At 40.0% G+C, this 121,727-nt stretch overlaps 1 protein-coding gene across 2 annotated transcripts; it reads left to right on the top strand.

The window, feature by feature from the left end:
- The first annotated feature begins 15,899 nt into the window (after positions 1-15,899).
- Positions 15,900-100,013, top strand: LOC127652731 (trinucleotide repeat-containing gene 6C protein-like). Of its 2 annotated transcripts, XM_052139060.1 has the most exons (22): positions 15,900-16,226; positions 24,209-24,302; positions 24,982-25,003; positions 54,554-54,862; positions 77,216-79,606; positions 80,121-80,315; positions 83,604-83,767; positions 84,432-84,509; positions 86,818-86,875; positions 86,963-87,111; positions 87,212-87,343; positions 88,131-88,274; positions 88,441-88,560; positions 92,509-92,592; positions 92,683-92,929; positions 93,424-93,588; positions 93,701-93,889; positions 94,474-94,623; positions 97,277-97,492; positions 99,008-99,081; positions 99,178-99,317; positions 99,611-100,013. In XM_052139060.1, the coding sequence occupies exons 2-22, from the start codon at positions 24,249-24,251 to the stop codon at positions 99,981-99,983; spliced, it is 5,454 nt and encodes a 1,817-aa protein (XP_051995020.1). In that variant the 5' UTR covers positions 15,900-16,226; positions 24,209-24,248; the 3' UTR covers positions 99,984-100,013. The 2 variants fall into 2 exon arrangements, with proteins under 2 accessions (XP_051995020.1, XP_051995021.1); XM_052139061.1 differs by lacking the exons at positions 15,900-16,226; positions 24,209-24,302; positions 24,982-25,003; positions 54,554-54,862 and adding an exon at positions 75,964-76,063.
- The last annotated feature ends 21,714 nt before the right edge of the window (positions 100,014-121,727 follow it).

A 121,727-nucleotide genomic window follows, 5' to 3' on the forward strand; every position in this document is an offset into this window, starting at 1 on the left:
TATTCATTTTCAACCTGTCTTTCTGGATTTCGGTAGGTTGTAAATGTGAAGGTGGCTTGTGAATGTTTTGGGGAGCACAGGATCAGAGTAGCAATGGCCATTGTTTTCTGCCTGTTCCATTTTCTTCCCATCATGGTCAGTCATGCTATTGTGGTCCTTTTGTCAGCTCATTAATATATGCTTCTGCTCTCCTGCTAGCCTTCCCCAATCTCCTTCCTTCCCTCCACCCCCCACCCCCCATTCCAGAAGTCAAGGCTGGACAATTTTACCTTTGGTTTTTCAAATGTGAAAACAGATTCATATCACCACTCCCCCATCCTCCAGTTCCATTTTCCCCAGCCATTGGCAGTAAAGAGAGATACTGAGTGTGTCCAATTCTTTGCCCGGCAGAGAAGTTTAATGCATTTGGTGTCACTCTGCAGTGTGGCATGTGCGATTGCTTGGCCTGCTGTCTGTGACACAGGGGAATGCTTTTGAATGGCAGACATCTGTAATAGGACTGCAGAGAACACACAGGGTCTGAGAACAATACCGAATACCATATGGAAACTGCTAATGAAGTCGCCTGAAAAGCTTGTTTTCATTCAAATTGCTGTCAGACTGCATTAGTCAGATATCGTTTCCACAGCACTCATATATTACCAAATTTGTGGTTCTTTTTGCATGCTTACATTTCAATGCCTCTGTGTTGTTGTTTTTTTTTTTTCATGAATCTAACCTACACAGTATTTGACGACCAATATGGATTTTTTTTAATGGCCAATACCAATGCTGATAGAGCAGGGTGGCCAGTGGCTGATATATAAATAATTTAATAAAGGAAAAAAAAAAAATTGCTTTAATAAAACCCCACATATTTCAAATGATATTTGGTATACTCAAAATGGTAACACTTTATAATAACAGTACATGTATGAATACTTGAATTAATAGTTATTTCTGCATAAATTAATGAGTTAAGGAATGGACTAATCAGGAACTAATGAATAGCTAGCATTAACTACAACATAATTCATATGAATTCATGCATTAATAACGGTCAACTTAATTACATGCAAGTACATGTTTTATATTTAATGCATTAATTAACATTAGGGAATAAACTAAATCAAACAGGCTTTATAAGAAATAACGTGAAGCACTTCACCCTTGAATTAAATGTGCATAATTTAGTATGGTCATAATTTAAAAAAATGTTTTAACATTTGATGTCTTCAGTTTCACCACAAACATCAGTGGATGACTACGGATTATTCTGCATTATTTGCCCAGATCATCCTTATCAAATAATGAACATATTAAACTGATAGTTCTCCCATCATTTACTCACCCTCATGCCATTCCAGAGGTGTAAGACTTTGTTTCGTCAGCAGAGCACAAACAAAGCTTTTTATAAGAATCTCAGCTCTGTAGGTCCATACAATGCAAGTGAATGGGGACCAAATTTCTGAAGTTCCAAAAAGCACATAAAACAGCACAAAAGTAATCTGTATGACTCCAGTGGTTTAATCCATGTCTTCTAAAGTGATGTAATAAGTTTTGGATGAGAATAAACCAAAATGTAACTCATTTTTCACTGTACGTCTTGCCATTGCAGTCTCAAGGCACAATCATGATTTGAAGCTCGATTACACTTTCTAGTGCTTGACGCATGAGCAGAGTGCTAGATGGTGAAAGAAAGTGTAATCGAGTTTGAAAACTTAATGGCCAAGGAAATTTACTGCAAAAAAGGAGTTACATTTTGGTCTGATCTCACCGAAAAGAAATAGGACAGCTTCAGAAGACATTGATTATACCACTAGAGTTGTCTGAATTACTAAACTGCTGCATTTATGTACTTTTTTGAGCTTCAAAGTTTTGGTCACAATTCACCATTTTATGGACCTACAGAACTGAGATATTCTTCTAAAAATCTATGTGTTCTGCAGAAGAAATGAGAGTCATTCACATCTTGAATGCATGAGGGTAAGTAAATGATGAGAGAATTTAAAATTTTTGGTGAACATTTCCTTTCATGATTGCCATCAATAATTATTCTTAATAATACTAATGGATCTCAACCCCTTCTGTGTGATTCTCCATTCCTTTCCCTTCATACTCACCCTATCAATGTAGGTCCTACGACTCTGTTCACTCGTCATCCACACGTAGACCATGTCCACATCTCAGCTTTTACCTCATGACAAAAAAATCAAATGATGCTAAACAATATACGATTTAACTGGGATGAATACTAGTGTAGTACATGTCTAGTTGATAGGAACTTTACAATGATGTGCCACACCTAGTAAAGTCATGGCATGATGCTGCATTAACAAATCAGTTAATAGACATGAACCAGTGAATTCAAGACCAAGACTTTTTTTAAAGATCTACTTATATGAAAATACAAATCCAACAGCATATATGACATTAAAAACACAAAATGTAAAGGGTAAAACACTTTTATTGTGGAAAAAATAACAATACTGAAATACAAGTGTCAATCATCCACCAAGATTTAAATGATTGAAATCTCTTTTAAAATACATACAGACTCAATAGAAAAACCAAACATACATTTAAAGACATACAAGATATTTCTAAATGATTTATAAGGCGTGTTTTATCTCTCTCTATTGCTCCTGATTTCCAATCGGAAATGCTAAAAATGCTAATGTTGGGGTAGTCACGTGACGCTACGTTAGGATCGGATGTGTGGACGGTGAGCTCTGCGCACTTTGCTAGTTTTAACACTTTTAATGACATAAACTGGTGAGATTTGATACACTCTGTTCCATAACTGTTCTAGGAGGAAAATTTGTCAAAGAATTCAAAATCCTCAGGCTCTCGAGACATTAAAAGACACTTACGTGCTCAAGCTGACACCCCCGAGCAGACCCCGAGCCAGGGAGTCGATTTGGTTGCAGAGATATGGGAAATGTAGCGAGAGACGTTGAACATGTCGGCATAGCTGATGAAGGTCATTGATGACTTGGAGGAGTGATACGTCGATCGAGCACTGCCATTGAGACTAAATTCTCTGAGGCGGTTACAAGGGTGGGGGATGTCAAGAAACTTTTATTATTATGCATTCGGTCTCAGACATTTGGCTCATTGGTCGCTTCCACCTGAGAGAGCCCCTCCCTGGTTTTGTGTTGAACATGAAGTTCTTGCCCCTATTTTGCCATTGCAAAACCTTTCTATCAAACTAACCAGAGAAGTTAAATTAAACCCTGTTATCTCGCATTTGCACTGGAAAAAAGTGTCCAGAGTTTTTAATTCGGATATTTATCTAAATGTTGCCTCGAGATTATGGATGAACCCCAAATTATTTATTAATAAGTCCCCTTTCTGCTGGTCAGAGTGGATTGTGAGGGAATCCCCTTATCACAAGTTGGATAGACGTAATTGTGACAATGAATTATAAAGGTTAGTTCTTAGAAAAGGTCCTGCGTCATTTGCAGATGCCACTTTGATTTGATGTTTTCTCATCAAATGCAATATAATTCATACATTTTAAATGTGGCTTAAAATTCCAAGTACTTTTGGGGGCCATTGTATCATTCGATCACTTGACAGGATGATTTTACTGCATGCAGCTGCAGTTGTGTGTGTGTATATGTGTGGTTTAACCCATCTCTCATTCTGTCTTTGTCCTTCAATCCCCCACAATACAGTTAAGCCAGAACACATTGCATTAAAGCAATTTTGATTACATTGGAGATTGGTGCTGGAGGGAGCCCGGTGGCCGGCAGAAAAGAGTGAGCTATGCTGCTGTTACCTGAGTGGGCTGTGGCTTGCTGCATGGTGCAGAAGCTCAATTCCACTACTCTGTTCCTATGACCTTGGGGGTCATTAAGCGGACAGATGCATTCATCAATGTGGCACTGGGAATGGGGGAAGGGGAAAAGGGAATCTGTAGGCATGAAACTGTGGCATGCTCATTAACAACGTCTACACACAGCACTCTGCTTCACTCTCAGCTGTGATAATGTGTGTTTGTACAGGGCTAGTTGTGGGGCTAGCCTAGTATATCCTTTGTTAACAGCAATTGTGTTTTTATGTCATATAGTTTTATGGATTCATTCATCTATATTCACCACTAATTTTTAAAATAGATCTGCGGAAGCAGCAAATCAATTGGACTGACCAAATTTAGATATGTAGCGATTTCTACCACAGCATTTTAAACAAACACCTTTTTTACCCATAATAATAAGGCAAACTTAATTTTCAAAGATACACAAGTTGTATATAAAATCAACAAAATCTGTTTGAATGGGCATATTTTTGCTGTCTAATTTTTTTTTATTGTATCATCTTCACCCCCCCCACCCCCCCACCCCCCTTTTGGGTATGGGCTGACTTGGACATGGCATCCTGTGCTGAATATGAATCACACTCTGGCCCTGCATGCACTTACATTGCAACGATACTTGCCTTTGCATTTCCAAGAACTCAACTTTTGGTGTACGTAATAACAACTGAACATAGAATGGGGGATTATGTGATCAAAATAAGCAACTGTTCCCATTGCTGGGTTAAAGCTCCATCAACATTTAATGTATCAGAGTGTAACATGTGTTCAAAGATACTCTCTTCCACTGTCTATCTTTGTTTCAAGTGCTGTCGTGGTTAATCTTTACTGTCTTTGTACACTGTTTCTTTGCTTAAAGCCTGAAAGCTTGAGCTGATTGTAGTCAACATGCTCTTATGGCAGGCTCCAATCTCTTGAGACTTGAGACTCTACATGTATGTGAAGTATCCCTTGACACATCCTGGTATTCTGTCCACATGGATGTATCATAAAGCATGACAGCTGTTAAAACTGCTCATTTCAATGCACGGCTGAGGTCTTTTCTCTATCATGAGCTATTGGCCTGGTCTCTTCATCATTTTATTGACACGTAGCCGGGGGGTTTGCTTTTGCCACTCAGAGTCTGGGGGCAGATTTAATTGGGTTATGATGAACAGATTTGTTTTGAGTGCTGACGTAACATCTGCTATTAAAGAAACGATGCATTATATGACTGTATTAAGTGAAATATGATTTTTTTTAGAGTGTTTGAGGTATTGTTATTTGGTATCTTCCAAGAGGGAGTCAAGACACAAATTAAAAAATGTACATAAGATAAAGATCCAACATAAAATTAGGGGTAAATTTAGGGGTGTGCCATGAAGCAATTATCTGTATTTGCATCTGTATCTGTTCATATGACAAAATGATCTGTCTCTGTATTTGAATAGAAACAGGTGTGGGCGGGGCTTATACTGGAAGTGCTTCAAAACTAAATGAAATGCCTATTTTTAAGCGTTACTCTTACATTTATAGTTTCTATTAATAAAATATGCCTTGTATATGCCTTTTCATAATAAAATCCTAATAATAAAATTATTATTATTATTATTGTTGTTATTATACAGTTATTTAATTAATATTATTTATTCTTTATTTTCTTACCAGATGAAGCTGAATTTGTAGGCTAAGTTAACTCTGTAAAATGTTGTGGTTTCTCCTGGTATTTCAGATATTAATATCTGCATGAAACAGAATTTTCGTTTGTCTGTACATGTATAACAACATTATTCTAGAGGCAGGAGGTATCAATCGAATGTGAAATGTCAAGCACACATTTTTCAGTGAATAATAAATACAAATTCAAACATTAAATAAATTCAAATAAAATCAATATAGCCTTCAAACAGAAGAAATTGCATAAATCCTATTTAGAGAAATCCCATTAGACTATCTGGAATTTTTATGATTGGACACCATTAATTAGTTTAATAATAATAATAATAATAATAATAATAATGTTAAATTTATATATCACCTTACCAGAGTTCAAGAACACGTAATATTTTCAAATTTAATACAGTTTAAAGAAGAAGAAGAAATGTTTCAGTTTCTTCGTTTTAAATAAGGAGTAATATTTCTAATAGATGAACACTTTATGGAGTATTTAAACCCTCATTTGAACTTTTTTCGGAATAAAGTCTTAACCAGATAATTTTCTTAATTGCTGATGTGGATATAAATGTGGTTAACTTTAAAAGATGTATAGACAGGCTTCGACGTTAAATAACTTCAGGTCAGGAATTTAACTTTGCGCTCAGTTTTAGGCCATAAATAAATACATGAGAATCACGCTTGAATTGTGTGATACTTTAACATAGATAATTCAAGAAGTGGAAAGTGGAAATGATGTCGTATCTTAGTTACTGTTACACTTGACAAGCTCCAGATGCTGCCACACACAATTAACCAAGACCGAAAATGGAGTCAAGACCGTGCCCATCTGATCTGAAATCACAACCTGTGCATTTTCAGGTTTACACTTTAGAATTATTAGCTGCACAGATTCATAAATTCATATTAATTTTGGATATGTTTATTTAAACTGTCGCTTTATCCTTAGGATAATTAGTCATACAAATATTTTTTATATTATTCAGATGAATCCGTTTCATTATTCGTACCTTTCCAAATAAGGTATTCGGGTTCGGGCACATCTCTAGTGCAAATGCCCTAATATTCTTTAACTATAAATATTTAAACTTTAAAATATTTTTTATATTTAGTAATATCTAACTAAATTGTCCAGTCAACTTAACATATTAAGTTGTGATATTAACATGTACTTAAGTTGATTTAACAAGTGTATTTGTCATTTCAACTCGCTTAACAAAGTTGTCTGAAAAAACACAGATTTGCCAGCCCTCAGCATGCATTACAGCATTAATAAATAATGAGGTTAGTGTTGTTGGCTTATTTATTTTTTTGCTATTTGTAATTCTATTGTTGTTTTTGCCATCACTGTTGATTAATAGTTGTGTGGTGGTGTAAAAAACAAATCTTTTATTGAATAATGTTTGTTGAGTATCACCATTACTGAAGTTTGTGTGTCAAGTATTGAGATCTACAATATGCAAATTAAAGATTGTTCATGTAGCTTGTGCCTCAAGATAGGACCATACAGCAGTGCAAAACTTGCAGGGTTACTTGACAATTAAAGTAAGGTTTATTGGACACTAACTCTACAGCGGCTGGCCTTTCAGTTCAGTAAACTAATGTGAAGTTGTTATAACTACATGATATTTAAGTTCAGCTAACTAAATTGAAGTTTACACAACTACATTCAATCAGTTTGGATTACTTTTTGTTCTGAGAGGAAAAACTCATACAATTAAGTCAGTAAAAAAAACAAAGCATGTAAATTTCAAAAGGTTAGACACACTTCACTGACTTTTTAAACCTGTTGATCTAAAGGCTCAACATTAAAAGCTTGAAATTAGTTCTGTAGCCAAATATAAATATAAATACCCAGTGTGCTGAGCTGTAATGTAGGCAAAAGGTGGCTACTTTGAATAATCTAAAATACAAGTTTTTATGTTTTTAACATTTAGTGGTCACTATATATTTCCAATATTTTTGTGTTATAGTTTTGATGACTGTACTATACTTTTATTATAAATTGATTCTAAAATATGGAGAACAATACAAATAAAGAACGAGTAGATGCATCCAACATTTTGATGGTAGTGCTATAAATATTTGTACAGCCCAATATTAATGTAAAATTGAGCTATAAAAGTAGGTCTGCTCAGATGTATTAGAGGAAGATCTGATTGTCTGTGTGGGCTTCTTATCAAAACTATTATTGTGACTCATTCACAGGTTTCCAGTGAAAGTAAAGCGCACAGGCTGCTTGTAGTTAATTGCTCATTTGAATCTATAAAGGCAGCCAATTATGGTTACGTGTGCTGTAAATCTGATTAACCTCTCTGCACTGCTCCACAAATACCATGGAGACCACAAGAGTTTAATGCTTATTCATTAAGCGTGTGTGTATGGCAACATAAAGGCAACTAGAGCTAATATATTGAAAATAAACATAATTATACAAGCTGCATTGCTGGATTCTTTGTTTCATTGCACAAGCAATGTTAGATGAACATATATGGGCAGACCGGGGAAGAATCTAGATACTAGATGCACTGAACCTGGGTGAGCCTCTATGTTGCCCGCTCTGCAACTCTGTGATGCTGCTCTTGTGCTGAAGAGGTGACGCTGTGAATAATGGGTCTGGACTATCGCGACTAGCAAGATTAATTGCCATCAGCCGTGATTAGCCCTCCCTGCCAAGCCGAGATTTTATGCCTCTATACATACTTCATCATTAAACATACTCAGTAATCACATTTTTTCCAATGTCACCGCATTACATATCTCAGCTGTAATCCATATGCAGATGACATTAGGGCGGATTGTTATTTAATTGGCCCCTTGAAGGTCTGTCAGCACGTCTTTATCAGCGAGCCGTTGTCTTTTAACTACCTAAAGCGACTCAGCCATCCCTTCATTTTCATCTGGCCAACAGAAGTGGTCTGGCTGTCATTGGTGAATGAATGCTAATGAGGGTGAGAGAAATGCGTCTTTAGTGAGATTGGGTTTTGGCTCATTGCTCAGCAAAATGTTTGGCCAGCTCTCTGATCATATTTGTCTTCTTCATTCCATGCTGGGATAAGGCTGTAAGCAGGACAGTGGGGGATCAGTGCTGAAATGTGAAATGCCCCCAGTTTTGCTGTAATAGAAGTTATTGACCATACTTGCATGCCCAAATAGTCTTTTTATATGCCTTTTAGTTTCAAGAGTAATTGCCTTTGGAAGGTTATGCATGATAATACTGATGATGTGACCTAAAACGTTTGCGGGGTTTGCGGGATTGTCTGTGGTAGAATTTCTTTTGACACAGAAGGAAAACTAAAATTGTCAATAATTTACAAAGGTCCAGATTTAAAGCCCTGGATTCTATTTTACATTTGCCCTTTTACCATATATTTTATTATATTTTTAACAGTGGTTAGCTAGACCATGGTAACCACAGGTAAAACCAAGGATGGATTGTCACTACCCTGGTTAGATGTAAAATTATTTTTTAATACAAATTGAAAACTATAAATACATATTTATGAAATTCCCTCACACCACAAATATAGCCTATTATAAATCTAATAGCAGTAATATGATTATATTTCTCATGAATATATTTCTGCCTAAAATACTATACTAAATACATGGTAATTCTTTAAAGGGCGCTGATGTGTGTAAAGTCTTATTTAGGCTATATCTGTGCTCCTGTTCATCCAGTCAGTGGTGTTCAGTATATCAGGCTGTTTAATATGAATTTACATACGTTTCTCACCAAGAATTTTCATAAAGGTTTGCACCAGAGAATTCTGTGCTGAAGTCAAATAGTTCCCCTTCTGTCGCTCTCTCCACATTGTGTCGGAGAAGCGACACTAGGGGTCTCTCTTGAGCGCCGATATCCACCTCTGATCTATGAAAAAAGGCCCCCGGACATACGGGTATTTAAGCGGCGCAAATACGGGAGTTCATTCAGAAAATTTCTTCGGAGCCGATGGTCTGTCTGCAGTTTGCTGCGAGTTTACACACCACTATAAACGTTCCTGTTTCCTCTGACGATCTGCATGCTGTTGGATCTTGACGGCGCACAACAGCGGCTTTCTCCTTCACATTGCACGGCGTGCATTGTTGCCCCAGAGCGCTTCGACAGCACAGACACACACACACACATTGTGTATTTAAAAGAGCAAATTCCTATTAAAAGAGTAATTTCTCTAAAAGAGCAAAACACAGCGTTGAGCGTCCTTTTCAGGACGCCGTCTTTTCAAGATGCCCTTCCGCCCCTGTGTTGTTCCTGGATGCGGTAGAGTGCTCTCCGCTTCAGACGGCCACAGGCGCTGTCTCGTGTGTTTGGGCCGCGATCACACCGAGGCAGCGTTTGTGGATGGTTCATGTTCTCACTGCGAGAACATGACCATGACCACGTTGCGGTCGCGGCTTGCTTTCAACAGAAAGCAAGACACCCCAGCTGCACCCCGCATTGCTCCTTCTTCCCACGGGATTGAGGACGATGCAGTTGGCGCTGGGGCGATTTGGGGGTGGCAGCGGGTGCAGTTTCGCCGGGTAGCCCCCCACGAACCTCCCGTTCCCCGACACACTCACTGGTCCCCGTCCACGCTCACGGCGATAGCGGCTCGCCTCACGGCCTGGCTGTCTATCCTCCCGAGCCCGAAGCAGATGAGCTCGCCGCTGCATCGGAGAGTGTGATGTCTGATGCGAGGACTCCCCTGGACTGCCGCCTTCGGGCCAGACACTCAGATGTCTGACATGCTTTCCCGGGCCGCCGTGAGCGTGGGGTTGGATTGGAACCCTCCATCCTCCCCACAGCCTTCACGGTTGGATGACTGGTTCCTGGGGGCAGCGCGCCGTTCGCGGCCTTGCATCCCCCTGGTCCCGTTTTTCCCGGAGGTGCATGAAGAGCTGACATCTACGTGGAGAGCCCCGCTCTCCGCCCGTCTAGGTGCCACCCGCTCCACTCTCACCACCCTCGACGGCGGAGAGCGCCACGGATACGGGGCGATTCCCCAGGTCGATAGGGCAGTTGCGTACCATCTATGCCCCGGTAGCCCTACCTCCTGGCGTAGCCGCCCCGTACTCCCATCCAAGCCCTGTAGGACAACATCCTCGCTCAACGCGAAGGCCTACAGTGCGGCTGGACACGCTGCCTCCACCCTGCATGCGATGGCCCTCCTGCAAGTCCACCAGGCCAAAGCACTCAGAAACATGCACGGGGGTGGACCTGTTCCTGATGTGCTGCAGGAACTGTGCTCAGCGACCGACCTCGCCCTGAGAGCGACGAAGGCCACAGCGCAGGCACTCAGACAGGTGATGGCCACCCTAGTGGTCCAGGAACGCCATCTTTGGCTCAATCTGGTCGAGATGCGTGAGGCCGACAAGAACCGCCTCCTGGACGCACCTGTCTCTCAGATTGGCCTTTTCGGCGACACCCAACAGTTCTCCGCGGTGAAGAAGCAGACGGAGGCCATCTCTCAAGCATCATGCCCCGCCGCAGACCTGCCGCTACGGGCGCTGCCCCGTCTGCCCGCCGAGGGCGTCCCCCTGCGAAGAAACCAGCTTCTGCTCCGCCTCAACCCGGGCCCAGCTCTCAGCCCCAGTGTCAAGCACCCAGCAGGCAGCGCACGCCCCCTGTCTCACGAACCCCCTCTAGGACCCGGAAGGCTCCCAAGCGTTCCTGAGACAGCCGACCCAGAGCCGAAGACGTTAGCTCCGGAGGTGGTAAGACCGCTCCGTCCCCTGGTGGAGGGCCGGGAGGAGAATCCTTTGTTTTTTAAAAAGCATTTGCCACACCCCCTGACGGGGGCTGTGGTACCCACATTCTCAATAAGAGCTATTTCCTTTGCCTCTGGGTCACCAGAAAGGCGGCGGCCTACGATCAATCCTGGACCTGCGAGTTTTCAATCGGGCCTTGTTAAAACTCCCATTCAAAATGCTCATGCAGAGAAATATTCTCAATGACAGCACGTCTCACGAGCGAGCGTGCTCAGTTGGTGCTGGACTGCCTTGCTTCCTTCAAGCCAGGCACAGTGGTCCCTCTAAAACTTTTCCAGAGGCTCCTGGGGCATATGGCGTCCTCGCTGGCGGTCGGCCGCTGGGGTTGATGCATATGAGACCACTCCAGCACTGGCTCCAGACTCGAGTCCCGAGACAAGCATGGCACCACGGCAAGCATCGGGTAAGGATCACCCCGCCTGCCTCAAAACACTCCGACCCTGGACAGACCTCTGCTTTTCACGGGCAGGAGTGCCCCTGCAGCAGGTGTCCCGGCGTGTTCTGGTCACAACCGACGCCTCCGGTCCAGGTGGGGTGCCGTGTGCAGCAGAGCGCGCAGCAGCGGGCCGTTGGAAAGGGGCCCGCTGCGTTGGCACATCAATTGCCTGGAGTTGCTGACCGTCCTTCTTGCTCTCAGGAAGTTCCTCCCGTTAGTTCGGGACAAACATGTCCTCGTGAGATTGGACAGCACCATGGTGGTGGCGTACATAAATCGCCAAGGCGTGCGCTCCGCCACATGTCACAACTTCGCCGCCGTCTCCTCCTATGGAGCCAGCAGCGACTCAAGTAGCTGCGTGCCACTCAAATCCCGGCAAGCTCAGCGTCGTAGTGGACGCGCTATCACGACAACGCCTGCCCGGCGGGAGTGGAGGCTTCACCCCCAGTCGGTCCAGCTGATTTGGGAGCGGTTTGGCAAGGCCCAGGTAGACCTGTTTGCCTCCCAGGAAACCTCCCACTGCCCGATCTGGTACGCCCTAACAGAGGCTCCCCTCGGGACAGGCAGCTGGCACACAGCTGGCCCTCGGGGCTGCACAAGTATGCATTTCCCCAGTGAGCCTTCTTGCACCGGTGCTGTGCAAGGTCAGGGAGGACGAGGAGCAAGTCACGTTAGTGGCCCCCTACTGGCCCACTTCGGACTTGGTTCTCGGAACTCAGGCTTCTCGCGACAGCTCCTCCCTGGCGAATTCCCTGAGAAAGGACCTCCTCTCTCAGGGGCCGGGACACGCTCTGGCACCCGCGCCCAGACCTCTGGAACCTCCACGTCTGGTCCCTGGGCCGGGATGCAGAAGAGCTAGCCGGCTTACCGGCGACCGTTGTAAATACAATCAACCAAGCCAGAGCCCCTCTACCAGGCACCTTTACGCCCTAAAGTGGCATTTGTTACGCAGATTGGTGTTCTTCCCGAACTGAAGACCCGCAGAGATGCGTGATCGAGTCAGTGCTCCTGTTCCTACAGGAGAGGCTGGACAGGAGGCTGTCCCGTCCACCCTCAAGGTGTATGTTGCCGCCATTGCCGCCCACCCCGATCCTGTAGGCGGCAAGTCTTTGGGTAAGCACGACTTGATCCTCAGGTTCCTGAGAGCGCCGGAGGTTGAATCCCTCCCGGCCAGGCCTAGTTCCCTCCTGGGATCTCTCGGTAGTCTTGGCAGGACTCCAGAGACCTCCTTTCGAGCCGCTTGAATCAATTGGACTCAGGGCCCTCTCTCTTAAGACGGCCCTGCTGATCGCTCTCGCCTCTGGTCGGGGACCTGCAAGCGTTCTCTGTCAGCGACACTTGCCTGGAGTACGGTCCGGCAGATACGTCTGTGATCCTAAGACCGCGACCGGGCTATGTGCCCAAGGTTCCTACCACACCCTTCCGAGATCAGGTAGTGAACCTGCAAGCGCTGCCCCGGGAGGAGGCAGACCAAGCCCTTTCGTTGCTATGTCCAGTGCGCGCCCTGCGCATTTACCTGGACCGCACACAGAGCACCAGATGCTCTGAGCAGCTCTTTGTCTGCTTTGGGGGACGGCAGAAAGGGAATGCCATCTCCAAACAGAGGCTCGCCCACTGGGTTGTCGATGCCATCACACTGGCTTATCACACCCAGGCCATGCCCCTACCCTTGCGGGTCCCAGCTCACTCAACAAGGGGTGTTGCGTCCTCGTGGGCACTGGCCAAGGGCACCTCCCTAGCAGACATCTGTAGAGCCACGGGTTGGGCAACACCCAACACCTTCGCGAGGTTTTACAACCTCCGCATTGAGTCGGTTGCGTCTCGTGTTTTGTCAGGTCCGAGCCCGTAGAACTCGGTAACACGTAGACCGACCGGCTGGGTGGATTGCTTGCGCCCAGCGCCCTTTTCCTGACGTCAAGGTAAAGTAGTGCGCCTTCTTCCCAGGGCGCCCCACTCCGAGTCGGGACCCTGGTCGATTCCTCCCCGGCCCTCCGGGTCCGCGGTTCAGCGGAGGAACTTCGCCGACCCAAGCCACTCGCGGGTACCCTGATGGCTACCCTGTACTGGTATAGGTGCTCCACAGGTAAGGCCTCCTGCTCGGACTCCCCTGTGTGTAATTCCACGGTTCTGTCCCCTTACGAGCAGACCCCGTGTCTCCCTTAGGCAGTTACAGCTGCCCCGGTCGCCGTGCTGTAGCAACTCCCCCCTTTCGAGGCTGGATCTACCACCGCACCATACTTTCCACACGAGCCCTAAGACGGCCGTGTGACGTGTCTACCGCATTTCCTCCTTAAGAAAAAGGGCAGGTGTGGTCTCCGCAGGGTCTGGGTAAGACCCCCTTCCCTATATGCGTGTAAGGGCCCTGGCCGTGATTGCTCTATGCGAGAAACATAGAGAGAAAAGAGGCCCAGCCAGGCTGGCCCGTTCCCATGTTGGCAAACATCGCCTTGTTCTCCTCTCAGGGTAACTAGAAGGATTCTGATGTTCTTATGGGGCATTGGGGAAGGGTACGTGCAGCCAGGTACAGACGATGCGTGGCACTGGATGAAATCCCTGCCCGCCTCTGTATCGGCGGTTCACGTACACGGTTCGGCGCATGGCAAGATTGGAATGGGTCCCCTATTGTCGCTTCTCCGACACAACGTGTCGTCCCCTCCCTTGGGGAACGGAGGTTACATACGTAACCAAACGTTTCCGCGACACGCACCGTGCTTAACAGTGCTGTTCTTCTTCTTTCTTTTTAATGGCGGATCGTAAACCAACGTGTATAGGTGCATACTGCCACCTACTGTACCGCAGTGTGTAACATCAGGTTTTTACATACACATAAAAAAACAAACAAATGATATTTTATGATCTAATCCTGTATTTAGAAAATGAAAATGAGGGAACGCATTGCTGCGTTCCCTCATTTTCTCACTCATCCCTAAAATCTCTTCCAAAATCCAGCCTCATTCTAGTTAATATATCTTATCACGTAAGATGTTCCTCTCTGAATTATATTTACAACACCACATAATGACATGCCTAAAATTTTCTGAAATATTACAAAGATCACATGTTTGAGAGCTCGAGACCGGATCCACAAGAAAAAGCTAAATTCTGTGCTCGCATTGTGCTTCTCATTGGTCCTCGTGACGGTGTATTTATTAATCAACGTTTTGTGAACGCACCTGTCTGCACTCACGCTGCTTTGTCCTTTGAGCCATGCTGATCATTGGTCCAGGTAGCAGATAGCGCTGATTTGTTCCCCACCCCAACAGCTTGGACTCCATTCGAACACTGAAGATGGGTCTTAGTCCAAAAGTTATTCTTGGAGTGTAATAAATATAAAACATAAGGAATTAAAAAAAACAAAAAAACAAAAAACAATGAGAGAACAAAGCAGTACGTCTATGCCATTCCCGATCTGTCAGTAATAGATGAAAACATTGAAAATGGAATGCCTGTGTATATGGACTGTAATTTTCAGCTGATAAGTCTCATGCAATTAAAACATTTTGGGGGGTGAACTTTCCCTTTAAGAGATCGTTTTCAGATTGTTTCCAGTTGTTTGTTAAAATTGTGCCCCCTGCTGGTGCAAGAATGTCTACAATACAACAACGTGAGGCGAGGTAAAATGGATGCACTCACTTTTCTACAGGCATGCAGAACTCTCTAAAAACAACGATGTATTTAATGTGCATGTTTTAAAGTATTGCTGACAAAGCATTATTTGGCCTAATTAGACGAGATCACACACGAGGGGGCTGGCTGCACAATGTTGTTCGTCAGTATGTATGCGTGTTGTTGGGGGAGGGAGGTAGTACCTCAGTCCTCGTTGTCATAGCAACTATAAAAGGTTGAGCTATATTTTAACATAGGGGTTGGATTATTTGTCAGTGGAAGCCACGTGACATGTCGCTTGGGTACGGGGGCACTTCCTGTTTTACTCGACTGAGACTTGAGCCGCTGTTGTCAGTTTTAACAAAATGGCTGTTGGAGCGCCTCAGACGAAAGCCCAGTGAATGCTTCACGTCAGTGCATTATCATTTTACATGGATGCATTGGAATTTTCCTACTCGCTAAGCATCGGGACATTTGCTCGTTTGGACTCGTCTGCATGCATTTTAGCGAATTAAAAGCATGACAACATATTTCCCTTTACGCACTTTAAACATCCAAACATCGACTTTCTCGATGTGAAAACGTCATTCAAAAAAGCTCAAACTGCCCGTGTATGTGTGTTTGTGCGCGCGCGCGCTGTGTAGTTGCTCAAAAATCGCTGAAATGTCACAGCTGATCAACCTCAAGCTTTCTAGATGATGCGCAAAATCGTCGTTCAAAGTCCTTTTCTTTGTTTGCACTGACATTTTAAAAGAGATTTCGTCCTGGATAAATTCCACTGTCTTGCATATTGAGAGGTGAATTCATCAACTGGAAAGTCAAGCTCGCCATTGCGGCTCACTGCATGAGTGAGTGTCTTGACTGCGACTGAAGAAGAATATCTGATCAGTGTCAGTACGGGTATCGACAACATCCTCCTCCACCATGCAGCTCGCGCATCAGATTTGAACAGCAGACCGCAATTGCTCCGTGTGCAAAATAAAGGTAAGATGCGCAATTATTTAAAACGCTTAAAAATATCTCGGTGGGCGGGGTTGTGTTAATTTTTGTTTACAGTGTTAATGCGTCATTTTAGGATTCTCTTTTGTGCTATTTTGTTTCTGACAGCATTGACATTGAACGGGGTCACCGAATGAGACGAGATCACTCAAACTTATCGTGGTCCGTTTCTATGGTTGGCAAAGAATGCACATTTAATTACATGCGTCGCTCTTTTCTATTTTACCAGGGCTTTTCTGTTTTGCTGGCTAGAAATAGCTTGCGTGTGCAAGTGTTTATTCCCCAAACAGCTACTTTGCCTCGTTTTTTTATACAGATGCTAGATAACTTTCTATCCTTCACAGATTATGTTCGTATTTAAGATTGATACGAGCAGGTTGGATGTGGATAATGCATGGCAATGTGACCAACATATTATGCCTATTTTATTGCGCTTATTCCATGCTGGAGTTTGACAATTGCCACTCGAATTGTGTTGTGTAAATGCATGTGTCCAGTATTTGCAAGGAGTCATGTGCATCTTATAGTGCCTATGATGCTCAAAAATGTGCATCGACTTACTCGCTTGGTTTTGAGACATCCCTGGAATTTCCCTGGGCGCTTGACATTGATCCGATTGATATGGGGAGTCATGAATCAGTTCTGTCATAATATTGAGCCTTCGCCTTATCCAGGTCAATGAATGTCAGTGAAAGCACCACTATGGTGTCTTTTTGCGCGATTTCGATTTTCGAAATGTCACACATTGTTCATGCACCTTATGCTCGAGGCTCTTGCTGCAGGCACAATCGTTCACATGTCGGAAAGGTTCAGATTCCCCAAACCAAACACAACGGAAGGATTACAGTTTATAATAACGATTGGTCTTTATCAACGGAAAATGAGACTTTAAAGAGTTTATTTGGTTTTGTTTACTATAATTAAAGCTTACTAAGTTAATAGTTTCCGACAATTACCATACTACAATTATTGTTACTACTTTAAAACGATAAAAGTCAATACGATTAAGGGGCCGTTCACACCGAGCGTGTTCTTGTGCTAACAAAAATACCTAGACGCCACGAACGCAGATGTCTCGAGAAACGCTTTTTAAACAAAAAATAGATAGACGCGACGTCCTGTTTAAGCTTTTAGAATCCTCTGCCAGTATGTTTAATTGCTTTTATTGATGAAAGTGGTGACAACGTTCTCACAGTTTTATTGTATTAACAATAACTGTAGGAACTATGGTATTTTGATGGTTAGCCTACTATGGTATATTTTTGTTCTGAACTGAATAAAGCTGCTCGGCTATGCAGGATAATGCCAACACGCTTTCTGTCTGAGGACGGCACCAATGTCAAACTGTTCATGTGGTGCGTGCGGTTGCTAATTTGGCAGTGGTAGCTTTTGCTCCCTTTGCAGGGTCAGGGGCCCCCTGTCAGAGCAAGACCTTTGAAAGGGGCTGTGTTCTCCAGGAGTAAAATGGGTCAGACCAAAAGAGGCCACGTAATGTTCAGATTACCATAAAGCTTAGGTCACATTGTTCTTATGAAGCCTTACCAGCATTACTCTGGCTAGGGATTTGCACCATTTGGCTTCATATTTGGCAATTTTTAGCTGAGGTTATTGGCATGAAGTCAGTTTAGTTGACTTTGGTTTGCTATCCCTTCTGAAACTTCACCATAGTTCCTGCATAGTAATCAGGGTTGGGGAGTAACTGAATACATGTAACAGGATTATGTATTTAAAATACAAAATATAAGTAACTGTATTGCACTTGAGTTACAATTTAAATAGTTGTTAATTAGAATACAGTTACATTCAAAAAGTATTTTGATTACTGAATAGATTAATTTGCATTTTATTGTCACTTGTTTAATTTAATATTTAGTGCTTTCAGATGGAAAACATTTATTCATATAAAATCCAAATGTGCGATCCAAAGTGCATTTGAACAGCAGTGAAACACTTTCTTATGTGTCACATTCATACAAGCAGACACAGTAAGTTTAGAGTAGAAGAAATAGGAATAAATCTTGTGTAAATTGTCAGCTTTATGTTAGACATTTCTAGACATTTTACATGCATGTTACCAGACATGATCATATTTTTTTATCAAGAAAATTCTCACTGGATCATAATTCGTTTTTTGCTAGTAAGACCTTTGATATTAGGGCAAAATTCATATTCTTGATAATAATTATTGTATTGTTTTCCTGTAAAAATAAAAAATCAATTTGATTGATCTTGTTTTAGAAATAACACTGCATAAGATGTTTATTTTTCATCAAAACAAGTGTAAAAATCTACCAGTGCTGAAGAAGTAATCCAAAGTATTTAGAATATGTTACTGACCTTGAGTAATATAACGGAATACATTACAAATGACATTTTACAGCATGTATTCTGTAATCTGTAGTGGAATACATTTCAAAAGTAACCCTCCAAACCTGCCGCTTAACTGCCACAACCATCGGCTTAACTGTGGCATTTTGTGTAAGACAATAATAACCAAAGATAAAACCATGGTTGGCTCCTCATTTACATTGTTGGATCAACTGATCTGGTTTCAATAAAGCAAACTATGTTACATGTTAAACATTTTTAAGTATTAACAACACTTTTAGAAAGTATAGCCTAGCTGGTTTTTGCCATTAAAATAACCATAGAAGCTGGCATGGCGTTAAGAAACGAACAAACAGACAGACAAAATATTGATTAGCTACCTTATCATATTAATCAATTTTCCTGATAAATTTAGCATGAATTTACTACTTTTAAATACCATAGTAACTACAGTGTTATAAGGAATTAATATTATATTGCTATAAAATAAATAGCGTAAAATGCAACAGTGGCTTATAGGTGTTTATATCTCAGTTTGTCTACATATCCCTTTTGTCAGACCTGTTGTCATTGTCTACTTTATTTTATTTGACTAATTTCCACCTTACATTTATAAATGTTTGTTTACAGAACAAATTGCAAGTTTGTTGCTATATTCTGCACTTGGTATTGAAAATGCACAGCGATATGACACATAAGCATTGCACTCTTTGCACATTGGACACTTTTCAGTTAGTTTAACACATCTGCATTCAGCGAATTCAAGATGCACAAGCCCCATCTGATCTCAGCACAGTCACATGCGTCAAACTAGTAACTCTTTAGGAATCACATAGTGCTGGCAATCTTAACCTTAAATTTGTTTAATTGAGGTTCTGTTTTCTAGGTGATTATGTCTTATTCAGTCTCACATTCCCTTTATGTAAGCAATCAAGGAAAGTGATTTTTATTTATTGATCAAAGGTCCCCCATTATGCATTAAGCAAATTTTAAGCAATTATTTTGGTTTTCAAACCATCTCTTGATTGTTTTGCTTTTGAGTGTCTTGTGTTCAGACCTTGGTATTCTGGCAGCACTAAAGTAATAATGACATTGATCCCTTGAATTTATGTGGTCCATCCATAGCACAATAATTTTATTTGCTTGGATATGATCCAATAACATCAATCATTTCCAAAGCTAGATTTATGTTGATCTCTGAAGGATTCAACTGGATTTGTGTCCCACTGACCATCATAATACTTTTTCATCATGGTATATTTATTATCATTGTAGCCCTTTCACCACAGTACCTTAATGTAGCTTGTGCCCAGCATTGATATTATAAAGTCTCTGGAGACTCTGTTTGAGCATGGAGAGCTGTTATGATCCCTTCTTAAAAGTTTGTATGTTTTAATTTGTACCACCCAGCCTCTCCGTTCAGGCATGTGCTTTGAAATTTGAAGAGGTTGAGATTTTGAGCCTTCAGGTTGTGACTTTAGCATAAGCGTAACATTGATCGCTGATTGGTTGAAAACTGGGGCCAAATGGATGGTCAAATGGGCCTTTCAAGGGCAAGATTCCCTCGCTGCAATGAGACATTGTAGCAGTTCTCTGAATTTATTAACCTTTTAAGAAAGGCACATTTATAATTTAGATTTCCATATTTCACCTGCTTGGTTTCATGCAACACGACAGCTCTGTCATGAGATGAAAAGCTATGGGCTGTTTGTTTTAATTCTGCAAAAGTTCAAGCTGGCACTTTCCCCCCTTGATGCATCACTAATAACCTTAAAACTGATCACTCTTAATTTAGCTCCCCCTCCCCCCCTTACACAAGTTTCCTCTTATGCTAAGTCCATTAGTCTGCTGAACTGTTGGATGTTTTGCATTTTATTGAGACAAATGTGCAGTCGCTGAAAGACCTACGTGATTTGAGTATAATGACAGGGGTCTTTATGGAAGGCATTTGTGTGATCTATTAGGGCAATAAATTGTCAGCAGAGCTTTGTGAATGTGCTTTCATTAGTGACTTTGCAGCAAGATGAAAGTCATTGGAAACACTATGACTGCGAGTCAATCCACAAAGATATTTTTTAGAGGCTGTTTGCCCGCCAGGAGCTGAAAATATTTAAAAATCACCTTTTGCTGTTTTTCATTGTCACTCAGGCTGGTGGGAAGTTTTGTACATCTTAATTAAAAATACAATTTCACATCACACTTTCACTGTTTTCTTGCCGTGTATTTTAGGGCTGGGTGATAGGAGGATGTAATTGAATATCGATGATATCTGACAAATACCCCGATTTTGATTGCAGCAGCCATAGACAGGTGATGATCAACAGTATCGGGATGTGCAAACCATGGAGCTGAAAATGTGCCATATTAAATAGTAGCCCAATAGTTGTCATGCATGTACGTTTTTTAAAACTTATCAAATTAGTAAACTATTAAACCATTAAATACAATAAGGTTGCTGATATGCTTCTTGAATAGCACGAAACATTTTCCATAGTGGTTATAACCTACTCTCTAGACCAGTGGTCGGCAACCCAAAGCATGCGTGCAAGCTTTGTCAGGCAGAGAGTTCATCTCTGGCACACGATCAACAGAGAGAGAGAGAGCGAGAGGAGTATGTATTTGATTCATATAAAGTCCCTTGCACCTGAATGTGGCATGCCAATCTACAGCTTGTTGTACTCCTTCGTCATAATTACGCAGCATGTTTATTTAGTTATGAGCTAAATGGAATGCTAAACACAATTAAAGTGTGACGAGAACAACAATGACCCCTACTCTAGACTCAGACATGAACTATAGATAGGCTGCGCTATGGCTTACATCTAGATATAAACAGCACATATATGAGTAATGTCATAATTAAGGAAATACAGACAATAAAAATACATTGTTATGAAATATCATTAAGGGACAATAATGAGAGTGATGGAACATCATCGCTCTCATACTTTTATTCAAAAGTAATTTAAAACACGTTTTGTGACAAACTTGTAGGCTTTTCATCATCAACACCATAAACATAAGTTTTATGGAAATAAACTAAAATTTTCTTTTGAAATTAAATTATGGCATGTGTATAGGCCTTATTAAAGAATCTTATGATTTGCTTAGGGATAGCAGTTGAAAAAATAAAAATGAAAATGATTTAAATCATAAATGAAAATAAAAACATGGTCACCTTGAACAATTGAGTTCTATTAAAGTGATAGTTGAAAGTAGTTGATAATAACTTTATTTAAATAAGTCCTTAAAGGTTATTTCACCCTGTCTTTTATCTGTGTTGTTTTTTGAGTGTGGCTGACTTAAGTGTTGGTGTTTACAGGCATGTCAGGTCTGGTCTTCTCAAATGGGTTGGAAGATATGGGTTCCTAATGCTCGCTTGTGTTGGACGGAGGGGCTACAGATTTCTTCCTCTGTGTGTTTCTGTTGCTAGCCATGCTAGGTTCCCGTGGGCTCTTGTTTGTCTCGCAGCGCTGACATTCTTTTGGCTCAGTGCCCAGAGAGCATCTAGCCCCCCACCACCACACCTACACCATCACTTCAGCTTACTCCGTTCTCCTCCCCCTCTCTTCTCTACCTAAGTACCACTGTTTCCTACATCCTATATCTCTGTCTGTGACTTGGAACACATTGCATATAAATAAAGTTTAAACCAGTAAAGAAACCAGTCATGTTGTGGGATCTGTATCTCAGACATTCTTTACTTGTTTTGTCATAAGTTTTTTGGGAGAAAATAAAATAAATAAAGAATTATATTTTATAGAAATTATTGTAAAATTATCAACTCCTTGTTTGCCATACAATGTTGGTACTTGTTGACCAGTCAGGTAATAAAACCACCTTAAAATGTCTGTACAACTGAATATTCAAAGTTTTCTGAAGCGATACGATACTGTTGTGGGATAAACAGACCAAAATTTACATCATGATTCACTCTGAAAACAAATCATTCATGAAAGTCAGTATGCGGCTCTCAAATCAAAAATGGCGTAGGTTTGACATCATGACTTTTGGTACGTTGGAACCAATAGACTTCCAACCTGTGCCATAGGCCATAGTTTGATAAATGATTTTCTTTGAGTTCCAGTTGTTTGTGATTTTAAATTTCAGTCATTTCATCGCACAAAAAACGTTGAATATAATGCATGAGTTGTATGAATTAAATTACCTTTTTGGAGCTATAGCCTACTGCCATTGTGTGGAAAACAAGCAGTCAGAAATTATATGGGAAAATAACAGCATATAGGTTGGCATTTTTGGGTGAACTAATATTTTTAGCTACTTAACATGCTTATAGCAATCTTGTGTTGATGGGTAACATTTCCAGATGCTTGTGGTTCATGATGCATTTGTTTATCTCTACTCTAACTGTCACCCACTCATGCAGAGTTTATTAAAAACGGGTGGCATTCATTTAAAAAAGTGAGAGTCTTTGTTTTTATTTCTAAAAGAATTGTCCTTCTAAATTTCAAACACATATTTTTTTCCTATAGTTTTTATTCATGGGCATTCTTCAATGTTAATGTAAGCCCGAAGAATCATACCACCTTTTTTATGTATAAATAAATAAATAAATTACAGCAAGCTATAATCATGCAAAAACGCTCGAAGAAGTTGCTTCTCAATTAATTTAAGTATTGCGTCTCCCATTAAAACCACCAAAAAATAATAATGTTAGTTGTTGTCCCCAATAATCAACTAGTCAGTTGTTGAACAACTAGTCGACTAGCCCATAGCACATATTTTATTGTTATAGGGTTTTGTCTTTCTTGCTTTATATTGGCTAAAGTAAGAAACTATTTGACACTTTCCAAGTAAAATAACAACCAATGGCAACATTATAAAGCCTCAACTTAGTGGAGTGTATAACTTAAAAACATAAATAAAAGAAAAAAGCTGGTCATATTGTGTCTAAAATGTAAGTTAATCAATATTAACGTCACACTTGCAATCGTATTGTGCTGATATTTAGAAAAATAGCAATCTGCTTGTGTGATATTGCTAAATTGTTGTGCTGCAGTGATATGCAATGATAAACACCAATTTAAAGTGAGGTGACTGGTCAAACATCTCTGCTGGAATCATGTGCATACTTTTCCACCAATCAGCTTCAATCAGTCAGCTAAAATTTAAATAAGCTTTTACTGAAAATGTTTTGTAAAAATATTGCCAAGTTTAGAAATAATTAGGGCTATGTTTGAATTACTCTGGGTTTTCCTGTCTATTGCTTGCTTGAGTTATAATTTTATGAGTTTTATGAATTTTCATAATTGTCTACAGATAAATGGCAGATTGAGTTTTTGTTTTGAGTTTTAGAATTTGACCCAAACCTTTAAAATTCTAAAACTATCATAAAGATCTGGCCAAGTCAACCCTATGCTTGGGTGCAGTTGGTTTAGGTGTTTTCGAACTACTTTCTATTGATAAATCAGTAATCATGGTGCTATGAAAGTCATCAAGAATCTCAATGCTGAAATGAGCTTCTCATGTTTCTTGTATTATTTGCTGTAACTTTAAGTATATGGCATGAGCACATATAGTGCTATATGTTAAAGATGAAACTATTTAGCAGGTGTTGCTCTGTCAGTTCCCTTGAAAGAATAGGGCCAAGCATACTAACAGTTAATATTATTTTACAGTCTTGGAACAAAACAAGAAACAGAAGAGGAGAACCATTTGATGGAAGAAAAGAAAAGGCAAAACGAAAAGATAAAGGAAGCTGCTCAGAAAAAGGTGACAGTTTCTTTCCTTTTACCCACAAGCTTTTGTTTAGAAACTTTTGCTTCTGTCCATTTTATAAAAGCCGCTTAAAAGACACCTAACTGCATATGTTATAAGCTTCTAAGAATTACAGCCACTGAACCACAAGTGTCAAATTACAGGCCTAGAGCTCACAGCAGCCTATTGAAAATCTGGGTTTATGTACATTTTGTGCAGTGTATTTCATATAGATTGTCATATGGTTCACAATTCTTTGCATTAAAGACAGCAATGCCTACTTCTCTTGCCTGCTTTATTTTACTCAGGCAACATTCATCAAGGGGACACAGGTCATACATATCCTGTTAGTCACTGGATTGGTTTAGCACAATATATCTGACTAATTTTGAACTAAGATCTCTATTTAACATCATTCTGATGCAAATACACTGTGCGCTTTAATTAATTTACCACATTCCAACATCCTCTGTGAGCTGAGAATGTTAACATTATTTAAAGGGGCAACATACAGTAGGTGAATACAGAATGGTTAATATACAATTGATTGTTATGAAAACCACTGGTCATATGTTTTAACAAATTTCTTTTGTTCTGGCGTGCAGATAAAAATGCATTGTGAAAAAAAAGAAATTTATACAGAGACCTGTGAAGTTTCCATCTCTAAGTTTAACTTTTGTTCTTCCTTTTTCAGGCTGCTGAACAGAAAACCAAAGGTTAGTTATGCTACATTAAAATATGTTTAGTAAAAATGTTAATGCTTAACCTTTCTGTGCTGTTATAATTGAAAATATAGAGACAATTTGACCCTACATGATAAAAGAGTTACAATCTGCTGTTTGTGGCTGATTGAGGCATGGTGAAAATCCAAGTCAATTTACATTTTAAAAAGCATTTTACATTGCTATGTTCGCATCACATCTATGGAGGATGTTGTGAAGTTTCAGAATGAAAATGTACTACTACAGGCCATATCCTGTTGGCCACTGGATTGGTTTAGCACAAGATATCTGTGTAAATAACAAACAAGGGATCCAAGGAAGACTTTTTCATTCTCTGTTGCTTCAGTTTATTTCCAGATATTCCAGATTTGTTGCTGTATATGTTTTCTTATCTTTCTATCGTGGCCTGCAGTGGAATTGCGCTGCAAAAGTGGGGCTTCCCTCTTACATCAAACTCCGAGATTCCCACAATTTACTTGAGCGCATATATGCGGACATAAGTGACAATAGTTTATATTTTAAATTGGTGTGTATACATGGGTATATTTTATAATGGATGTGCTTTTCCTACTGTACTCCTAGTAATGTTGAATTCTATCTGCTGTGTTGATTTGTTGATGTGTTGTGTGGCTCCATCCTATGATGTAAGGTATCCGGTCTGTTACACGCACATGCACACTTTTCAAAAATCTGTAAAACAGTGCAAATGCATTTACATGGCCACCTAAACCGCGTTCTCTGGGTGAAACCTGGGTTTGTTAAACTACTTTCTCTTAATCGGCGTAAGGAAGAGGCGCATTCTCTTTTTACATGACATTTTAAAATGGTGCGTTCTGCAAAACCTCTGGAATAAGCTGTTTTAAGCAGTAGTAATTGCATGTATCAGTAAGTGTGTGTATCAATGGCAGGGTGGGTGTCATAATACCATCCGATATAGTGCCAATTTAACATGTGAATAGAGCCTATGGTTATCAGAGCCAATGCTTGTGCACTGATTTTTGTGCCCGAATTGACAAAACGTATCCTCGCAAAGATAGTTTGAGACAAATCAACCATTTCTGTTTGCTGTTGAGGAATTCAGAAATTTGTGCTTTTAAAATATTGGAAAGATGAATGTTGAGTGGCATAACATTTGTGACATCACAATGTGGAGGAAATAGAGAATGTGTTATTTTGGCAGCTAGTGCTCTTTTTGCATTGAGGAGGAAGTTTTGATTTCTGAAACTTTTAGTATGTTTTTATAGTACAATGACCTCTTATATCTCAAAAGATCAAGGAAAATTGTATTCCTTGTGACTCCTTTAAAGGAATTATTCACAAAGATGAGGTACTGTGGAAACAGACACCTTTAATTGTAAACAGACACCTTTATTATATTAAAAATATATATTAATTAAAGGTACCTGCCCTGTGTTAGTCTGGTTGTTAATCGATCCGGTTTAAATTGGTATTTCATATCTCTGAATGGTTAGGCAACAAGCCAAAGAGACCGTGGGAACATGGGTGGTAGGTATGTGCTGAGATGTTTGGATCTAGACTTCTTGCCCACATATGACGGGTCACGCGCTCTTCATTGATACAGGGTGAGGTAAATTTTAGATGTCAGAAAGGGCTTATTAAAGGCTGCAGCAGAGCTGTCCTGGGGCAGATGGGAGAGGTGCCTTTGTCATGTGAGGGATAGACCGTCATAAATCTCATTAGAGATCTGCTAATGCTGTAACTTTCAAATAACAGACTTCACGCAGGAAGAAATGTTGGCTTATTTTGCATGGATGCATGCCACTACTCTTTAGTGTCTCATTTTAGTCTAAATACTCTCCAGGATTGAGTCGCCAACTCTCTTTGTCCTTCTCTTGCACTCTCATCCTATGAATCACTGCATCATTGAATGATTCAGTCCAGACAATCTCTGGTTCCTTTAATCTGGGTACACAGGGGGCATTTGTGGAATTTTTCTAATTAGATCTAATCTGGTTTTGCTATGTTTCTTACCGTACCTAAGGACAAACATTATCTGCAGCTGATAAGGATAAATATTCCGTCCAGGTCTAGGCTTAAAGACCAAAATTTAAATTATGTAATTATTTACTCACCTGTATTTTGTTTAGCATTAAATGCTAATTTTACTCAGTCCTGTTGTTTGAATTCAATTTGATTGCAGTAGACAATACTTCATGGATGATAAAGTACTCAAAATGGCATACAACTGGTCCATGTGTCATTCCAAGTGTTCTGAAGGCATTCATTCTCTTTGTATGATGAACAGGCCATAATTTGTTATGCAAGAACTAGTAATGTTTGATGTTATCGAGATAATGTATTCAGTGCTGTTTTAATTTTTGTGTGAACTATTCCTTTAATCCAACCTTGTGTGATTTGTTTTCTGGGGTTTATGTTAGGGATGTGCAAAACTACATTTTCAAAATCAATTAGTCTGTAGATTGTCTAAACAACTAGTTGACTCTGTTTGAAGGATGTTGAGTTTTAGGTTCATGTTCACCAGACTCTGATGAGATGTGTTTCTTAGCGATTTATGGAAAGGGTACATACAAAATAACTTTTACCTACAGATGCTATCTCCTATTATCTGTTAGACTGTCAGCACACCAATGGGCTCGGAGCCAAAAAGTAGGTTGAAATGGTTGAGCAGCGGCACACTGTTTGCGAGCATTGAGACACTGGCTGTGCCACTGGCGGGTGTTTAGAGCAGCATTTAAATAAAATATATTCATATGACATTAAATGGTTTGTAAAAGAACACAGAGAGCATTACATGGAAATTTGTCATAAGTTAAAGTCCAAGTCAGTTAGATATTGCACTGCCTCAGGAGTTGCTTCATTTAGCACCTGAAGACCACCAATAAAGCATCTTATTGGGTGCTCATTTACTATGAGATCAGTTGTCTGGCAAGGTGCACCACAGTCACATGTTGGGGAATCTGCAGCTACCTAATTATACATGAGAGAGGCACACCTTCCTTGGGTGGTGTGAAACCGGTTCAACATGACCCACTCATGCCGCCTCAGTTCACAGCCAGGCACACCACCCAAGGAAGGTGTGCCTCACTTATGTATAAGTGGGGAGCTGCAAATTCCCCATTATGCGACTGTGGTGCACCTTGCCAGACAACTGATCACATAGTAAAATAGGCTTTACAGTTTGCTGGCTGATTGTGAGTGTGCTGAACCAAATATTTCTCACAGTTGTTTCTGCTGCTGTCTTTTTTTCCAACTTCTGCCACAATACTTCCTGTCTTTCTCACTGTCATTTTATACTTGTAGTCCAGTCGCCCACAACATAGTGTCAGTTCCAATATGATTGGCCAGTGGCTGTATCAGTGCACGGTTTTTATTTGTTTTTTGGAAAATAAAGTTTGTTTGCAAAGTACCAGGCTGCTACAATAAGCACTTCTGAGTTAAGAACTAGTTGCTGGATTTGCCAAATTTTGCATCATGGCACTGAATTGATGAGAGATAATGAAGAGATTTGTTCGAGGCCCTTGGCAGCAAGAAAACGTAGTATTCTCAATCGCTGCTGCATATATTTCTTTTCTTTTTTTCTATGTGTGGATGGATGGAAATTCTTCAACTTATTGTAAAATGTTTTTGAATGAGTAAACACTTTACTGTATTAGTACAGTAAATTATTTAAGTATATCATCAATTTCAGATTTACCTAATCTGGCACATAAGAAAAGTGAACTATTGTTGGTTGGTCCCCCTTTTTTTTTCTATTTCAAGAGTTTGATATGGCAGTCAAGGGCAACTCTGGCGTGGTCCATTACCCTTCAGGCCTACATCAGGCTAAACAGCTTACAAAGGTGATATATATATTCTTATTTTATTTTTTTTTGCAGAGTTGGTTTGTCACTTAACATCTGCTCTGCTCTAAAGACCCACTCATTACAGCACCTTTCTATGCTATATTTGCAGAGTTAGGGCATTGTTAATTTGTGCTAATTACTCAGTCTGGCTGTTCATTCTTGATTTCCTTCATTTGCAAAGTGAAGTTAGATCCCCTGAGATTTTGGCATCAACTTTAAGAGCAATGCACAGGCTGCTCTTTGAGCCCAGTGCCATGATTCTTTACGCAGACAGCCCATCTGAGAGGGCAGCCACTACCGACTGGGTGCATGCAGACATGCAGGGCAGGCAGCAGAAGGCAAATTCAGGATGACTCATGGCCTAGTGGGTCTTGGTATTAACTTGCTTTTTAGAAATTCATTGTGTTTTTACTAAAACATGTATTATAGCTTTTTTCCAAAACCAAGTTCGCTGCAAAATGAGGCAGCATTTTAAGGCATCATTGCCTTGTTCTAAAATATTATTATGCTACCTACCAAGAAACCTTATTTTGATCTAAGTCTTAGGCAGCACAACATGTATCCTTTGCAGAGATACTGTACAGAAAGATGGATATATATACTATGTCATAAAACAAATATTATTTGACCAAATATTTGTGTCATGTGTCTTAATTCTCATTAAATTATTGCAATGTTAGCTTAGCAACATGCGGAAGTGTGTGTGTGTGTGTGTGTGTGTGTATATGAGCTTTTGGAAAAAATTGTTTCAGCGATTGTTTCATTCTCAAAAGAATCGGTTCAGTTTAAATTACGGCAGAGCAGTGGTGCGCCAAAGACAGATGTGGCCAAAGACGCAAGTTAAGTGCATACACTAAAGTCAAGTGAACAAACATTACTTTTTGCAGATCAGCTGTATCAAACACATGACCATTTGTGTCCGAATGAAACTACGATCACGAAATTCTTTCACAAACCCACACACATAGCAACAGGAGAGTTTATTTGTGATAAGAAGCCAACAAACAACATGAAAGACGAGCTTGCACCCATAATTGCACCGATTTGCCCACAACGGGGGGAAAACACAGAAGAAAATAATGAAGAGGCAGCAGTTCAGGAGATGTTGGTGATGTTTTCATTTAATTTTTTTTTTTCTCCCCCCTGCTCCCCACAATGTCTTTCTCTACTCTCGTGCGCTCTCCATTTCAGTGCCTTTTGTCATTGCCGATCACTCGTTTGTCAGGATGGTGCGCACAAGATTTTTCAATAAAAAAATGTTAAACACTCGCAGAGCATCAGATAATGTAGAACATTGCATACAGGATGCTTGATACATTTCTGAAGCTACAACTGCGCTATTTAAACCACTTTACTATCACCTGTGCAGGTGAGGAGAGAAGAAGCTGACAGCCGCACTCTCATAGAAGCAGATATATCTCTCATTCTGGACCAGCAACTTACATTTTGCTTAAAAATGAATAGCATGGCATAGATTAATTTTAAATAATAATTAAATACTATTAAATACTATAATAATATAATCAGCTGTAGTAATAGTATTCAGTGTGGTTTGATGGAGAAGCAATATATATATATATTTTTTTGCTTTTTAAGAGATTTTTTTAAGGTTCTAAAGAAAGAAACAAAAAAACTGAGATACTCTCTTAAACTATAGAACCATTTATTTAATCTTGTGAATGTTCCATGTTTTGTTCACAGCTCATACTGAATGTAAAAGGCCAGTTTATGTAATGTGACTCGTTCTGATATTTAAAACAACTGTTAAATAAAAAGCTGAAAGGGAAAAAATAGAGAAAAAAAATACATTTTGAAGAAACTGAAAAAAGAAAGATGCTGAATGCGTGATGCATCAAGAAGCGTTACCCTTTGAATCGTAATCAAATCATGAGACCAGTGAAGATTCACAGCTCCTTCACAGACCCCTTAATTTTTTTAACATTTTTTTATGTTGCAGCCTTATGCTAAAATGCTTTAAATTCTTTTATTTTTTTCACATCTACACTCCATCCATACCCCATAATGACTCAGCAAAAATCTGATTTTTGATAACTTTGCAAATGTATTAAAAATAAAAAATGTATTATCATATTGACATAAGTATTCAGACCCTTGACTCAGTACTTATTGTCAGTACAAGCATTGCACACCTGGATTTGGAGGTCATTCATCTTTGCAGATCCTCTCAAGCTCTGTCAGGTTTGATGGGGATCATCGGTGGACAGCCATTTTCAGGTCTCTCCAGAGATGTTTGATTGGGTTCAAGTCCGGGCTCTGGCTGGGCCACTAATGGACATTCACAGAGTTGTACCTAAGCCTCTCTTGCATTGTCTTGGCTGTGTGCTTAGCCCCAAAATATCAGTGACCTTCTACACCCTTACTACCCCACCAGAGCGCTCCGGTCTTCTGATCAACTTCTATTGAGGGTTCCTTGTTGCCGCTATAGGTCAAAGGGTGACAGTGCCTTATCTGTGATTGGTCCTAATCTATGGAATATTTTCCCTTTCCATGTGAGGTCAGCTTTATCATTAGCCATTTTTAAATCTTCTTTAAAAACATATTTTTATTCTGTAGCTTTTGAATAGATCATTGAATAGTTTGAAATTGATAAATAATTGATGATGTATTTAAATGTTTTTATTTATTTTATTATGTTTTATATTTAACTTTAAATCAATCTGTTTTATATAATTTTTTTGTCATTTTGTTTGTTTGATCTGTAAATCATTTTGGGTTAACTTCTGTTGTTTTTAAATGTGCTCTATAAATAAAGTTTGACTTGACTTAGGGTCATTGTCCTTTTGGAAGATGAACCTTTGGACCAGTCTTAGGTCCTGAGTGCTCTGGACCAGGTTTTCATTAAGGATATCTCTGTATTTTGCTGCATTCAGCTTTCCTTCAACCCTGACCATTCGCCCCCAGTCCCTGCTGCTGAAAAACACCCCCACAGCATGATGCTACCACGCATATGAGCGGTGATGAATGGTGCCTGGTTTCCTCCAGATATGACACTTACAATTGAGGCCAAACAGTTTAATCTTTGTTTTATCAGACCATAGATGCATGCTTTTTTGCTTTCTTGCACTGAGGTGAGGTTTCATTCTGGCCACTCTGCCATAAAGCCCAGATTGGTGGTGTTGCAGTGATGGTTGCCCTAATGCAAGTTTCTTTCCATCTCCACACATGATCTCTGGAACTCAACCAGAGTAACAATCGGGTTCTTTGTTACCTCTATTACCAAGGCCCTTCTTCCCTGATTGCTCAGTTTGGTTGGGAAGCCAGCTCTAGGAAGAGTCCTGGTTATTCCAAACTTCCATTTAAGTATTATGGAGGCCACTGTGCTCTTGGGAATCTTAAATACAGACAAAAAATGTTGTAGCCTTCCCCAGATCTGTGCCTCGACACAATCCTGCCTCTGATCTCTGCAGGAAGTTTCCAAACTGATTGTTTGGAGGAGTGCATGCTTATTCATTATGTGTGATGCATATCCCGGGCATAATAAACATATGAGCTGATTTACTGTATGGAGAATGGAAACTTCACCCGCAAGTGGTGAGCCAGGTGTCGGAGAGATACAGATAAGCTGTATCTCTTCGCATCGCCCAAACACGCTCTTGGTGTCAAACCTAAACTGTGCGAAAGAAACCCTGATTATTTATTTATATATACTGTATATTAACACACACACACATATATATATATATATATATATTGCAATTAAAATACATACAGTATATACACTCACCTAAAGGATTATTAGGAACACCTGTTCAATTTCTCATTAATGCAATTATCTAATCAACCAATCACATGGCAGTTGCTTCAATGCATTTAGGGGTGTGGTCCTGGTCAAGACAATCTCCTGAACTCCAACCTGAATGTCAGAATGGGAAAGAAAGGTGATTTAAGCAATTTTGAGCGTGGCATGGTTGTTGGTGCCAGACGGGCCGGTCTGAGTATTTCACAATCTGCTCAGTTACTGGGATTTTCACGCACAACCATTTCTAGGGTTTACAAAGAATGGTGTGAAAAGGAAAAACATCCAGTATGCGGCAGTCCTGTGGGCGAAAATGCCTTGTTGATGCTAGAGGTCAGAGGAGAATGGGCCGACTGATTCAAGCTGATAGAAGAGCAACTTTGCCTGAAATAACCACTCGTTACAACCGAGCTATGCAGCAAAGCATTTGTGAGGCCACAACACGCACAACCTTGAGGCGGATGGGCTACAACAGCAGAAGACCCCACCGGGTACCACTCATCTCCACTACAAATAGGAAAAAGGGGCTACAATTTGCAAGAGCTCATCAAAATTGGACAGTTGAAGACTGGAAAAATGTTGCCTGGTCTGATGAGTCTCGATTTCTGTTGAGACATTCAGATGGTAGAGTCAGAATTTGGCGTAAACAGAATGAGAACATGGATCCATCATGCCTTGTTACCACTGTGCAGGCTGGTGGTGTAATGATGTGGGGGATGTTTTCTTGGCACACTTTAGGCCCCTTAGTACCAATTGGCGCCGCAGATGGCTGCCTCGGTGTGGACCTCTTCAATTCTTTTGTTGTTTTTGTTAGTTCATCCTGTGTTTAGCAATCTTTTACCAATCAGTTTTACCAGGGACGAACTGCTGAACATTCGGCAGCACATACCAGATAATCTTTTCCCGGTTTTTCAATATTCAGACGTTTTGCTGGACATTTTAGTTGGAGGCGCTGCTGTGTTGTTTAGATGCGCTACCAGACGCAGGCGAGGGAGACGAGCTGGCATGCTGGTTAAACTCCGTCAGCGCGGCGTTAGAACAGCACTGCCGAGCATTCATCTCGCAAATCTCCACTCTCTTCCCAACAAAATGGACGAACTACATCTCCTCACACATACTAATAAGGACTTTTCAAACTCTGCTGCACTGTGCTTCACTGAAACCTGGCTGATTGAAGCCATTCTGGACAGCGCATTACATCTGCCGGGCTTCCAGCTTTTCAGAGCGGATCGCATCGCGGAGTTAACGGGGAAAACGAGAGGCGGTGAAACATGCTTTTACATCAACGAAAGTTGGTGTACAGCTGTAACAACACTAAAGAGGATGTGCTGTCCTAATCTGGAAGCGCTCTTTATTAACTGTAAGCCGTTCTACTCGCCGCTGGAGTTTTCTTCGTTTATTCTGGTGAGTGTTTACATTCCTCCTAACGCGTCTGGGAACTTAGCGCTGCAACAGCTGGCTGATCAAATCACAGACACAGAACAACAACACCCGGAGTCAGTTATTATTATTCTTGGGGACTTTAACAAAACAAATCTCACACGCGAACTGCCCAAATACAGACAGCACATTACATGCCCCACCAGAGACAGGAATATATTGGATCACTGCTATACAGCATTAAAGGATGCATATCGCTCTGTCCCACGTGCAGTTTTGGGACTCCCTGATCACTGTCTGGTTCATCTTCTCCCGACCTACAGGCAGAAATTAAAATCAACAAAGCCAGTTGTAAGCACTATAAGGAGATGGACTATTGAAGCAGAGCTGGAACTACAAGCCTGCTTTGACTGCACTGATTGGAGTGTTTTTGAAGCTGCAGCTACAGACCTGGACGAGCTCACAGATACTGTTACATCATACATCAGTTTCTGTGAGGATATGTGCATCCCTACTAGGACATTTTTGTCATTCAACAATGATAAACCATGGTTCACAGGAAAACTCAGACAGCTTCGTCATGCCAAAGAGGAGGCCTACAGGGGTGGGGAATAGAGTCTTGTATAATCAGGCCAGGAACACACTGAATAAGGAAATCAGGGTGGCTAAAAGAAGCTACTCTGAGAAGCTGAAAAGCAAGTTTTCAGCTAACGACCCTGCATCAGTGTGGAGTGGCCTGAAACAACTTACTAATTACAGGACTCCTACCCCCAACCCTGTGGCGGACCAACGACTGGCTGACGACCTGAATGTGTTTTACTGCAGATTTGAAAGGCCCGATTTCACACCCCACATGCACTCGGACCTTCATTTCACACAACCATTAACACCTCCTGCAACCCCCCTCCTCCCCCCTCCTGCTACACTACCTGCACTCAAGATATGTGAGGATGATGTGTGCCATGTCTTTCGGAAGCAAAGGACAAGGAAGGCTCCAGGACCAGATGGCATCTCACCAGCTTGCCTTCGTTCCTGTGCTAACCAACTGGCCCCCATCTTCACTCAGATCTTCAATAGATCACTGGAGCAGTGTGAAGTCCCATGCTGCTTCAAACGCTCAGTTATTATCCCCGTCCCTAAGAAACCTAAAATCACAGGACTTAATGACTACAGACCTGTCGCCCTGACATCTGTGGTCATGAAGTCATTTGAGAGACTGGTGTTGGCCCACCTGAAGGACATCACTGGACCCTTTCTGGACCCCCTTCAATTTGCTTATCGAGCAAACAGGTCTGTGGATGATGCAGTCAACATGGGTTTGCATCATATCCTGCAACATCTGGACAGACCGGGGACATACGTAAGGATCCTTTTTGTGGACTTCAGCTTGGCTTTCAACACAATCATACCAGATATACTCCGGACTAAGTTAAACCAACTCCCTGTTCTCACCTCTACCTGTCAGTGAATTACCAGCTTTCTGATGGACAGGCAGCAGCTTGTGAGGCAGGGAAAATTCACTTCCACCACCTGTACCATCAGCACTGGTGCCCCCCAGGGATGTGTGCTCTCCCCACTACTCTTCTCCCTGTACACCAATGACTGCACCACCAAGGACCCCTCTGTCAGGCTCCTGAAGTTTGCAGACGACACCACTGTCATCAGCCTCATCCGAGATGATGATGAGTCTGCATATAGAAAGGAGGTTGAACGGCTGGCTTTCTGGTGCAGTCAAAACAACCTGGAGCTGAACACGCTCAAAACAGTGGAGATGATTGTGGACTTTAGGATGAACACCCCAACATTGTCCCCCCTCACCATTCTAAACAGCACTGTGGCAGCAGTGGAGTCATTCAGGTTCCTGGGCACTACCATCTCACAGGACCTGAAGTGGGAGATACACATCGACTCCATTGTGAAAAAGGCCCAGCAGAGGTTGTACTTCCTTCGCCAGCTGAGGAAGTTCAACCTGCCACCAGTGCTGCTGAAACAGTTCTACTCAGCTGTCATTGAGTCTGTCCTCTGCACTTCAATAACTGTCTGGTTTGGTGCAGCTACGAAATCAGACATCAGAAGACTACAAAGGACAGTTCGGTCTGCTGAGAGGATTATTGGTTGCCCCCTGCCCCCCCTTCAAGAACTATACACTTCCAGAGTGAGGAAAAAGGCTGGTAAAATCACTCTGGACCCCACTCACCCAGCCCACTATCTTTTTGAACAGTTGCCTTCTGGCCGGCGCTTCAGAGCTCTGAGCACCAGAACCGTCAGACACAGGAACAGTTTTTTCCCTCAGGCCATCCATCTAATGAACAATTAAATTGCCCCATTGAGCAATAATTATGTGCAATACACAGTTTAATTTTAATTTTAATTTATATTATCCAACTTATCCACTTCTGCCATTACTTACATTGCTCTGTACATAATATACAGGTTTTTGTTCTTTATATAACAGATTGTATTAGATTTGCACTACGTGTGTGTATGTGGGTATGTATGAAGGTGAGTGTATGTGCGTATACCGGTATGTATAATTATTTATTTTGTGTTCTTTTTTGTTTTTAATTACCTATGTCTTGCTGCTGTTTTTGGTATTGTTGTATTGTTGTTGACTGGAAGCTCCTGTCACCTAGACAAATTCCTTGTATGTGTAAGCATACTTGGCAATAAAGCTGATTCTGGTTCTGATTAAATGCCACGGCCTACCTGAGCATTGTTTCTGACCATGTCCATCCCTTTATGGCCACCTTGTACCCATCCTATGATGGCTACTTCCAGCAGGATAATGCACCATGTCACAAAGCTCGAATCATTTCAAATTGGTTTCTTGAACATGACAATGAGTTCACTGTACTAAAATGGCCCCCACAGTCACCAGATCTCAACCCAATAGAGCATCTTTGGGATGTTGTGGAACGGGAGCTTCGTGCCCTGGATGTGCATCCCACAAATCTCCATCAACTGCAAGATGCTATCCTATCAATATGGGCCAACATTTCTAAAGAATACTTTCAGCACCTTGTTGAATCAATGCCACATAGAATTAAGGCAGTTCTGAAGGCGAAAGGGGGTCAAACACAGTATTAGTATCGTGTTCCTAATAATCCTTTAGGTGAGTGTATAATACAAGATACAGTATATAATGTTAACTGTGTACAATTTCAATAAATTGTGTATCAAGTCCATGCAGAGAGCTACAGTATTTCTATATATTGTGTGTGTTTGAACAGAGCTCAAGTCTTGTTCTTACAAATGCTTGTGCATACATATACAGCTTTTATTATGCATTCTCTGTATCTGTGTGGAGGGGTGTTACATTTCTGCATTTACAAAGGGTGGCAAAAGAGATTTCAATGCTCCATGACTCATTTTAATAACAGATTTCATTTTTTCTTATTTAGTTAATTACACCAACACTTTGTGTTAGATCTAGTCAATTGCAGCCTAATCATGGGAATTTATTCTACTGAGATGCCCTCATGGATTCTTTGAGAGCGCATGAGGCACACAGAGGAGACAGGTTTTTCCTTTTTTTGCAGGCTTTTTGTATCACCGTTCTGAGCTGATTCTGTAGGGTAGGCATTTGTTAACTTGCAAAGAACCCCCTCCCCCCAAATAAAATGAGACCTTTACAAAGGATACCATACTAATTGTATAATCACAGCAAGCCTATTTATTTTTTCATGGGTGTGTACAGTAGACTCAGTTATATTTATATTTTTTAGTAAAACAGCATCAATATTGTGTTCATTTTGCTTCCAATCTGTTAAATATGTCAAATGAGGGTTTTTTTTAACATCATTTCTGTAGTTTTCAAGTAAATGAGAAGTCAGTATTTTTAGAACAACATCATGTCATTTTCTTTCCCAATATAAGTGCAATGCTAAAAATAAATGTAAAGGAAAAGTTTTCTTTTTAACAAAAAGTGCACACTAAGCAAACTCAAGCTAAGTAATCTCCGCTAATAGGATGGATGACCTGGAAGCAGGGTTATGAGGTGCCCCTAGGGACATTATTCAGAATTACCATGCACATACATGTACTTTTCCTCTCACATACACATATGAAACCAAATTCATTCACATACTATAGTGAAATGCTCACACACATACAAGTGAAATGCTTTTACAAACACAACTGAAACGCTCTCATACATACAACTGAAAATATTACGCTCACACACACAACTGAAATGCTCACACACACACAACTGAAATGCTCTCACACACACAACTGAAATGCTCACACACACACACAACTGAAATGCTCTCACACACACAACTGAAATGCTCACACACACGCAACTGAAATTTTGCTTGCTTCAGCTTGTCATTTTTAAAACTAGGAAGACCACTAATCACAGCACCTAACTTAAGTTAGCTGTAGATAACGTGATGTATCCTCCAAACACCCATTTTCGTCATTAGGAAATAAAAATGACAAGCTGAAGCAAGCTGGTTTCTAGCTAACTTACCTTGTTCTCCTTTTGCCTGACATCCATGGGCTGAAACATTGCTGTGCTTGATAACGTGGTGGAGCACGTTCTCTCCTGACTGGACCTGCAGTTGACAATGCAACGCTGCTACGCTGGCGGGAAGGGAAGAGAGACGCTAGGTGATCGTCCATCGACGTGTCCACACTTGGAGTTGCAACGGTCGGCTGCTGCCCAATTGTTGTGGCATTTGACAGTGTTCTGATGGTCTCCGCTGAAGCCAATATGGTGTTCAGCAAGCCCACTGCATCGACTAATGTTCTTTGCTGTTGTTGGGAAGACATTGGTGTAGCGCAATTGGCGGGCAAACTAACGGTCAACAGTCGCTTATGTTGTGGAAGGCGCGGTTTTCTACTATGCTTTCTTTCAACAGCTTCTAGTTATTCGTCTTGAGGTGCACTACTGCCACCAACTGGAGTGGAGTGGGTACTTTAACCACCTTCCGTTTCAACTGAAATGTGCTTCCGTTTCAACTGAAATGCTTGCATACAACATACTGAAATGCTTGCATACAACATACTGAAATGCTTTTCAGTTGTGTGTGTGAGAGTGTAATCATTTTAGTTGTATGTATGAGAGCATTTCACTTGTGTGTGTGAGAGCGCGTTTCAGTTGCGTGTGTGAGAGCATTTCAGTTGCGTGTGTGTGAGCATTTCAGTTGTGTGTGTGTGAGAGCATTTCAGTTGTGTGTGTGAGAGCATTTCAGTTGTGTGTGAGAGCATTTCAGTTGTGTGTGTGAGAGCATTTCAGTTGTGTGTGTGAGAGCATTTCAGTTGTGTGTGTGTGTGAGCATTTCAGTTGTGTGTGTGAGAGCATTTCAGTTGTGTGTGTGTGAGCATTTCAGTTGTGTGTGTGAGCGTAATATTTTCAGTTGTATGTATGAGAGCGTTTCAGTTGTGTTTGTAAAAGCATTTCACTTGTATGTGTGTGAGCATTTCACTATAGTATGTGAATGAATTTGGTTTCATATGTGTATGTGAGAGGAAAAGTACATGTATGTGCATGGTAATTCTGAATAATGTCCCTAGGGGCACCTCATACAGGGTCTACAATTAGCACTCACCAAGCGAGTAAAATGTTAGTTACATAAGACTGTTACACATTTTTTTAATGCTTGACTGCAGATAATACATTATAGGCCTACATGAAATCCATTCATCCATTCATCCATTCAAAATTCTTCATACGTGCAGCTAAAAGGCCATTCATTGCCTTCTCAAAGCAGAGCCGTAAACACCTTATTTGTTATTTTAGTCAGATCCCTCTGGACAACAAAAGCTTGATGAGCACTAGGGTTGCAATGGTATGAGATTTTCACGGTATGATAACAGTCTCAGAAAATATCACGGTATATGGTATTACACAATTACTATTATCAGTGAAAACAGAAGGGTTATTTATTTATTTATTTTTGAGCAAACACTTTTATTATAATTGAATCTTGAAACCATTTATTTTATTGAAGTATGTGTAAAAAAAAAAAAGTCTCCCTTTTGAAAATAAAATAAATAGAAAAAATAAGAAAGCTAACATAATTATAATAAATTGAATTTTAAACATGATAAAAGATAGCATGTAACTACAACATGTTATATAACTAAAGCATGCTAGTATATATGTTAAATTAAATACTAAATGAAAAATAACATCAGCTGTGTGAGCTTTTGAAGTAATTATTAACAGTTGACATATACTGTAGGTGCACGACAGCGAGGCCAGACTGCTCGTCTGTACCTTTATCTCAGTGCTTCTCAACTGGTTTTGCTTCAGGATGCAGATTTTACATTGGAAATCAAGTGTCGACCTGCCATAGATTAAACATAACCTGTATTTAATGTATCCTGGGTTGCATTTCCTTTTATGTTGCATAGTTTTGTTCATGGTTTTCCAGTACAAGGACATGCATTAAGTGACATTATTTTTGTTGTTGATGTCAGTGTTTTACATTCAGCACTCAACTGAATAACACAGACTGCATGAATATGATAAATTATTACTGCAAGAGTTAGATTAACATACAGGCGCGATGGGACTTATATTAATAGTACATATACATATTCGTCTCTGGCTTGCTTTTGCTCCCATGTCAATGATGCCAAGATCTACTTTTATATTTAATTTATTCACTGAGAAGGTTTACCTGCAAAGTAGCACCAAACATCACAAGCAGCCTCAAGAATGGACACCGAGTAGCCGTATAACACTTTTCCTTGAGCAGAATATTGCACTACAGATCGCTAAGTTTTTTCAAAGGGGAAAGCGAAATAGCGCACTTACGTGCATGGTTGCCAGATTGCACTAAATAAGTATTACAATAGGTGGAATATTTCCAATTTGCACAAGTATATATCTCAAACTGAGGGTGTTGCGTCTCTTATCTGGCAACCATGAGCATGGTAAATGCTTGTGGTGACGCGTTAGGTCCCAATGCAAGTTAACTGAAATATCCAATGAAAAATAAAAACGCTTTTATGATGAACTTGCCTGATAAATGAGGCTGTAAATTGCCCATGTGTGCTTTAGCTGTTTGTGAGATTATCATTAAATCTGCCTCTGCAGTCCTAAAGAGTCCTATCACTTAGGCGGCCGCCGAAATATCTTCAATGGGAGAACCATGGCATTGATCTTTCCCTGCTGTCCGCGGACACACACACACACCCACTCATGTCAGACCCCCTCGCCTCGCTTCTCTCTGACATTTTCTCCGCTGCATTTGTGTGTGTGTGTGTGTGTGAGACGCAAGTTGACGAGCCTGACATTCAGACAAGGAGGAAAGGAGATGCGCATGCACGCGTATGTGAGATTCTCCGTCCGGTTGCAATATTTTCTCAATAATAGATAAGCAAATGTACATGGTATGATAACCATACATATTCAAACTGTGGTATACCGTGAAACCGTAGCCATGCCAACTTCATTATAAAAGACTCCACAGACACAGTGTGAATTTTCAGCGTAAAGAAACTTGGGCCTACTCGTTCAGGTTTGGAACAACACGAGTGTGAGTAAATTATGAGTGTTTTCATTGCATTTTGCGTGAATTGTTCCATTAACTTTTAATTAAACACAGAGAGCATGAGCTAGTATTGAACTGTTAGCATTGTAGAAAGAGGCTTCAGTGGTTTTTTGGTTCAGAGAGAGGGATGTTGTAACTGAGTATGTGTTTGAACTTCAAGAGGTGTTGGGGAGAGTGAGAGAGTGTGTGTCTGTGTGTGTGTGTGTGTGTGTGTGTGTGTGTCTGTCACTGACTGGGTCAGTATTTATAGCCTCCCTCAGGCTGTGCAGCCTACCGGCATCTTGTCTTTTTGCCTGCCTTGTTTGATTGCATATTCACGCTGACTCTCGCTGAGAAAAGCAGTTTGTTCTTATAAGCTGTCCTTGAGTGTGTTGTCAATGTCTTTCTGCATAATATCCCCACCATGGCAGTAATGCAGGAATAAAGGGCAGATAGGAAATGGAGAGAATGGCTCTTAACAGAGCCTTCTGTCTTTTATAATGTTCCCATCTGAATGTCATATGGTTTGGTGGAATGTAAAACGGGGAAAGAACGCAGGCAGATGTGCACCGGTAACACAGGTCAGGTCACAGGTCAGCCTGATCTCTGGAATCTGCTATATACCTATAGACTGCACCTGCGCATCTCCGTGCATGTTCCCTCAATCGCTCTGCTCGCTCTAATACGGCCTGGACTAATTTCATCTTTGTGTGTCAGACACTATTTGTCACTGTGTGGTTCCTCTGTGTTTAGTAGCTAGCGGTGCTTCATCCTGGATTAGAGGCTTGTGCAAATTGCTTTGGTCTGAAAAGTGGCCTCAGTCCAGAGATAGTAAAGTCCTCAGTGGAATTAGGGCTGGGACAAAAAATACGCAAAATATGCGCGACGATTCGTCGGACCCAAAACAAAGATGGCGGCGCCGGAGAGTAGTAGCAACACGAGTGGCTCCTCAAACTATCAGAAGTGCAAGGCGGCACGCACTCGTTCCTCTGAAGTATGGGAATTCTTTAATTTAAAAGGAAACAATTCCGTGATATGTCATCTTTGCAAAATGGAGATGGCCTTCCATTCTAGCACCACGGCAATGCACCAGCACCTGAAGAGGCGCCACCCGGTGCGCACGCACACACACACACACACACACACACACACACACACACACACACACACAGTATTCTTAAGGTGAAAGGAAAGTGTCAGAGTGTAAGTTGTTATTTGCATGTGAATGAAGATGCTTTTTTTTCAGTAAGCTAGGCCTATGTTCAACATAAATGTTGAATTCTGAATGTTTATTTTTATAATTTATTTTTTGTTGGAAAATAACTCTGTATTAGCTTAAACTCCCCAAGTTTACAAGTTACTGTATTCTTTCAATAGCTCTAAGAAAGGGTGGCGGGGTGACCTTTTTATTTTTTTATTGAATGCTAGACATCAGAATGCATTATTTTGCTCTTGTACACTTTTACTTGAATTGTATTTTTGAGTTTAAGAAAAAGGTGAGTGGCAGAGTGAATTACTACTATATGTTGTTATTTTTATGTGAATGAATAATTAAAAGATGCACTTTTTTCAGTAAGCTAGGACTATGTGTTTTCAACATAAATGTTCAATTCTGTTGGTTCAGGAAGGACGCCATGACAGGCTGCTGGCTCCCACTGTCGCTGTTAAGTTTTATTTATTTTTTGTTGGAAAAGCACTTCTGTATTAGCTTAAAGCCCTCAAGTTTACATTGGATACTGTATTCTTTCAATTGCTCTAAAGTATTTTGGGTGACGTTTTTATTTTTTTTATTGAATGCTAGACATCAAGTTGTTGTTATTTTAATCTGAATGAAGAATTACAAGATGCACTTTTTTCAGTAAGCTATGCCTATGTGTTTTCAAGGCATCAAGGTTTTATTGAATGCTACCTCTGGCTAAGAATGCATTACTTTGCACTTGTATAGTCTTTTATTTTGGAATTTTAAGAGCAATAAACATATATTGCAATGTTCATGTTTTTTTCATGCAGATATGTAAATCAACATGTATAAATTGCTATTAGTCAATTAATGGGGAGATAATCGAATCGAAATCGAATCGGACTGGAAAAATGAATCGTTAGATTAATCGATGCATCGAAAAAATAATCGCTAGATTAATCGTTTAAAAAATAATCGTTTATCCCAGCCCTAAGTGGAATGTATGGAATTTATGTTATTTTAACTACTTAATGACTTGTTTCAGTTTTGATAAAGTAGTTGGCTACAATACATGTGCAAGCAGCTTACTACTTAAGTTTTTTACTAACAAAAAGTAGCTGGCTAAATTGAATTATCGAATAATATAATAATCAATACAGAAAATTAGAGCAGTGTTTATCTGGAACAAAATGGGAATCTGAAATGAAATGCACTCGCATTTAAAAAAGCAAATCTGCAGTTCAGTTTCAGGTTCAGTCTGTCTAGTGTCTCATAAAAGTGGCTCTAAGAGAAGAACTGAGAAATGCTGCTCTCAGAGTTCATATTTATTTAGACAAACTGTCGTCATTATTGAACTATGAAATGGGGGGTTTACAATGTTGTCAGAAAAAGTGTTAATCTATTTCAATAGATGATTGTATTGGCACAGCCCTATTACTTATTGTTAATTACTCCTCAGTGCGTCATGACATTTGCAAAATGTAAAAAATAATTTTACTGTATTAAATGTAAAAAGTATCATTTTACTGTGTTAATACATATGTAAAGGATCAGTGTTACAATGATTCAGTCGTGTTCTCTTTTACTCTTGTGCCAGAGAGGGGGATGTTCGTATGAAGTATGGTTAATTGAGGGTGACTATGGTAAGGATTCCTCTCTGCTCTGTTCTTCTCCCATGAGGCCCATCCCCAGTCACTCAAGTTTTCATGTAGAGCAGCTCCCAGTCTTCATTTCACTCATCTCTCCTCAAGAAACCGCAGGCTTTAAATACAGCTGTATATTTAAACACTGCTAATTAAGATCTCCAGACTCCTCATTCCTGTGAGGTAAAACATGGAAAACGATGAGATTAGCATGATAGGCCAGCATTATGGTGATATACCTACAATGGGTTACACAGATTCACTATTTCATGTGTGAAGCCTTTGAAATGTATCAAATGGCAGGTATGTGTCACGTGTCACTCACAGTTTTTTATTTTCCAATCGCATTGGAGTTAATCTCTCTACTGCAGGGTTTTGAACTCACACACTACAAGCTGGGTATTTTGTTTGACATCTAGGGTTTCATACTGTAAAAACAAAAGATTAAAGCTGCATTTGCTTGCCGTGATGTTTTATTTATTACAATTGCTAAATACTCTTTTGAAAGTAGCTGACAAGGGATGAAATGCGAGGTCCCCATAGCCAGTCAAATTGTTATTTTGGATACACGTATTGTGCCCTATGATGTGGAAAACACAGACGGAATCACAGAATCCAGTCATAACAATTATGTAAACTTTACAATGCTAAATGTCACAGAGTTCGACAAACAACGTTTGAATGCTAGGGGTGGGTAAAAATATAGATTATCCAATGCATCACAATCTTCATTTGAACAATCACTATATTGACCCTTAAATCCCAAGATCGATATTTTACTCTATGCGCAGCCCTTCACTACAATTAGAGGAAATCACTCGCATTTGCAACCAAATTTCGTGCTATGCAACAAAAAATTTGTATAATTGGCAACTGGCTGGTAAATGTTTAGATTTCACTCACCAGTGAATTAATTGTGTAGTATACTGGTGGAGTATTCGGCAGCGATATCATTTCACTGCATGTTGAGAGTAAGAGTTATTCCATTTAATATATATATCCCAAGTTGAGAAACACATGACCCATTTGTACCGAGTTCTACCGGCTTCGACCTGAGAAAACACGGGACGTAACCAACTCAACCCTGAGCTTGTAAAATCTCGCAACGGTATCGGGTGTTGCCCAACCCGCTGCTCTGCATATGTCTGCTAGGGAGGTGCCGCTGGCCAGTGCCCAGGATGCAGCACTTCTTGTTGTGTGTGCTCGGACCCGCAAGGGGGGGGGGGCAGCTTGGGTGCGATAGGCCAACATAATGGCGTCCACTACCCAGTGGGAAAGCCTCTGTTTGGAGACAGCCTTCCATTTCCGCTGTTCACCAAGGCAGACAAAGAGTGCATTGCGTGCCGCGGTGCCATGCTCGTCTCGGGACTCGCGTCTGGAGCCAGTGCTGAAGTGGTCTCATATATATCAACCCCAGCGGCGCCACCGCCGCGGACGACGGCGTATACCCCAGGAGCCTCTGGAAATGTTTTAAGGGGACCGCCGTGCCCGGCCTGAACGCGGTGAGGCATTTCAGCACTGACTGCGTGCGCTCGTTGGTGAGGCACGCTAACATTGAGACTGAGTCTAACTCCATGCCGAGAAAAGTGATGCTCTGAACCGGGGTGAGCTTGCTCTTTTCCCAGTTGACCTGAAGCCCTAAACAGCTGAGGTGCCTGAGCAGACGCCCTCGAAGGGGAGGGGGTGCGATTGTTTTTGATGTACCCGTTGAGGTAATGCAGCCTCGGGAGGCAAAAATGCGTCCCGAGGATCTGGTGCTGAGAAAAGACTCGAAGCACTTACTTTGCTCCGCACACCCGGCGGGGGGGCGGGTTAGTGACTGAGGAGGTCACGTGGAGGCGTCCTCTAGACTCGTCAGAACCGGACGGCCGGGGTACAACAGTCGTGGGGCTGGAGGCGAGAGGTCTGCATCCAATGTGCCGGGACTGTTGATGTGTGGCAGCAGCCCAGTCGAGTCATCCGCTTCAGACCACTCTCCGATGCAGCGGCGAGCTCATCCAGCTCAAGAGGATAGGCAGGCTGGCCATGAGACGAGGTCATCAGTCGGATCAGGGAAGTGAGATGTGCAGTGCTCCTGGTAGCCCCACTCTGGAACAACCAAAAGTGGTTTCCAGAACTGATGCAGATGATGCAATCTGCCCCATGGCCGATTCCGTTGAGGCTAGACCTCCTCAGGCATGCCAACGGGATGATTCTTCATCCCCGCCCCGATCTGTGGGCCCTCCATGCATGGCCCCTCAACGGGGTCCCGAGAACCTCCCCAGTGGAGTTTTTGAGAACCATCACTGAGGCGCGAGCACCCTCTACGAGGCGCTTATATGCCCAAAAGTGGAAAGTGTTCAGTGACTGGTGTGATACCAAGAGCTTGAACCCCAAATCGTGCGAGATACCAAGTGTACTCGCCTTTTTTGCAAGAGCTGCTGGAGGCGGGCCGCACACCCTCCACGCTCAAAGTCTATGTGGCTGCCATAGCGGCGTCACACAATCCTGATAAAGGATGTTCATTAGGGAAAAACAACCTAATCATTCGTTTCCTAAGAGGCGCTAGGAGGATGAACCCTCCTCGCCCCCTCGGTGCCGATCTGGGACCTGGCCACGGTCCTGGACGCACTCAAGAGTGCCCGTTCGAACCTCTCCGAACCGTGCACCTTAAACAGCTCTCGCTCAAAACTGCGCTCTTGCTGGCGCCGCCTCAGTCAAGAGACTGGGCGACCTGCACGCGCTGTCATCAACGCTGCTTGCCTGGAATTTGGACCTAACGACTGCAGAGTTGTCCTTAGGCCAAAGCACGGGTATATTCCTAAAGTGCTCTCCACACCCTTCAGAGCACAGGTGATATCTTTGGCAGCTTATCGTCCCCAGCAGACGAAGGCGACGCTAATTTACTCTGCCCGGTCAGGGCTCAGAGTATATTTGGAACATTCTGCCCTGTTCAGACAGGCGGAACAATTATTTGTATGCTTTGGCGGCCACACTAAAGGTCTCGCGAGTCTCAAAGCAAAGAATATCAGCTGGATAGTGGATGCTATAGTGCTAGCTTATGAAGCCAAGGGCCTTCAATGCCCCTTAGGCGTCAGAGCTCACTCTCACGAGGAGCATGGCCTCCTCGTGGGCTTGGTCGAGTGGGATACCCATTGAAGATATTTGTGCGTGCGGCGGGCTGGGCCTCAGCTCGACATTTATCAGGTTTTATAACCTACAGGTCCCCTCATTGCATTCCAACATTCCATCAGCCTGACTGTAGAATGGACTGGAGTATGTATATGCTGAGCATTATCTCCTCCCTTATAAGGTCCGTCTCTGACCGACTTAGAGGATTTTTTATGCATATCAGTACATAGAAAGATGCATTCCAACATTCTATCAGCCTGACTGTAGAATGGACTGGAGAATGTATATGCTGAGCATTATCTCCTCCCTTATAAGGTCCGTCTCTGACCGACTTGGAGGATTTTTTATGCATATCAGTACATAGAAAGATGCATTCCAACATTCTATCAGCCTGACTGTAGAATGGACTGGAGAATGTATATGCTGAGCATTATCTCCTCCCTTATAAGGTCCGTCTCTGACCGACTTAGAGGATTTTTTATGCATATCAGTACATAGAAAAAAATAAATAAATGCATTCCAACATTCTATCAGCCTGACTGTAGAATGGACTGGAGTATGTATATGCTGAGCATTATCTCCTCCCTTACAAGGTCCGTCTCTGACTGACTTAAAGGATTTTTTTATGCATATCAGTACATAGAAAACTCAGTACATAAGATATGTGCTTGTGTTTGCACTATGAGCGCCCCACCATGGACCACCTTGGAAGGGCGCTCTATACTATCCCATTATGTAGCTCGCCGTTGGCCGGCTCGTGGAATAATCACTTTGCTTTAAGACTCAGGCATCTGCCTCTGGCTTTATAGAGCGAAGTCCGCACGCACGGCGTTTTACATGGTGTTCCCATAGCGTAAGCTACTTACGCAAAAGGAGAGACCTCTCGATAGGGAACGACTCGGTTACTAACGTAACCTCGGTTCCCTGAGAGGAGGGAACGAGTATTGCGTAAGCTGCTGTGCTTGTGCTTGGTCAGTTCAGCTTCAGTCGATTGAACCTAAAGGAACTTCGTATGATGGGGTGCCCATTATATAGCCTGGCTATGCTAATTTCGGCAGGCTCTGAGCCGCTGACGCGAGGCTGCGCCCATTGGTCGCTGCGTTCAGAGTCGCCCGTCATTGGTTCGAGCAGTTGCCGCAGCACAGCCAATGACCGAGCTGCCTCGCTCATTGCTGTCTGCTGTGCAGCTGCAATGCGTTTTACATAAAGACTTCAATATTTCTCGAGAAACGGAGTTTTCCCATAGCGTAAGCTACTTACGCAATACTTGTTCCCTCCTCTCAGGGAACCAAGGTTACGTTAGTAACCGAGTCGATTTCTCTCATGAAAAATAAAAATAATTTGAGAAACTGTTACTAAAAGCATATTCTCCTGTTTTAAACAAGTCCAAAAACACAGTGATATGATGTGTAAGACTCTGAGGTACTGTAATCATAATCGAGCACGTTTGACATCTGAACCAGTGAATGCAGGCCGAGCAGCAGCTCTCGGGTCCTAGTTCCTGTCCTATCCAACCTCTGTCAGTGAGACTTATGTGGGGGGTTTTTTCTCTCTCTTTCAACAATTCAATTATGACCCAGTGCGACTTATAGTCAGGTATGAATTATTTCTGTAAAATACAGTAAATAAATACAAAATAAAACAATTATTTGTAAAATTATTGATTGGAAAAGACAGTTTGCTGTTTTTTTCATTATCCAATTATCACTCTTGGCATCTGTGACTTCATTATACAGTGTACCTATGTTACTTGCATTTTTTGCATAGACAAATTTCAAGCATTACGAGTTCACGTTACCAAGAATGAGAAAACATGGGCAAGATCTTGAAAAGGAAAACAATCGAAGATGGTTATGTGGGATAGTTGTTTGCCATGAGATTTGTTTGCTCAGAAAACGTTGTCTGAGCTGCAAAAAGATGCTCTGATGTTTATTTTTCAATCTGCTATGCTACTGACTGCACTGACAAACTAAAGGCTAACATAGCAAACAGGTGTGATAAACATGAGTGACATGGTTGTCAGGGACAAGGTTAACCGTATATTACAATATTGAAAAGGGAAAATGATGGGGTCATTGTTTATTAATGTAATAGTTACTGTAATAATACTACTAATATATATATATATATATACATATATTAGCAATATCTTACATCTGTGATGTTCTGTTGTGCTGCACTGTATTTGACAAATTACAGTGTTTTGGATTGTGCCTTCAGGATCTCTATAAAAGCACTTCGTTTGATAAATAAAATAATGCAGTGTGTAAAAAAATTAATTGTTCTTTTTTCATTTGATTAAATATTTATGAATTAATCTGCTTAGACACCATTGTGATGATAAAGTTATTTAGGGAATTGGAAAAAATTATGGAAAAAACTGGAGAAAAGAGGATTTCTTTGGGCCGTAATGGTTGGAAAATCCTCACATAGCAGTTAGGGATGGGTGTTAATGGTCGATAAATCATACAACAACAGACTTGTTGATTGGTGCGGTCAACTGGTTTATATGCTTTTTTCCTTTTATATTTATGTTTTTATTTATTTATTTATTTATTTATTTATATTTTTCAAACTAACTTAAAGTCATCCCCTTTAAAGCACCGTCACAACAGCCTTACAGATTTAGACAAATATCTTACTAAGTTGGGTCGCATCTTGCAATGTTTTTTACCTTTTTTTTTTTTTTTCGGGTAAGTGACCACTATGAGTGGTCCATTTTAAGAACAATTTAAGTTTTCTAAAAACACATCTGAAGGCTGCTTCCATTCTAGCTGTTCTTGAAACTGTTTGTGTTAATGCCGTCAGTTATGTAAATAAAATGATTCCAATAGGGTGAGGTGAACCCGAAACAAGCCTAATTTTACAGGGCTTCCTTATTACCAATTAGTCGATTAGTCGTTCAGGGAACCCACTGATTAGTCTATTTTTGAAAATGAGTTCTGCACATGCCTAAAAGCAGTTTTCATTGTTTCCTATGCCAACCTCTTACATTTAAAAGTGAATAAAACATCTGCATGCTCAGTCCTTTATTTTAGACCAGTCAGTTTATGACCATATGAGTCATGTGGCAGTGGAGATGGAGCTTGTGTTAGGTCTGTTTCAGTTGTGAGGATGTGACAGATGCTCTGTGATGAGCTCTGGGAGATGTGGGAGAAGTGGAGTGAAAAAACAAGCACAAGGTGTGGATCTCCATAGCAACAACTGTAGTCTGAGACTTGGGTATGCACAAGGCATCATAAGGTGTCTGTGTAAGTGTCGCCCCAAGGAGAAATGCTCCATGCTGTCTAGCTCCAGAGGGCATGCACACTGTACCCTCCTCAATAGATGGCTGCTAATATGCTGTTGAGTTTGAGTGACATTGAATTATATTGATCTCAAAAACCTGTGTGGTCTGATTCACATCTCCACATCACAATGCTTTTGTCTCCCCTCGTAGCTAATTTGCAGTCTTAAAACGGCCTTGGAAAGTGCAATTGATCGAAATAAACCCACTCAGCATTTTTTCTAGACTCCTTTTGAAGTTGCGGCTCATCCTAGAAAGCCTGTCATTACGAGTTAGCAGCATGTGTAGAGAGTGTGTGTCTGTAGTAGGTGGTGCTGTCAGTATGCTGTAATTACGTTTAAGGTGTTTCCTCTGTAGTTAGACTGTGCTCAGGTCCTGTAATTTTAGCCTACTAGAACATGTTAAACAATTCTCTCATCATTAGCCCTTTTATCTGTCCTGTGAAGTTGATGAATCAAACCTTTAAAGCAGGATTTAATTTATCATCAGTCAGTAAAGTAAGACATCTTTGTGAAAGCGAAAGAGTGAGATCTCTGCCACAGCACTGGAAAGATGGAAAGTGTTCCCCCTGGGCCAATGTATAAAATGCTTTTTCTGATGAAATACCTCTTAATTTGCTGGGAGTTCAGTGTGCATCTGAGCTGTTTTGCAAACATGCATGTTAAATGTCTAATACTATCTCCACAAAAGAAACTGATGTTTACTTTTTCTCTGTGTTTGTAATTTTTTTCCAAATCGCTATAGAAGAATTTTACAAGTTTAATTGAAGTGAAGCTCTACTTACAACATTTGATACATAATTGGTCGATTACCACTGAAAATGGTTTTAATTCATGCTTACAGTAAAAATGCTAACAGTAACTCACTTACAATGGTTATCAACGATGCCATGCATTTTAAGGGTTTAAAAACAGAAATGTGTAACTCATATTTGTGTTTGGATTTTTCTCTAAAAAGGATTGTTCATGTATTCTTGGGGTATCTTGCGAAAAGATAGGGAAATTGTCCCTGTTAAATGAATATTCCGGGTTCAATACAAGTTTAGCTCAATCAACAGCATTTGTGGCATAATGTTGATTTATCACAAAAAAAAGAAGAAAAAAAAGAATTTGACGAGCACTTGCAGTTTCCACTCATCCCTCCATTTCTTTAAAAAAAGCAAAAATCGAGATTACAGTGAGGCACTTACAATGACAGTGAATGGGGCCAATTTTTTTAAGTTTTAAAGGAAGAAATGTGAAGCCAATAATAAAATATCTTTCATTAACTCTTCCGTTAAAACCTGTGTATTGTTTGAGCTGTAAAGTTGTTTATATCGTCATTTACCAGGATTACAGTGTTTAGAATTTTACGTCGTTATAGCAACAAAGTTATAAAATCTCTGATTAAAAAATTCTGCTAAATATTTTATCTCACTTAAATTATGTTAACACGCAAATTGTTTACATCTTGTGGCTACACTTTTGAAACATTGAGTATTTTGTATTTTATGGATTGGCCCCATTCACTTACATTTTTAAGTGTCTAACTGTTTTTTTTTTTTTTTAAGAAAAGGAAGGACAAGTTGAAATTAATTTTTGTGGTTTTCAACATTATACCACAAATGTTGTCAACGGAATATTCCTTTAAGCCCATGTACCATATAAACCCGCTTGATCATTTCTTTTAAATATAAAAATATATATTTTATTGGATAATATTAGAAATAACTTTGCTCAGACAATTGCAGAAGGCTATTCTGTCACGCTATTCTCAAACCAACACTTACTGTACAGTATATTGTTTTGTGTTTATTCTTCAGAAACAGAGTATTTTAATATTTATTGAGTTGCCCTTGCCCCAGCCTTGTACATCTATTCTAAGTGCCTTACTGTAGCCAAGAATATTTGCTTTTGTAAATACAACTAAAGGAGTAGTTGAAATAATGTTCTGTGGTAATTGAACTTGTGCCACATGAAGCTTAACTTTGAACCATAACATTCCTTTTACAGGAGATCACTAGTGTCTGGCCAGATCTCAATATCAGGGTCCCAGTGAGTGCCCTTAATGCTTTTACACATGAGAGTGTGCATCAGAACAACTAAGCATTAAAATAAACCTGGCAAAGTGGTTAGCAATTAAAGTGTTTCAGTTCACATGAATCTCATAATGGTATAATTGGTTGAGGATTTGCATTGTGTATCTGTGTCCAGTGTTCAGAGAGCTGGATTTAGAGACACACACACACACTCGTTCTCTCCTCTCTCCCTCCCCTCTACCATATGAAAACTCGTCGCATTTCCCTCCCCTTACACTCTCGAACCACCCCTCACCAATGCTGCATTGTGATTGGATGAGCACTGGCAGTTTCCACTGAAGCTTCTAGAATACCCTTCATCTAAAGGCCCTGATTGCAGCCATTTTTCACAGCTACTGGGTAAAAGTGTAAATGACAGAGAACGTACAGCGAACAGGAGAAATTAGCCATAGGTTTAGGTGTTCATATGCTTCCTGTAACACTTCCATATCCAGAACAATGGGTCGGAGTGGAGAGGAGGACTGGGAATCTGTCACAATTGGTCACCCCAGCTTGTGACAGGCAGGCAGAGCTGGACTTTATCAGTGATTGGCGTCACTGACTCCAGCTTAGCACTGCGACTGTGCTGCTGGAGAGTGTCTGTGCGGCAAATATGCCATGAAGGAGAGCAAGAGGCCATGACTGGGGGAGGGACGTGCGTGTGAGAGAGAGAAAAAGAGACAGGGAGAAATTGAAAGGACGTGTTCATGCTAGCTCAGGATTCACGTTTTCATGTAACACTGAGGCCTTTGCAGTACATAATCTAAAGTGTATGTTAGCCTCATTATTTGCCAGTAGGAAAGTACCAAAGGATCCTGGGTAACATAGTTCACATAATTACTGCAAACCCTGATCATTACTGCAAAATGTTTTCTTTAGGAATAGAATAAAAGTAGTTACACTATAAACTTGTTTTATAAAAGTTGAACTATTTTTCATTTGACACACCATCTTGAAAACACAACAAACAGCTAGTCAAGACGCAATTGCCAAAGAAGTCTTCTTCAAATGTACCTTATTAAAGTTAATTTGACATCCCCATTGCTCTTGTCCTGAAGATTGATTTCTTTATTTTTGGCACGTGTGTTATGGGTTTTTCCTGTGCAAATTACATTTCTCCGTTGTGGTAAACAATAAACTGAACTGAACTGGAATCAGCCTAGTTAACCATCATGACAGATGATGTACTCACGAAGTACACACATATTTTGTTTGTTTTTATAAACTGAGGGACAAGTGAAAGTAATTTTCTGTGGTAATCTGAAGCATGCCACAGATGTTGTCAGTAGAGCTAAACTTTTTCTGGAAAATGTTGTGTGCATTTGTGTTTCAGATTGTCTGTGCTCAAATTCACCTATTCATGAAACAGGCTTCCTCAGTTATATAAGAACAATTTGCAGCTCCCGTTTACAAAGTGATATTCATCTTGTATCTGTTATGTGAAGTTTTGTTCTGTTCAGCCTGACCCAGCTGTGTCTACCTCTGAATAATCAATACTTTTCCTTCAATATCACTGGATTCTGTTATGAAAAGACCCATCTTTGTAACCATTTATAGTTGTCTCTTCATATTAAGCTGGTAAAAACAGCATTTTTGCATCCCTTTCCAAGAGCCCCATGTGTCTAGACCAGCTATAGTAGGTATTGACAGGCCCATTAGTCCCCATATATTCCCCGATCCCTTTCATAGGCATCCCTCTTAAGACACACTTCCTGTTTGCTTTCATTATGGCATGTGCTAAAATTAACTTTATCCTTCCCTCTCTCCACCTCTCTCTTTCTCTTTCTATCTCTTGCTGTCTTTCATCTCTGTGTCCACAGTGCCAGACTTTGCCAAGCCCAGCCCCATCCCTCCTCCCCCCACCAACCCCAGCACCGCCAACAACCCTGTGCAACCAGGCAGCAGCACTGGTGGCAATGGCAAGCGCGCACCTTCCAGCAACCAACAACAACAGCAGCAGCCAGCAGCCCCACGCTACCCGCCCAGAGAGGTGCCCCCTCGCTTCCGTCAGCACGAACACAAGCAGCTACTAAAGCGGGGCCAGCCTCTGCCTGCAGGGAGCCTGGTGCTTGCACAGCCAGCCTCCACCAGCCCCACGCTTCAGCCCTTCTCCTGCCAGACCCACCTAGGTCAGCTTCTCCATGATCTACATGTTGAGTCAGACTCATGCCCTCTGTGTCGCACATTGTTTGGTGACTATGGTTATGTGGTCTGTTTTCATGTTTTATGATGTAATATGGCAGGAAGCTGTGATAGCTGGTATTGACAGTGGGTGTTAGGATGGTTTGTATGCGCTGTGTGTCTTAGTGAGATATTGGTAGGTCCACACGGAATCTTTACGCACAGAAATCTGCAGAATAGGAATGGCTGTAATTCACATGTTCACCTTATGTATTTATTTATTTAATATTTATGGCTCATTTGATGCTGCCAATAGGAGTGTAGTGCTTTTTTTTAAAACTTAGTAATCACGTTTAAAATCCATTCCACAGATTTTTGCCCAAATCAGTGAAGAAAATGTGAAAAATGTTTTATACAGAACTGAGCAAGATTCACTTTCAAGTGAACTCCAAGTTTTAGACTTTCTTTGGAAGGAGTCATTTACACAGGACACACATTTGTGCAATTTTTTATTGTTGGTCTATGTAAGCATACAATAGATGTTTAAAAAAATGTCAAATATGAATGGGAATATACTTCAGATATATTTTATTCAAGGGTTTATTTATTTTTCTAGGGTTGCCAATAATTTTGGCAAATGTGTTTTAAAGACAAACTCCCCTTTCAATTATTTTACTTTAATTAAAGGTTCGATTTGTGTGAATATTTTAAATGAAAGATCAAAAGGATAAACAATAAAGAAATGTTTTTTACAGCCTTCTTTGCTCATATTTACTAAGGGTGCCAACATTAGTGAAGGGCACTGTGTATCATTGTGTTATAGCTAGTTGTGGATGCTTGTATTTGTGCTGCCTCAGTTTTACAGGCAAAGACGACTAGGTGGAAAGAAACAGTCTTTGCTGAACTGTGCTTTGCTGCTTCCTGTGTTTGGAGGCGTGTGGGTGTGCAAGAGTGTTATAGTTTTGTATGTGGACTTGGCAGTTTTCTGCTGTGTGTCTGTGGCTTCTCGACTGCATTGGCGGAGTGAAAGAAAGTGTTTGAGAGGAAAAGAGAGAGATGGCAGACCATCAGCTTTGTGGGCAGGGGTAATTCACAGCTTACAGTAAATGTGTGTGATTCAGAAGGGGACTCCTTTGATTAGCATGGTATGCATATGGGCCAGTCTACTAGGTTTTCATCAAAAGGATGCCTATGGACTATTCTTCCCTCCTTTCAAAATATTGATCCACTGTTATTTATGATCAGGAGAATTGTGAGATTATCAAATCGTACACTGGAGGCCGAGTAGTTCTAGTTAGTAGCAAGACCAAAGCTCCGTTCTGAACTCTAGTGAACAGCATTCCTTGACAGCATTTTTAAAAGGCAGAGATATTTTACAAACAATAAGCAACAAATTTGTAAATTTCCTGAAGAAAATGTGAGCGCTTACCTGTGCTTAACTCGCCACCACAATGCTAGAGTGTTGTGGATGTTTGCCAGGGCGTTGCTATTTGGTTGCAAAGGTGTTCCTTGGTGGTTGCTTACTGGCCAAAGACAAAAGACCGCAACCCAATTCTCTATAATATTCTAGTTAGGGCTAAGGGGTATGTGTAGGGGTACCATAACCCTACATTTGAGCAATTGTAAAGCTTGCCTTAGTAAGCACCAGTAAGGTGATTTCGTCATGGAGCAGATGTTCCTAGATGTCCTAATTTCCTTATCGGTCCTGAAACAATATTTTTATCAACCAATCAGATTTTAGGGTTAGATTTAGGGTTTGTGTTAGTGTTAGGGCTACCCTTACTATCTAATTTAAAGGGTAGGTTAGGATTAAGACGTGGTCACATTTACCTTTGCACTGTGAAATTCTGTGGGTGAAGAAGGTATGGGCGGTGTATGTGAAGCCAGCAAAAATACGAATTGCCAAGCAAACCCTTTTTAATGCTGCCCTTTATACTCCGTGAGAGTGATGTTAAAAAAATGAAACTTGCCGCTAAAATGATATCCTTGTCTATTGTGAATATTCAGTGTAGCAATATATGAAGGGGGAAATTCTTTACCACTGGATTCACGAACACGCAGATTACCATTGAAATAATTGTATTTCACGCCATTTAATTTTATTCATAGGGGGATGTTTCCTACAACACCAGCATCAGAAGATTCACTGGAATCAGTATCGATTATTTAATTTCATTGCTATGAACAATTATAATATACCTTTATGAAATGTGTCTATAGAATAGCGTAGAAGTTTTCTTTGCTATAGTCTCAGTAAAAATTTGACTGAACTGTTACTTCTAAAAGCCTATTGATGCTTTAGATGCGAACATACCTGCCATTTGTCAGTCTATTTGATGACAGGTATAAAAGGGTGCTTTGATTTATAATTTTGTCTTATCAATGAAAAAAAATACATTTGGATAGATTATCAGAATTTGTAGTTATTTATTGGAATACATGTATTTACTGAGCTTCTAAAAGTAAAGGAAGAAAAAGAAAGCACTAAAAACTGGTGCACATATTCTCTTACCAATACTTGCAGATGAAAGAGAAGAATTCAGAGTTATTTTAGCAGAATGTATTAACTGAGGTTCTGATGTGCATGCTTCTCATGTCTGTGTCCCTGCATGTTGATATCAGACACACTGAAGAATTTAGTAAAGTTCTTGTGCTTGTACATGTATTCGCTTTTTAAAAGTTAATGATAAGATGGTTATTTTCTTTTAAACTGCTTTTAAACTCTTGTTTTGCAGTGATAACAGGTATAAAAAGGCATTTTGGTTTAAGTTTTGTTATTATTGTCTGTCTTCAATGAAAAAAATATGCTGTGTTTATTTGTATTTGATCATGTGTTTAAAGTGGACAAATCAAAAAATTGTCAGCTATTCCACGGCCTTATACCACATAACTAGAAGATAAGGGATCAGCTTAACGAACTTCTCCATACCAGACGACTGAGCGTTTTTTTTCTTCTGTGTGTGTGTGTGTGTGTGTGTGTGTGTGTGTGTGTGTGTGTGTGTGTGTGTGTGTGTGTGTGTGTGTGTGTGTGTGTTTAAGCCATTTCTCTGTACTGCATGTATAATAGTAAATACAAAAATACATTTTCTAAGCACTATTCATTCTTTTATCTTGCTTTATATATATGTCTGATATGCTTAGAAGTACCCATTCATCCCAGGTTCATGATTCATGTGATGGGCTATTATCGAGTTATTGTCATTCATACTTTCATTTAAATTTATTTATTAAGAAGACACTTTTACCAACTTACAGATGAGGAAATAAAGAACAAAAAGTAACAGTAATATTTTATAATTGATTTATTAATATAAGTAATATTTATTATAATAATAATTTATGTTTTCAATAGATTACATATTAATCATAACAATTAAAAAAAATTAGCATGAATTTAGTCCTTTTAAGCAAAGAAAACAAAGCGTTTGTTTGAACAATTCATTTGGACTAGGGGGCCTGGATAGCTCAGCAAGTAAAGACGCTGACTTTCACACCTGTCATGAGGAAACAGTCAGGAGTTTGAATCCAGGGTATGCCGAGTGACTCTAGTTAGGCTTCCTAAGCAACCAATTAGCCCGGTTGCTAGGGTGGGTAGAGTCACGTTGGGTTAACCTCCTTGTGGTCGCTATAATGTGGTTCTCGCTCTCGGTGGGGAGAGTTGTGCGTGGATGCAGCAGAGAATAGCGTGAAGCCTCCACGTGCGCTAGGTCTCCGGGGTAATGTGCTCTACAAGCCACGTGATAAGATGCACGGATTGACCATCTCAGACACCGTGGCAACTGAGATTTGTCCTCCGCCACCCAGATTGAGGCGAGCCACTACGCCACCACGAGGACTTGGAGCGCATTGGGAATTGGGCATTCCAAATTGGAGAGAAAAAATATTATTTGGACTGTCCATTGTCTAATATACAATACATGCTAGGAATGTACATGGATAGTCGACATTTTGTTAACTGTTTGAAGTGCCAATTTCGGTTATTGTACATGTGCAATCAGGGTTGTGGAGTAATGGAATACATTTCATAATGTATATTATGAATTCATACAAGCAGACAGAGAAGTAAGTTTGGAGCAGAAGAAATAGAAATAAATCTTGTGTAAATTGTCAGCTTTACGTTAAGCAAAAATGCTGTTTCTAGCCATTTTACATGCATGTTACCAGGCGCGATAATTTTTTTTATCAAGAAAATTCACTTTGATTTTGACAGACCTTTGATATTAGGGCTAAAATAGTGTTCTTGGTAATACTTTTTGTATTGTTTTCCTGTAAAAATATCTAAAAATCCTTAAAACAAAATGTGACTGTTACGCCATTAAACATGATTCCAGGTTGTTTTTTGCAAAGCAAAGTTCTTGATATATGGTGAGACAGTGTTTTTCCCCTTTTGCTCTGGTGTACATATTTATGCATAATGATTGGACAAATTCAGTGATATTTGCTATAAAACCATTTAAAAATCAAAGTACCCCAAAGAGGCTTTGCTACCTCATGGATTGCTACCTCATGGATTGCAGAGCGCTTACAGGCAGTGACAGTTTGATTATTTTTGTTTGACTTTAATGTTTGACATTTTACTGCATGTATTCTGTAATCTGTTGTGGAATACATTTAAAAAGTAACCCTCCCAACCCTGAGTGCAATAGATGTCTTCAACCCGACCCGATCTCGACGAGTTCTAACAAACAGTAATTTTTCCCAGATAGGTGTGGGTCAAGTATGTGGGAAGTTATGGGCTGTTCAAATATGCTTTTGTGTGTTTGTGCTTTTTTGCTATATAATTGTATCATGCGCTGGACAGACGTTTTTGACTGTTGCGCTGAATTTCACTGTTTTTCTTTCAGTGTTTAGCATAGAATCACCACATTTTTAGAAACGTGTCACGAAACATCTGCTTTGTGTTTCAATCATTGTGCTGCATTCTGAAGAAGTTCAGATTGCAAAGAGGACTTAATGTGACTGTTACACCATTAAACATGATTCCAGGTTGTTTTTTGCAAAGCAAAGTTCTTGATATATGGTGAGACAGTGTTTTTCCCCTTTTGCTCTGGTGTACATATTTATGCATAATGATTGGACAAATTCAGTGATATTTGATATAAAACCATTTAAAAATCAAAGTACCCCAAAGTGGCTTTGCTACCTCATGGATTGCAGAGCGCTTACAGGCAGTGACAGTTTGATTATTTTTGTTTGACTTTAATGTGAGATTTTATCATTTGAAGACTTATGTATTGTGCTATTTAGGCTCATGGCTAACTGTGCACATTATTTACTGTTATTTTGAGTAGTGTTTGAGGAAATTCCAATGCAGTAAACATTCTTTATTCCCGCGTCCTGACTCCAGATGAAAAAAGATTAACCGTCTGTGAAACCTTACCTTTGGTTAACCAAAGACAGAAGACAACTAGTTGTAGATTTCATAAACCGTGATCTTTACCTTTATTACTTGCACAAAAACACAGATTCCTTATTTCTTAATCTGCAAAGCAATGCGCAAAAATACAAATCTGCATTAAATAATATTAAAAAAAATTCACTTCAATGTACAGGCTGTTCTTAAAGTAACAGATGTTTTGCTGCTACTTTCCTCTGATGGAATTCTCATTAACATTTGTACAAATTACAATAATTTTCATATGATTTACTGATCAAGGAGCTTATCTGACTGTTGCGCGTGTACTAAACACCCTGCTGTTTCAATGAAGGTTCAGCCCAGTTCTTAGGAATCAAGGCTAATGCAAAGTAAATGCCTTAATGGTGCTAAACGTATTTAAATCATTTCACGTGTGTTAACACGTTAACTCTATAATTTAATTTTTCATCAATCACAAACCCAAAGTCATACATGATAAACCGACGGGCGCAGAGGTTAAGCTCGCATAATCAGGTTGACTAAACTATAAGAAAACATGACTGCCAGTGGGGGGCAGTGGTTGAGGCTCAGGGTTACTGACCAGAAGGTTGGGGGTTCAAGCCCCAGCACCACCAAGAAGCCACTGTTGGGCCCTTGAGCAAGGCACTTAACTCCAGGTTGCTCTGGGGGGATTGTCCCTGTAATAAGTGCACTGTAAGTCACTTTGGATAAAAGCGTCTGCCAAATGCATAAATGTAAATGTAAATGACTGCCCCTTACTGATCATTAGGGTTGCTCCGATAACAACATTTAGGCTTTAGACCAGACCTGGTACGTCTGTATCAATACTAACTCAATACTTTGGCAAAAAATAAAACTTTATTTACTTGACTAAAAGAACTGCATAAAGTCTTTTGCCAAATGATGCCTTTTACCTTTAATTTTTCTGCATTTAATGTTAAATGTTTTAATTAAATGTTATGATCAAATTGTGTTTAATCAAATAGTGTACAGTTTTAATCAAATGAAAATATAATAATTTTCTACCAAAAATATATTTGGTTTTAATTTTGGTTAAAAAATAAATAAAAATATGCACAACAGAGCTTGCTGATATACAGTACACTTGCTTTTGTGATATTGCTTACAGATAATAATACTAATAATATAACCTTTTAATATTATATTGCAACTAGTTTGAATATTACTTGTTTATACAGTAGTAATATTTAGTATATTAGTCATAATGTCTTCAATTTTATGAATCCAGTGGAATAGAGCTCATTTCAGCAGGACATTTATTTTGAAAGACCTTTTTAAGTTCTTCCTGTTTTTGAAGAGTTCAATATATCAAGATTTTCGTGACCCCCGAGTTGAAATCCCTGAGCTGCAACGGTGAAAAAGGTAATTTGAGACTTCACAGCCATACACTAAACGCACTGCTCTGCAGATGGATACTATTGGACACACTTCATGAAAATCAAGCATTAGTTGTGTGTGTGTTGCATTTGTGGGTGCGTGGGTGTCTATTTGTGTGAAAGAGATGACAGTGCAAACTCTCTCATTCATTCTGTGGCGCTCATGTGACTGTATATTGTTTCATTAAATGACTTTGTGCAGTTTATTGATCACATTTGGCCATATCAAGAGTTTTTTATTATTTTCAAATGGTCTATGATTTAATCAAATTACATTACATTTGGCATACTTTAATATGGTACTGAAATTGACAACAAGATATTGTATCATTTTTAACGTTTTTGGTATTGTGATATTTCGTTTGTACAGGTATACTACGCAACCCTACTCATCATGTATCTCTTGTTTCGCCTGACCGCGTGAGACCACTTGAAATTACAGGATCCGTTTCTCTTTTTCAGACATTTTTCAAGGCCACATCTGTATTTTTCTATATGTATTTTTTTTTTCCTTATGCTCCTGTCTCCATTTCGCTCTTTTTCTCTTGGTTGAGTGTCTTTTGGGTATGTTTTGGGCCGGCACGTGCACTGAGCTGTGGTTCCGTTGGATGTTACTTAACACACAATGGGAGCCAAGCGAGTAATAAGAGCTCCTAGCGTTCTCTCTGTGTGTGTGCGTGTGTGTGTTTTACAGGAAGCCACTGGAATGCAGCTGAATGGCCCACAGCTCTGCTTTAAGCCAGTAACAGCAGTAGCACAGAGGCTGTATTCATTTAGCTTTTCTCTTTTGCTCTCCCCATCTTTCCTACAGTCATCACGTGGATAGTTTAATGTAAAACGGCCCCAAGGGAGAGAAATGCTTTCCCTGCCATCCTCTGAAGTTGTAGAAGACTATGATTTTTGGCTGTGTGTGGTTGTTTTGTGCATTATGTGTAGTAATAGACAGATATATCAGCCAGGCCGATTAATCTGCTGATATTTAGCCATTTTGCGACTATCAGCTGATAACAGTGTTCACTTGGCCGATTAACAGAAGTATTAACTTTCTCTTATGTCAGTTAAAAAGATATACCAATAGATTTGTCAATGGATAGTCAACACTTTCTGACTACATTTACATGGACTTCAGAAAGTGGCTTCTTGCGAGAAACCAGTGCTCCATTTACAAGCACTGTATAAGTGGTGTACTCTTCACTCCCAAATATGCGGCTTGGTCAGTAAGCAGCAACATAAATTCTCTGCAACGCTTGTGTAAATAACAAACCTTGGATCCGAGGAAGTCTACACTGTTTTTTTTTCTGTATTTCCATATATATTCCAGAGTTGTTGCTGTGTTTGTTTCCTTAACTTTCTAACATGACCTGCAGCAGAATTGGGCAATTGTGGGGTTTCCCTCTTACATAAAACTCTGGGGATCCCCTAATGTACAGGCGCATATACAAAACCGCCTTGGACCGTCGATATTTTACATTGGTGGGTATAAATGTGTAAAGTTTACAATGTATGTGCTTTTCCCACTGTACTCCTAGAAACGTTGATTTATTTCTGCTTTGTTTACTTGTTGTTGGGCTCCATCCTATTACGTTTTTTTTCCGGTGTGTTCACGCACATGCACATTCTTCAAAAACCTGTTAGAACAGTGCTTATGTTTTTACATGGTCACATTAAGCCGCGTGTTCTGAGAGAAGCCTTAATGTGTTAAACTGCTTTCTCTTAGGAAATCAATGTTTCAGAATGCTGTTTACTCCAAAAACCCTGGAATAAACAGTTTCTTTAAGTGCGTGTTAACGTGGTCTCTGTTATCAAGATTTTTTCTTTAAAATTTTATGAAAATTTGAGTAGATATTTCATAAAATAAGTGTTTTATTTAACTTTTATAATTATATGTACATCTGATTTGCTGTTGATAAATTGTACTACGTTTTTTTGCATTCATATAGACCATTCTGCTCTCTAGACATCGGTAACGGCATCAGCCATTGAAATACCCATATCGATCGACCACTGATTGTGTACATTTTAATGTAATCATGGAGCGTGTATCTATGATAATTTACAATGAGCATTGATCCGCCGGTGCCCCATAATCCACACCGACAATTACTTAAAAAAAAAATAAATAAATAAATAAAAAAAGAGAAAATGTTACATTACATTTTTCACAGAAAGGCATGAGGTACATTCACCATCACCAGTGTAGAGGTATTTTATTAACTGTATACACAATGTGTGCTATTATTTAACTTCATTTAAAATGAAAATGCAAGGTCTGAAATATCCAGCGATCTACAATGTGAAGTTTTAGTGAACACAAATCTGCATAAATTATTATTAACAGTATGCAGTATGTTATGCATTAACAGTAAATTAAACAATTCACAAATTCATTCTAAATACAGCCTGAATGTATTAAAAATACAATGAACTGAAAATATATTTAGAGGAAAATACCAATACTTGCATTTCTTAAGTGTGTTGCTTTAAATTATTATTTATACCAAAGGTGTGGGTTTAGATTGAAAGTTGATAGGGACATTGCAAGGAGGAAATATGTATGAAAATATGTATTCAAAATGTTGGTTTTAATTAAATGGGAGAGTCAGTCTTGTCATTTTGGCAAAATAAAATTATTTCCTCATATAACAAGCATAATTTCCTATTTTCTACCGTACAACATTAAATATTAGACTGGTTTTTTTTTTATTTCTGAAGAATTTACAGGTTTAGAAATGACCGCTAGAGCTGCATGATATGGAGAAAAAAATGTGATATGCAATAAACTATGCGGCAGTAAAATGCAATGCAATAAACCTTATTGTGTCAAATATAAATTACATGCATATTGTTTTTCAGTACATTAAGAAAACAATTATATCTAAAGGACATGAAGTGACATTCTGTAAAACGTATAATCCAGCATTAATCAAATGGAAATCTAAATAAACAGTATGCTAAATTAACAAATTATATGTTCAGAATGACATCAAGATAAACTAATTATGGGAAGAAATGGAGCATTTCCCAACTTTACGTTTTTCTGCTTTCCAATGCCCCTCACTCCCACATAATCTTTTCTCATATTGTTTAGTTATAGGTAGTTACCTGTACTAGTGCTGCACGATTAATCATATCGCAATCGCGATGTCAGCCTGTGCGATTATATGATGGCAAAAGCTGCGATTTTATTAAATAAATAAGTGCACGTTTGGACGTGACAGCCCATTCTCTCTAAGAGCTGTTTGCCCATTTTCTACACCGCTAATAAAAAGATGACCAGTCAGTCTCAGTTTAGGGAGTGGCACGTGTGGTCATGTGAGTTTCCGGTGTGCAGCTTGGAAATCAGGTGAAGATGATGCTGAGCAGACCGACACTGACCTGGTGGTCAGAAAAAATAACACAGAAACACAGGTCACAGCTTGGCGATATGTCTTTATTTAATCAATAATTAAAGTTAATATAATACGGGAGCATGACAATCTTGTTTGGACGATCTTATTTTCGTGATTTGTATGTTCTTATTTATTGTTCTATTTAATTTTGGTGTAATATTGAGAAAATAACAAGTTTGCAGTAATGCAAAAATATTATTTAATTTTGTAAAAATATATTAATTTGAAAACACTGTGCATTTATAGTTGTTGTTGTTGTTGCTAGTTTGTATGTTTTGAGTTGAAAAATACACATTTCAGCATTATGAGTAATCTATTTGTGCATTTTCCTGGATAACCAAGCAAGTTGACTCATAATACTATTTGTTTATTATTTTGCAATTGCAATATTAACCTCAATAATCGCAATATGACATTACCCCCAAATCGTGCAGCCCTAACCTGTACATTTAATCTGAAAAAGTAGGCCTTCTGAACAAAGGTTTTAGGGAGGGATGCACCGATACCAATTTTCTCTTCCGATTCAGATATCTGAAATATCACTATTGGCCGATACCGATCCGATACCATTGTTGTTGTTTTTTCTTAATCAGTTTAGAATATCTATTCCTCACTGAGTGATGCTAATTATATGTCAAGAAATGTAAACCTTTTAACTACACAATATTTCAATATAAATGTACGAACTATAACGAAAAAGTTTATTTTTAACTAGTCTACTGGATAATGCTGTAGCAAATTTAACAGTAATTCCAGTCTAAGTGTTCAGTAGTTTATTATTGTTTTTTTTTTTTTTGCAGAAAACATTCAACTTGTGTCTGGACTTTGAAGGATTCAGATCTATTATTTTGTTCAATTTAGTTTGGTCTTTCAATTTAGTTAAATTTAGATATCAGTACGCTTTTCATTTATAGTTATTTTTGGGACCCATTAAATGTCAATATTGTTATAATTTGTAAACAAATAATAATAATACATTATTATTATTATTATTATTGACTTTTAGAATTTTAAATACAACAGTAATATATTTCAATCGTGCACCTTTAACTTTAAAACCCTCTGGCTCAGGTAGTCCTGTATGTGTCTGTTAGCAAGTTCACAGTAGTTTAATTAGCTTCTTATTCAAATTCTGGTAAATGCACCTCCGGCACCATTCTAAATGCACATTATAAGTGAAACGAACAATTGAGCGTTTACATCTGAGATGTTGTTCGTGAGTAGCGTTCAAATGTTGCGCACTGCTGTGAAGGCTAAAAATAGTGTGTGTGTAAACAGCAACACCATTAACGTGCTGGTGCTGCACGTGCATATTATATATTTACTTATTAAACACAGCCTTTGTGATTCACAAAGCTATCGCACATCTTCAAGTTGCTTTTAATAAAATGCACTAGTAATATTAACTATTTGTATGTTTTTTTTTTATGGTTCTCTTTTGTAATTTTGGAGCTTGACAGGAACAAACATGACTAACACACCCTATCGGATTTGGATCGGGCTCGTTTGGCAGTGCATCCCTTTTTTTTATTTTACAACTGATTACTATTTAGATCACGAAGGCCTGATTTTATTGTAGATTTTATTGACAAAACATCTACCCCAAAGTTCTTTTCCAATGTGCAAAATAAAACATGTATTGGCTAAATGTATGCCATCCAGTGTGTGCAGAAAATATTATATATTAGTTAAAAAGGTAAACATTCTTACACCGACGTAGATCGACTGATTTTGACAATCTGCTTGCTCAACTCTCTCACACACGCTTAATAGAAACACAGCTACCAGAAGCGTGCGTAGTATTTTCTGTTCTCTGCATCATAATGAACTGTATGGATGGATGCATTAAAAACATACCGCAAGTTCATTTGTGATATATTGCATTAAACTTTGCATTAATACAGCTTTGATAGAAGAAGACTGTGTCGTGAATTTTTTGAGTTTCAAGCTGTTCACCACTTACAGTTTATTATTGTTATTGTCAATAATTAATCGATTTTCATTCATTAACGTTAACAATTGTCGAAAATTGACATCCCTAGACGTGGTCAATAGCACGTTTGAGATGTGTCCATCTTCTCCTGGAATAAATCACGCAAAAAGATGTATGTGTCTTCACTTATTCATATATTCCATTGTCTCTCCATTGTAGTTTCCTTAATCAGCCCTGCGGTCTTGGGATAACATGTACATTTACAGTCCTGAGAGAGTGTGCACGCTGTAGTGGTGGTGGCCATTGTCTCCTTGAGCAAGGCACATAACTCCAGGTTGCTTTAGGGGGATTGTCCCTGTGATAAGGGCTCTGTAAGTCGCTTTGGATAAAAGCGTCTGCCAAATGCATAAATGTAAATGTAAATGTTTAACAACAGCTGCTTAGAATCGCTGTGTATTGTTTATGTACGTCTGTTGTGTCTCTGGTGGATAATCTCTTTGCTCAAAAATAATGAACATAAAACAGTTTTAACTGGTGGCATTAATGTTTCACATGCGCTAGATCCAGCAATGTTGCTGCGATTATTAGTTGTCAATCATCGCAATCGCTGGACTAACTCCTTTATTCTGTTCACACATGGAATGAAAATATAGGGGCTTCACACCCCCAATTAAATGTGGTTGTCACTCCCAAAACTTTGTTGTGTGTACATGGCCTAATTGACTTGTCAGTTTTTAGAATATAAGTCAGCCATTGTAAACCATCCCTAGTGTATACCTTATCTTGGTTGCATTTACGTTGCAGTTTTGAGGTACATTGCTCAGTGTGACCTGATGCTTGCAGGAGTGCATTACAACTCACAGGCCTGCTGTTGTAGTGGAATTATCAGCTCATTATAGGCCTGTTTGCCTCAGTGAGTCCTGTGTTCTCTTCCCCAAGCCGCCACACAGACCTTAACTCTTGCACTGGTCCCAGCCTTACAAACTTTCTATGTCTCGCTCTTTTTTCCTGTCACACCCACGCACATTTGTATGCATCCTACCATGCCAACACTGTTATGACCAGGAAGTGGAGTTGACCAGGCTAAGAGGGCCCAGCTCTAGGAATTATAATGAGGACTTCCCCATGGACAATGGCATGAGGCCCTGCTCCATCATGAAAATAACTCTCCTGCTCCACTGGCTGCTGTTGTAATGTAATGAAAGAGCTGTAATAAGCACAGTGAGTTACTGAAAGATTTTGGCAGGTGTGGGAGGCGTTAGTTTACTTTAAGCAGCTTGTTTTGTTTTATTGGTTTACAGATAGAGAGTCTGTTTGAGATATTTATACTGATATTCACACTTTTCTAATGAATCAGTTATCAGTTTGTAACGGGGTAAGGTGGGCAAGGAGGAGGTGGTAACAGGCTTGAACAGTCAACGTACGTTTTAATGACAAATGAACTCAAATCAGCACAAAGACTCCGGCTCATCTTTATCCCCCACCTGGTTGATTAGCCCGATTGAGTCACACTCCTCCATTGCCCGACTCAGGCCGGGGAGAGATGAGGAGAGAGGGAAAGAGTGAGGTGGAGTGACAGAGAGAGAGAAAACTCACTCACCGGTCCCCGGACATATCGTCGCCGGGTCCTCAGCCACTCCTCCACCCTCTGGCAGATGACAGCCACTCCTCCCCTGGCGGATGCCAGCGAGTCCCCCGGCCCCTGGCAGATGGAATGGCTCCTCCCCTTCCTGGCAAACGGCAGCGGTTCCTCCAAATCCCGCCGGAAGGCAGCGCATCACTCCTCCTTCCTGGGTTTCGTCACCAATGTAGTGGGGTAAGGTGGGCAAGGAGGCGGCGGGAACTGTCTGAACGGTCAACATAAGTTTTACTAACATAAATTAACTTAAATCAATGCAAACACAGACACACACAATATGCAATGCAATATGTATTGCATATTGTGTATTCTATATTGTGTGTATTGTATATAATTATCGTGTTGTGTAAGTATGTGTACATTTGATATGTATATTGTGTTGTGTAAGTATGTTGTTTACTGTAATTGGTATATGTCTCGTCACTGTCATGACTGCTATGTTGCTCGGAACTGCACACAAGAATTTCACCTACTGTTGCACTTGTGTACATGGTAGTGTGACAATAAAGTGATTTGATTTGATTTGACACGACACAGCGGCCACATGTGGCTTTCTCACTCTTGAACTGGCTCCTCTGGCTCATCTTTATCCCCCTCCCGACTGATTAGCCCGATTCAGGGCAAGCCGTGTGTCCTCACGGCCCGCCCTTTCCTCCTCCTCATCACACAGTTCTTCAATATTTGCAAAATTTGCTTCCATTTAGATCCAAAACAACTTTGCATAAATATAATAGCATGAAAATGATTGTATTGATTTTTTTTTCCTCCCCTTTTCTCCCCAATTTGGAATGCCCAGTTCCCAATGTGCTCTTTAAGTTCTCGTGGTGGCGTAGTGACTCGCCTGAATCCGGGCGGTAGAGGACGAATCTCACGAATCCACGTCTTAGACCATCAATCCAAGCATTTTATCATGTGGCTTGTTGAGAGCATTACCACATTGCGTGTGTGGAGGCTTCACAATATTCGTTGTAGCATCCATGGACAACTCGCCATGCACCACACCGAGGATGAGAACTAAATTATAGCAACCACAATGAGGTTACCCCATGTGACTCTACCCTCCCTAGCAGCTGGGCCAATTTGGTTGCTTAGGAGACCTGGGAGTCTCTCAGCACACCCTGGATTCCAACTCGTAAATCCAGGGGTGGTAGTCAGCGTATTTACTCGCTGAGCTACCCAGGCCCCCAAAATTATTGTATCGTTATATATTATTAACAACAGCTACTTCAACAATAGTAATAATAATAGTAGACTTAATCATAATATGTTTCAATATAATTGTGTTATTATCATTGTAGTTTTGATATTAATGAATTATTTAATGTTGTAGTAATGCAAGTTTTATTAGTGTATAAATTATGTATATTGTTGTGATAATGATTATTTATTAGTTGTGTCCAAAGCTGAGATAAAATAATTATTATTAGAAGTTTAAGCATAACAATTTTATTTGTGTCATATGTAAAATTGGTTGATTTCCATTTAGAGAATACAGACACTGGGTGCAAGAAAACAGGATTTGTCATGCTAGCAGCAACCCTCTTTTTTATACTCCTTTTGAAAAGTTACTGTTGCTTGTTCCATTCTAGTTTTCCATTCAGTCGTGCCTGTTTTTGATTAGTTAGTTGAGTACTTGTTGTCAAGTGTTAGCTCTGCATCTGTTTGATTCGCCCCCTGCTTTTGAGTGCCGGTGGTCTCCTGGGGTTGTCTGTTTTATGATGTCATGTCCTCTGCTGGGGATGTGGGGAGGTGTGGTGTAGTACATCAAGCCTGATGGTTGTTGCATAAGACCCTCATGCACATTGCCCCCTCCTACTCAACCACCAAACCTCTTTGCAGTTGACAAACATCAGCAAAGCCCCCTGCTCTTAGCCCAACAGTACTGCTACTGTTTATTTTTTACTTACAAACTCATAAACAGGGAAAACGAATCTTAAGGCAATATGTTGTTGCCCCTTAGTCATGGTGATGGAAAACTGTGTGGGACTTGCACAAAAGGTGTAATGCAGTGCTAATGCACTGGAGGATGTAACTCCTCTCCATCCTTTCAATTTGAGAAGAAAGCAAGTTCTTCTGTTCATCCCCATCTGTTTGGTTCACTGCTCATTAGGGTCCAAGTGCGGAGACCCTTCTGTTCTTCTAATGAATTATTAGGGCCCAAGCACTGAAAGTGCGGAGATCCTATTGTTCTGCTAAGGATTAGTATTATTAGGGCCCTTGCACAGAAAGTGTTTTCTTGCAAGTGAAAGTGTTATATTTTTTTTCTTCTTTTCAAGATTTCCAGTACCGTAATTTCTGGACTATTGAGCGCACCTGAATATAAGCCGCACCCACTGATTTTTAAATAAAATATTATTTTGAACATAAATAAGCCGCACCTGTCTATAAGCCGCAGGTGCCTACCGGTACATTGAAACAAATGAACTTTACTCAGGCTTTAACGAAACACGGCTTGTAACAAAAATAAATAGGCTTTAACGAAACACGGTGTGGCAGCGGGGGCGTGGTGAAGCGCCCGTCCGGGAGAGAAAAGCGGTAAGGGCGCTTATACCTGAGCTAAATTATGTCTAACACCGGTGTCTAATTTCAGTAAGCATGGGGAGAGCGGCATAAAAAGGCAGCAGCCACAGAGCTGAGAGAGTGACACACGTCAGTCTAGTGTTGGCGCATAGAAGAATTGAGAAACTTTATAAAATTGATTGTAAACATTACTGTGGCCATTAAAAGCCTTACCTGGAACGTCAAGTGCCCTGCTGAAAACTGTCACACTGGTGCCCGTGTGACAGTTTTCCCAAGAAGGACATGTGAAGCAGGGCACTTGAAATTAGACACCGGTGTTAGACATAATTTAGCGCAGGTGGAAGCGCCCTTACAGCTTTTCTCTCCCGGACGGGCGCTTGACCATGCCCCCGCTGCCACACACGGCTTGTAATAAAACATTTGCAGTAAATAGTAGCCTACCAAGAAAGTCATTGGTCACTATCTTCCTCGTTCTGTGCACTGAAACCACTGAAGTCATCTCCTTCGGTGTCGGAGTTGAATAGCCTCAGATTTAGTTGTCTTTTTGCACTGAGTCAATTCCTCACGCTGTTGTTTCCAACGTCTTATCATCAACTCATTAAGACCAAGCTCCCGTGCAGCAGCCAGATCAATCGCCTTCAACTTGAAAGCAGCATCATATGCGTTTCTCCATGTCTTTGCCATGGTGAGGGTGACAAAATTACTACCGTAATCAGAATGATGGGAAGTTTGAGCGCACTCGATTTAATCTAAACAGTAAACAAAAAAAGTTGTTTTGACCTTAACCCGTTCGGCAATTTCATTGGTCTAATGAAAGCTTCACGCCGCCAAAAAAGTGAGCACGTCACAGAATGTTTTTTTTTTTTATATATATATATATATATATATATAACATTTGAAAGTGGGAAAAATCCATATATTAGCCGCGTCATTGTATAAGCCGTGAGGTTCAAAGTGTGGGAAAAAAGTTGCGGCTTATAGTCCGGAAATTACGGTAATTTGGGGTACCTGACATGCGTGAAAACTCTTGAAAGTTTTCACACACATCAGAGTTGTCAGCCATTATGGCTGGGCAAAGTTGCAACGGGGGCTCTGTATCACCACCTAGAAGATTGGCATGTTCGGGGGGCTCTGTAGCACATCCCTTCTGAGCTATAATCACCATACTTTGTATACATATAGATCTCATCAAGCCGGACAACTTTTGCACTGACAATCATAAGCTCCGCCTAACAGGATTTTTGCCATTTTGGATTGTTTTGAAAAATACATGCTCAAAATACTTGTTTCTTTGAAATACTCCTAGGGATTTCATGTCACAGGTAACAAATGTTGGTGATGCTAATTAGCTAACTAATTTTTGATATATCAAACGGTGTTGCCATGGCGACGCGATAAATAACGTTAAAAAATGGGGAAAAGGAAGTGTCTCAAATCTTCTGCTTGCATTGTGTGATTTACATCAAAACTGAGCCAAATGTTTGGCCTTGCGGGCTGATCACATTAATGTGGCTATTGTGGTTCACAGTCATAGCGCCACCAACTGGTAGAAGGAAGTGTAGCACTTTTAACAGACTTTGAAATATCCATCTTATTTTTACCTGAATTACTTCAAATGTTTTTAGAATAATGTCAGTTCAGATTTAAAATTCTAAAGTGATTCTTGATATCTTAAACAGTGTTGCCATGGCAACGTATTACATTTCATCATTCTAATTTATGTATATTCACCTTTTTTAGGTACTTGGCATGCTTGAATTTTCATGAAATTGTACACACACATCAGAGTTGTCAGCCATTACGCCTGGGTAAAAATGAACACATGGGCATGGCTGGGGAGCTCTCTAGCACCACCTTTATGGCAAAAGTGGTAGGGTCAGTTTCTTCTATGGTCACCAAACTTGCTACATATATTGCAAATATATCATCAAGCCAGACAACTTTCAAAATTACAGTCATTAGCTCCACCCAACAGGAAGTCAGATTTAATGTGATTTCAGACATTTCAGATTTAATGTACTTTTCTTTTTTAAATTGCAGGCCCTAATCTTTTGAAAAGTCCTCCAAGGGGATTCATGCTACTGGCACCAAATTTAGGCAGTATCATGCCAAGACATTGAAGATGTTAAATTGTGAACTGATGTTGCCATGGTGATGTTATAAATTAATGGCACAAATGTGAAACAGGAAGTTCCTTATATCTTCTGTGTGCATTGTATGATTTTGATGAAAATTCTGTTGTATGTTTAGTAATGGGGGCTGATCACATTTATGTGGCTATTATGGGTGACTGTCATAGCGCAACCAACTGGCACCAGGAAGTAAGGCAATTTTATCAGACTTTGAAATAGCCCTTTTGTGTTTAAATTAATTGCTTCAAAATTCTTTAGAATAATGTCAAGACACTGCTGATGTAAAATGTAAAAGGATATTTGTTATCTTAAATACTGTTGTTATTATTATATACAACATATTAATCATTATTATTCCTTTCTTCCTGTATGCATGGGTGTGTAAGGCGGCCTCTGTAGCACCCCAATTTTCACCTAAAGCCACCAAAATTGGTACATATATAGTTCTCATCAAGCTTACAACTTTAATAATTATAGTCATTAAAATAGATTTTTTTAATATTTCAGTCTCTGAACTTTTAAATACTGCTCCTAGATGATTCATGAGAATGTCACCTCATTTAAACAGCATTATGCCAAGACATTGAAGATGCTAAATTGCAAATAGATTTTGATATCTAGAATGGTGTTGCTATGGAGAGGCATTCAATTAATGGCGAAAAATGGGAAACAGGAAGTGTCTCTTATCTCCTGTGTGCAATGTGTGATTTAGATCAAAATGTATATGTATGTTTTGTTTTGGGGCTAATCAGATGGATTTGACAAATTTTGGTCACATTCATAGTGCCACTACCTGGCAGCAGGAAGTGTGGCTCTTGCAAGAGACTTTAAAATAGTCCTCTTATATGTACTCAAATTGCTTCAAAATGTTTAGAATAATGTCAAATGCATGTCCACCTTGCAGTGTTTTCAGAAAGTCACATGGTGGAAATGGACCAGTTGTGCTTGGGCCTTTCATCGCTGCTTGCAGCTATATTTATTCTTAAACTTTTAAAAACTTTAAATTGCATATTTCACAGGAAACTTAGAAATGACAAAGGAAGACTTCTAGTCAAAGTAACAAAGGACATGATCTTTCAGTGTTTCCAAGCCAGTGCTGCAGTTTCTTAAGGCCTATATGCACATGTAGTTCCACTACATGTGCTCTGATTGATCGGATTGCTATCCAATTGGGTAAGCAGATTCCATTTACTCTTGACCACATAATTTGTGTCTCCATAAACAGATATAAATCCATTAGTTAATTCCCATGCTGTATGCAAATATAACACAGTTCACTTGTGTAAGATAGTAATACTGGGCAGCTAAGTTTAGCTTTGATTTCATAGATCTATTTGTTTCAATATGTCTGAGAACGTTTCTGTTTAACTCTCTATTCACATAGATGGAAATTAATGTTTGCGTTGTTATCCATGAATGCTTGATCACTTGTAGATTTTGGGGCACCTACATTTTGACACCATTATAACCATTTTGTATGCACCTCCTGAGATAGTTTGAGTGATCTGATTGCTATCCATCATAAAATGCATATTGGAGGGAATTTATATTTGGTCTGTATGAAGTGAGCAAGTGTAAATACCCTTTTAGTAAGAATAGGCACAGAGAAAGTAAAAGTTGTGCCACTGTGATAAATGTTTGTAGTGGTCAATATTCATAGAGCAGAAATTAAATAGTGTGTTCACCTCCATTTAGACCCAGGCGAAATCAACCAATAACTGTTTAAGTAGTGAAAACTAAATCCAGCGTTTATAAGTTCTTGTTTGGTTTTTTCACTTTAGAGTCATTTGCAGAGAAAAAGGATAATCAATAATGAGGCTTTGATTACATCATTGCATATTTGGCTGGAAAAAAGCTGCCATTGAGTTTGAGTATAATAAAAGCCTGTTCTCCACGGACTTTGGTGTATTGTGTATATAGGAGGCGCTGGGATCTTTTGTAAACAATGCCCTCCTTGATGCCAGGAGCTGGTGTACTTTTGTAAGTTTTCATTCTCTCTTGCTCATTCTCTCTCACTCCTTGATCATTATAGCATGGGCACACACTGCAGAGACATTTAGCCCTTGGCCACCTGCCCGCCTCCATGTGAGCCTCATTTGATGCATTTATCCTGTTTTTATACAACCATTCAAGCACAGTTTTCTTCAAAACTTGGGATCGCACCTCTGGTATGCAGAGCTACAGCTGCATATAACCACTGACTGTACTTAAGGTGCAATATCCCTTTAAAAGTAGAACGTATACTTAAAAATCATTAAGAAGGAGGTGTGTACATGTTTCTGTGTTTGGACTCTCCTTGCAGTACAGCCTAAGCTCTGAGACCAGGTTGCTTTTGTGCATCCATTCAACGAGTTCTATTGTAAGCAGCGGAGCTAATTGTAGCCTGAATGGTCTCGGCTAAATGTTTTGTGACAGTTTGAAAGCATGAAAGAGAAGAGGCGCACAAGGAAAGGAATCCCCCTTTTTGTTTTGTTTTTCCTCCCTCCTAATGGCACAACGAAATGCTGTTGTCGTTAATCTTGAAACTCCAATGCAACCCCTTTTCCCTCCCTCACGAGAGATCGAGAGAGTCTGCTTTCCGAATCAGGAATAGAGGTAGATATAAATATACCTTGGGTGAGGGAACAGAGATGAGATCCTGCTGAAGCCATGTGGGACGAATGGGGCGGTCGCTCACGTACTGAGCAGCAGTTCCTTGGCAGCATTTCAAATATGAGACTCCGAAGCCTTGCAAGCAGCAGACATATTGTTATAGGGATGGCCAGTGCTCTGCACGCAGCCTAGAGCTTTTCTCAGGATGGTCGGGCGACATCTCTCTTCAGGTACTTTTCCACTTCTCTGCGACCACCACCCCCCCACCCCAGCAGCAGTATTGCTTTCTGCTGTACTGCTGCTGTTTTTTTTTTTTTTGTCATAGCATTCAAATAGCTGCAGATAAAATGCAAATCCTTAAAGCTATGATATTGTGAGTTAGAGATTAATGCAGTGTAGAGGTTGGCTGTGCTCATCTGATAAGATTTCTTCACCAAGACACTGTAAGATTTTGATGGTAGCTCTAAGCTTTTTTGGCTTAGGGTTATTTTAGTTTTGATAAAATGTAAAATGTAGTTCTTTTACTACGCAGTGACTCAACAGAAAGATAGTATTTGTTGGAAACACACTACCCCCTCTCTCTCATACAATGTCCTTACCTGTAGTTAAAAGTGTGTTTTGTGTGGTTAGGGACAGAAAAGCCTGGTGTGAACAAGCGCTGCTGCTTTGCTCAGATCTGACATGGACTGAGCCATGCCTGCGAATGCAAAGCCACGCAAAAACAACAACAGACTTGATCCAGTGTCAGGAAGCTGTACAGCATTTGCCAACTAATCACAACAGGATTGTGGTATCCGTGTGTGTAGGCATTTGCACTGTTTTCAGTGTTGTTATCAATGTGTCTGATTTAGAATGAGCATATTTCTTTGAAAGCGAAGTCTGTGGTTGTAATCTGTCAGACCAGCAGAGGAAGATTGTTGTGATTTGGGGAGCTAAGGCTTTTTTTCGTGACAGCAGTGGAAAATTATGGCTTCATGCAGTCACTGGTGCATTTATTTCATTTTTGATGTTACAACCCTAGCTATCATTTTTGAAAGAACAAAATGGAAATACAGTTCACAACCTGTCTTAAAAGGAAATATTTTTTTATCAAACAAATGATGATCTATTTTGAGAACTTGCATTTGTAAGATTAATTCTGCATTTCAAAAGTGATTTAATATTTAAGTGAATTTATATTCATATAAATTGAAATAACTTATGGATCAATGTATGAATATACAGTAGAGTGATAAAGATATTATTTCATTGTTGTGAAGATGTGTCTTGTTATGTCCTCCTATATTATTTTTAGATTCTGAAAATTAATACACATTACTGGCATTGTATTTAATTTTTTAAATTAAATTGATTCTCTCTCTCTCAATCCTTTTCTTCCATAGAGCTGCCCCCACAGAGTGGCCTGGCAGCCAAGTATGAGAGTTTACCCCCCATTCGCAGTACCATTACAGCCTCTACCAACAGCTGCGGTAGCTGGGATCCACTGATTATTGACGAGAGTGATACTGAGGCGTGGCCTTCCATTTCATGCAAAGAAAGCCACGCTTCTGCAGGATGCCCCTTGGACACTGAAAGTATCAGTGGCGTTAGCAGCACAAGAAGCATGAGCATGGCCACAGGAGCTGGCCACCAAGGACATTTCTCTGCCAATCACCCCAGCAAAGCCAATGCCAGCCACTCAGGAGGTCTGCTCTCTAGTCAGGGTGGGTCCAGCAGAGGCTGGGGCACTGGCCCATCTCCTGCCATTGGAGGGGAAGTGAAGAATGAAGTGTCCAGCACATCAATGGGAGCCAGGGGTTGGGGCTCCTCCAACTTTAACTTGAACTTAAACCCCAATGCCAACCCTTCTGCCTGGCCAGTTCTGGGACACAAAGGGACCGGCATGGGTGGCTGCAGCTCTGGAGGAAACAACCCCCCTCCTTCTAATCTCTGTAGCCCACCGGGTGCTCTGTCCAGCCAGGGCTCTAGCAGCAGTGGCAGTATAGGTGGTGCCAATGGAAATTCTGCAGGTAGTGGTGGTAGTGGCAATGGCAACACCACATGGTGTAGCTTTGTGCCCAGTGACTCCTCACAGCCACACTCCACCCCATCCACGAATGTGTCTTTCAGCTCTGAACCTCCGAACCTTAACACTGATGGACCAAATCACACTAATCAGGAGCCCAGAAGCCCTAGCAACAGCCTGCCTAACTGGGGGGTTGGCCCTACAGGCATGGGCTCATTTGTTCAATCTCCAGGAGGAACCTCACAGGTCAATGGAGAGGAGGAACCTGTTTGGGGAAATGGAGATGCCAAGTCTGTTAGTGGCTCAAAAAACTCTGGTTGGGACTCCGCGAGCAGCTGGGGACAGGGAGGGGCCTCAGGCACAGCTGGCTGGGGACAAGCTGCTTCAACTGGAGACTGGGGTAAGCATTCCAACAGTGAAGCCAAAGGATGGGATTCTTCAGCCTCTCCCACCCAAGAGCAGCAGCTCAATTCCTGGGTCCGTGTGGCCAATGCTCCAGCCAGTGAGGGAAGCAGTGACAGCATGGAATGCCATTCTCACAGGGATCATTCACCAAGGGATGAGGCCCCTCCAGTTTTACCTGTCCAGGAAATGGATCCCAGGGTTCTGTGCAACACTGGTTGGGGACAGACACCTGTGCGCCAGCACACCACTTGGGAGACAGAAGAAGCTGCACGCTCCAACCGCAAGAATGACATTGGAACTGAAGCCTGGGGCTCGTCCTCAAAAACAGTCAGTGCAGGACCAGTGCCATCGTCTGGTAGTGCCAACCCAAACTCTAGCACTGCATCAAGACCTGACTCTGGGGGCAAGAATGACAGCCCCTGCCCCAGTACTGGACCTGCATCAGGCTGGGGTACAGCCATGCAATCACCACAGGCTGGCTCTGGTTGGGCAGATCCAACCAGCAACAAGAAAGGTTCCAGTGGTCCTGGAAGTTGGGGCAGTAACCCACCTGTAGGTCCAAGTGGTAACCTACAGAAGATTGGTCAGACTTGGGGTTCTGAGGAGAAATCTCCTACCTGGGAAGACAGTCATTCTAAGGCCAAACCACAGGGGTGGGTTGAGGGGCCCAAACCAACTCATGGATGGGGCAACGGACCTGGTGGAGAATGTGGGTCTGGAGGAGAATGGGGTGAAACTGGAGATGGCAAGAAAAATGGCCCATCCAGCTCTTCTTGGGAGGCAGAAGGAACAGGCTGGCATGAGGGCTCCAGAGGATGGGGTAAGCCTGCCCCGGCAGTAGGTGGAAACTGGGGAGATGCACAACGCCCCAGTGTGCCATTACAAGGATGGAATAACAAGCCTCAACAGGGCACCAATGGCAATAATGGCAGTGCAAGCATGGGTTCTTGGGGAGGCCTTAGCACTGTGAAGCAAAGTGGCTCTGGATTGACTGGAGGAAATGGTGGAGGTGTTAAACCTGAGCACACTGGAGAGCCTACTGGATGGGAGGAACCCTCTCCACCCTCCATCCGTCGAAAAATGGAGATCGATGACGGTACCTCAGCATGGGGTGACCCAAACACTTACAACAAGACAGTCAATCTCTGGGACAGGAATAACCCTGGGATGCAAGGCAAACCAGTCCCTGGCAATGCCAACAATGTACCCAACAACCATCATCATAACCCCCACCATAATCAGCCTCCCATACAGAATCACAACCGTGCAGGGCCAAACTCAAACAATAACCACATTTCCCCAGATAATGCTGGCCCACATCTAACAGGGCCAACACACACTAGAACAGCCCCCATGAATCCAGGTAAGAAAACTACAGGCTGTTATATAACAAAACACAGACTTTCATTTACTGTCACTTACCTTTAACAATTTAAAATGTGAAGTGTCATGGAGGATTAGATTATAGTTTGGACAATTTATTGTGTCATACAAGTCAAGACTAATAGTTGAGTTCATAAAGAACAGATCTAAATGTAAATTTTACATTGGGTCAGTCAACTTCAGTACATGGTTTACATTCTGTCTTTGAGAGTAGTTCAACACAGTGTTTAAGTGTGTAACTAGAGTTGGGCCATCATCTGTGCAGAGGATCACTGAGCCTCAGCAGGATGCTTGGAACAGACCTAGTGCCCTCTGATGTCAGTGTGTAGCTTTGCACTCCCTCTGCCAAAGCTCTATATTTAACATGGCCCCTGTGTCAAAAATAAATCAGAAATGTCATATTGCTACATATTATTCCACTTTAGGAATCCTAGATGATAACATGGGTAACTTTTTTGTGCCCTTGTCCTGAGATTTGCAGTATTTCTCTGCAGGATGGGGCGAGATGACTAATGTCCATTCAAAACCTGAGCCCTCATGGGGGGAGCCAGCCGCCCCTGCAGCAAGTGTGGACAATGGCACTTCAGCATGGGGAAAACCACAAGGTGGATGTGGAGGCTGGGGGGATAATGGTCCTGAGGTCTATGGTCGAGGCAACGGACCTCCTGGACCTGCCCCCTGCAAACCTGGTTAGTTTCAGGGAATTACATTTTTATAGCCCCAGTTTTATTCATTTATTTTATCACTTTAAATATCTGCTATAAGTGATTTATAAAATGTGCTTTAATTTCTTATAAACCCAATAAAACTCATATGTAGTTTCTTATAAAACCATTGCTTGCATGTTGTACTGCTTATTGTTGATATTATCTATCGAAAAGTTCACTCAATAGATTTGTCACTCTCTAATCGCTTTTACGAATCAAAATACTGTTTTTTTTATTAATTTATATGGCTTTAGCAAAAATGAAAAAACCATGTGCTTGCATCTCCCTGAAATGTGAAAAATGTGTATATATATATATATATATATATAAAAATTTAAAAATTTGTTTTTAAATGTACTTTTTAATTGAACTGTAGTATATAAGCAATATCACACGAGCAAGAATGCGATATGGCCCTATAGTGCTGATGTAGGGCCATATTGCACGATTGCGAGTGTGATATTGCTTATATACTACAGTTCAATTAAAAAGTACATTTAAAAACAAATAGGAAAAACTGAGTATGGTCATAAAAACGCATTTGTGCATGGAACTACTTTCTTACGTGACAAATCAGAATCTGCCGTTGCTGGTTCAAAACAAATGATGCGTCCAAAACTTCGTTAGTAATTAAAAAAGTTCAGAAATAGTATCACGGCTTGTGCTATTTCTAACAAGTTATTGGATAAACAAGGATAGGTGTGTGTGTGTGTGTGTGTGTGTGTGTGTGTGTGTGTGTGTGTGTGTGTGTGTGTGTGTGTGTATGTGCGTGCGTGCGTGTGTGTGTGTGTGTGTGTGAGCGTGTATTTATCACTTTGTGGGGACCAAATGTCCCCATAAGGATAGTAAAACCCGAAGGTTTTGACCTTGTGGGGACATTTTGTCGGTCCCCATGAGGAAAACAGCTTATAAATCATACTAAATTATGTTTTTTGAAAATCTAAAAATGCAGAACGTTTTCTGTGAGGGTTAGGTTTAGGGGTAGGGTTAGGGTCATGGGATAGAATATATAGTTTGTACAGTATAAAAACCATTATGTCTATGGAAAGTCCCCATAAAACATGGAAACACAACGTGTGTGTGTGTGTGTGTGTGTGTGTGTGTGTGTGTGTGTGTGTGTGTGTGTGTGTGTGTGTGTGAGAGAGAGATGGAGCATGTGCAATCACCTGTTGCCACACCCAACCAGAGATGCTGTCAGGTTTCTGAGGATCAACTTTCTCAGTGGAAAAGCAGGGTATTTCTCCCTATTTCGTTGTAGCCGGTGCACACGAGTCGATCACTATAGAAACACTATAGAAAGTTTATATTTAAACAGCACCCATTGTGTAATTAAACAGTCTGTTGTGTCTCTCAGCTGTGTTGAGCTGTAATGCTGAAGTTGTTCGTTTTAAGCAAATTCCTAGCTTTAGTAGTGTAGTTGTAATACGAGATCATGAAGAGCTGTTTTATGTAAATACTGGCTGATGTGGATTCCCTTCACGTTACCTAACTGGCTCATATTACACACATAAATGTTCTTTTGCCACCACCTGCTGGCTAACATATTTAATGTCAAAAAAAGACAAACAGTCGCTCTTAACACATCAGCACTGCTCTTACACTTTAGTTTAGAATGGCAGGAACACAAGCGGAGTGATACACACAGTGAAGCTCGGCGTGCTGATGGTGTCAGACCATCAGTGCTCATGGAACGTCTCTCGTCCAATCAAATTCGAAGGCAGGAATAACTGTTGTGGATATGCGTGTATGCATATATATATATATATATATATATATATATATATACACACTCACCTAAAGGATTATTAGGAACACCATACTAATACTGTGTTTGACCCCCTTTCGCCTTCAGAACTACCTTAATTCTACGTGGCATTGATTCAACAAGGTGCTGAAAGAATTCTTTAGAAATGTCGGCCCATATTGATAGGATAGCATCTTGCAGTTGATGGAGATTTGTGGGATGCACATCCAGGGCACGAAGCTCCCGTTCCACCACATCCCAAAGATGTTCTGTTGGGTTGAGATCTGGTGACTGTGGGGGCCATTTTAGTACAGTGAACTCATTGTCATGTTCAAGAAACCAATTTGAAATGATTCGAGCTTTGTGACATGGTGCATTATCCTGCTGGAAGTAGCCATCAGAGGATGGGTACATGGTGGCCATAAAGGGATGGACATGGTCAGAAACAATGCTCAGGTAGGCCGTGGCATTTAAACGATGCCCAATTGGCACTAAGGGGCCTAAAGTGTGCTAAGAAAACATCCCCCACACCATTACACCACCACCACCAGCCTGCACGGTGGTAACAAGGCATGATGGATCCATGTTCTCATTCTGTTTACGCCAAATTCTGACTCTACCATCTGAATGTCTCAACAGAAATCGAGACTCATCAGACCAGGCAACATTTTTCCAGTCTTCAACTGTCCAATTTTGGTGAGCTCTTGCAAATTGTAGCCTCTTTTTCCTATTTGTAGTGGAGATGAGTGGTACCCGGTGGGGTCTTCTGCTGTTGTAGCCCATCCGCCTCAAGGTTGTGCGTGTTGTGGCTTCACAAATGCTTTGCTGCATAGCTCGGTTGTAACGAGTGGTTATTTCAGGCAAAGTTGCTCTTCTATCAGCTTGAATCAGTCGGCCCATTCTCCTCTGACCTCTAGCATCAACAAGGCATTTTCGCCCACAGGACTGCCGCATACTGGATGTTTTTCCTTTTCACACCATTCTTTGTAAACCCTAGAAATGGTTGTGCGTGAAAATCCCAGTAACTGAGCAGATTGTGAAATACTCAGACCGGCCCGTCTGGCACCAACAACCATGCCACGCTCAAAATTGCTTAAATCACCTTTCTTTCCCATTCTGACATTCAGTTTGGAGTTCAGGAGATTGTCTTGACCAGGACCACACCCCTAAATGCATTGAAGCAACTGCCATGTGATTGGTTGATTAGATAATTGCATTAATGAGAAATTGAACAGGTGTTCCTAATAATCCTTTAGGTGAGTGTGTGTGTGTATATATATATATATATATATATATATATATATATATATATATATATATATATATATATATATATTGGTCAGGTGCTAGTTATCAGACTCCGCTTTATAATGTTTAACAACAGGGCCCCCTGTTGTTGAAAAATGAACTGAGTTTGTTTGTTGGTGCAGTAATGTAATGATTTAGTTTCAGTTGCAAATATTAGTCTGTACTTCTACTATGTACACTTTCAGTAATCTGTTTTTTTTTCTCTCTCTCTCTTCCAGCCCCAAAATCTATGCAAGATGGTTGGGGAGGTGGTGAGGACATGGGCCTATCTGCAGGACAGTGGGAGCAGGATGAGGGGGACATGTGGAACAGCACTGCATCTCAGGAGAGCAACTCCTCATGCAGCTCCTGGGGCAACCCACCCAAGAAGTGCCCACCAAAGGTATAACAGCTACAGATACAAGGAAGCTTCATTAATGGGGCTTTTTCACTGCACTGTACACAACTCGACTCTGCTCGCTTTTTGGGGGTTTTCCACTGTGGATATTACCTGGTACTATTTTTAGTACCACCTGGGTCGGGGTTCCAAGCGAGCTGAGCCGATACTAAATGTGACGTCAAAACCCTGCATATCACTGAGAGAATCGTCAATACCAGCATCACTGGATTTGCGACACAGGACATCAACCTGCTATTTTTTAAATTAGCTACATTGAAAAGTGTAAAAGCTTCACTTTATTTAGTTGACCAGCTACTGGAAAGCTTGCTTCTAAAACAACCAGGCCAATTTGTTACACTTTTGTAAAATTACCATGCAACAACTGCTTTATGCAGCACAACGAGCTAGTAGCTAACAGCTAGCGGTCCTGTTATTGTTTATTGTTTTGTGTCATGTTTAAGATGATGTCACGGCAGTAGAGCTGGCGAAACTATGATGATCAGCCTATAATACCACCCACATTTAGGCGGCACTAAACAGCAGTGGAAAAGCAAGCTCAGAAAAGTAAAGCGAGTCGAACTGTAACATGCAGTGGAAAAGTGCCATTATGTGTCAGTCACATTGCCTGCAACATAATCAGCTGATCCATCTGTGTTTTTCTCTATAGGGAAAAGTCCCAAACAAACAGGACGATGCCTGGATTATGAATCGTCTGATCAAGCAGCTGACTGACATGGGCTTCCCTGTGAGTACTGCTGCGTTTCATAAAATAGATTGTACACTTATGCATAATATTGCAATTTGGACAGATGTAGAGTATGTGTTAGATATTCATTAGATTGGATTAATAAAATTAATCTTGATTATAAATATTAATGCAAATGGTAAAAAGATGGTGTCTGTGTGAATTTTAGCAGGGTTTGTGTAGTTTTTAATGTATTTATTTTAATTAAAACAAATATTTAATTTGTCGTTTCAATTTTAGTCTTTATTTGTTTTCACATGTTAGTCTTAGTTTATTTAGGTTTAAAGTTTTTCAGTGTATTGTAGTTTCAGTAAGTTTTATTTAGTATGTTAGTATATTTTCAGTATATTACGTTTTTATTTTAGTTTTAGTATTTTAGAGACAAAGTTAGTATATTTACCAGAGCTGTTGAAATTAACTCATTAACCTCATGTTATTAATTAAAAAAGTTGAATGTTAATGTTTCTTAATCGCGTTTAATGCTTTTACCATTAATACTGCATAAACCAGCATGAACCCTTGTTTGGAGGGTGGAACCTTTGTCAGTTTTCCACCTGGATTCATTACGCCAACACACACACACACACACCCCAACAGCGCTTCACTGTTAGTAATAAAATGATGGAGAAAGGAGCTCTTAGCACTACTATTTGATGTACAAAACAAGCTCAGATGGGACTTCGGGTGATAGAAATCATGTATTTTCAGCTGATGTAAGGCACATTTTAATTATCACTGAAGCACGATAAGTCTTAACTATCACTTTTCCTGTGGAGTTCAAAGCAACACTTGACACTGGCATTGACTCTTATGCGAATCATGAACACATTTTCAAACCCCGTACACACATGCAACGACTTTATCGCTTGATGTCGCTAGTCTCTTGTGGGATCGTGCAGGAGAGAGAGATCGTTTACGGACATGTCCGTCATATGATCTCTCTTTCCCGCACGATCCTCTGCAGTCGACCTTTATCCCTCTCGGAGGCTTAATTAGCCTAATACGGGACCGGGTGTGTAGGATCACGACCCGGCCCCGCCCTCCACCCTGCCACATCTCTGTACTGTGAAGTCACTAGTGGGCAATCTTACTGCTATTGCTCTAACGTTATTGGTGGATTGCACATCACAGATGATCACAGATGAGGCATTTTGCTAGTAAAGCTACGATTTCATCCTAATTTGACAAAGAATCCGTTTTCTTGTCCCTAAAATTGCACATTGGGCTGTGCAGTGTTTTTATATGAATTGCAGCAGTGCTCATTGCATCATAACATTAATAAGAGGAACGGACAATCAATGTACGAATCAAACTTTTTTTTCAATGCATTATTTTTTATTATGTCCATGTGTACGGTTACAGACGTATCATTTAGAATAGTGCATTTGTCTCCATTACCTTAAAGGAGATGGCTGACATGAACTCTTCTGACACAGTCTTCACTTCTATTGGTTATCGCTTCCGAAAATCGCTCCTCACTTTTCTCAGCTTTGTCGTGTCGCTTGCCACGACCACATCTAATCACCAGAGTTCGCTCATGATGCCGGAAGTCACCAGCTCTTATTGACAATGAATGAGTTGAGGTCGCTTTCTCGCTGGAAGTGGAATGTGTATATAGGGCTTCACAATTGCTGTAAGAAAGCTGATAGTCACAGTCTACTGGCAGTTTCATATTGTAGAGGATGAGAGTTTAAGAGATTTAATGCCCATTGCAGTGAATACTAAACCTATGGGGACTAAATCCATCTTTACACCTCAAATGTGGCACAGAAACTGCATCTGAAGTGGCAATTAGGTGTATTTTCACAGAGCAGAAAATGAAAAAATTTTAATATAGAAATTTGAAATTAATGAAAATATGAATGATTACTCAATGGGGACTGATTCTTTCAATAAGTCAACCTCCCAATTAGACTTTGTGAAACGTTTAATGTTACTTGAACAGGTGATATTTTATTTCTATCTTTATATTGTGGAAGGCTTTGTTTGGAAAGTATTAATAAAGTACTTTATTGTTACATATTGTTTTGTTTCCTAAGATGGAAATAAATGAATTTTGATTGGACAAACATTATATTTATTTATTCTTTAATCAGATTTAACTACAAAATAAATTTGATTAATCGTGTTATAAAAAGTTGTATCGACTGGCAGCCCAAATATTTAAAAATGTGTTTCAGTTTAGTTTCACTTTTTCAATGATGATAGTTTTTAATTTCAGTTAATAAGAACATTTTAATTTAGTTTTCATTTGAGTTTTTCATTAATGACAATAACACTTTGTTTGTCCTTGTGTTTGCCTTTGCAGAGAGACCCTGCGGAGGAGGCTCTCAAAAGCAACAATATGAACTTGGATCAGGCCATGAGTAGGTGTCACACCTGCAAAATCTTAAATTCCTTAAGAGTTACTTTGCCAGAAGATTGTATTTATTCAAAAATCTATTGTTTTGTAGGTGCCCTGTTGGAGAAGAAGTCAGAACTTGATAAACGGGGAATGGGAATATCTGACTACAACAACGGCCTAGTCAATAAACCAATGGGCTGCAGGCCTTCAGTGATCTCCAAAGAATCCTCCTCAGATCGTCCCCCCTTCATGGATAAGGTATCTGCATCTCACAATTAAAAATCTTCTCGTTCTGGTCATTGCATCTAGAAGACTTTACATTATGGTGGACTTTGTATGTATTAATGTTCTTCCTTAGGATACTGGGCTAGCAGATGATGCCCAAACCTCACCGTTTATGCCTTCTCCGAGCCTGAAGCTCCCAATGGGTAATGCTGCACTCCCTGGCCAGAGCCTTGGAGTTGCCATGCAAAACTTGAACAACAGACAGGTAGGCTATGTGAATCAATGTATGTTCTAAGGCAAAGGCCCTGTTTCCACCTGGTATTAAGATACATTTTTGGTGAGCCGATCACATGTGGTCATCCAAGATGCATTCCTGTTTTCACTGTAATTTTATTTAATTTGTATCACCTAAAATTTGCTGTGGTCACATGTATTTTTGACTACCTCTGTATGTGGTTTGTTTTCTGATCACAAAATGATTTGGACCTGTTTCCGGCTGTATTAAGTGCTGACCACTTGTGATTAGATCACAAAAACGCATCACAATACCAGGTGGAAATGAGGTCAGAGAGTTTGCATCATGTAAGATTATGTAAGTTATACAGATAAGTAGGACAAGGTGAATAATCATTAACAATGTGGCTTAAACTGAATACTTATTTTATGTTTCTCTTCCTTTTGACCTAATTATTGTGTATAAAAACAATTTGAAGCTGAAATTAAGATTTTGATTGTTTGATATTTTTTGGTCTCTGCATCATTTCCATAATTTCATTTGTGTTATTGTATAGTTTTGATGACTAAAGTACTATTATAAAATGTGGAAAATAGAAGGACTAAAAATAGAGAAACAAGTAGGTGTGTCCAAACCTTTGCATGGTAGTTTATATCATCTATTCCATTCTGCTGGCTAGATATCAGCATCTGTATGAGCCATTGATAATAAGGTAATCCAGGAATATTAGGTCATGGCAACTTCAATTTATAAGGTGTTCTGTATTTTCAGTCATCATTAAAGTCAGATTCAGAATGAGATTGTTGTGTTTGTGTAGATGCAGAGTGGAGTGTTTGGTAGTAGCGGAGCAGCACAAGCCCGGGCCCTGCAGCAGCAGCCTCCTCCCCAGCCGTCAGTGCCGCCTCTCAACTCGTCCCAGCCTAGTCTACGCGCTCAAGTGCCTCAGTTTCTCAGCCCTCAGGTGAGTCTGCACTCACACACCTAGTGATTAAGCACCTTGCTGTTACTATTTGGTGACAAATACACATACATAAAAAAATTTCAACATTTATTATTAAATTAGTATTTTTTGGGACTGTTGAAATGATCACATGTTTATCTCATGTGATGGTTTTGTTCACTGACAGGTTCAAGCACAGCTTTTACAGTTTGCAGCAAAAAACATTGGTCTCAATCCTGCACTTTTAACCTCACCAATAAACCCTCAACATATGACCCTGTTGAACCAACTTTATCAGCTGCAACTGGTGAGTGTTTTGTCATCTTGTTGATGCTGTCATCTGTAATTAGGTAGTTGACATTAAATATATTTGAGAAGTTGCCATGATGCTGAGTACACTTGTGGCATCAAGGGGTTGCTGCTGCTCCCAATTTGCTAACTGCCATTTCACAACAAAAATTACCAGTGATTGTTTGGATGGTTGGATTGGCATATAAAAAGTAGACTTGTCTGCTGAGTTAATATTTTCACTGCACATTGTGTCCAACAATGTTTGAATTTGGCAATCACTGAGATATTTAGCTCTCAAAAAGCGGTATCCTGATATGTACTTTTTAGGGCTGTCGATTTAACATGTTAATTCAGCGTGATTAATTACATAAAACATTATGCATTAAAAAAAATGAACGCAATTAATCATGTCCTCAGACTGTAATAAGAAAGATTCCTTCCATATAAGCAATTCAAGCATGGAGTACCACCTGTTTTCTCCAGGGCACAGTAAGTGAAACTCACTGTAGAGGCTACGTGCAGCTTATACAGACAGAGAACAAACCACACTTACTATGTGTGATACCACTTATTTTCTTTTCGATCCGATAACAATTCAAGTCCATTATCATCTATACAGATACTTCTATCAAATGTTTTTTTTGGTGTGTGAAGTCTTGGGATAAAATGGGTAATATAAAATATAATTTTAGTCATATTTCAAGTCATTATTATTATTATTTTACTTGTGTGACCCTAAACAGAAAATTCGGTTTAGACTTGTGTTTTGTTTACCCTTGCAAAAATGAACCATCTACACCACTACAAGGCACTGAACCCTGTCAGAATGAGCCTTGTGACAGCGCAAGCACCTGTCTGGTTGAGTCTTTCAGCATGCATGTTAAGATGAGCAGAAGAACAAATAGTTCCCATCCATCACAAGTATTTTTGTACTGAAACGATTAGTCGACGTTATCAACAACGTCGGCAATAAAAAATTTGAATCAAATAGTCGTTTGATCTAATTTAATGTAACATGAGATCACATTAAACTCTAATGATGAGAGCAGCACTGCAGCTCACACCTGACTTAGAAGAGGAAGAATTACACAGCTCACAGTCCACATGCACTCTAAACTTTCCAAACAGCTTCAAGTGATGTAGATCGCAAAGGATGAGGGAATTATAAAGCAAAAATACAAAGTAAGTAAATACAGAAGCACTCTCGTTGTGGAAAAAGTGGAGCTGGGGCAAAACTTGCATGCGCGTTACATCTTAAATGTAGTTATATTTAATGTGTTCTAGCTTTATTAAAGTTCAAATAATACCGAAGCAGTTCTTGTAAATAACTACAAACTCCGAAACTGCAATTTTTCTGTGCAGTCAGCGCCTCTTCTATGAGTTGCACAAGTGTCCCGATCTGAGGGGGAGAGATTGAAACTGCATACAGCTGATGCACGCTCTGTCGCAGGAACGCTCATCCCTCGAGCACCCACGGTTGCTGCAGCTAGATTATAATGTATTAGCCCGTGACTCATTGAATCATGATATGCGTCACTGTGCATTTGTAATCGTGAAGAAAATGTCGACGGCCCGAAAGCGTCCGTCTGACGTAGGTATACATTGACGTGTCCTTAGACAAGCCTTATAATAAATCTCGGACTGAATGACGAATTCAATTGCCAAATGGATTGCTTTGAACTGTAGGCCAGTGGTAGGCTTATGTTCAATAATATGGATATAAACAATATACTGCATTCTAAAGCCACTTTTTGTATTGTCTTTTTTAATGCTTATCTTGTGTGCCTAGATAATAGAATGCATTTAAAATGTTGGTATAATTTCTTTTTAAATACAGTCAGGTCCATAAATATTGGGACATCGACACAATTCTAATCTTTTTGGCTCCATACACCACCACAATGGTTTTGAAATGAAACGAACATGATGTGCTTTAACTGCAGACTTTCAGCTTTAATTTGAGGGTATTTACATCCAAATCAGGTGAACAGTGTAGGAATTACAACAGTTTGTATATGTGCCTCCCACTTTTTAAGGGACCAAAAGTAATGGGACAGATTAACAATCAAAAAATCAAACTTTCACTTTTTAATACTTGGTTGCAAATCCTTTGCAGTCAATTACAGCCTGAAGTCTGGAACACATAGACATCACCAGGCGCTGGGTTTCATCCCTGGTGATGCTCTGCCAGGCCTCTACTGCAACTGCCTTCAGTTCCTGCTTGTTCTTGGGGCATTTTCCCTTCAGTTTTGTCTTCAGCAAGTGAAATGCATGCTCAGTCGGATTCAGGTCAGGTGATTGACTTGGCCATTGCATAACATTCCACTTCTTTCCCTTAAAAAACTCTTTGGTTGCTTTCGCAGTATGTTTCGGGTCATTGTCCATCTGTACTGTGAAGCGCCGTCCAATGAGTTCTGAAGCATTTGGCTGAATATGAGCAGATAATATTGCCCGAAACACTTCAGAATTCATCCTGCTGCTTTTGTCAGCAGTCACATCATCAATAAATACAAGAGAACCAGTTCCATTGGCAGCCATACATGCCCACGCCATGACACTACCACCACCATGCTTCACTGATGAGGTGGTATGCTTTGGATCATGAGCAGTTCCTTTCCTTCTCCATACTCTTCTCTTCCCATCACTCTGGTACAAGTTCATCTTTGTCGCATCTGTCCATAGGATGTTGTTCCAGAACTGTGAAGGCTTTTTTAGATGTTGTTTGGCAAACTCTAATCTGGCCTTCCTGTTTTTGAGGCTCACCAATGGTTTACATCTTGTGGTGAACCCTCTGTATTCACTCTGGTGAAGTCTTCTCTTGATTGTTGACTTTGACACCTACCTCCTGGAGAGTGTTCTTGATCTGGCCAACTGTTGTGAAGGGTGTTTTCTTCACCAGGGAAAGAATTCTTCGGTCATCCACCACAGTTGTTTTCCGTGGTCTTCTTTTGGTGTTGCTGAGCTCACCGGTGCATTCTTTCTTTTTAAGAATGTTCCAAACAGTTGATTTGGCAACACCTAATGTCTCTCAAATGGGTTTGTTTTGATTTTTCAGCCTAACGATGGCTTGCTTCACTGAGAGTGACAGCTCTTTGGATCTCATATTGAGAGTTGACAGCAACAGATTCCAAATGCAAATAGCACACTTGAAATGAACTCTGGACCTTTTATCTGCCCCTTGTAAATGGGATAATGAGGAAATAACACACACCTGGCCATGGAACAGCTGAGCAGCCAATTGTCCCATTACTTTTGGTCCCTTAAAAAGTGGGAGGCACATATACAAACTGTTGTAATTCCTACACTGTTCACCTGATTTGGATGTAAATACCCTCAAATTAAAGCTGAAATTCTGCAGTTAAAGCACATCTTGTTCGTTTCATTTCAAATCCATTGTGGTGGTGTATAGAGCCAAAAAGATTAGAATTGTGTCGATGTCCCAATATTAATGGACTTGACTGTATCTGTATTTTATTTATAATTATTTCAATAAAACTGTTTATAATTATTTAATAATGGTATATTGAATTGTTGTTATTTGAGGGGCTTTCTCAACTAATATTTATGTATGCGATTCATTGCGATTAATTTGATTAATTAATCGGCATACCATGTAATTAATTAGATACAACAATTTCATCAATTGACAGCCAAAGTACTTTTATAAGTTAATTTGTCAAATTGCTGGAACATTTCAAATAAATTAGTGATTACAAATTTTATTTTTAAAGCCATAAAAATGGTGAAAAATTGGCCATTCACAAGATATACAGTATTCTTTATACTTGAAAAAAAATTTAACTTAACATCTTGATGTTCTTTTGGAAAAAATAATATTCCCAGTTACAGAATATGTTTTGATTTGCCAATATAAAGTCTTAAATTTCAATCTTTCAACCACAAGTCGACAATTTCAATGTCTTAAATGTCTCATTGTAATGTCAGGTTGTCTTTGATTTTGCAGGCGTACCAGCGTTTACAAATTCAGCAGCAGATGTTGCAGGCACAGCGCAGTGTTTCTGGACCCATCCGACAGCAAGAGCAGCAAGTGAGAAGTTTATTCCCACTTCACTTTTTAAGGGATATATCACCCAAAAAAGAAAATGTTGCTATCATGTTAATCCATGTCCACTTGCAGGTTGCACGTACAATCAATAACATGCAGCAACAGATTCAGCAGCATCAGCGGCAGCTGGCTCAGGCTCTGCTGATGAAACAACAGCAGCAGCAACCACTCCACTCTCACCCGGGCCTGCATTCCAACACAGGCAAATCAGCTCTGGACACGTTTTCAGCCCACCCCCAGGCCTCCAGCCTCTCCGTTTCTGACCTTCAGACCAAAGAGCCACAATCTTCTCCAAACTCCTTCTCCCCCTACCCTATGTGTGAGTACCAGTCTGTTATTGCTCTCTTTTTCACCCTTTTCCTTTCTGTTTAGACCAAGTTCCAGATAGTCTTCAATATTTTGGGGAATTAATTCTTCTTTAAGATTCATAAAGCTGCCTTTGTCAAATGTTGACTCATCCTGTATAAATTATTTATTGCTGGGAAGATGGTTTTACTTTGAGGGGTGAAAATGATAGTGAGTCAGAGCACAGACTGAGTATGCAAGTTGAGTGGAGCAATAGCTATTTTTCCTCCGTGCTCAAAGTGTTCTGTAATCACGCTGCTCCAACTCCCCTCTAGGTTTTCCATTTCCCTCAACTCACTTATTTTGTAGCACAATTTGCAGCCAGTTACTGATCGAATGTAAAGTTCTGTCAATATGTTTTTTATATAACAAACCTCTGGATATATGATATAAATAATATATTAAATATGCAAATGGTTACACCGTTGAGTCCAAGTTGATGTTTGCATGTTATATGTCGCTCTATAGCTGGATTGAACCCTAACATGAATGTAAGTTGCATGGAGATGGGTGGCCTGTCCATGAAGGACTCTCCTCAACCCCAGTCACGCCTGTCTCAGTGGACACACCCTAACTCCATGGATAATCTCTCTGGTAACTCCTCTCCAATGGAGCCCAACTTCAGCAAGCACGGTATGAACCAGAGGAAGCATCACTATTATTTGGCATAATGCTCAAAATGCTTCTTGAGATCAGCAGATGGGATGAAACTGATGAAATCCATTAAACAACCTTTATTTCACAGGTTCCATCTCTGGTGGTCCCAATCTGGGTCCTCCAAGCAAGCCCCCGCTGGATGACTCCTACAATCCCTACAATCTGATTTCCAGCTCTGAGTCTCCTGCCAGCCCTTTGGCACATCATGATAGCTGGGGCCAGAGCAAGAACACCAATGACAAGATCTCCAATGGAACCAATGTCAACTGGCCTCCAGGTGATAGACAAAAGACTTAGTTTAACTCACATCTCTTAACTATTTGAAGAAAATTGCATGAAACTTATTATTGTATTGAATTACACTTATTTAATCAGAATTCAATTACATATACAATTAAAGACCCCATGAAATCACTTGATGAATGCAGGGTTCTCTCCTGTGTTGATGTAATCTGTTAAAGCAGAAAGTGTGAGTGAGACATATCGAAGGGATCTTACCATTTTTTTAAATGACTAAAATATTCATTTTTGTAATGTCACAACCATGAACCATCATTTGCTTCTAGCTGGATGCAGGTAATTTTAGGAAGAGGCACATGCTCATTCTAGAGAGCATTTGATTGGACATTGTAATCTGAGTAGTACAACATGAGTCATCAGTATTTTTGTTCCATTGTACTGGAGGAGAAAGACTGCAAATTTAAACTTCATACATAGGCAGGTTAATTTAGTCAACTTTTAGGATAACATTATGAAACTCAAATTTTTGAGTCTTTAATTGTAAGATTCTGAAATCACTTAAACAAGTTGTAGACAAAACCAATTAATCTTACTTGATCTGGTTCTTATGAAATCCCCCAGAGTTCTGCCCAGGAGTACCCTGGAAAGGGCTGCAGAATATTGACCCTGAAACTGACCCCAATATGACACCAGGGAGTGTTCCCAGTGGGCCCACAATCAATACCAACATTCAGGATGTTAACCGCTATCTGCTGAGAGACAGAAGTGGAGGTAAGATGACTCATCACTTTTCCCTCAAAGGAGACAACTTGCACAATTTTCTGTCTGATGGCACTTGAAGCACTTATCCTGCAGAATTTAGCTTCAATCCTGCTCTTACACATCTGCCTGTAATTTTCAAGTAATCATTAGCTGGTTTCGGTGTTTGATTGGAAAGCTAAATTAAGTTATTCATGTAACACAACCTTTAGTGAGATATTTATATATACTGTATATTTTAGTGCTGTCAGTTGATATATTTTTTTAATTGCGATTAATCGCATACTTTTTTGAAGTTAATTACGATTAATCGCAGATTTTGAAAGTGTTGAAATTTTACAATAGATATACTTCTTTTCTTGTCAAATGCATTTATTTCCATCTTAGGAAAGAAAACAAAACCATATGTATTTATATGTACCATATGCTTTATTAACATTTTCCAAACAAGCTTTCCACAATATAAAGACAGAAATGGGCTTGTTTTCCACCAAATATTAATCATAACCGATCCTCTACATGGTAGTCTAATGGTTAGATGCAGACCTAGAGAGGCCTTCAAGCCACATTGTCTCACACCCACTGTGAAATTTGGAGGAGGAACGGTGATGAACTGGGGGTGCTTCAGCAAGGGTGGAATCGGGCAGATTCGTCTTTGAGAAGGATGCATGAATCAAGCCAGATACAAGGTTATGCTGGAAGAAAACTTGCTTCCTTCTGCTCTGACAATGTTCCCCAACTCTGAGGATTGTTTTTTCCAGCAGGACAATGCTCCATGCCACACAGCCAGGTCTATCATGGTGTGGATGGAGGACCACCTGATCAAAACCTGTCATGGCCAGCCCAGTCTCCAGACCTGAACCCCATTGAAAACCTCTGGAATGTGATCAAGAGGAATATGGATGGCCACAATTCATCAAACAAATCCGAGATACTTGAATTTTGGTGCCAGAAGTGGCATAAAGTCACCATGAATGAAAATCGCATAGAATCGCATAAAGAGAATGGCCAGACTGGTTTGAATTGACAAAGTCTACTGTAACTCAGATAAACGCTCTGTACAATTGTGGTGAGAAGAATTGGTAGGTGCTGTTTTGGCGGCACGAGCGGTGGTTTTAATGTTCTGCTTCATCGGTGTGTGTATATATATATATATTTTTTTGCCATGTATATGTCATTTCCCACTTACATTGCCATTGGCATGATAACCATAATTAATTTTTTTCATTATATTTCTGAATTTGAATTCTTGCCTATTGTGTTTGGGGCACATCATAGGTTCCACCCCAACTTCCTTACAGAGTGAGGCTCTGCCTCCCTGCAGCAACTGGCCTATACAATCCCCATAATACTCTTTCTTAACACATACTGTTCAACCTCTGCCTAGCATGGGGCCTAGAATGGTGCATCTGGCTAAGTGTGGTCCTTTCCCCCATAGAGAGCTCTGTCACACCAGCTTTCATTCGTACATTATATTCCCTCAGTGGTGTTAGTCAGACACTGTCCCTGTGTGCAGCATGGTCTCTGTGGCCCTGTTTACACCTGGTATTATCATCCATCTTGGGTGATCCGATCCACCCTATTCTGGATACGGGGCGGGGAGCACCAGCTCATTCACATTTAAAGACACACACACAAAAACGGCTAGTTTTTTTCCCACCCAAAATTTAATATCGTCAACCGATACATCTGTGCATCCCTAGTTCGAATTATTTCCCATGGATGATGAAACATAGATTTTTATGTGATATGACTGTATGAAAGCACACATTTTTGGATTCTAGAGGGAGAGTGCATACCAGTGTAAGCAGCAGTTCGCAATCTCAGTCTGACAAACATTTTTAAATAGCGAAACATGACAGGGACATTTTACACCACAAAACTTACAATTATTCATAAAGAAATAAATGTGCATATTCATAATGAATTAACAGAATAAACAATAAAAGCCTTATATTCGCATTGGTCTCGTGACATTACTATTTCATTTAATCTCCATGTATTAAGACCAACTTTAAATTGATAAAATAAAATTAACTTTCCACCCCAGAGATTGATTATTTAGACATCACTATTTTAAATATCTTAAATGTCTAGTGATTAGATAAGTGTTCACTGGTGACAAATATATATGACAAAATACATTTCAGGTGTGCTTTTAAATTTGGGGGCCACATCTGATATGTTCTTTGATTGTAATCTTTACCATAAGTGTTATTTTTAATTCAACTATTAAAAATAACTACAAAACTACAAAATTATTTGATTATATAAAATGCCCATCCCTATGACACTCTATAACTCTGATACTCTGGAGTGATCCATTCCGAAAGTGTTTTGAATCCCTTTCACATCTGTATTTAGCGATGTCCTATTGTGATTGGATCATTTGAGACTGATGTAAATACCAGGTGTAAATCTGTTATTTTGTGAGAAGGAAGGAGTGATAGTGCATTGCTCTGCCCTCACTGTGTGCCCCTCTTTTTTCTGTCTGCTGCGACACCTCAACGACTTTGACTCTGCTGTGAAAACAACTTTCACCACCTTAGTATATCTAATTCTGGAGCGCTCAGAATTGGACTCCGTAAATATTATGTCAGTCAGTATGCTATCTGTGGTTTTCCTCTTTTGCCTTTTTTCACACATTCATCTTTCTGTTTCACAGGCAAGCTGTCTGACATGAAGTCCACCTGGTCCCCGGGGCCTATCTCACACAGCCAGGCTTCTCTGTCCCATGAGCTTTGGAAAGTCCCTCAAGGACCCCGCAACACAATGGCTCCCACCCGGCCACCCCCAGGCCTGACCAACCCCAAGCCCTCCTCCACGTGGGGCGGAAACACTCTTGGCTTGGTGGCTGGCTGGAGCAGCTCCTACTCATCAGGTGCCGATTTCCTCAATTTAGCTGAATGGCACAGTTTAATCAGGATTTGTGTTTTTGTAGAGCTATACTTAAGTGTTGGTGTGGGTGTATAGAAATGACTGTTCTGTGTGGGTGTGAACGAAGGTCAAAAACTTTAGGTAAGGATGCAATGATTGGAGCGTTTGTGATTACAGGCTTTGGTGGTGTAGCGAATGTGCTGTTTTGTGGTTTTATGTCTCGCATGTGTTATTTCTTATTCAACATTCCCATGCTGTTGTATGATCACACTTCCTTCATGTTTAACTGCTCTGCTCTGTAGTTAGAGTTTTTGCAGTAGAACAGCTTAATCTGTAAACATTGAAATGTTTAAATATGCTGTTTAGGATAACGTTAAATATATGAATGTTCACAGAAGATGTTAACAGGTAAACATTTTGAACAGCAATACTGCGCAGCGATACTGTTATACTTGGACTGTGTTATAGTGGGTTCCTGTAAATTCCTTAATGGAATTATTTAAATTGAATGATTATGTCAACATTAAATTGTCCAAATAATTTTTCTTCCATAATCTGACAAATTTTAGACTGAAACATGATGTCTAATGAGAATAAATGTCAGATGGTCCTTGATTTTATCCATCTGGAAATGGATTGTGTAGAGGCGCTGTTACATACCAAAATATAGACAGACAGTTGGAGAGGGATTAAAAAAAATAAGACCGATTTGATGAATGATAGGGCTGGGTATTGAAACAGATTTCCAAATTCGATTCCGATTTACAAGCTCTCGATTTCAATCAATTCTGATATCGAATTATATGGGTACATTTCTGTTACAATGTCCATTTTGCCTACATATTAAACAAATATCTCTCTCAGCTAGCGCTCTTCATTTGAAAGGAACCTTCTAGGTACAATTCGAAAATATAAATTTTACAAATTATATTTTATCATTAGTTTTACATCAAATTGGTCACATTTTAAGGTTTTGAATAATGTTAAAATTCAGTCTATTCCATCAATTAATGTCTTGAAATTGGACATTGATATGTAGAAGACATGCTAAACTGGTACGGTCACTTTAAGGCTAGCGGCATCTGCCAGTAAGCGCATATAACGAGAGAAGATGAAAAAACGTGAATGATTAGATGATATGTGATTAGAATTAAATGTTTATTTTTTGTTGTTTTTAAATAACAACTAACTGTAAAGAACAGAATGAGTATTAAAAGTGACATTATTCAATCATACTGTATATGGATCAGTGGATCTCTTCTTTGGACACACAGAATGAACAAAACATTTACTCTCGACACACACTGAAAGTATCTCGCTGAAAATAACTACTTTGCCTCTATACTGCTCAATCACTGATGGGCATAGAATAAAAGATTGGTCATGGGATTTAAGAATCAATATCGAAATCGTTTATAAGATCGTGATGCATCAGAAAATTTATATTTTTACCCACTCCTACTGAATGATGTCAATTTTTATTCCATGTTGACTTAAAAGCATTCTCTCTCTCTCTCAGTAGGTACCACATGGAGTACAGATAGCTCCAGCAGAAGCACTAGCTGGTTGGTTCTGAGAAACCTCACCCCGCAGGTACTGTATCATGATGGCAACATGATTACTGTGATATTTTTTCTTCTTGTGCGCAGTGTTATATTTATGCTTCTCTCTCTGTTGTGTGCTGTGTAGATTGATGGTTCTACACTGCGGACACTGTGCATGCAGCATGGCCCGCTCATCACATTCCATCTCAACCTGACGCAGGGCAATGCTGTGGTGCGCTACAGTTCGAAGGAGGAAGCTGCCAAAGCACAGAAGTCCCTACACATGTACATATATCTTCCTTTTTATTTTCATTATGAGTTGACTTCTTTATTTGTATGATCAGTGATGATTGGCATTCTGCTTTCTCTCTCTTATAGGGATAGTTCGTCCCAAATTCAGCATTTACCAACCCTCTTATTGTTCCAAACTCATATGACTTGGCCTCAGTCGCCATTCACTTTCATTGCATCTTCTATTAATATTCTCTCCCTATTAACATTCTGCCTAACATCTCCTTTTGTATTTACAGAAGGAAGTAATTTTTAGGAAAACTAACACTTATATGCCTGTTTTTCAGGTGTGTTTTGGGAAACACCACTATCTTAGCAGAGTTTGCTGGAGAAGAGGAGGTGAACCGCTTCTTTGCACAGGGTCAGTCTCTTACGCCCACCACCAGCTGGCAGGCCAACCCTGGCACAAATCAAACGCGGCTGGGGGGTGGAGGGACGGCGGCCACGCACCCTATCGGCCACTGGAACAGCAGTAGCTTGGGAGGATCAGCCGGGACAGGGTCCGGGGTTAAGTCGAGCAACGAGCTGCTGTGGGGGGGTGTACCGCAGTACTCCAGCCTATGGGGGCCACCCGGTGCTGAGGACAGCAGAGTGGTTGGCAGCCCCACCTCAATCAATACATTTCTTCCTGGAGACCTGCTTAGCGGAGAGCCCATGTGACAGTGCCAAGCACTTGAAAGACAAGCAAACCCCCCCAGCAAAATATGAAAGAAAAAAAACATAACTAGAAAAAACCAAGCAAATCATTTGGTGATAATCAGCATCAGTGGAACTGTGAACCAAGAGACAGGAGGCCACATTTGTGTAGAGGCTGCTGACATTCTTCCTCTTTTTTTTTTTTTTACTTTTTTTGGTGTTATTGGTATCATTAGGCTTGGGTTACAGTATTCTATAGACTTCTTATGAAACAAGAAGAATGGTGACTAAAAAAAAGTTCAACTTTACCAAGTCTTTTCTCTAATAACTGATACCAGTGTGAAAGTGTATTTTACTACAACTGATGAGACAAGCTGCCATTTTTTAACATTTTTCTTGCACGAGCACATCCTGTCAGTCCAATCGCAGCATATCACAACTCCCCCTTCCCGAAGAATCAAACATCATTCCAAATAAACCCCCACTCCCTTTTTGTTGGACTGGATTAATGGCTTTTTCAGTTGACTTTTGGATTGTTTGGATTATTTAACAGCACTAAACTTAGCCTTAACTGCTGATCAGTCCTCACTCCACTCTTACTCGAGACTTTCTGAAGAAACTCATCTGAGAATTGCACATTTTCTCATTTCTGAGCCAGCGGAGAGCAAAGGACTGTCTCGCGTTTTGACCTCACACAAACAAAAGCCACAGCGTACACGCACTTGTCCTCCCTCTTTTCCTCAGTTCCTGTCCTCCGTACTCTTCAAAGAGTATACAAGTATCTGGCCCCGCTGCACTTTTGAGGCATTTGCTTTTAAGCAGAAGGACAGCTGAGGGCATGTGCGTGTGTGTGCGAAATATATTAACCACTGCTCATGAAAACTGTATATGAAACACTTTCAATGGGAATGGATGGACTACTTTTGAGATTAATCCATTTCTTGTATCTCGCGTTCATTTTGCTAAATGACCTCAGTCTTTTAAGGCCCGACGGTCTCTCAAAAGCATTATTGTCCTTTGTCTGACGTGCAATATATGCCACAGACTCTTCCGTCCATATTTACCCATTGCTTTTGCTGATAAAATGGTAGGAGATTTTTTTGGGGACGGCTGAATCAAAGACTCGTCTCCTTTCACATCCACTAAGCGTGGGACTGAAAAGAAGAGAAGGTGTCGTTTTTCAGTGTGTAAGCCCATGGTGATGAGACATTCACAAGCACTTCCTCTACACACTCAAGGACAGTGACTACAGGGGCACAGGGGCTTCAAACCAAATTAGAGGTGTTTCTTGTAACCCAGTAGACAAAGTGCATTTTTTTCTGTATTTGGTACAAAAGTATGGAACAAAGACTGGTTTTAAAAGGGGAAGTTTATTCATAGCACTTAGCAAGAGCGTCAAGCTCCAACTTCAATGCCAACAAATTACACATTGATGTGTGAAACTGACAAAAAAGCAACGATGAAAAGCAATCTACAGAACTTCTCCATGGTCCTTTTTGAATTCTAAATAGATTTTGGCATTTATTTTCTCGTCTTGTCTTTCCATGATCTTTTGACTGCAAGTCGGACATTTAAAAAATTGTAGCAAAATGAAGGGATGTCTGATGAGAAAAAAAACAACAACAGGAGACTGAAGCGTTCACATGTTTTTTTCTTTAAGATATATATCAAAGTAAATATCACTGTTACAGTACTCCAAAATCATTAGCCTTTTTGTCTGGAGATGCTACACATGTTGTAATGTTCTAATGGATTCTGCAGGGCCCTTCCTCCCTGGAGGCCCTGCCTACCTGTATGATAAGTTTGGCCATTGAGTGCCTATCTGCTGTGGTGCCTCAGGATGCCCACACTCTGACTTTTGATTCGCTGTGCCAGGCCAGCGCACCGGATGCCAGAACGGACCTGCCACTGTACACAGCGGCTCCTTCGGACCTGGCCAACGTACTACTGCGCCAGCACTCGACCTCGTCTCAACTTCACTCTCATAAACTCTCCCTCTCATGCAAAGATCACTTTAGCTGGAAGTGGACAGGTTTGTTTTTATGTCAATTTTATGATCGATTGGGTTTTTCCCTCCTGGAATTGCCAGTGTTGTTAATTTTTTGTCAACATTGCTGTTGTTATTGTTGTTTGCTGTTGTTGAATGTTATTGTTATTTTGCGCTTTTACTTTTTTAGTTTGTGTGTGTGTCAATGCAGTGATCTCTATGGTAGCTGCTCTCACCAGCCCCTTTTGCTGCGCATATGCAGAAACACTCTGATTAAGAGGCACTCCTCAGTGTAAATGACGACTGCTAATGTCGCCATAGCAATTGATAAAGAATCATGTGTAGTGACAGATGAGTTATATGTGGTTGCTCTGAAAGAGATAGTTCACCCAAAAATTTAAATCTTGTCATTTATTTGGCATCATATCGTTCCACTTGACTTTCTTCCATGGAGTGCAAAAGGAGATGTTAGGGCTGCATGATTGTGACAAAAATCGAAATTGCAGATTTTTTCCCTTAATATTGTGATTGCGATTATTTTTACTAATAGAATTTACATTAAAATACTTGACTTCAAATTTTTGGGTGAACTGTCCCTTTAAGGATTAGGGGCAGATGGAAGTGGCGAAATGAAGTGTAGGTTCAAGCGTCAGTGGTGCTCAGTTTGTCTTCTGCTTCTCCATCACTCCCCATCTCTCTCTCTCTCTGCCTCTCTTGTGCACTTTCCTCAACTCTGTCTCAGCCTGCCAGGCCACAATTACACTGGTGCTTATGACAAAGGGCAGGCAGAGTACACTACTTTACCTGGTCGCCTCTTCTCACAGTAATAAAATCAAACGATAATGGAGACTCCACTCTCTACTTCTATGCAAAGACCGACCGAGAGGTGCAGTTCACAACCTTCAGCTCAAATCTGTAGTTCTCTCCAAGCCCACTCTTCATCTGACCAGTTCCATTCTGAGCAGGCAGCTTCGTTGTAGCATGGCCTAAAATAAGAAATTGACCCCACATGTTTGAACTGAAGATCAGGCCCTCTGTTTACTCTCTGGATGATCTCTTACATTATGTACATGCAGTCTCAGGGCAGCCTCAGAGAACCCAAACTGTTTTATCTTTTAAGAGGAGAGTGTCTGTTTTTTTTATAGAATTACCTGTTGTGGCTTTAAAGATGCTCTAAATCCTCGAAAATGAAAAAGTGGGCGAGTATACTTGGAAGAGAAGTCTCTGTTCTTGATCTTAGAAGAAAACGTTAACCTAGAGATAACTTGAACATTGCTTTATTTGGATATCAATTAAACTGGGACTCCATATTTCCTCACATTTCTTTTGATGTTGTCTTTACTAAGAGTTGTTTGTGTGACGAGTACATGGAGATGGAGAGGTAGAATGCAGGTTGGCACCAAGACGGACGGGTAGCACCTTGTCCCAGGTATCACATACACACCTGGGAGAACTGCTGAGAATTAAACAGGGAATACAGAATGTTAAGGTTTACTGTAGATGTTCACATTGGGTACATCTTTTATTTAAACCAAAAAGGGGCTTGTCTCATAAAAAAAAAAAAAAAAAAAAAAGAGGAAACTTTAATTCTGTAGTACACTCTTGACTGAAGTGCTTCTCTCTGCAAGCCTTGATGCCCTGATGTGGCGGACAGATGACTCTGGGGTTGCTGTATTGATGGTATTAAATTCTGTCCTGATCCAACACTTAAGGGATGGTACAGATGTTTTTGTTTGTTTGTTTTTTTTTTTTTACACAGATCCATGTGGACATATTGTATCAGGAGGCCTGGGGCACATTGCCAGTTGAAGTCTTAAAAGGGAGGGAAAATAATCCCTTTCTGGAAGATATTGTTTTTCTTTTTTTACTTCAAAATCGAGTGACACTAGCAACAATCACTATTGCCTGTTTTTGAAGATATATATTTATATTTTTAACTGCCTTTCTCTAAGCTGTACCCGAGACCACAGATTGAAAAAAAAATATATAACATCCAAAACATGTTGAAAATTCAGAGGAATGCCTGGCAGACTATAGCCAGCTAGCTAATAAATGCCCAGTTCTCCACTGTGGGCATACTTGGTCTTTATATGTAGGATTTATGTACTCCAACTCCACGAAAAAGGCTCAAATGCAGTTAAGAAGGCTGCTTTGACAGGGCCTTGGTGGAGATGAGCTCTAAGAAAAACGAATCCTCTTTCTTAGGGCTCTGGCTAGAATATGCACATGCTGGTTGATATACATGTACATCTGAAATCCTGTGTATGTATATAACTGGTTACCTTTTTCCATTTTCCTTAATGTTGTTTTTCAGGCCCAAGAAACACCCGCTCCCATTTCCTTCTCTCCATTAATGACCTAAATGATAAAAATCATAAACATATCAAAATTATACAAATGAAAAAATACAAATACTTGAATCTAAAGAAGCGCCAATAATGTAATGTGAAAATTGTTTTGTAATAATTTTGTCATTCATACACTTCCAAGCTTTTTGATAACATCAGTTAATCAAACTGAATTTAAAGAAAAACCTTCGCTTAAAAAAAAAAATGCAAAATGACATCGGTTGTGAGTGTTTGCACAAGATGGTGTGTACTGTATGAAGGATGAATGCGTTTGTTTGCCTGTATGAGTGCTGAAATGTTCAAACCAATGTATGCTTGTGAATACAGTGGAATTGTTTGCGCCTTTATGTTTAATTTTAAGCATCTTAGAGGTTTTTGTCTCTTGTTGGCTAGTCAAAAATATATTCAGATGTGTATTATTGTATTTGTTATTAGCTTTGTTACTAGAGTTGCACTGAGTGTCTGCTTCCCCTCATTCAGCTAATTGTACAACATGATATTAAAGTACTAAGGGGACAAGGGGACAATTCATGTGTAAATGTTTACTTGAGGACTTATTGAGAAAAATAACAAGTGTTTTTTTTTTTTTTTTTTTATCTGTAATATGATTATCTACCTTATAGTGGCTTTATTGTGGAAAAATCCATGAAAAAGAAATGGATTATTATGAGCATTGCACCATTGTTGTTTTCAGATTATAAACAGAAAAAAGCAAAATACAAAAAAAAAAAAAAGAAATACAAAATGTGGGAAAAATCTTTTCGAAGAACTGTGGCCATAGATTGATATAGAGGGCTCGCCATGGTGAGCTGCATAGACATCTAAAGAAGAGTTTCTTACAAGACTCATTACAGAGGTGCCTACCTTTCTGGTTTTGCTTTCTTTCTTTATTCATCTTTGTGCAAGGCCACCAACAGTTTACAAGCATTTCATGTTTTTCTGAAATTCAAAGAAATGAAATTTGCTATGAGAATGTCAGGAGAAAACGAAAAAAAAAAAGAAAAAGCCTAAAGGACATATACATCCATTAAATGAAAAACAAGAAACACTTTACCGAATGAAGATTATTGTGCTACTTGCAAAACTCTGGGATTGATCAGTGTTGTCATGGTTTTCTTTTTTTTTTCTTTCTTTTTTTTTATTATTCTTACCTTGGCAATATTAATTTCATTATCAAAACCTGTGCTTTTTTTCTCTCTTCTTTTTAAAGAAAAAAAAAATGCTTTGAAAAATAAAAGAGAGAAATAAAAAAATGTTCACTATCTTGCACACAAATAAGTGGATCATGTCTCAGGAAGGCAAGGGTTCCAGAGTACCAACTCCACGCCATTTAATGTTCGTGTTTAGAGAAAGAGGTTAACAGAAAACTAATAAGCACTGAAGGTTATGGATTTCAGAAGATGAAAAATACCTTTTGTTTCTAAATCCGTAGCAGTTACATATTTACCAAATAATGAACTGTTAGTGAATGGAGTGCTTTATATATAAATCTATATATTGAAATTGCTTTACATTTTAAACAAAATGATCAATGATTTTGATTGTTCAAAAGACAGTGAAAGGACATACAAATTATGTATGTTGTAATCTTTATTGTATTTTCTTAACATGAGGTCCCTTCCTGTTGAAATCAGGACCATTGTGCATTACTATTTCTTTCCTATTTGTCATTTCTTTGTATTTCTTTGTCTCTTGTGATGGGTATTACATAATAGAAATGAAAGAAGGATGTTTGGGGGGCAGGGATTCTTTGTCAATTTGATCGATTTAAAGTGAAAAAAAGAAAGCTGGTTTATAAGGATCATGATCTATGCACAGGGTGGGTGGGGGGGATTTTTCTAATTGGGATTTTACTGGGTTTCCTTTCATTGTGCTCATTTATGCTCTGTTGTTCCCTCCCCACTGCACCCATCCATCTTATTCCCATGTTTCATGTATCTTACATACAGTATATCATCATGCTGTGTATTCTGATACCAATGAGCGTCTCGTTCTGAAGCACTGTGGGGGTCTTTTTGTAGCCTATGACTTTCAAGTGTGTGATTGTGTTGGAGAGAGTGTGTGCGTTTGTGTGTATGCGTGCATGACTAGAAAGAGTGTGGGTGGAGATATCGAGTTGCTTTTGTCTTTTGATTTTAAATGTTAAAGAATATGTCTGTACTGAGATTTTAAGAAGTTAGTGGCTTTTAATGTTTTTCTCTCTCTCTCTCCACTTCTTTCTCCTCATAGAATGTGATTGTTGATGACATGCACCGAAAACAAAATTTAAACTATGGAGCTTCTTTCAAACAATTAATAAATTGCATTTTTGTTTTTGGCTGTAATGAGTTTTGTTTGGTCATTGCATAGCAGTTACGTTTAGGTATAGCTATAGATACTTATCCTATATATACAGTTGAAGTCAAAGGTTTATATACATCTTAGCCAAAATGCATTTAGACTTGTTTTTCACAATTCCTGACATGTAATCATAGAAAAAAATTATCTGTCTTCGGTCAGTTAGGATCACTGTATTTTAAGAATGTGAAATGTCAAAATAATAGTAGAAATAATTATTTATTTCAGTCTTTATTTCTTTCATCACATTCCCAGTGGGTCAGAAGTTTACATACACTTTGGTAGTATTGCCTTTAAATTGTTTAATTTGGGTCAAACATTTTGGGTATCCTTCCACAAACTTCTCAATAAGTTGCTGGAATTTTGGCCCATTCCTCCAGGCAGAACTGGTGTAACTGAGTCAGGTTTTAGGTCTCCTTGCTCGCTCATGCTTTTTCAGTTCTGCCCACAAATTTTCTGTCGGATTGAGGTCAGAGCTTTGTGATGGTCAATACATTGATTTTGTTGTCCTTCAGCTATTTTGTCACAACTCTGGGGTTATACTTGGTGTCATTGTCCATTTGGAAGACCCATTTGCGATCAAGCTTTAATTTCCAGGCTGATGTCTTGAGATGTTGCTTCAATATATCTACATAATTTTGTAGAACTTTATATATCTACATAATGTTCCTCATGATGCCATCTATATTGTGAAGTGCACCAGTCCCTTCTCAGTAAAGCAACTTCACAACATGATGCTGCCACCCCCATGCTTCATGATTGGGATGGTGTTCTACGGCCTGCAAGCTACACCCTTTTCCACCAAACATACTCATGGTCATTATGGCCAAAAAAATTAAATCATCCGACCAGAGGATATTTCTCCAAAAATATCTTTGTACCCATGTGCACTTGCAAACTGATGTCTGGCTTTTTTATTTTTTGGAGCAGTGATTCTTCATTAATGAGCAGCCTTTCAGGTTAGGTATATATAGTATACATGTCTACCTGTTCTCTCCAGCATCTTCACAAGGTCCTTTGCTATTGTTCTGAGATTGATTTGCAATTTTCGAACCAAACTACGTTCATCTCCAAGGAGACAGAATGCATCACCTTCCTGAGCGATATGATGACTGCGTGGACCCATGGTGTTTATACTTGCATACTATTGTTTGTACAGATGAACATGGTGTTTGGAAATTGCTCCCAAGGATGAACCAAACTTGTGGAGGGCCACAATTAGTTTTTCTGAGATCTTGACTGATTTCTTTGGATTTTCCCATAATGTCAAGCAATGAGGCACTGAGTTTGAATGTAGGCCTTAAAATACATACACAGGTACACCTATCAGGATCTAATTGGTTCATTTTCTAAAGGCTTGACATAATTTTCTGGAATTTTCCAAGCTGCATAAGGGCACAGTTATCTTATTGTATATAACCTTCTGACCCACTGGAATTGGGTTATAGTCAATTAAAAGTGAAAAAATCTGTCTGTAAACAATTGTTGTAAAAATGCACAAAGTAGATGTCCTAAATGATTTGCCAAAACTATAGCTTGCTAATATGAAATCTGTGGAGTGGTTAAATTTGATTTAATGACTTTAAACTAAGTTTATGTAAACTTCTAAAATTCAACTGTACTAAAACTTAAACAGCATTCTTTTAATTCTTGTATTAGGTGTGCATTTTTTATTAACTCATTTATTTAGATTACACAAATGCACAAGTACTAAAAAAAAAAACATATCAGGACTGTTTCAATTATATGTTATTTCATTTAATTGAATTAAATGAAAAAATAAATATACTGTTAAAATTTATAAATTCTCAACTGAAAATAAATATTAATCTGAAAGTCGATGTTGAAAAAATTTGTCCATCTTAGTTATCAACAACCCAAGTGTCTTCACTTAAATTCAACAAGTTTAAGAAAAAAACAGGGGAAAAAATTGAGGAAAACACTGTCTCAGAAAGTGAATGGACACCACACAGTTTAATTTGCTTATTGTTCCATCAATCAAATCACTTTATTGTCACACTACCATGTACACAAGTGCAACAGTAGGTGAAAGTCTTGTGTGCAGTTCCGAGCAACATAGCAGTCATGACAGTGACGAGATATTTACCAATTACAATAAACAACATACTTACACAACACAATTTACATATCAAATGTACACATAATTACACAACACAATAATAATATAAAATGTACAGTAAACAATTCACACAATATAGAATACACATACAATAAAAAAATATATACAGTAGTTGTATTGCGGAGTATATAATTATGACAGTCGAGTGTGAGATAATAAGATTAATAAAGTGCAGTGCTGATTATTGATCGTGAGAGATCAAGTTTTCAAAAGTCTGATTGCTTGGGGGAAGAAGCTGTCATGCAGTCGGCTGGTGCGGATCCTGATGCTGCGATACCGCCTGCTTGATGGTAGCAGTGAGAGCAGCCCATAACTCGGGTGGCTGGAGTCTCCGAGCTTTTTTCACACACCACCTGTTATAGATGTCCTGGAGGGAAGGAAGCTCACCTCCGATGATGTGTCTGGCAGTTCGCACCACACTTTGCAGGTCTTTGCGGTTGTGGGCGGTGCTATTGCCGTACCAGGCGGTGATGCAGCCAGACAGGATGCTCTCTACAGTGCTGGTGTAGAACCGCGTGAGGATGTGGTGGTTCATTCCAAACTTCCTCAGCCGTCTCAGGAAGAAGAGGCGCTGGTGAGCCTTCTTCACAACGGCCTCAGTGTGGATGGACCATGTGAGTTCCTCAGTAATGTGGACTCCGAGGTACTTGAAGCTGCTGACTCTCTCCACCAGTGCTCCATTAATGGTGATGGGGCTGTGTTCTCTGTTTTTCTTCCTGAAGTCCACTACAAGCTCCTTGGTTTTACTGACGTTGAGGGAGAGGTTGTGCTCCTGACACCAGCGTGTCAGAGTGTGCACCTCCTCTCTGTAGGCTGTTTCATCATTGTCAGTGATCAGACCCTTTTTCCAGATGGGAGAGAGCAGTGTGTATTGTAGATGCAATGGCATCATTAGTGGAGCGGTTGTTGCGGTAGGCAAACTGCAATGGGTCCAGTGAGGTGGGCAGCACAGAGCAGATGTGATCTCTGATTAGCCTCTCAAAGCATTTGCTGATGATGGGGGTCAGAGCAACAGGACACCAATCATTTAAACAAGTGATTTTTTTTATTGCTTTTGTACAGGCACAATGGTGGACTTTGTGAAGCATGTGGGGACTAAAGACATGGAGAGGGACAGGTTGAAAATGGCGCACGCTCTGATGACGTGGCCCAGAATGCCTTCTGGATCAGCGGCTTTACAGATGTTCACCCGTCGGAAGTATCAGGTTACATCTGCAACAGAGACGGAGAGTGAACCAACCTCTGCAGCATCGGCCGCGAGTGCTCTCTCCACGAGGGAGTGTTATTGTCCTCAAAACGAGCATAAAATGTATTAAGCTCATCCGGGAGAGCGGTGTTTACACCAGAGTTTTTATTCCCTTTGTAGTCCGTGATGATGTAATTCCCTGCCACATACTTCTAGAGTCGATAATGTTGAACTGTCCTTAAATTTTGTGCCTGTACTGGCGTTTGGTTGCTCTGATAGTGTTACGGAGGGCATAACTGGCTTGTTTATGCTCCTCTACGTTCCCGAAATTAAAAGTGGAGGGCCGTGTGAACATCGCCGTTAACCTATGGTTTCTCGTTGGGGTAGATCCGTATTGTTTTGGTCGGAACAACGTCCTCTATGCACTTCCTGATGAAACACGTTATGCTATCAGCGTAAACCTTGATGTGTTCATCAGAGGCGGACCGGCACATCTCCCTGTCCATGTGATCAAAACGGTCTTGTAGCGCAGAGTCTGATTGGTCCGACCAGCACTGGATCGTTCTGAGGGTGGGTGCTTACTGTTTCAGTTTCTGCCTGTAAGCGGGCAGAAGCAGAACGGAAGAGTGGTCTGATTTGCCAAATGATGTGCGGGGGAGGGATTTGTAGCCATCCCGGAAAGGAGAATAGCAATGGTCCAAAACCCGGTCTCCTCGTGTGTTGAAGCTGATGTGTTGGTGGTACTTTGGTGCGATTGTTTTAAAATTGGCTTTGTTAAAGTCCCCGGTAACAATGAACGTGGCCTCAGGGTGCGTGGTGTCCTGCTCACTTATGCTCCCATACAGTTCCTTGAGTGCCCGGTCTGTGTCTGCTTGTGGGGGGATGTACACAGCTGTGATAATGACCGCTGTGAATTCCCTCGGTAGCCAGAATGGTCGACATAGAAGCATGAGATATTCCAGATCAGGAGAGCAGAAAGACTTGATAAAATGTACATTCCTCTGATCAAACCATGATTTGTTGATCATAAAACAAAGACCACCACCTCTGCTTTTACCTGAGAGGTCTTTCACTCTGTCCGCTCGGTGCACGGAGAACCCCGCAGGTTTGAGGCTCTGCAGACATCCAGATTTCTGTTTCTCTCATTGGAAAGAGATCTGCGCTCTCAGCTCGCAGAGCTTGTTGTCCAGAGACTGAACATTTGCCAGTAGTATACTGGGTAGCGGGGGTCGATCTGTCTTACTCTGATGAGTACGCCATCTCTTTTTCCCCTTTTCCTTCTGCGTTTCCGCGGCTGGGCAGCCCAGACAAAGGGCTCCGCTGGTGTGTTTGTAAACAGCAGGTTGGCACTAAGGAATTTGAAGTCCGGTTTTCGGTGTGTAATTGCAGAACCTATGTCCAAAAGCATTTGCCTGTCGTATACAATAAGGCAGACAACATCCAAGACAAAAAAACTAAAAACTGTAAACAAAACAAACAATAAACTGCAGTGTTGTGTCGGAGCTCGCAACGCAGCAGCCATACTCTGCGCCATCTTGAGTCCATGTTTGCATGATGCCTTAGAAAATGTAGTCAACAGACTACACTGGGGGGGACTTAAATATTGAACTGCTTCTCAACCACACCCATCATATAGGTCCTAACGATATGGATTTAACTTCTAAATTCGTCTGGATACATTTTATGCTACTTCTATATGCTTTTTGGACCTTTAAAATCCGGGTCACCATTCATATTCTTCTAAAAATCTTAATTTGTGTTCAAGTAAGTCATGCACATCTGTGATGAAATGAGGGTGAGTAAATGATGAGAGAATTTTCCTTTGTGGGTGAACTATCCCTTTAATCCCCGGATGTGTGGTTGTTACTCAGCAATATCAGACTGCTAGATGGTGCCACTGACCAATCAGATTTGAATATTCCGGAGCGTCATGTAATAAAAGGTATTAGCAACCACCACAATTGCCTTTAAATTTCAACATGTTCCTGGAATAAATGTTTTATTAATACATGGAAACAAACGGTTTATAGCTGAACAGTAAATGGATCAGAAATTGAAAGCTAAAATATTTGCTGGCATTTCAGGATTCTTTTCTCTAATGCCGTCCCAAACAATTTGTCCTCTTGGGGGATGAATAATGATTCTCCAACCAATTCCTCCTCTTCGAGATGGCTGGAGCAGGCTTTTTACGATCCTGCGGACAGACTTGTACTGCCACTTGTTCCTTGTACACTTGACGTCTTTGTAAATTGGAATTGTAGTTTAAGGCTATTTTTGAACATGTGCCTTTTTATGGAAAGAAATTTAGAACTTTATTAATACACAAGAACAACATTTTTCATCACACTTGTTACACATGTTTAGCTGTGAAGTTTGGTGATCTTACGTAATATGCAGAGACAGCAATGAATATGAGTAGGAGCAAACACACTCCCACAGAGATCTAGATGACCAAAGAATGACTGCCACCAGAACATGGCTCACCTGAACCAAACAAAGAGATGGTCAGAAGCAAGCTTTTTTTTCCCCCATCGCTACAGCCAATCATAAATTAGACTAGTATATAAAAGGGGTCATTTATCAATTTATTTTTCTGATGATGAAGGGATGGATGCCTGAATCTCCACCTCCTCTTCAATACATATTTCCTTTGAGTAAATTAAATCTAAACTGATCAACATTTAACCTAATGTGATTTTAGTGGAACAAATCATTATTCTTAGGAGTTAATTATGTATACAATTTTATAACATATCATATTCTTGTGAGCAAATGATTCATTATTATGGTCCCTTAATATATGTTCTCTCTGTGGTTTCAAGCAGTTTGAGACCATTCCATATATGTCTTAGGCAACACTAAGAGGCCTAAGCACATACCAAACAACATACATTTGATTATGAGCGTCTCTGCCAATTTACAGTTTCTCACTCTATTTGGCACATTTACTGAAACAAACTTACAATTACAACCTCACATCACTCTATGTGACCTGCAAAAGGTGATTACTCATTTAAAATAATTAACTTATGTTTTAAAGGTAAATTAATCCAATGAATAAATTGTCATCAAACCATAAGATTCCTTTGCATTTTGATTGTCTTGGTCCAAACAATGATAAAGGCATCTTGTCAAATGATAGTGTACTCTGAGAGTGTGATAGTTACCCACCGTGTAATATTGTCCAGTTGCTAACATTGTATAAGTAGTCAGCTGAATAGTATTGATGTCAAAAAGTCATGCACACACTATGCTTTCAACAAAATATTTATTCAAACACTTCATCATTGTATGGACACACTTTACAGCCAACCAAAAATATGTAAAGCTTACGCGCACGCACACAACTATGTGCAAGGAAAAAAAACATCAACCTCATGAGTCTTCCAATCTCTCCTACCTGTCTGGCCACAACATTTCATCTACATCACAACTGAAAAAATATTTTTTGTCATGACACAGCCACTCCCTATAACAATCTGCTGTGATTCTCACAACCAGCATCCATTGCATACAGTAAGGACAACCATAGACCTTCCATCTCCATGCAGAAAATAACTCCTCAATGGAATTTAGGAATGGAGAGTATGGTGCGAGAAACACAACTATAAAAACGTGGGTGGGTAACAAACATTCCCTGACTATTTGAACGATGGAAACTTACATTGTCCCAAACAATAACATACATTAGCAAGTAATTTCTTACCAACCCACTCATTCTCAGGAATGAGATCCATTTACATTACATTTATGCATTTGGCAGACGCTTTTATCCAAAGCGACTTACAGTGCAATTATTACAGGGACAATCCCCCCGGAACAACCTGGAGTTAAGTGCCTTGCTCAAGGTCACAATGGTGGTGGCTGTGGGGATCAAACCAATGACCTTCTGATTAACAGCCCTGTGCTTTAGCCACTACGCCGCCACCACCACTCCAACAGGGATCTCCACCAACAATCTAAAAAGTTTCCAGAGTTCCCTCCACACTGGCCTGGCAACATTTATTCAACATAAATTCTGAGACATGCATTAGCTAAGTTTACTGGAATACCAGTGTGAAGGAATATTGCAGTACAATATTTGATTACACCGGTTTTCTCTACTGAATGTCTGGACTATTGACGACACGATGGACCGGCCCAGATTAGACTGCACACTCCGACCAGCCTCGGTCATACTTAGGCCATGGTTGATGACATGGTCTATAATTGTTGCCTGTATCTCATTTGAGATTTCTCTGTACCTTTGCCTTTCTCCCCACCTCACAATACCACCCCACACTCTAATGCCCCTTCCTCTTCCATGAGCAGGCTCTTGCTCGTCTCTGTCTCCTGCCTGCTCCATATTCCACAGTGGTGAAATTCAGTCTTACCCTTGCAGTATAAGGTTATGAGTTTCACCTGTCAGCTAAATTGGACAGCGTTTGCATTTGGTAGCTCTAAATTGTAAGGAAATGTAATTGTTCCCCATCTAGCCTAAGTCTGTCCATCTGACAACTATTACAACAATACCACATACCTATTATGTGTCTAATATACAGTGGGTACGGAAAGTATTCAGACCCCCTTAAATTTTTCACTCTTTGTTATATTGCAGCCATATGCTAAAATCATTTAAGTTCATTTTTTTTCCTCATTATTGTACACACAGCACCCCATATTGACAGAAAAACACAGAATTGTTGACATTTTTGCACATTTATTAAAAAAGAAAAACTGAAATATCACATGGTCCTAAGTATTCAGACCCTTTGTTCAGTATTTAGTAGAAGCACCCTTTTGATCTAATACAGCCATGAGTCTTTTTGGGAAAGATGCAACAAGTTTTTCACATCTGGATTTGGGTATCCTCTGCCATTCCTCCTTGCAGATCCTCTCCAGTTCTGTCAGGTTGGATGGTAAACGTTGGTGGACAGCCATTTTCAGGTCTCTCCAGAGATGCTCAATTGGGTTTAAGTCAGGGCTCTGGCTGGGCCATTCAAGAACAGTCACGGAGTTGTTCTGAAGCCACTCCTTTGTTATTTTAGCGGTGTGCTTAGGGTCATTGTCTTGTTGGAAGGTGAACCTTCGACCCAGTCTGAGGTCCAGAGCACTCTGGAGAAGGTTTTCATCCAGGATATCCCTGTACTTGGCGCATTCATCTTTCCCTCGATTGCAACCAGTCGTCCTGTCCCTGCAGCTGAAAAACACCCCACAGCATGATGCTTCCACCACCATGCTTCACTGTTGAGACTGTATTGGACAGGTGATGAGCAGTGCCTGGTTTTCTCCACACATACAGCTTAGAATTAAGGCCAAAAAGTTCTATCTTGGTCTCATCAGACCAGAGAATCTTATTTATCACCATCTTGGAGTCCTTCAGGTGTTTTTTAGCAAAGTCCATGGGGGCTTTCATGTGTCTTGTACTGAGGAGAGGCTTCCGTCGCGCCACTCTGCCATAAAGCCCCGACTGGTGGATGGCTGCAGTGATGGTTGACTTACTACATCTTTCTCCTATCTCCCGACTGCATCTCTGGAGCTCAGCCACAGTGATCTTTGGGTTCTTCTTTACCTCTCTCACCAAGGCTCTTCTCCCCCGATAGCTCAGTTTGGCCGGACGGCCAGCTCTAGGAAGGGTTCTGGTCGTCCCAAACGTCTTCCATTTAAGGATTATGGAGGCCACTGTGCTCTTATGAACCTTAAGGGCAGCAGAAATTTTTGTAACCTTGGCAGATCTGTGCCTTGCCACAATTCTGTCTCTGAGCTCTTCAGGCAGTTCCTTTGACCTCATGATTCTCACTTGCTCTGACATGCACTGTGAGCTGTAAGGTCTTATATAGACAGGTGTGTGGCTTTCCTAATCAAGTCCAATCAGTATAATCAAACACAGCTGGACTCAATTGAAGGTGTAGAACCATCTCAAGGATGATCAGAAGAAATGGACAGCACCCGAGTTAAATATATGAGTGTCACAGCAAAGGGTCTGAATACTTAGGACCATGTGATATTTCAGTTTTTTTGTGCAAAATGTCAACAATTCTGTGTTTTTCTGTCAATATGGGGTGCTGTGTGTACAATAATGAGGAAAAGAAATGAACTTAAATGATTTTAGCAAATGGCTGCAATATAACAAAGAGTGAAAAATGTAAGGGGGTCTGAATACATTCCGTACCCACTGTATGTGTGACAGTTTATTGTGATTGTTGGTTGTTCTATTTAGCATGCAGGCATTTACACAAGGCACATGTGTATAATTGTTTTTGAGAGTAATATCATTCAATAGCAAATGAATGCAAACTATTTTGATCTGCAAGGCTTACTCAATGCATTTTTTGCCAAATCAATTGACTATAGTCATGTGAACAAATTACCTAATATTCATCCAGTCAGCCATATAGTTTGACAAAGTTTAATAGTCATTTGACGATTGTGCCAAAGCGATTAAGAAAAACTGTAACAAGAATAATACAGCTTTCCTGAGAGAAAGTACAGTTATCTCTATTTTCTAAGTTCCAACAAGATAAGGCAAGTATCCAACAGAAGCTTTGTAGTATACACCTTGAATGGAAGAAGCTGTGTTTGTTTCTCTCAAGAATTTCTGTTCCAGCAGTCTAGAGGGGGGCAACAGGACAACAGAGGCCTATGGATGACCATAAAGGAATGACTGTCTGAGGCCTACGACCCGACTAGAACCACTGGAGCCTATATACAGAACTAAAATGTCATGCAACTAGTCAATGGGTTAAACATCGTGCAAGATGACCATGTTCAAAAGTGTTTTATAGTTATCTATGCTTGTAATAATCCTAGAAGACCATAGCCTTGACGTCAGCTTGATGCTGTATCTTACTATAAGTATTGATGTTTTTGAACCTGAGTTCAGCTCATCATTTTGCATGGGTTTCTCCTGTGTACAAATTCTGAGGCTTTTGTACTGCTGACTTCTGCCATTTGATTTTGCAAACAACTTATTGATTAAAACCTTGACTTCATTCAAAGTCTACTGGTCAACAGGCCCAAGCTGTATTCCCCTACAATGAGGTTCCTTTCAAAGTCCAACCAAGGTTTACAGAGCCAAAAACAGACATAAGTTTTACATAATTTTTTCCATTACTAATTTACAACCTCTCGCTGACTCAGAATTAAATGCAATGTTTATTGCTGCTGTGCCTTTCAGGCTTCTATTAGTGTGTTCTGGTGTTTCTTCAGAATCTTTACTGCTTTTTCTTATTATCTCACCATGACTGAGTGGGACGTGTTTCTAAACATCAAATTAAATGTTAGCTGTCTGGCATCATGGAACACACCATTTTTACAGCACAATTTCAATAAATAGTTGTTTTATACTGAGGAGGTAGATTTGAGTTCTAAATATTCCTGTATGTTTTCATAGTAAATCAAACTCTTTTGTTTAAAAAGGTCAAGGAAAATTGTATTTGTAATATGATCCATTTAAGGCACAATACGCTGTTTAGGTTAAAAACATGGAAAGTGGGACATGGCATCCTTTGCATCTGTTAAATCAATGCATGTTCACCAACTTGCTGCTTTCGCAAGTAGAAGATTTGTGTTAACAGTAAGCGGTTCACATAGATGTTCTGAAAAGAATTCACAGACATCATTTCCAGTGTTTGTGTGTCTTAAATTAGAAAGAGTCACATTGACTGTGAGTGATTTCAGTTGTCCAGAGATCTTGATGCATCCCTCAATCCCTGGATCTGCACTCACTCTTATCTTCAGAGATATTCAATACATTTTCTAAAGGAGCAGGCCTTCTTCTCCGGTACAGAAGCAATGGTTGTGACTTTCTGTGTTGTGCCTTAAAAAATATGTCCACTGATTCCCCTTCAAGCCTTTAAATATAATAGAAATCTTGAGATGCTGAAAGGTCTGGACAAAATGTAAATAAAATGTTAAACCAAAATGTTTCTTTTTTACAAGTGTCTATCATGAAGAACTTAAATACAATCTAATTATCAGCAGTTGTTGTGCTACATGTTTGTCAAATAAGGCCTGATTAGACACTTGTACTACTACATATTAGCCTGTAACTTTCATATGACTTTCAAAGTCTAGACTGAAGTCTTCCATAATATCACACAATTAAATATAAATCTAGAAATAAGACCAAATAAAATCAAGCTGAAATGAAATATTTGGGATTACATTCTGTGTCTGAAATTAAAAGCTTGTTCTTGTAGACTGAACTGACACTTTGAAAGCACAAGTAAAACATTCTTAAGGTATCTAATTATTAGTTAAGAGTAACATACCAAAAATCTGCACCAATAAAATCCAAAGGAATAAGCAGGCTCTCATGGTGTGCTTAATCTCTCCTTTAGTAAACAGTTGTTCTCTCTGCTTCACCCAGTACTTGGACGGTTCTTTTCATCTAAACAGAGTGCTCCACCTCAGCATAGGAAATTCAAGACAGACAGAGCGGTTATAGTAGTAGTGCTTTGTGTATTAATAGAGATGGAGAGGAAATTCCTTTAGAATTAAAGGAAAGTGTGAAATTTGCTACTTTTGTAGCAAATTTCACACTTTGTTTATGTGTCCTTGTTTGTAATTATGTGCAAGTTACTTTAGTGTTTCAATATTTGCATACCAAGTATATCTCATCACTTCTCTGATTGAAAAGATTTACTAGATTTGGCTTAGTTTATTCCAAGAACTCTGCAGTTGAACAGAAGACTCACTGAATTTCACTTTTAATCCATTCTTTTATCAATGTTTCTTAGTGTCCTGGGTAGTAATGTGTTACATTTACTCGAGTTACAGCTCCAACTTCAGGCAGCACGCTGAAGTAAATTATGGCTCCAATTCTAACGTGGGCTTTTCTGTGTAATGAGATGGTCATCTTCAGGGTGATAATGTTACTGGGCTCTTATGACATCAGTTTTTAAGTGTACATTTTCTAATCAGTGCAACAATATATCAGTGTGCTTTGTCCCGCATGTCATGAGCATTATTTGCGCATTTACTCCACGACCTGGCAGGGGCACTGCAAACTATCGCAGCTACTTCTGGCGGATTGTATAAATCCATCTAAACATCCAAGTTAATTGTAAATCACTGCCATTCGCGTGATCGACAACTGGAGCGCGACCAGACAGAATTTCTGCACGTGCACAAAACATCACGTATGACATTTTAAAATACTTGGGCCTTATTTGTTATTCTTATTAAATCATATATTAATACAATAAATCTTCATTCTGTTTGTCATTTTTAATATATACTGTGTGTTAAAAGAAATAGTAAATTAATTTGATCAAGTAAAGATTACATTTTAAAATGTATCAATATGTTTAGTCTCTCTATATGTTGTTTTAATCAAATAACGATTTGTCAAAAAGTAATTTAGTACATTCAGCATGAAATAAAACATTGCAGGAGTGAAGGAAGCAGTAAACTTCTTGCTAGTACGTCTTCCACGTGGTGGATTGTGGGAAATGAACCATCATGGAGTGTACTTGAAATGTTCACTTGAAATTAGAGTGCATTGTAGGTAAGAATGAGTGAACAAAAGTAGGGAACGAGTGGCTCACTCAGAATTAAGACACTCCTACAAAATAGCGAAAACTCGAAATAGTGCACTATATAGTGGATGGGGGTGGTTTCAGATTCAGACACCGCGAGTGTTCCACGATCAGGGTTGGTGCCCTACGAGAGCGGCAGTTCTGCTGTACAGAACTAATAATGATCTAAATACTTACGACACTGAAAACTGTAACTACAATGAAATAAGAATCCACACAGGACTTTAAAAGCTATGAAAGAATACATAAAATTTCAGCATTTTATATAATGTCCTTGTGGGACATTTTCACTTTAATAATTACTAGAAATGTTTCCAAACCTCTCTTCTTATTGACAAATTCATCCAGATATGACAAGAGCCCTTAAATGGTTAGTTTGCCCAAAAATGACTATTCTCATTATTTACTCACCCTCATGCAACCCCAGATGTTGATGTCTTTCTTCTGCTGAACTCAAATGAAGAATTTTAGAAGAATTTCTCAGCTCTGTGGATCCATACAATGCAAGTGAAGGGGTGGCAACATGTTAAAGCTAAACAACAAACGTAAATCAGCATTAAAAGTAATCCATACGAGTCGAGTGGTTAAATCGGCATCTTCAGAAGCGATGTGATAGGTGTGGATGAGAGACAGAGAAACAGATCACCTTTCACATTCTTCTTGTGTTTTTGGTGATTCACATTCTTCTCTGCATATCGCCCCCTGTTGTCTAGCAAAAAAGGACAAATATTGATCTGTTTCTCACCCATAACCATCATATCACATCTGAGACATGGATTAAACCAGTGGAGTCTTATGGATTACTTTTATACTGCTTTTGAGCATCAAAATTTTGGCCTACAGAAGAAAGGAAGCCATACTCATCTGTGATGGCATGAGGGTGAGTAAATGATAAGAGAATTTTCATTTTTGGGTAAACTATCTCTTTAAAGGGATAGCTCAGGCATAATTTAATATTCTGTCATAAGTTCTCTACCCTCATGTTGTTCCAAACCAATGAGTTCAAGAAACCAATTTGAAATGATTCGAGCTTTGTGACATGGTGCATTATCCTGCTGGAAGTAGCCATCAGAGGATGGGTACATGGTGGCCATAAAGGGATGGACATGGTCAGAAACAATGCTCAGGTAGGCCGTGGCATTTAAACGATGCCCAATTGGCACTAAGGGACCTAAAGTGTGCCAAGAAAACATCCCCCACACCATTACACCACCACCAGCCTGCACAGTGGTAACAAGGCATGATGGATCCATGTTCTCATTCTGTTTACGCCAAATTCTGACTCTACCATCTGAATGTCTCAACAGAAATCGAGACTCATCAGACCAGGCAACATTTTTCCAGTCTTCAACTGTCCAATTTTGGTGAGCTCTTGCAAATTGTAGCCTCTTTTTCCTATTTGTAGTGGAGATGAGTGGTACCCGATGGGGTCTTCTGCTGTTGTAGCCCATCCGCCTCAAGGTTGTGCGTGTTGTGGCTTCACAAATGCTTTGCTGCATACCTCGGTTGTAACGAGTGGTTATTTCAGGCAAAGTTGCTCTTCTATCAGCTTGAATCAGTCGGCCCATTCTCCTCTGACCTCTAGCATCAACAAGGCATTTTCGCCCACAGGACTGCCACATACTGGATGTTTTTCCCTTTTCACACCATTCTTTGTAAACCCTAGAAATGGTTGTGCGTGAAAATCCCAGTAACTGAGCAGATTGTGAAATACTCAGACCGGCCCGTCTGGCACCAACAACCATGCCACGCTCAAAATTGCTTAAATCACCTTTCTTTCCCATTCTGACATTGTTTGGAGGTCAGGAGATTGTCTTGACCAGGACCACACCCCTAAATGCATTGAAGCAACTGCCATGTGATTGGTTGATTAGATAATTGCATTAATGAGAAATTGAACAGGTGTTCCTAATAATCCTTTAGGTGAGTATATATATATATATATATATAATGTCAAATTTCACTGACAGTAAATAGTGATAGTCATACAGGTTTGGAACGATTGTGAATGATAACAGAATTTCCATTCATAATAATAATTCTGTAGTACATGTTCAATGTATGTTATGTAATGGAATAAAGGGGAGTAAACATCTATTATGTCATTTGTGAAAGTAACAAGTTACTCACTAGAGTACTCTTTTAATTGGATACTTTCTTACTATTACTCAAGGAATTATTTATGTTAGTACTTCTACTTGAGTACAGTTTTTGGCTACTATACCTACCTCTGCCCCTCTGCTTGTACT

This window comes from Xyrauchen texanus, chromosome 12 (genome assembly GCF_025860055.1).
Source record: "Xyrauchen texanus isolate HMW12.3.18 chromosome 12, RBS_HiC_50CHRs, whole genome shotgun sequence".
Lineage (NCBI taxonomy): Eukaryota > Metazoa > Chordata > Actinopteri > Cypriniformes > Catostomidae > Xyrauchen > Xyrauchen texanus.

Coding starts and splice junctions, on each gene's coding strand:
- LOC127652731 (XM_052139060.1), top strand. CDS start 24,249: ATGGAAGAAAAGAAAAGGCAAAACGAAAAGATAAAGGAAGCTGCTCAG. Junction 87,112..87,211: donor GTCCCCCCTTCATGGATAAG/GTATCTGCATCT, acceptor GTTCTTCCTTAG/GATACTGGGCTAGCAGATGA. Junction 93,890..94,473: donor CAATGTCAACTGGCCTCCAG/GTGATAGACAAA, acceptor GAAATCCCCCAG/AGTTCTGCCCAGGAGTACCC.